The following is a 144,179-nucleotide window of genomic DNA, read 5'->3' as shown; positions in this document are numbered from 1 at the left end:
GAGATACAATAATAAACACGAAGGGACCCCATTTCCCTCAATCCCGACGAGGGGATCGAACGACAAGCAAAATTTCCTCGCTCCCTGAAGTCCCTGGAAAGGGATTCTTTGGCGTCGTTTGGAGATTTCTCCACTTTTCACCCTCTTCCCTATTACTCCCGACGGATTTAGGGAAGAACCTTATCTCTAAAATAATAGCTTTATTAGATTTAAAAAATTTTATACATACAAATATATATTTAAAAAATAATATATGTCAACGAGTGTATTTTGGCCTATTTATTTGATCCTTTTTTTGAATCCTTTTTTATAGAGTTTATACTTTAATATTTTAGGAAACATCGGGTAAAATATAAGCATATTTAAAATAAAATAATCCAGCTCGTGGTTGATCATATGGTTTAATATATACTATAATCAACATTGTTAAACACCAAATCATTCACTAGGTGTCGGATGCCCGTACGAGCGATCGCGATTTAGTTTTTTGTCATTCTGATTCAATATTTTTACTCTTCGACCTCAAAGTATAAATAAAGTAAAAAAGAAGTATTTCCTGAAGTATAAGATACTATGTGTCATTGACAATAACAATCTACAAACCACCATAAACAAAATTATTTCATGGTAGCCTTTCAGGCACTGCGGGAGCATTTTAAAATATGTATTGTATACTAGTATAATAAAATTGTCCATTTCGAAAACTCAGACTTGAATATCTAAACACAACCTAAGGATTGATACTAATGCCACTTATCCGAGAGCTATTCTTTGCCTCAATTATACCTAGAGGTTTTCTTTTGGCAACACTGCCATTTTAATCACTTAATAGGAGCTTAGCGATTTGATGAAGACGCAAAGTGTGTTCTTTCAACTTTACTATCTAAATAATAATTACGAATACATAAGGTTATTAAAAATATCATTTCAAGACTCTATTACTAGTTTCATTAATCTTTATTTTAGAGCCACATTTATCAGGTCGAACTTGAGGAAAAATACAAACATATTAGATTGGAGAATATCTTACTCCAATTTAAATAATCGAAATAAAATCTTGCCTCTTTCAAGTTAAATATCTTCATTAAAATATCGATGAAAGAAAAATATTTCTCCAGCATTCAATAGCTGAAAACATGGAATGTTTTAAGTTGAATTCAGCGTAGGCAATTGGGAATGCTTGCAACAAAAGGTTGCTTCATGCGAGCTGAGCACCGCCCAGTGGAAGGCCAAGTGGACAAGTTTTGAATGGAAGCAGTCTGAAAGAGAAGATGTCGGTTTGTACTAGCTTATCCAAATTCTGTCTGTATGCAGATGTGCAGAGGTCAAAACCTTCGTGATTTTGTCATTCAGTGCCTAGAAGACTCTCCGGTCACTCGGAGTCGTTCAACTATAGCAATTAAAGTGCCTGCCAGCCATTTTGTGCCAACGAAACTTATTCGTCTTTATCCAATAACTTTCAGCTTACGGATATACAGTACATTTAAGCAATACTCTAGATTTTCCGGAATTGCGTGTGGCAGAGGGTGATTCCACTCCAGGCATGCACTGCACGCAACGAGTTGCTGTCTAGTAGCACGGATGAAAAATAGGTGGTTACGAAAAATGTCCATCATTTAGGATGATGAAAAATTATGAGACTAAAATAAGTAGAGAAGACACAATGACCCACTATTAAATAAAACATTGAAATAAAGAGACAAACTGTTTTATCTATAAAATCAATTTTTCTAGAATATTAAATTAGAACCTTTAGTACGTATGTACCATCATAAGAATGGAGAAATTAAACGACTTCGTCACTTGCATGTCGTTTAAAACCAATAGCAAAACTTTGAATATAAAAGAGTTATGCTAACCCCCCGTCCTGTGATATTATTGGAAACGAGAGCTCAAATACCGAAAATGGTAAAAATATTTCCGGGGTATACATCAAATTATTATATCGGTACAGTGCATGGGAGATTTATTCAAATAAAAAAATATCATGTTTTAATGTGAACCCAAGCATTTCTAGGGCAAATAATGTCTGAAATATTCTATTTGAACAATGTCTATGAAAATTTTAACGACTTATGAAGAAAACATTATATAAATATATAGTAACCTTTAACTACGGAAATTAGTCGTACTTTTTAAAAATTATTATCGGAAGTTTCTTTAGCATTGGTTATATTGTAATTAGACTTAAAAATAACTCTATTCTCGCTAGTATATTTCGAAGATTCCTTATTCATTCTAACTCCCCCAATATCGTGCCTCTGGTTGCTTACAACGCGGCCCTTGTGCCATTACTCTCACAGCAGTTAAAAAAATAGGATGGGAAAAAATTCTCCGAGGGCGTACGTGGTGACAGAGAGGAACAGTTTTCAGGCCCCAATCAAACTCGGAACGGTGACGCAACAAAGAGTCGACTGTGGTGAAGAGGAACACAGTGACAAGCATGCCCACGGCACACGCCACGAAGTGTATAAGACTTTTCGGCGCGAGAGGTCCGACCGATCATCCCACCGCCTCGATCGATAGGAATGTCGAAATCAACATTGGGTGCTTTATGTAAGAGGGCACTATCCCAATCAGAAAGTTTCACATTCAAAACTGACTTCCGCAAGTCTTCATTCGGCCGCACTCTTCCAATCAACAAATTCCTCCACACGGCATTTCGATAGCCTATCTTCATAGGTTCAGGCTCGCTTTCACCAACGACAATCAGTCATCTATCATTTCCTGATTTTCCTGTTCATAGTTTGAATTTGAATGACGTAAATAAACAGGAATAAAAAATTAAACTGCTAAGTAAATGATTATAAATCCATCCATCAAGGTAACAATCTCTGGATACCGGTGACTTATGATTAATTGTAAACAATAATTAATGAAAGTCAAGCTAAGGTTGTTAATCAAGTGATTGAGGATCTAGAAAAGACTGGCGAAACAGTTTTGTAGCCCGTTGAAACTTTTTCTAACTCCTGTTTAACTACGGACATGTAAAAGTACGTCGATGTTTTTTATTTAAAAATATTTCATGTTATTTTTTACTAAAAGCTAACATCAGAAATCTAAAATGGTTTTTGGAACGACATATATTCAAGCATCCACTACATAGTTTTATCGCTATAGTTAATTTTTTCGTTACGCTTTATAATATGTATTATATTGGAATTATCTTCCATCTAATTAATGCAAGCTCACATTTTCTATGATGTAATACAAAAAATATTGTGACTTTATTAGGCCATTGGTTTCAGAGGTCTGGGATAGTAAAAGAACTATACCTGTAAGTCTATCTATGAGTGAAAAACAGTGAAATTATCTTGTGGAGGTGTCGAGGCAAGGAGTGGTCGGTGTTGTATTGGACCGTTGTCTCGAAAGGAATGACGAGAGACCATCCCACCTGAGATTATACACGTGAAACGGCAAAAATCACGATTTTCAATTAAATCACCATGGACAAAAGATGGGCCGAAGCGATTAGGATCCCAAAACAAAGGGCTATATATTCTCCCTCATATGGTCACCAATTGTGCGTTAGGAAATGACACCATCGAATTTCTCCACGTCCTACTTTCTAGGGCTTCCAAACTTTCCCGTGCATTCTAGTCGCTGGCATGGATTGCACCGATTAACTCGACGCATGCGATGAATCATTTCGAACGCATTTCATCGCACTCAATTGTCCCGTTTGTATGAATCATGGCTTGGAAATAAGAAAAAAGATAGGCCTTAATTATGTTCGATTTTGAAGGAATTTACCTCGAAACACTTAGCATGAACGGAGGATGCAAAGACGTCAAAGTTGCTATATGACTCAAAAGATCCTTTTCCAATGGTAAATACTACTCCAAGAGTAGTGTTCACTGTTTTAGATTATATCTACATTCATTTATACACACCCAATTTTATATTAGTATATTTAAAAGTTTATATAAATGATTACAGGGTTCGTCCGGAAAATAAGTGTGCTGATTTTTTCCCGCCGCTCCAGGCGCGCCCAGCACCGCTCTGACGGGCTGCGATTGGAGGGGGGTATGTTGGCAAGCGACGCTGAAAAAGGCAGTCGGCTCTGAGCTGTGGTGTAGTGAGGAGCTCTGTTAACGCGAACCTCCACGCTCGACCCACGTCATGGAACGCGATGCCGAAGTTTTTGGAGCAGCGTTATTCCATCAAATTTGCGGTAAAGCTTGGGAAATCGTCTACCGAAACTGTCGGTATGATTAACCAGGCTTACGGGGAGTCAGCCATGTCCAGAAACATGATCTTTCGGTGGCACAAGATGTTCGTGGAGGGCAGAGAAGAGGTCGACGACGAACCACGGCCTGGACGCCCATCAACGACACTCACCGACGAAAATGTGCGAAAAGTTCGCGATGTACTGAACTCTGATCGTCGTCTTAGTGTTCGGATGATAGCAGAGCAGTGTAATGTGCCAAAAACAATAGTGCACGAGATTATTAGGCACCAATTACAGATGCGAAAAATTTGTGCTAAGTTGGTGCCGAAAGTGCTCAGTGATGATCAAAGACTCAATCGTTTGGAAATCGCGACACAACTTGCGGATCACTGCAAAAATGGACTTGGCACCACCGGACTTCTTTCTGTTCCCGAAGATAAAGAGGAGTTTGAAAGGAACGCGATACGGGACTTTGGACGCCGTCAAAGAGGCCGTGACGACGTGTCTTCGAGAGGTTCCCGATGATGCCTTCGCGGGAGCGTTCCAGGAATGGGAACGCCGGTGGAACAAGTGTATCGACTCACAAGGGTCCTATTTTGAGGAATATTAGCTTAAGATATGTAAAAGTGTAATAAATTTTTTTTTCCTGAGCTCAGTACACTTATTTTCCGGACGAACCCTGTATATGCTGAAGGGTAATCGTCACGACAACACACGTCGAAGTGAGAAAGGGCTCTTGTCTCTTTCACCAAACTCCACTCCCCCCACATGTTACAATATATATTCTTCGGTACGCTGAAGAGGGCTACTTTGTGGCCGAAATACGCGTATTCGTATTCACCTTTCTTATCCTCTCCTTTTTACCGTTTACCCCTTCTTGACTTGTGGCGTTAGCCAACTAATTCCATTTGTACTTTGTTTAGAAAGGTAAACTGTTTACGGCTATTGGAGTTTTACATTCATTCAATACTACTAGCCGTAAGAGCTCAATTCTATCAATAGTATCTACTTATTCTTTTGGTTAAATTTTTTAAATAATTATAACTTTTAAGTATTACATGCGATGACACTTAAAGCATTAATTTGCATTAACTGATTCTATTAGCACAAGTATTTGCTACTTCCAAAGAGCAGCCTGTCAGGAAGTGGTCAGGAAGTATTTGAGGGGGAAGGGCGAACACGATTACATATTAACAAGTCTTCTAGGAATCAAAGTATTGCGTAGGACCAAATTTCTTCGCTGCATACGAAATTACGTCGACGGCAGGAACTGGAAACTCTGATACCGAGTTGTGAAAGGATACTGATATAACTTTCTCCATTAGAAGTGAAAGCAGAAAAAAATTATTGCGTTTATAATGGACACCAAATTAGCCCGTATGGGGACGGAAAGATAGACACTTCCTCCTAGTATTTCCGCCGAGGGCAAACTTGGTCCTAGATTTCGACGGAGGAGAGAGAGAATACGACCCAGAGTTCTATGTCGGATTGAACACTCTTCCTACATAATTGCATCTCATACATCTCTCGCTCATACAGCATGCAGTAAGTAAATTATAAAGGAGCTCTATAAACTAAAATGTGAAGGAATAAGATTACTGATTGAAATTTGAAAAAAAAATAATTATACCAAGCAAAGTTTTAATGGATCGAAAATTTGGTTGTTGAGGAAAGAGGATAAGCGTAGACTGGAATTTTTTGATATGATGTTGATCACCTATTACTTACAAATTGGAATCATTTCCTTTACTTCCAACGAATGACGTCGTATTTGTAGCAATAAATAGTTTATTTCTGGAAAAATATTCAAAATAAATTTGCACGATTTTTATATTATTATTGTTAGCAGTAGTATACCATTTTAGAATATTTTATTGATGGGTTCAGGAACTACACACTACTCTTACTCATAAGTCCTAACATGACACAAAATACCCTGAAACCACATACTACATATTGCAACAACTCATTATTTTGCTTTATATATTTTTACCTCCCTTAATTCTATCTACTCGTAAATGCCTATTTCTCCCCTCTTCCTGCCCCGCTTGACTAAAGTTCTCTCCCCTGCATCACTGTCTCCAGCATCCCATTGCCTCTCAACATTTTCTGCACCCTTGTTCGAGCCTCCCCCAACATCGGTCTCTCTTCCCCTCCTCCCATGTCTAGAGCTCCAACATTTTCCGAATCAGATACGTCGAGGAGGTTAGATGGTAGATTTTCCGCCTTGGAGCCTAATTCCGCATAACACCCAGAACGTGAGGTCAAATCAGAAGCAAATAAGTACAGAGATATTATGAATCCACTAAAACGGTTTGTTTGGAGTGATTATTTAAGTGGGGACCAGACTATAAATCCCTCGAAAACAGCCTGCCCATTTGTCTCCGAAAGCCGGGACTAATCGCTCACTTCCCTCCCAAAGCGCTTGGCAAACAATAAACAAGGCAGTCAATGCCACGCCGTCGGGAGAAATCATTCAGCTTGTCAAACGACTTTTCAACCTCGGGGCACGTCGTCTGGGATTAACTTTCAGTCAAAACAAGTCTTCCAAGGGCGATGGCCTGCGTGATACAGCAGGTCCCGTGGCTGAGCTGCCGATTGGTATCTAACGGATACCGCGCGATTATCCGTAACCTGTTACGTCGGCTTGTGTACCACCAATGTTAGGTCTGACATCACGCGACCCAAGGTCCTCTATTAGATGGAATTAGATGGGGAAGACACATTGCCTGCTTCCTCGTTTCCGATGAAAAGAAAGTAATAACATACCTTTCGGAAATGGCACTTGAACTGATTCCAGTGACCCTACCGTGATTCAACTTGAAAAATAAACCGTGACATCTGACTGATTAGAATCCGCCCATCGTAATTCCGTAAACAGAAAATCACAGCGACAGGCTACACGACCAGGGGATAAAAACAGGGCTATCTTGATAAGGAGAAGAAATATGTCCACCAACAAAACATTTAGATTGTAAATGCAATGCAACAATAGCTTTAATTGGCACTTGACGAGTCGGTCGTGGCCAAGGTCATAGGTGACGTCGTTGTTAGAAATCAAGCATGATGAACATTGTGATTTGGATCGTTGTTAGCACTATGACCTACATAAAATTTTCTACAAATGTAACCATAGAATAGATCATATAATCATATAATATAAAAATAAAGTAAATAATTTAATAAGTATTTAAAGAAAAGATGCGTAAATGAATAATTGACAAAGAGCGCAGCTATGAGTGGCTCCGAAACTTGGTGGTTGAGGTTGAGGACAATTGCATATCAGAGTCAACCGGGAAATGCTACTAGAGGTCTCCAAATCAAGACGAAGTCTTCATTATCCCCATCGTACAACGTATTGTATTAGTAGTCCTATGTGTATGTATTACCACTCTGCATTATTATCCCCATCATACTACGGTAGGAGATCATGTGAATAAAACAAGAGAGATTAAGTGTTGAGTAGATAGATTTAAGATGCCATTTTTCTCAAGAACGATAAAGGGTCAGATATATGTTCCCCGACCGCGGTAGGGGGGAATGTATGTCTGATGTGTAATCACCGCCTGCCACACACCCTAGCGGCGGTTTAAAGGGTGCCATGTATGTATATGTATGGTGCCATACAGCTTGGGTTTTTGCTTCGGTTTAAAAGGATCACCGTCAGCAGGATTTAAACGCAGGCTCCCCGGGTCGGTAAACCGGACGCTCTACCCACTAGGCTACCAGGTCAAACAGAACGCACTCCAGGGTGCTCACCACACAGCATGGGGAAAAAAAGCAGAGGGGAGGAAGAATGAGCGGAATGTTGAGTGGTAGAAATCGGAGGGGCCGGGTCGCCCTCCGCCTCCCTCAGCGAGGGAACTAATCAACATTTCATCGAGTCGCTCTTGAATATTCAAAGAGATAAACGGACTGGAGGTTGCGGTCGGGCGGGAAAGGGATGGCGGGGGTTTTTATGGGATTGCAACAGTCCAAAGCGAGGTTTCACGTGCCTCCTCATTGTCCCTCTTCCTTCCTCCCTCTTCTCAGGGAACCCTGCTCCAGCGGGATGCTAGGGGAATGGGTTCTTTGGGCGGCAAACCCCAAGCCGAATCGTGGCCAGTCCACTCCCACCAAGCAACAACCCAATACGAGGGTTCTCGCATTCTCCACCGAGCAACAATCCCATGTTCTATGGTCGATCATTTCTTAATTTGACTGTTGCCCACCAATGGCAATCAAGCATAGAGTTGAGAAAGGCGGAGTCCGCACGACGTCACTCGAATCGACTCCAACATCGCTGTTGAAGCACACCAACGTCACGTGACCCACGGCCATTGTTCCAGGTGTTGCTTTGCGATGTGATTGCGGCAGATATTAACGACTTCATTATTTAATTATTATAACCATTTATATGATGGCGGGCAGCCTTGAATTTGCAAGTAATTAATATGACTTATAGTGAGCGGAGGGATAAACGACATTTAACACACTTCGATACCTTGGCCAAAACAGATCTATGTACAAAACAGAAAAATAAGATTACTACGCACGTCGCAAAATATAGTTTACGGTATTCTCGTTTGGGAAGCTATTCTAATGATTCTATCTTTTGAAATATTTATGCGGTAGGATCACCAGTGATGGGAGGATGAAGAGGGATGCACGATATAGTAAGCAGATTAGAAATGGCGAAGAAGGCTCTCTTTTAGATGAAGCAACTTTAAAATGAGATTCGGAGGATTCTAATTTTCTACGGATGTAAAACTTGAAGCAGCAGAGCAAAGAAGATTGTAGGCGATAGAAATGTGGTGCTACAGTGCGCAGAATGATTAACATGGAATGCATCGGCAGAGTGACAAATGAAGAAGTGCTTGAAGGAGTGGGCGAAGAGTGAAACGTATTAAGGACACCTCAAAAGATGAAGTGGGCAACTGATTGGACACATTCTATGGCGCAATAGTGTACCGAGGACCATAAATGAAAGATATACAGGAGGGAAGAATTACAGAGAGAGAGGATAAGGATGAAATACGATAAGCAAGCAATAGAAAATGTTGGTGTGAAGAGCTATGATGGAATAAAGAGATTGGCAGGGAACGGGTTTGGAAGGCAATTACAAACAAATCCACGGATTGATAACCAATGGTGATGATGAACCCAAGGGAGATCGATATGGCCCCATTTCTCACTTTCGAACTGGTAGAGCCAAATAACATGGTGTAATTGATATCCGAGTTGAAATCAAGGAAAAAACAGCACCTTAGCAGTTTGTTCTGATCTTATGAGCTCCCAAACAGACATTGAAATGAGAACTGAATTAATGTAGCCTCTCCACATCGGAATACGATGGACCCACAAGTGATTGATTTTACCGTAGAACGCTGTGACCGGAGAGAGAGAGAGAAAATTCACATCGCCAATGGTCAAAAGGACGAACGCTTGTAAGAACGGACCCATTCGAGGCCTTCTCTTGCAAAGATATATTATCCCAATTTCTTGTTCGTGCCTAGAGAGGAATGACTTGCAATAACTCCTCACCATAAATTGATTTCGTAGCCAGAAGTGATATCGGAAATTTAATTTCCTCTCCGACACCGTATTTCATATTGATGTCAACGGAAGAAAACCGATCACGTACCGACGCTTTGTGCTTGACCGATGCGGAATTCTAAACGTTTTAGTAGCCAGGCAAAGAATTTCTTTTGAAAAAGATGCTCTTTGAGGCTATGCAGGACATTCAAAGCACTGCCACCATACAAAACACACCAGTCCAACAACTTTAATTGTTTTATTGAATAATTTACGAATATTGAAAGTCAATACATAAATTTAAAAAATCTTGTATTTTCCATTCGGACTTTATTGTTGAGGTAAATAAATTTATCCAGCATGTTATTTTTCTTTCCTATTTGTCCATTGGCTACAGTTCTCCTACTTGATAGGCCTCATCTTTGAAGTTCTTCGATGATGACATGAGGCATTGGCAGTTCCTTATTTCACCAAATCATCTGATGGTCATTTAAAAATCTAAGGGGTTTATTCCTTTAAATGATTTGGCGTAAAGTAAAAACTTGACCGTTGTCATTTCTCATTCTTCTAGCGCCCCCCTTGTATACACGTGAAAATTGTTAAACGTAGACCTGAAAATTGTTGAAACAAAAAAAAATAGTTTTACCACGTTTGCTCAAAAAAAACCTTTTTATGTCGTTTAAGCTTTCACATATTCCAAGGCATTGATTTTTCTTATGAAATCACTAAGCCTTTCATAGCCACAAACCGCTTTCACTGCTTTCCCACGAGGTTACCGATTTTGAAATCTGGGAGACGAAGATAGGTGGGCAGTTTTCCACCCATGAACTGGTCCGAGTTCATACATGTATTGATAAACCAGAGAAAGGCCCATTATGCACTTTGATTTATATCAAGAAAGTAATTTTAAACACTTGACCATTCGGGAGAAATCATGGCTTGCACTGCAATTGTTAGGGGATGAGAGATGTTCGATTAACCTTGACCCCATACGCTTTCGGACAATCGAAAATTTTTATTTCAGACCGTTCTTTCAACACGAGCTTGAGCACTTCATACTGGGCCCTCCGTTTTCAGAAATATAGATATAAGCGCATATACGTGTTTTTTTGATAATTTACTCCCTTTTGCAAAATATTGCTCACTCTATCGCGTAATTTGCAACCATATTTTTCGACTCCTTATGTCTTCATATGAATAAAAAGACGTCTAAGTCAAATTCAGACCGTGCCCACCGTATTCATAGAAAAGTATCGCGTATTGACAGAGGTGGGGCCAGAATTTTTTAAAATCAAGTTCCCGGTTTCGTTTCTCAAGTGCATAATGTCTCCTACGCGTTGAAATAATTATGTTCATCTTCATTTTCCGTTTTTCCTATATCACTGCTGAAGGTATATGTACCTACTTAAAATAAAATATAAAGGCTTCAATGCGGCTGGCGCACTGAAAGGTACCTTGTACAGTCCACGTATGATAGTTTTTACCGTATGAATACGTAAAAAATTGTAAATCCATATTCATCATCAATTATTATTTTGATACTATGCACGAAATATCCTGAAATTTATATAAGGCTATATTTTCCTTTGCCCATGCTGTGAGAAATAAATAGTAATCTTATGAATTTAATCTTGTTTTTTACAGCAAATGCATTCTACTTTCGTTTAATCAAACCTCTCCTGGCGGCCTCTTGGCTCAGGAGGGCTTAAAATATGTCTTAAATTAGATGAATAAAGCTCTCAATGAAATTTTAACTCGAACACAAGAAAAAATATTTTTATAATTTTTTATGCGAAATTAAACTTAAATTATCCCCCGGGTAATTTTTTTTAAATCTCAATTTTGTTTTTTTTTAAACACACAAAAAAATGTTTTCCGCATAGGTGGGCAAAAAAATTAGAATATGTACCCTCCTATTTTATGCAACTATAATACCCCAGAAAAACCCCACTCCCTTAGAGCGACAGAAGAAAAAAAAAGTACAATGGAAAAGAGTCGAGTCTGCAGAACACTCCGCTGAATTAAGTGGGTACATTGATGACCCTATTGAACCCTAAGGCGAATCGGATTCGATCGAAAACTTCTGCTCATCGCCAAACCAACAGAGGAGAGAGGGAAGACGTCGACGATTCATCTTCGCGAAAGCGTAGCACAATACTTAAAGAAAGCGAGGAGGAGGAGGGGTTCCTAAGAAGAAGTTCCCTCCTCAGTGGTCGATTGTTCCCCACTTGGAACGATGCCCGTGTCTTCCCTCTCCCTCCTCACACTTCGTGGCCTCTCTTAGGCGCCCATCACTCCCCGTGGGCGGGCTTTCTTCGCTCGGGCAGGCTCGAAGACCAAGACCAGAATCGAAGAACTCCCACGGCGCCCCACCAAACTGGGAATACGTTACTTGTAAGTACTACCGACAGGAAGGCGACGACACTACAGGAAGCCAGGGAAATCAAAGCCGTGATCAGTGATCCACACCGAGTCATTCATTTTATGAATAGCTCGGGGAAAAATATCTTACGAAGCCGGAATAAAATTATCATTTTAGAAGTCTAGCTCCCGCTTGGAGATATATTTTTATTTATTTTGGCATTCAACCGTTAAAGGTAAGCTTTGGATGAACACGCCTAACATGACACAACATAGCTAACCTCTATAACCTAGAGCAATCCCATCTTACCACATACTTTCATACTTTCTACCTCCCTTCACTCCGTCCAACATCCCAACCCTTTTCCTCCCCCTACCTCGCCTGCCTAACGCCCTTCCCCTATTAACACAGTCTTCAACATTTCATCACCAATCACAATTATCCGCATCCAATTTTCTTGCCACCTTTGGTTTTCTCCCACGAATCCCCATCAAGCCGAGAAATGAACTAGGGCAGTATACGCCTTTGCATGCGATAGTAAAAGTATTTTACTACTCAGGTGAGTTTAAGTCATCATAAATTATGCAGCAACCAGATCTTCCTGGAAAGCCACAGAGGACACTGGGAACAACTAAATGGGCCGCCTTATTACTCTGTTATGTGAATTTCTCACTCTGGAGGAGGCTAAGTATTAGGTAAGATTTTTCCTTCTCCTATCAAACAAACCTTCTGCTTGAATGCTGTGATGTTTTGGTTAAGACATCGTTTGGTATATTATTACGGATAATTATAATTTACTCTGAAAAAGAAGTGACATACATATTCCATTTTCTTCCTATTTTCCCAAATTGCAAGAGAATATGTTCCAGAGTACGCTATAGCTTCACGAAAGAAGAGGAGCCCAAAAGAAGAAGGTTTTATTTATTTATCAATCAAATCTTCCATTTCTTCAATATTTATAAGCTTTAAATCGATGCCCGACGAAAGATGCCTTCGTCTTTGATGTTATGCACATATTACCGCAAGGCGTTCGTGATTCCACCTCGAGGTGAAATTTTCCATTTGCTCTCTAAAAAAATGCTTAAATTATTTAATGGCTAAGCAATTTTGAGAACCCAGTCACATGTTCTCGCGCCTTCTGGTCACTAACAGAATTAATAAAAAAGCAATGTTGGCCTAGGTGAGGGTTCGCCGACCTTCATTGCGTGCTAGAAGCAATCTCAAGGTGATACTTAAAACCCTCGCGCCGAAGTAGAAACTGACCTCAATTACCCCTCGTATTATTTTTCACCAAAAGTTGGTAATTTGATCTTTGAGCCTGTCTGTCTCACTAAGTGTAAGCGCAGATTCAAGGGTAGCATAGGGGGAAGGCATTTAACCCCTGATTTTCATGCGAAAACCACCGCTCAAATGCTTCGACAGTCAACTCAAGAGACTGCCAAGGGTTATTAACCGTTGTCGAGAAAAAACTTAGTTACATTTGTTTCCACTATTTTTTTCAAAACCAGGTTTAAATTGTACAATACCGAAAATGTTTCAGATAACTGTAATGTTTATTGCAAAATCGGGTCATTACAATTATATATTATCAAACTCATACATGTATATATATATATATATATATATATATATATATATATATATATATATATATATATATATATATACATATATATATATATATGTACATATATATATATATATATATATACATATATATATATATACACGTATGTTTATATATATATATATATATTATCTACATATATGTATATATATTTATATATATACACATATATGTAGATAATAATATACATATATTATATAGCACTAGCGAATAAAAACACAGAAACACACAAAAGAAACTCACACATATTCCGAATTTTCGATGGCGCTACCACCTTTCTCAGGAAACAGAAGGAACTGACAGGTAGTTGCTTCTCTCCCTTGCGAAAGGTGGTAGCGTCACCAAAAATTTGGAAAACGTGCGAGATTTGTTTGTGTTTCTGTGTTTTTATTCGCTAGTGTTATCATCGGTACGCATTATTATTCGCATCCATGAGACAGTCACCTAAGTTATATATGCATATACATATATTTTCACACACACATAGCTTATATGAAAGTCTCACGGATGTGAATAATAATGTTTATGAAGTTAGCACTATCGGGCAAAGACAAAAACACAGAAACACACAAAAAAGAAAATAAACTCACTTGTTTTCGAATTTAAATGGTACAAGCCTTTGGATTCAAATCCCGGCGATGACATATATTTTTTAGTAATGCCCCGATCCCTACATGAGGTGCTTTGCGGAGGGCACTTTCTGTGAGTACGCCATCCGTCGGATGGGACGTTAAGCGGCCCCCTTGGCGTCTTTTGTTAAGAGCAAGCTAATGGCGGCGCTGGGTTTCTCTCTACCCTTCATCCTGTCCATCTCTAAATGTCGCAAATTACCTGAGCTGCCGATCGCCTCTCATAAAAAACAAAACAAAGAAAACAAATGGGTCACTTTTATAATGCTGATAAAAATATGCCAGCTTTCACGTCATTACTTCGCGAATTGTCGACGCGTTATTGTTTCCTCCTGGCCCTCCCAACACGAATAACGAGCCCCTTCACCATCAACTCAAGTCGTGGAAACTTGGTAAAAAATTTATCGGATAAGCGCAGAGCAATTTATAGTACCTATGCTCCACGAAGCAATAAATTCACGAGTTGAAGAAGATATCGACTGATATAATGCAACGGTGTCTTTTGACCTAGCACGTCGGCACACCAATGTGGATGCGCTATTAAAGCCTGCTTACCCCTTCATCGATGTCAAAGAGCCCCCTCAATACGCAGGAGTTCTCTAAAAATAGAAACGGAATTCGAGGTGAAAAGAGCAGACAGGAGGATATCGACTGACAGCCCTGGTCCCTGGAAGGAAAGTGATGGATGGGGAAGGGCTCAAGGGTCTTTATGTCGGACTGGCTACCTTTCTCATCGTCTCAAGGAAGAGAGAGAGAGAGAGAGAGAGAGAGAGAAAACATACTTTAAGAGGTGGTTCGTCAATACGGCCTAACGGGAGGACATGTGGGGGATATAGCCTGCTCTAGAGAGAAAAAGATGAGTCGAAAGAAGATAACCATCTCTAACCAAACATATCATAACAAACCCTGCAAAAGATGACACCGTGCCCCAAGTAGGGTGGGAGAGTTTAGGACGAAACGTGAAATATTCACATTCAGGTTTTAAACAAACTAAATTAAATAAATATGTTGCTTGATGACTAATTAATTGACGAAATCGGAGTCTAGGTTTGGAACGTTGCTGATTTTAATACTCCGTTCACTTGGTCAAAGCAAAAGAGGGAAACTTACTAAATACTAATGCTTAAAGAGGGATGAAAATGTTACCACAAGAAATCAAGTAAAAAACATCAGTACCAATTCCATATTATTTTGGTGAGTTTCATACTGGTCTTCGAGGCCAAGGTCCACTGTTTTATCCACGAATGCACAGAATTCTTTAATTTATAATCTACGTGGGAAATTGAATAAAATGCGACGATTCGCGGCAGTAGGGTGACGACTATATCACTGCGATTCCTTTGGCCGTTATGTCAGAAATATTTTTTTAAAAATGAACTTATCAGGACTATAATGATAATTTTTTAATTGTCTTTATCCCATCACTTCCATAAAAAAATAATAGCCATCCTGGATGATACTAAAATTAAAATCATTTTATAAGATTAAATAGCACAAGGTACCCACAGACACAAAAACGAGCTTCTATCAGTCTTTCGAAGATCAATTGGAATAACATATATGAAATAAATTTATCAATGAATTGAAAATGATCCAACCCTGTAATATTTTAAAATTAAAAGTTTTTCTTCGAGTGCTAAGGCACAGTCATATGATTTAAAATTCTAAAAAATCGATCCTCTTTTAAAAAAATATGATTGACATAAATGCACTAAGGTTGACAAAGTTGGAATCTGTTTTACTCAAATCCCTAAATCATCATTACTCATCATTTTGACCAGAGCGACGACGATTAACTCAGCATTCGCAATGCAAGAAACATGAAGCACGACAAAAAACCAAGAAATTCCGAAAACAATAGTTTGTATCCGCCTCTAAAATAATTTGAAAAAGTCGGCGGGAATCTAGCTGATAGCAACATTCACCTAGTCATCGCATAAAATGTAAAATTGTATTAACACCATTTCCTTCGTAAGATAACCATTACTTGTTATCGCCTTAAAATGCAAAATAAAAACATATTGGTCGACTGGCAAGCACTTTACCCAGCGTAAGCTTTAAAATAAGAGGTGGAGACTCTCTGAATCGAACCACACAAAGAAGCACGATTTCGAAGAAAGACGGAACAAACACAAGCAACTGATCCCTTTTCAACCTTGGAGAGACAGGTTGGAAGCAAATAAAAACACGGCTACCGTATCTAGGGGCTGGCGGGGTGGGGGCGTGGAGGGGGTGACAGGTATGGGGTCGCCCAAATTTAGGCCTGAGCAACGATTGATTCTTGCCAAAGGTTTTCTTTAAATCGGTCTTTAGGGCGGCCAGCCAGTCCAAGGCGTTGACGAGAAGCATGCCCAGGAGGCCTCCTTGTTTGAAATGACCCTCTCAGTGAAATATCACCAAAATTTTGCTTGGACATAACGAAGTTTACATTTTAGAGGCCAAGATCTCACAGTGCCTTCAACATATGGGATGTCCAAATTTCAAAAACGGTCTCTCCTATACCAGCGGTGATTAACTTGGCATTGGCATTCGGAAGGTATTCGCTCCCCGCTCTTGGATCGTCCATATTATCGCCATCACAAAGGAAATGGGATAAATAATTGAGGTGATCTTCCGTCTCCTTCCTCAACGGTGTTTTTTTGACGTGAGACCTTCTTTAGCACGATAGATAACCACAGTAATCATCCAGATGATTGTCTTGATAAGTTGTATAGTTTATCTAGTACTAGGCCGACGTCGAGTGAAATTCACATATAAGAATACAGGAAGTAGTTTTTTTATTCCCAGTGTCACCTGTGGTTTCCCAGGAAGATCTGGTGTTAATATAAGTCTTTGAAAAACGAGACCTAGTTTCAAAATTAGCGCACACATTTATCGCGCTGATTGTATCAACGTAATTCCAGTATATGTTAATATATATGTTGATAAACTACTGGTAAAAGGAGTAAGAGAGTAGTCTCCTCTCCCCCCCTCCTCAGAAAACCCCTAGATCAATCTGGCCTTGCGATAGACTTGAATGTTTGCCTCTTTTTGCTGCCGTCGACTTTGCTGATATGAATGAAATTGATACCTATCTCGACAAAGTAATCCCCCAGTAGGAATTTTCAGGAAATTGGGAAAGAATCGGCAGGGAGGGGACCAGACGTCGGTAATAGCCAACTCTCAACGATAGGCTCCAAGGGTTCCACAGTTTTAAGATCCCATCTAACGGACGGCTTTCTCCATTTGAAGTGCTCTCCACATGGCATCCCAAGCAGGGATCGAGAAACCATTGAAAAATCCTCCCAACGCAGGAATTCACACCGAACCCTCGGGGTAGGAGGCCAGTGGGTTTGTTCCGTCTTACTTTCGTCGCTCTATGCTTATCTTCGAATTGAATCCGGAAATGGCTTTAGTAGTTATTCCGTAAAAGTACCCAGCATCAGCGTAGACAAACGTCATCCGTTATGACCGATACTATTTCCGTTACAACAGAATCTTGCGAAGAGAGTGAAGTAATTACATTAGATATGACGCGTCATGATGGTGGAAGGTTGACAAAAGAAAACCTTTTATTTTTAATCAATGCAATTGGTTGAAAAGGAAAAAATTGAAAAGTGAAAAGCGCCGATTATAATGTTCACTGCATTCGTATTGAAAGCTCCCCACCATAGCTGCACTGCTATAAATTGTATACCTCATATTTGCATATACCTCGATAGATGATCGTTTACCTAATATTTGCATCATAGATGCAAATATGAGGTAAACGATCATCTATTGTATTTTATGATAAGCGTATTTATAACATGAACATATACTTGTGGTAGGTAATACTATCTGATATAAAATTATGAAACAAGAAGTCTTCGTAACTATTTTGCAAAGTATTATATTTTTCCGTTTATATCCATTTGTCTGTGAGCACCACTCCCGTCACAAGGCATTAAAGAAATTAGATTTTAAAATAGAGGACAGCTTAAGGAAAACTTAAAGATTAGTCATTTTCATTACGTGTTTAGAAACATGCCTGGCCTGCTGACACGTCAGACAGCCTAAAACCTCGTTGGTATCAATATTTATCCCTAAATATTAGCGTGAGCAAAAGTTGATTTTGCGTTATTTTCACTAATTCATCAAACAGTAATGTAACTCATATTCCATTCTACAAAACATTTAAGAAACCGATGGCATTACTGAGCTTTATTTTGTGAAATATTAGTACCTAACTTCCCTCTATTTGTCGAATAATATTCGTATGCAGTGATAAAGTCGCAGATAATTATGTGTTATGAGAATATCTTGGACGTATTTATGAGTACAAAGTTATGTATCGATGAAATCTAACGTATAACTTGAACTTCTGACGGAGGTTTATGGATGTATAGTGTGATGTTCATACTCTGAAACCGTGGAAAAAAATCCTCGCTGCAAATCTCCAAAGGGTTTTCATACTAAAAATACTTTGCACTTTTTACTAAGTACTTTTTACTTTTGCACAAAGTATTTTTAGCATGGATATTAAATACTTCCACGAAGTGAAGCCGAAAACAGTAGAATATATTCTTAAGGGTTTGTTTGATCTCGTATCCTTATCTCTTGAATTACTACAGAAAATCGTTTTGTAGCCTGCTGTAAGTGTATCAGAATCAGTCGTATCAACTCTCTAAATTATTGCGCATTTCCATACGCAAACTGCGCATACAGCGTGTTTAAATAAAGACAAATGACGACTAAGGAGCAGCGCGTTTGTCGACGCTATTTCAGCAATGCCATTATGTCTCGGTAGTCACGACACTCAAGAGAGTATCCAGAAACTGCATCAGCGGCTTTTACGGAATAGCCGTTGATGCCACTTCACGTAAGCGATGCAATAATTGCATCCTTAAGCAAATAGTAACGGGCGTCATCGTTAGAGAATACTCCCCCCCCTCCCTCGGTACACCACGCAAACACGATCTCCCAGAAATATTAAGGCAAAAAAACAATCTCTGGGGTGGAAGGTATTGGGACTCGCGTCGCTGTGTTCACAAGGGTGTGCGAATAGGGGGTGGGAGGAGGGGGGTTTGAGGGTGGGGGAGATGCGCACGGTGCACCTGCGCCCTCTCCCAACGCACATTTCTGGAGGAAAAGATCTCGTGCCAAAACGGGACTGGGGATGAAAATTGCCTGCTGGCGGATGTGCAGCCGGCTTGAAATTTCGTCTCTGCTCCCGCACGAACGTCTTGCTGTCCGCTTACGCCCGCTCCTCTCTTTCAAAAATGCATGCCACAGCAAAACATGCTTAAAAACTTGCGCGGCTTCATGCAAAAAGTTAAATCATCCGCATGAACTAGTCATTTGCATAAGATATTTAACCCTCTTCATATATAAGTTCGGCATGTGATGTGATATATTCCGGGTAATCCCAGATCGGTGACCACTAAGTTAATTCTAAATTTCTAGTTTCTCTCCTAATTGTATGTTATCTGTGCCCGAGTTAATTTTTTGTCTTCAGATGTGATTAGCGATAATATATAAAATTTGAACTGGGATTTGATATCTGCTATTAAACAGTGGTGTATAATGTTAATGGCCGTGGAAATCCCTTGAATAGAGCTACATGACTGCTGACTGGTAGACCCAGCTCCGATTCCGGGTTAATACCTCTAAGTAGCCTCGGCTTCACTCAAGCTCTATGATTATTCGTAAATCAGGCCTTCCTGAGATACCATAGGCGGCACAGGGAAAGGAACTCTCTCCCCTTATCACCCTAGGAGCGTGTAAATTTCACACGCCGGATTAGGGTTAGCATTTAATCATCTCTACCCATACCTGTCAAAACATTATCCGGTTGACTACTGCGGCATACGTGTGTGCATAGTATTTTCCAATATTATATTTATGCAATTTTTCTGATTGAAAAAATCAGAGACGTTGTTAAGTTCCGTTGTGTTCATGCATGTATATGAATTTTTCGATTATGAAAATAATTCAATTACTATGCTTGTACTTTGTTACATAGGAACTCTTCGTGTCACGAGATGTTAAAATTATTTCTTCTTCACCTCCTAGAAGTGACTAGAGAATCTAGGGTCCAGCGCGCAGAGATTTTAACAATAGTATTGCGAAAAAAATACACACTAGACTTAAGGGATTCCTTAAAGTATGCCTGGACGAACAGGAAACGTCACGTGATTACAGGAATATCTGGATAGGTTTGAGTCCCTCGTTGCACAAAGAATTCTTGCAAGACTAATCTATTTATTGTAACGCAGAAATATAAACTTGAAGAATTTTATTTTCTCACTAACTATTCACAATTACAAACCCATATATTGGTTTTGATACATCAGGGTAGAGTTTCATCATACCATTTTGTCTAAACTTGGATTTGAAAAACGCTTGTCGTGATCTAATAGGCCATTCAAAATACACAGGGTTTTCAAAATGTGCGCTTCGATTCTTACGAGGAAGCTCGAGTTAATGTCACAAGAGGAGTCGGAAAATGCGTACAAGGTAGATTACCCAAAGTTTAGTTCTTGATTTTTGACCGGTGAACATGGAGTTTCCACCGAACTAAGGCATTAGGGGCTGTCTTTAAATTACATAAGGCTTCTGGAGGTTGGAGGGGTGAGACACTAAGTTATAACGGTGGTGGGGCTCAGGGGAATCTTACCTAAGGAGTTTCGTCCGTCATCACAAGTGTATGTCAGTTTCTCCAAACTTACTACATAGGCAGAAGAGGCTATTGTCTACTGTTTGACTTTTTGAAAAAAACACCTTCAGGAGCTCGTTTTTTAAATATTTGCAATGGAAGTTAACCTTATTTCCATGGAATCTTAAATAGGAAATAAAATATAAAAAGTCTATCTGATAACAACGTCACATCTATTATACTTACAAAAATATAAAATGGCAATAACATTATATAACATAAATATAATATATAAAAACAAACTAGTAACATGAATAAGGATGGAATGTATACAAAACTGGCTTTAGGCTAGCAGTGTAATTCACGAAAATGTAACATAAAAATTGTCAGAATACTTAAATATTATGTTAGTTACACCAAATACGAGCTCTCATCGCTACGAGAACTGTCAGTCATACTCAAACTCCCTTTGCAAAAATATAAACTTAAGGTTCCATACGTTACGGGCATATATCGAACACCATCTCTTGGCCAAAGAATCGGGAAACTTGGTTATATAAATCCTAGTTGGATTTCCGTAGTAAATACGTTGGTAAATAGCAGGCAGAGTTAGTACAATTGGTAGAGCATCGGCAGGCCGAAGGTTCGTGGATCAAGTCCCGCTCAAGAAAATTGTTACTGTTTGGATTCTGCACCCTTATACCTTCCCCACTGGCGTTGGATTTATCTGCACAAAGAGCAGAAAACCGAATCTTCTAAACAACCAAACGAGTGTAATACTCGTAACATCGTTATCACTCCAAAATACTATAATTATATAGTATCTACAAACCGCGTTGGCAAGTTTGCTATTAATTTGTCTATTTGTGTTGCCCAGAAGTTATTTTCAGTTCATGTTCAAACAACTAATCGTATAAACTACTACTACTAATTGTAACCACAGCTATAATCTACTCATAGTTGTTTGGCTGTTTCCTTTCATTAAAGTGTACATTTTTAAATGCAAATTCGTTAATGATCAGTACGTAATCGTGAAAACCAATTATATCAAACCTAAATGCACTTCATTTTCCTTTTTATAAAAATTAATCAATTTTCAATGCATTAATAAACAGCGCCAATAATTACGTGAGATGGTGATTGAATGGGGATCACAGACTATTCCATATGCAATAAGGGGAAGCATAAAATAACCAAAATAGAATATACGTAATTCAAGGACGTCGACGGGACTTTTAGACGGGTTAAATGCACGAACTCAGGATGGTGAGGAAGAAGGAGTACTTTTACTTGTATAAAGATTCGGATTCCAGAGAATTTCGTGCGAACTACAAATCCCCACCGTTTTTTATTATTTTTAGGTTGGGTTGTCAGAATGAACGACTCGAAATTTGAACCCTGGATCCTCCAGTTGGTAGACAACCAAACACTCAACCACGCCCCCTAATGTTGGCACCGAGGAAATAATTCTGGCCCAGCATTGCACAGAACTGAGAAAATCACAGAGGGGAGAAGGGAAAGCCACGCATGAGCCAAACTTTCATGAGGAATCTTTTCTCCCCAGCAAAATTTGCGAGCACAACTGCTCAAACAACTAGAGAAAACTAGATTGAGTCAGAGGCTTCAAGAATAAACAACCCCTAGTTCCACGACCAAACCACTGATTTCCTTCAGTAGCTGTTGTCATAGCTCCCCTGCCACACGCACCCGTGTTGGGATGCAGGGTAATCTTTAGATGTGTTTCTATCCCTCAGTTCCACCCGTGTGTGCTTTCTCTCACCGTGGGGGTCGTTGGGAAACATCTCCTCCCGCGGCACACCACGGTGCGTTCGACCTCGGGTCGGGGGCAATAAAAGGCGAGATTTGATCCGTTCCCTTTTTTATGGGGCACGGGGAGCGACACCCCTTACATTGGGGTTATGTCCCAGGGCGACCCTCAACTTCTAAAATTTTGCGGAGCAACCCAACCAGCTGCGCGCAATGGCATGCACAGTGTCGGATGTAGAAAACCTTTATGAAGGAGGGAGAGAAAACATCTTAAAATGTATAAATAAATAATTCTTTTCATACAAGTTCAAAGGATTTTTAGAGTATGTTGAATTTGAAATGAATCACACAAATTTACTGATCGCAACCCAACAAAGATTAGATAATTTTATTTTTGGAGCACAAGCAGAAATTGAAAATTATTTTCAGTTCGGTCAAAAATATTCTAGTTCCCAACGATGGATTTTGGAAAATCATTTTCAACAATTACCTTCCACGAATCGCAAAATCTTCCTCCAATTCGCCTCACATTATTTAGAGGATGGATTACAAATGACTACCCTGAAGCTTATCCTAATCACAAAGTTATTGTTTTCGGAAAATAACTGGTCCATAAAAACATTATCCCTTCCGGCTGTTCCTGTAATTCCGTCGTCGTGATCCAATAAAAAATAATTCTATCGTATGTTGAAATAAGTGCTAATATCTACGGCTGCACCGGGCCAAGTCTTAACATGGAGTATTCCAAGCACTCCAATTTCTAAAACTTCCAGGTCTGCTGGAGGAATTGGAGATTACACCGGAATTTGCTTTAATTTATCTGTCACAAGCAAAGAAATAAATGCAACGTCATAGAATATGAGACTTGTCACACTATTTCCATAAACTGCATCTACGGTTTTTGAGATGAATGGGCCGATATTTGACATTCACAGAGCATTACTCCATTCTTCAAGATTAAGTTCCAAAAACAAAGAGATTTTCGCAAAATCCGGGGAATTTAATTAGGTCGTTTCATCAAAAAATTTGAGAGAAACTTTAAGAGATGTTATCATTCAATGAAAAATTGTGTTCTTATTTACACGACAAATATACCTTATTAGAGCGTCACCAAAAAGCGTGATTATTTCTTAATTTAGTACCAATACAAAAACAGCCAAATTTAGACCATTTACATCGGCCTATAAACATGAAATAACAAGGACAGCCACAAACATCCAAGTCCCAGGTGGAGGAAAATCCAACTGTGCGGTAACCGAACCCGCGACTTCTAGGTGGTGAGGCGAGGACATTGCCCCGTCGACACTGAGACCGACAGAATTAGTATTCGACGTAGATATAAGTTGGCAGTAAATCCATTCAACAGAGACCCAAATGCTTTTTCACAATTAAGTCGTAAGGGACGAGATCTGAATGAATTTTAGAAGCTCACTCTGCTTCCTTTCGTTCGTTCACTGCGTGAGAAGGATCGCAAAGATGGGGACTTCCCGAAAAAGTTCGGTCATCCGTACAACGTCCGAATCGGAGGGAAAAGAGATATCTATATCGCTTAGAAACGCATAATATTCAAATCAATTCATTTAAAGTGATAAATGCTCAGGAAACTAATCAACTGTAACAGAAGCGAAACTCTCCTTTGCCGCTTCCCATGAAAAGCAACGTCCTGGAATAAATCACATGGCTAAATTAAATTCCACGTCTAGACTACAACTTTCACGGTTTAAGCATTTACAGACAAGTATGTGACGTTCGAAACCAAACCACAGTAAATGACCCGAAGGTTGGGTTGATTGGTGAGTGTAGAGCGTATTCGATACGTGTTTTCCGCAGCATCGATTCATGTCCGCCCGAAGACACATTTGTATGGGTCCCTTTTACTCTGCGGAAAATTTCTTATGTTACGTGGTCAGGGTTTCTGGGGTTCGTTGTCACACGACGTTCTATCTTCTTTTTTGATTGCCTAACACCCACTAACGTCCATTTTATACGCAAAATCATAATACCTCTTGTCTCTCACTCAACTGACGATAAATTTCGATCTGCGTGTGTGAAAACCAGGGGATCAGAAAAAAATATAATTACACACTGCTCCGCAGCAAACGACACCATTTAAATTATTGAAAACGTTTCTCACTATAGCGGCGGCTAAACAAACCCTATGTACTGTACGGTGAAACCATCAGTTTATAGAACTAATGCAGTTTTCCCGCGCATTTTAAGCTCAACCGCATATTTTTAGCAACTAAAAAACTTGGGCGACTTTAGAACTTGAATGGCCCTCGTAATGCCATCCGAAGAAGTGTACGAAACGTGAGGGCGCTGAACTGATTGGACATGTTCTACGCAACGAGAACTTGATTAAGGATTTGGAGGAAATCGTGGAGTGAAAGAGAGGCTGTGAAAGACACCGCCTTAAAGTATGTACAACAGATAATGGAAGACGCAGTTCCAATTATACGAGGGTTGTTATTTATATTTTGAGCCTAATAATGAAAAGAGTGTCATTTATTGTTGAAAATGGTTTTTTACGAGAACAGAACTGAACATAAAGAGCAAGGAATAGGCCAAGAGGCATGAATAGGCTTAAAAACTGCTGCAGGAGAATCAAAAGAAGAATTTAACATTTAAAGTCTTAATCCAATCGTGAAAAATACGATTCTGTTACAATTTTCCTGTTCATTATCAAACTTTGAGATCTCCAACATTACTCAGCGGATGCATTAGTAACCTCAAAAGCTCAAACAAATAATATTACTTCCTGAACGCCCTTGGCGGATAGTTTCTCATTTTTATTTTCTTTCTCCAACTTGAATATCTCCTCGAGCCCACTCAAATTACAGACTTGAGGATGACTTCAGGTTACTGCACTGCGAAATTACCCTTAAATGCACGCGGCGTAACCGCAAATCTGATATGGATGGACTAAATTTCTCGAGGAAAGTCCAAGGAAATTCAACCTATCGAGCAGCTAAAGTTGTTAATTTTGAAAGCAAAGAGGAAAGTTTTAGCCATGATAATAATTTGAATATGTATTCTAAACTCAGGTTCAACTTACGAATTCCCTCGATCCACTCCGTAGCCGGATTCATGTGGTCGCGACTTGCTTCCATTCGTTCCCTGAGTAACGCTAATGATCACCTACACCAGAGCCGTGAGTGTGGATGAGCGGTTTTAAATATCTTCAACGATCCACGATTCGCAACAAGTACTGCGGTGGTGGGGATACGTTCGCAAGTTGTCAAAAAAGAACAGGTAGCTATAGCAAAAATAATATACGAGAACATTTCCGATATGGAATACACTTAAGAGTCGGCAGGTGCTTAAGAAAGGAACGTAACGCATTTGAAATAAGACTAGGCTGTGGTTTTTATGGGAGGCGACCTATTCCTCGAGATTTCTCGCCATTAAGGATCGACGTGAGTAAAATTAGTAAAGAATTTCAGGGAATGGAGCAAGAATAATTAATAGTACTAATTAATATTAATAATTAGTCATAATTCAGTTGAAGTGCTTTCTACATGGAAACACGAGTAGAGATCGGGATGCCACAGGAAAATCCTACAACCGCCGATATTCGGACCCGGGTCCTCGAGGAGAGATGCCTGGACACCAGTTACGTCACCAACCCTATCTCAACTTACTTTCATACGCATAATCTCTCGATAGAGCTAATAACTAATAAAATATCTGTTGGAGTCTTGAATTTGTATTAATAATGGTATTTTAGTTTTTCAAGGCCGTCTGCGACATTAGGGATTGGTGATTAATAAGATGAGGAAGGATTTTCAGGGAATTGGGGGAAAGAAACCTGGTGCCTACATTAGTCTACTCTGTAAAATGAATGACGCCAACGGATCACACAAGTAAACGTCGCATTCGACGGACGGTGCACTTCACTTCAAGTGGTGACCACAAAATGCACGAGCAGGGATAGGGAGACCACCGAAAAAAAAATCTGCCACCGCCGAGATTCGAACCCTGGCCCAAAAAAGTTGCAGGCCAGTAATCAAGTCACCATACCAACCTGCCCAACCATTGCCGACTTGGTTTTTATTTCATTTCTCCATATTGGTTAACAATTATATTTTTTTAACATTCCATACCTATATTAACTCCTAAAAAATGTCCATACAATTCATATGGAGGTAAATTTCTTATCGATATAATTCCATATCGCTTAACTCAAGCCATACAAGTATGATTGCACGGATATTATCGATCGGGTAATAGTTCTAACATGCGCCTAGCACTCACCGACAAGCTTTTTATTTTCCACGCACAGGTATTCAACATGACTGAGCAACTTGCAATCAAAATGATCGATATCCTCCAAGGTTACCGGAAAGGAAATATAAAAGGAAATGTACGAAGTTAATGAAAAACGGGAGCGATGTGGACAGCGACATGTCTGAAAATTTACAACAATGACAACAACTCACAGTGTTCCCACGGCTAATAACATTCCTGAAAGGGGAGGGGAGCAACCCTTCCCCTCTCTCGGCATCCCAGCTGGGGTTAGAAGTATTAACAAGTTCCACGGGGGAGGGGGAGGTATTGAAGAGAGAATATTTGGTCAACGACTCAAATTTGGTCACCAACCCAAATGGCCCGATTGGGTCAGCTAATTCTATGTTGCGATATGTCCTCCTCCCTTATGGCAACAAAAAGCTTCTAACTGCTAACACCAATTTAAAGACAACGAACAAATTCGCCTTCATCCAGCGCACTGTAAAATTGGTCATAAGTTGCAAGGGAGAGCGGATAGAATCGCCGAATCGATTACAAAAGCACTAGTCACCAAGCCAGAAGACAAAATATTATAACATTAGGCGCATTCCATAAGGATATGGCAGTGGAGTTTACAAATAATTTCTCGTAACTGAAGTATCAAAACGTTTGCTTCATGGTCTTTTGAATATTTTTCCTTTGTAACTTAACTAGGGGACTGTGGCCATCTATCGGGGCCCCCTGGCAGTCCTTGCCCACCCAAGCTAAGGAAGAAAAAATAATAATTTCACAATCTTAAATGGTTCTTCATTTGAATATAAATTAATTTAGAAGAAATATCATAGTTAATTTCGGAGTGGGTACATAAAAAATAAAAGAAAGAAGTGGGTAAATAAATACTAATTGATATATCCACTGATACATATTCCACCCACATATTCCAGTTCTCAAACCGGTTGCCGAGGAGACACCTTACAAATAACGGCTGATTCTAGGATATTTTGTTAAGATTCCCTCAATTTTGAATAAAAAATCAATAATCAAATAAATAAGTCAATTTAATTTCCCTACTTATGACACTTGTCTCGAGTTAAAGCGATCAGTATTTCTAACATAATTTTGCGAAAGAAATAAAGTCTACAAGGATTAAAAATTAACATTACTTGCATTTCTCAGAAAATTTTACGTGAATGATCTGCAATCTAATTTGAGACTTTATGTTTAAAAATAGAAGTTTATTATCTGCTGATTGGTTACCATTAATAATGAACAATGTTTTCAAATTGTTTAAATTCTATTTTATTGTACTCTATCTTCACTGTCATTTACTTTGAGTATATGTAGGTGTATTCTTAATTTATATATGCATGGGTGTATATGTGCGTAATTATGTATGTATTTATGCATGTGTATGCATGTATGTATGTATGTTTATGTGTGTATGTGTATACGTATGTGTGTGTGGATATGTATGTATATGTGTAGGTATGTGTATGAATATAGGTATGTATGTGTGTCTATGTGTATGTATGTGTATGTGTGTGTCTATATATATATATACTTTTTTCTTTTCGATATGCAAATCTGTGCTAAATGAATTGATGTCTGTCTATATGTATTTATGTGTACATATAAATGTAACTATAAGTTTAATGCCTAATATAATATGTATACGACGATGGGTTAAATGGAAGAAGGGACCATTTGGTCCCAATTTCGCCCAAATAAAGACCACTATATATCTATCTATCTATCTAACTTCTGATCTATCTAGAAAAAGATAGCGCTGTGGAAATACGTTCCGTGAAAACGTTGCAGTTTTTGGCTTATATTTTTATATAACATGGGATTTTCCCATACTCATTTTACAATAACAGATGCATAATTTGGTGTAATCAAAAACTGTTCAGAGAAGATTCGCACTAACGATACGACTCACCTTGACATGTATGAAATCTATGTCTACACCGTACCTAAAAGGCCACTGCCGAGGAGTCTGGCCGGGATTTTAATTTTGTTTTCTTATTTAAAAGCGCACGGGGGGGTTTTAGGTGTGATTTGCTTGATCTGGAGCGTTTTTTTCATCGGATTCTGAGCTTTAAACTACATGTAACCAAATGTATTTTTTACATTGTATGCGAAAGTAGGCGACTATTGGCCTTAATGGTCTTTCCACCGACCCAGCGATATTCATCTAACATGAACAACTTCAGCTATTTTGGTGTCTTGCCAGTGGTTATTACCTTAGAGTAAGAGCGAAGGAAATGTCTGACAACTGAGACATTTGAGAGATTGCTGAGTAAGAAAGCTCGTCGGTTCACATGTGAACTCACGAGGTATTAGAAGTATTTTTCCCGAGACTGTCAATTTTCATAAAAAAAGGAAGCTTTGTGCTTAATTTGCTGTCCGTTACTTCGAACCTAACAGCAGTTTCATCGCTAATTTTTACAGGCGATTTAAACTCCAGGTTCATGCATTTGCAAGGCAAAACGCAGTACCCCTATGGCATAACATGCACATTTTTTAGAAATTCAACTGAAAAAGTGTATTGACGCTTTCTCTGAATGAGTTCACGGATTCATTGGAGACTAATGGCTTAAAAGTCCTTGAAGCACATGAAATTATTGAACAAAAAGACTCAAAAAAACCCGCATGGAATATTACTCGAATTATGCAAGACACAAGCGGCGTTAGCAAAAGATAAAGGACGCAATGAAAAAATAAATATATGGTGAAAACTAAACGGAAACACAGTTGAGAAGTAATTTCTTTAAAATCTGTGCCTTTGTACCTACTGTTAAAATTATGACTCCAAGAAAAGATCTCTCATCAGATATACTTTGGAATCCTATTGGTTGGTAATTAAAATAAGAAAAAATAAAACTCGAAGAACTGTGAGGGAACTGAGAGCCTATAACTTCATATACATGTAAAAAATAGATTAAAAAATACGTACAATTCTAACCATGCCACAGATATGCCATAAAAAAATTACATACTCTTATTTTTTCAGTTTTTCGGACAAAAATTTTATTTTCCAGGTGAATATTCCATTTTGGGAGATTTTCAAGAAATGAAACGAGGCACAGTAAAATTAGACAGACCGTTTCCATGAGCCTAAAGAGTTTATGCTGGGATTGTTACGCTAGGGCCACAAATTTTTCATCCTATTGACGAATTTTTAGAAGAGCGATGAGAAAAAACTCGATAGTAAACCATCCTTTTTTTAGCATCACACGAATGGTGTATTTTAAGAGATTCAACAACATTTGAAAAATCTCTAGATTTCGAGTAGTATGAAAGTGTTTTTCCCTCTTATAGCTCATATAGCGAAGTTTTTTTAGGACAAATATCCAATTTCCCTGACCAAAACCAATGTTTACCTGGTTTGTAGACGCAATGAAAGGCACGAAATAGTTGTAAATAAATATTGACTGAAGAACAGAATGAATTTCCTCCTTCTCTTTGTATTGGTGACTGTTTAAGCTGACAAAGAAGGAAGCCAGGAACGCAGCAATCAATAAAAATGAGAATCAAGAAGTCAGGTGCTAAAATATAACCGAGTTGAAATGTTTTTACACCATAGCGAAACAAAAGCGCAGATGGATTTGCGCGTAAAATATTAAGAAACTCGACTGGATCTTATTCTCGCCGAGATAACGTTTATAGCCATTAGGGGATCTTGCCAAGAAAGGTTAAAGGTATAATAATTCATTTCCTTAAAAATTGGCGAAAATGACTTCACACGGGCAACGAAGTTTCTGCTCACATGAATAAGTTACTTCGTATTAATAACGGGGAACGGCTTCAAGTCTCTCGAGTTGCTTGTGTCTCTTTCGGCTGCCGGAAACGGAAATATATTCAAGCCGGAACTAGAGTGATAAGTACGACGAACTCAACGTCTAAATGAATATTTAAAAACTACGTTCAATTTTTTAACGGAGTTGATCACATCTGCTTATTGATATTGTCGTTCTCTCTTTCGTTTAAGGCATGATCGAAATTAGTATTTACTTTTATCCGAAGGAAGAAATTAGTCATTGTGTTCATTAAATTTAAATTGAGGTCAATTACGAGCGTGAAAATTAGTTTTAGTTTGTTGCAATGCCAAGTCTGAAATGTACGTATTTCATAGCAATTAAATAATTGAATCGTTGAAATCAAAATGAACAAGTGATTATAGTTGGTGGTAGTGCTATGAGCTTCCCGCAGATCGAGATAATCTATTGTTCTTACATAATCTATTATAACCGTCATCATGTCGATGTGGTCTAGTTTTCTAGTTTCTAGAATTCGGAATTGAAAAACATTGTCTATGAAGCAATGTTTAAACAAAATTGAGGCAGATGTTAAAGGTGATATCCGCTTTAATATTACATGTAATGGATACAAATTAATGATATATTTACTATTTTACTCATTATCACCGGGTGAGATGTGAGTAGAATAGACCACTCAATCTTTTTACACTGCTCGTAGCGCATTCCAAACCCATCAACTGAAAATCCGGTTGTTTTCGGCTAATTTTCAGTTTGAGCGTCGCAGTATTTATATCAAGGCAAAAAACATTTAATTACACTTTTTCAAAGTTCATGGCATTCCCCGATGGATGTATATTCATTTTGAAAACAATTAGAATGACCCCCAAATACTCGTATCTATGTTTTGGAAGTCCAACTGTGGCACATATCCACACAATTTTACTTCATCATCGCAGTTAAAGAAAACCAACTAATATAAATAAACATGAATAAAAAAATAGTATGATAGACCTAGAATTTCAACCCGATAACTAGAATGTTAAATAGTTTTAGAACACTAAAATTTATTTTCCTCGTGTTAAAAAATTCAAATATCAGTTTAAAGGAGCCCTATAAGAGTAGAAAAACAAAAATTTGTTTCCATGCTGTCAACTCGTAAGTACTCATGAAGGTTAAGTCAGCGAACGAAACAAGCTTTGTTCGGTTCGTAAACTCCAGTAGGGTATTAGCAATTAAAGGTGTATAATCTTACAAATAGGAGGGAATTGATCACAGGGACGTTGAAAAATAATGTAGGCAACGATTTGAGAAAACTTGGATGCGGTGTTTTACGGTTTTGTACGACGCGAAAACATGTTCGCTAAGGCAAGAGGATAAGCGTTCTTTCGGAGTTTTTTTTATTTTGGACGCGGAGACGAATAAGAAAAGTAAAAGAGGGAAACGAAGAAGCATCACGGGTGATGGGGGAGGAGGGAAGGCTGTTGGGAGAAACCCAACGGAGGTGGGAAAGGTGAATGCAGCAGATACTGAGAGACAATAGGATGCTGAAGACTGATAGAAGAGGTGGCCACTGAGGTGGACAGAGGAAAAGAATCGCCATGTTGAACAGAACAAGGGAAGACAGAAGGTGTACTATATTGAAGAAGGGTTTACGTACTGTAGCGTATGGTGTCATCGTTGAGTCCTGTTAGATGAAGCTTAGAAGTGTGGCACTGGTTAGTCAGTGGGTCTTTCCAAAACATACCTTAATGATGATCCTATTGCTCCAATACATCTTCACCGAACGGAGAAGGAAGGAGAGTGTAATGTTAAAAAATTCCTCCACCGTCTGAAATGATTAGAGTGATAAGGACCCGTCATTATTCCAGCTAAACAATCGACCAGAGTTTGCACAATGTTAAACTACCTGAATTTCACCTCGAGGGAATAGGAATAGGAATCTCCAGAGGAAGACCACGATAGCACTTTCATTTATTGCTGTTTACCTCAATTTCAGCAGTCAAAAGATGACTAAATAGATTTCATTTTTCCAGTAAATTTCTTTGGAATATATTCACTTTTTCCTAAGTTGAGAGAACAGGAACACAACACTTCATCAACGGTTTTCGAAGATTGAAATGAACTTTTTCGAGATAGAGGTGGGTACTTTGGGTTGTGGAGAAAATCTGAGCAGAGGGGTAGAGACAAGTATATTCACCCGACTTGTTGATCGTGACTGCAAAGAGTTGCTTTAAGAACGGCTCAGAAACTTGGCGTAAGGGAAGGAGATTAAAGTACGAACTGAATACTTCGAGGATGCTAATATATGAGGACTTAGAAAGTGAATGCAAAAGATTGATCTTGTAGGACAAATAATTGAAACGTAAGAGATAAAGATGTATGTTAACCGGCTTAAGCATGGGAATAAAGGAGGCTGGTAGTAGCTCAGATGAGAAGAAGGTAAACATGGAAAGTATCGAGAGACGGATGTGCCGAAGGCAGTGGTGGAGCAGACGGTGAGCAAGGTTTGCCACAGTTTTATTGATAACTTTTCATGGGATTCAAAAAATAATTTGACAATATTGTAAGTGGATTTTCGACAATCAATTGCTTTTTCTTGAAAACTATCTGGTCAAGTACCGTAACAGCGGACTAAAATATTTGCAATAGTAAATAATGATACAAAAATTACGCTATGCATTCTTCATGAACAATATAAAGCTAATTAGTCAAGTACTCATATAATGTTTCCCATTTTTACATTAATTACATTTTTAAAATAATTTTCTCACTAAATCTTATAATTACAATGGATTTCGACAAATTTCCCCATACAAATTTTCTTTCAGAACGCATACCTAACCTGGCTAGCTTTCTCATTTTCAGCAAAAACCTGTTCTGTTGCCTAGGAGTAGAAAAAATTGAGAAAACTAGTATTTCAACCAGTTACAGAAATCTCCGCGACTGAATTAGACTATTTGGATATGAAATGCAAATTCATTATTACTAGTGATGTTTTTCCCAGCACACTGTTTGAGGATAGCGTGAGAATAGTTCACCGCCTACGCTAATCCTTAAGGGATCGACAGCTAACTGAAAAGGTATCGAAAGGACGACATTCCACTTCTACCACCTCAAGTAGAATGCCATTTTCTTCGAGAATTCCAAAAAAAAGCATTGTGAGTCAACGGAAATATTCTCCGAGTTCGAATCTCGCTGCTTTCATCCGGGGGAGATACGCGAAAGGCGGAAGCAGGATGAGCTAGCTTCCGGATATCCATTTCTCCTTTCACCCGCTTTCCGTTCTTTCTCCCACTCCCTTTTTCCTTTCACATCCCCCTCCTCCCGTAGTCGCACCCGGTTCGCTCGGTGCGAAGGAAGGCATTAGATTTCGGTCTGCGCGCGCGACTCTCCCTCCCGACGCATTCCGACCACCCCCTTCTCCCTCCCTCCCGCCCCACTCCCGCGCCTCTATCTTCTTCCTCCGGCGCGACTCTGCGTGGGGCCCCGTGATTCCTTCCTCCCCCAACCCTAACCATCTTCCTCCCCCTTCCCCAACCTCGTGCACGTCGACTTGCGTCTGATCGAAACGCCCAGTGTCGTGTGGGGGGGGGGCTCTCGCTGCGCTGCGACCTCTTAAACATCTTCCTCCCTGAATCGATCACAGTCCCGCACACTCCCCTCCTCCGAGTACTCTCTCTCTCTCTCTCTCTCTCTGGTTGCGAGCCAAAGGGGAGGCGAGACTTGTCAGATAACGGGGTACTCAAAAATTTACTCCTCGGACGTTGCGAAGTGAATTATGAAGGCCCCACTCATCACTTAGCGGAAGTGTGTACCGACCGAGATGTAATAAGGAACACAAGACTTCCATACCAATACACATGTGAAGATTGTAAAACAATGACATAATTGTTTTATCCACATAATTCGGCGTGCAAAATTTTTTTAGTTCTTGAATTGTTAGGGACTTGGTAAACTAGTTGGTAGAGCGTTGGACTACTGGTCGGAGGGCCAGGAGTCCAGATCTTTCCTGGGAAACCAAAGAAATAATACAGGGAAAGGAACTGACCCTGACCCCCTTACCCTAATTTCTTAATTTCACACGCGGTTGCATTTAGTGCTGGGTTAGCTCTACCTTCATCTATCAAACCAACCTGTGGGTAGATAAATCGGGTGGTTAAATTGTTAGCGTAAAGTGTAATGTGTACAAGTATGTGGTGCAATTGCGGTCAATTTTACTCTGGCATTGCGTCAGCGGCAGTCGCTGCAATTTGAAACATGTTCAGTTCACCACCACCTACCTCTGATGAAGAAAAACGCTCACCGCAAATGTGTTTCTTCACATTGGAAAACATAAAATAATGACATGGAGCTAAACCTGAGCTACATGGAGGATGAGAAATCCACTTTACATTGATTTTTGCCAGTAGATGATCGCGATTTGGCGCAGAACCCATCGCGCACAAAGGCGTCTCATGTGCAAGTTTTCTGTGGCCCGGGTCCCACCAGTACCAGGTCCAAGTCCCTTTGATATTCATCTTCTCCCCTCTTTCAACATTTTAAACCATCTTCTAGCTATGCTCCAATGGATGAAAAGACTCACCGTTAACCTACCGTAGCATTATGCAGGCTATTGAATAAATGTTGCCAATGCAACTATGACCAAAAGTTGTGTGTGGAAGAATTAAAAATATTTAAACAAGAATCCCATAAAAAAATATCAAGTCGACGTTTAAAAAACTAACAAAAACACAAAAAACAGGAAATCATTATACACTAAATTAAAGCGGTAATTCCGAATTATATTAGCAGGAGGAGAAATTTCGACAGAAAATTGTCTATCACTAAAGTAAAATATCCGTAAAGTTGATTTAAATTCGTCCTGCAGTGAGAATGGGCATATTTCCAAGGGACGCGTAAGTTCGTATGGAGTTCATTTTATTTTAAGGCACGGAAGTAAAAGAAATATTGGCACCGATGGAAAAGACTCGCATCAGACGAAATTAAAACTGTGAAAACGAAGGCGAGTACACTTCAACCTCGCATCCTGTTAGGTAATACGCTCTGCGCGAACATTTTCTTCGTTTGATGAAGGAAACGCGAGTGCGTTGAAAATCATACCATGCTAGGGAATCAAACCTCGGCGCGATAGGTCATTTTATACACTTCCGCATCAATCTTATCTCCGCCGACCACAATTAGGTCTCCGAGTCGCTCTCGGCTTCGTTACAGAGATCCAATGCAGCTCGCCTCAAACCGAACTGTGCGTAGCCAAAGGTCAGGGCCGGTATAAAGCTGCATGCTGCCCTCGTGATATTTTCATCGTCATGTCTTGTACCATTTGAGGCCAAAGCGGGTGTGAGGAAGGAGATTTTTTTCCGACTGAAAATAAATGATATTTCGGGAAATGGTCCCCCTGTGGTATTTGCTGCCCCACTGTGGCAAACGCGTCGCAAACTTCTGTGGACTATCCACTAATGAGTGGGGAGGAGAGAAATATCCCCGATACGGGAAAGTTCAAAGATTTCCGCAAATAAGAACTAAAGCCCATCTTGCTTTATAAGACAAATTCCAAAGAAACTGCGGGAGATGCCGCAACAGTAACTTTTAACGGAGTCAACCGCTACGGAGTTGCCTGTGAAATTGTATGTGCGGTATTTCGTCATGACATCTTGTTCCTTTAAAAGCAACAAAATTTCAGAGTTAGTAGGACGCCTCGGTAGCTTAAGTGGCTAAAGCACTCGATCGGATATTGGGGGATATGGGTTCGAATCCTAGTCAAGGCGAATGATTTTTACACTCTGAAATTGTTGCATTGCTTTATAAGATTTACCTTACGTAGTAGTACCGGATTTTCCGCCCGAAAATTTATTTTAATTATTTCTTTAAGTCCATTGAAAACGATGATGAACGCATAAGTCCTAGGAGGAGGAGGAGGAAAAAACACCAAGCCGGGGCCCGAACCCGCGACTCCTGGAAAAGAGAACGAGAGAAATACTACACCGCCACCAAACGACCTGTGCAACAACACCTATGAAAGAAAAAAATTAATGTTTTGGCCCAAAAAAAGGAGGAGATATAATTACTATAATTATTAAAGCACCATGAAAAAAGAAAATTTTTATTTTCCTTTTTAATGGTCCAATTTTCGAACGATAACTACTCCAAAATTAATCGTGTTAAGCAAATTGGCATTCGTGGTCATTAAATAAATCCTAGAGTTTTAAAACCACCATTTATCTGATTTAGCATTCACATAGGACGCGGTAGAGCTTAAAACATATAAAATCAAACTTGACAAACCCCTCTTCCCGCCGTATATAATTATTACCTTGGCCCTCAAAAGAGAATTCTTTTCCTAAATATATTTCACTAGAGACCGTGACCGTATAGTTCTTCCAGAGGTTAAACCGGGCCCAAGTTTAAAACTGAAAGATTTAAACACTGGAAGTCGCCGAAGATTAAACATTTCTCGAAATATTCGGACATTTTCTCCAGAAATGAAGTCAGCACTTGGATTCCTCCTGATTTCTTTCACTACAATGCCACCCTCCCTTTGCACTTTCTCGGATATGTCAGAAGTCCCTGCATTACTTTGGCAGATGCATTAGCATTACATTGGCAGATTATCCACCATGAAAAAATAAGAGGGATAGATATTACCTTTGACAAATTCAAGTGCCCATACTTCCCTCGCACGATATCAAATTTAAACGAAAGCAAACGCAGCCCACCTCCTTACTCAGAGAGCAAAATTTAAAATTTAACTCGAACAAAAACATTATTGCATTATGCAGTGTTTTATGCGTGAAAAAGTGCGTCCTTCCATATATATATATATATATATATATATATATATATATATATATATATATATATATATATATATATATATATATATATATATATATATATGGCTGACACAATATAACTCAAATAGAATAGAATAGACACATTTAAAAGGACACTCACACGGTAAATTGTTCGAGCTTTCGGCCCTCTCAGAGGCCTTCTTCAAGTGAGACTCATATATATCGTACGAGGGTGTCTGTCTGTAAGATGACTAATGCGTGACACGCCCAATGAAAAAACATAAAGAGCCCACAAAAAAGAAACTCAAACAAGGGTAGATCAAAATGTACGGTGGCATAACTACCTTCTTCAGAGAAAGGAAAGAGAAGAAAGAGACTTCACCGTATCTTCTCCTCCCTTGCCCTCAAGAAGGTAGTTGTGCCACTGAAAAGCGTGCACTAGTTTTTTTTTTAATTTGCTTATCTGTGTCAAGCCTACGTCACCGAAGACACATTTTTATGCACAAGTTAACATTTACACATTAAAGACTCGTGACCACAAGTCGCCCCTCCACACGCCCCCGCGGAGGCTTTCGGTGCATTGTGTAGATGTAGACGAGCCGAAATACAAATGTTAACATTAAGTTTGGATGCTTAATTAAACTGAGCACCGAATTAAGAAGCGACGGACTCGGACTATAAACCCGAGGGATATTTGAGCAATGATGAACGAAACAGTTTCAGCAAAATAAACTTGGCAAGAAGAAGAGATTCGAGAAGAACGGACAGGCAGTCTGATAAAAGAACAGAACCGCTGTGTAATGCATTCTTCAGGAATTTCTGATTATGATGCCGCTGCACGAAGAATGTGAATTAAGATATTCAAAGGGAACTCTTGATGGAAAAATGGTCTCGAGAGTTCCAGCAGTAGTGAGACACATCCAGACCGAACGGCCGTTTTCGGGTTGAATAGAACGTCGAGAGGCCTTCTTGAGAAGAACACGACGATGGATTTTAAGAGTAAGGAAGTGGGGAGAGTGGTAGGGGATAAGACGAGGATAGCAGGGGGGGGGAGAGGAGAAGTGAGGCCGCGGGAAAGAAAGGGGGGGAGGAAGGTGGTAAATAAACGAAGGATTTGAATACCGTCGTCCTTGAGGCCAATTCTTCGCCGGCCGGTGGTTTTTAGTCGGCGGCGTGCAGGCTGAAGTCGTGCCCAGTGCCACATCCCTCGCGCTCGAGAGCGGTGGGTGTTCCATCGGTAATTATTTGGTCTAACTGCCGCTGATGTTCGCAAACAGCACGGAGAGTCGCCCTCCCGGCCAACAACACCGGCATCCCTTCTGGAGTAGGAGGAAGTGTCTTCCCCAGGCAATAATTAGCACCCGTTCACATTTGATCCGGGAGGAGTGTTTACAAACTGTCAAAAGACTTCCCTGACAGAGAGCTGAGACAGTGTGGTGAGCCCGCGTCGCGCCTTGAGGGAAAATGGGACACTACATTCATGACCTGCGGTTGATTTTGTGAACTTACTTCGTTAACCCTAAATCCCAAAAAAAGTACTCGTCTTACATACGCGCAAAATTACGGACTCACCCAACGGATGGTAAATTTAGCATTACGCTCAATCGAAGACTAAAATTTTCAAGTAGACAATCAACAGAAGCTACTGGGTACTTACGTTTTAAATCAATGTTCTCCACATGAGTTTCCATAAGAACGGAATCTTTACTAAGCGACAAGGGGATCAGTAAAAAATCGAGACTATGTGAAACGAAAGGACGACAGTAACATCAGTAAATAAAGGTAAGTGATTCCCATCATGCTTTGAACAGATTACTGCAAGAGTGTAACTCTGAGAGAAAAGATCACGTTGAAAATAAATAGGATGTATATCTTACAACTAGAACTCAACGTTTTGAAACAATTTTTAAAAAAATCTGTTATATTTTTTCAAGAGTAAAATGCACTTCTCCCGTTCTCGCTTCAACCGCTCAAATAAATACTTGTATAAATATTCTCTGAGAAGGAATGAGCCGAAGTGAGCCAAAGAGTACAACCAATAGCACGTTTGCGATTAAATTCTTGTTAATATAGTATGGTACCATGACATAAAAATATCAAATGTAAAAATATCTATTTCGCTTAGATTAACACTTCATCGACCAGATCAAATAAGATAATAATCACACCTTATTAATATAAATATGCGAAGATAATTCATTTTCAAAGGCGATGGTCAGATAAAGTGTATTCCGTCCGTTTCCCTTTACTATAAAATGTGGTCATGAGATGGAAAAAAATATTTTTCAATGGGACGTGGTTATCGTTATCAAAGAAAAAAGTCCTGATCACCTGTGGAATTATGGCAATCACTGTGGACAAATACATCCTTATAAAAACATTATATTTTGTTTAAGTACTCCTTAGTTAAGTAACCTCCTGAAACTAAAGAGTGTCTACATATATGTACAATTCACCATGCATTTTTCCGCTCTAAATTTAAAAAAAACCGAGATGGTTTAAGATTCATCTTCGCAAAGATTTCATTTAACACACAAGTAATTTTTCTTAAAAGTTAAAATACAAAACAAATCGCTTATGAACAGGTTAATATAGCGATAATAAGGAATTTGCAGACGACCACAATTTACCGATAAAAATGCATCCCCTGTCGTCGTGAAAAGGTGTGGTTTAAATCGGACACCCGGACAACATTCAGTCATACTACCGAAATAAGTAAAAAAACAAATACGATACCCATTAAAACGTCAAAAAATGAATTATCTCTCTAAAAAAATCGAAGGGCACTGAGAAAAACGCAGCGCAGTAAAACGAACCCTCCATTCCAACGGCCACAACGAATCACCACTTCATAAACACAAAAGAGCACATAGGTGATGGCCGTCAACACAGCCCAGTCAGCGAACATGCCTTCTTCTCTTTTCCGTTCCTCAATCTGCACTATCGATCCACAGGTGCTCCCACAGATGTGTTAAATCATACATACACTGATGCCCTTACTACTAAAATTATCAACACTACTTCATACTGCACTACTATTACTACGGTTCCTCTCTTCGACCCCTCCGACTTAAATGCACGCGTGACAATGGTCGTGAACTTACCGGATGGACGTCGCGGATAAGTCTCAACGCTGCAGGAAGCACCTCGGTCAACTAAAGCTGTTTACCACGGCCCTGAGACGTGCAGTTGAGGTGGTTATCCAAGGGGCGAACACACGTTTTCAGGGAACCTCAGGTTGCCCTGGCTGATCACCGAATCCGCCTCACCCTCCCCCTTCTTTCTCGTATCTGTTATTGCTCACACTTCATCTGCTCGGATAAGCTTGCGATAAACCCCACGATTCATTTTCTCCTTCCCTCTTTAATTCCATCCGCACCTCCTTGACGGAGAAAGGTGTAATCCCCCTTTCTCTCGCAAGAGGAGGCGTTGCACTCAAAACACAGAACACAACAAACACGTCGATGATGATTCACGAACGAAACGAAAAAAAAATTCCTCGGAAAGTAGTCAACGACGAACCGAACCGCCGTTCAAATGAAGGGAGGAACGGTGAGGATTAAAAAAAAAGAATGAGGCGTGGAAGAGGATTGTGGGTACGAAAAACAGTTGAACGCGACACGTCCGTCCGATTCGAGGGGCTCGGTCGAACTGTGGGGCGTTGAGGGTTTGGGATAGCTGCTGCGGCGGCGTTTCGAAGGGGGAGGGCGGGGAGGAGGGGCGGTAGGAGGCAGGCAGGAGTCGGCTGGCCGGCATTCTGGAGGAGGGGGGTAAGGAGAGACTGCGGGGCGGTGGAGGGTGGGAGGGAAGGGATTGGAAGAGGGGGGGGCGGTGGTGAAGGAAGGAGGAGGCGCGGCGCACGGAGTTAGAGAGAGAGGGCGGGAGAGGAAGGAGCAGATCGTATCCGGAAACCGCTCGCGTATGAGAAGACACAGAAACGGATGGTAATCATTTCGTACGAATTGAGCACGCAGCAAAATGAGGTGCTTATTTTTTCGGATAAATGAATAAATACCATCTCGAAAATTTTTCCATCCAGGTAAGCGACCACATTCCTAACCGTCCAGTCGCGACGGAGATGGAGCCAAGCGGTGGACAGGTGATGATTTCGCTCAACCCAAAAAGTTTTTTTTAGGAAAAAAGTACCCTTTTTATAATTACGTAAGAGTTGAAAGGGGAAGATTCATATCGCACTAAGGGACTGAGGGTCATCCCACAGCGGAAGCTGAATTCACGGAATATTTTAATTTAGAAATGAAAAGTACGATCTAAGTGCTGTAGTGAAATATTCATACTAAATACTGTTGTAAATCGTCGTGTCCCTAAAAATGACAAACCTAGCCCTAGAACGGTAACTGGGGTGAAAAAACACCCCAGAGCGGTTGAAAATATGGCTATATAAAATGTGTCACGTGATTCTACATTAAAAAACGAAATAAATGAGTCCCCATAGGACTCTCATAGTCATAATGGGTATGATATACGAAATTTTGAGAATTGTAACCAGAATAGGATGAAAAACATAGCGTTACCGTTCTACGGCTGGATACACTTCGTCTGAATCCCCTTCCTCAACTCAAACCCCTTTCACGAAGTTAAAAATGCCTTTTCTTTTCCTCCCTATTAACCTTAGTGCCGTAATTACGAAGACTTTTGGAAAGGTCGGGAATAAAGTGAGTTCTTACATCACATTACGGTAGGGAGACGGGGGCGTTTCAGGAAGAATCTTACGTAATGTTTATTGCTGTCTTACATCACCAATTTTTTTATTAAATTAGCATTTTCATTATCCTTGGTTACAAAAGAAGATATTTTGCCAACACTCATCAATAAAACGGTCGCTTCAGAATTATTGAAGCATTTATCGACACGTTAAAAGAGTTTTGAAATATTCGTTTCATTGTATTCAATGCATTTTAATGCCACTGATTTTTTTTAGTTGTCTTTCACGCTTTCGTCTAACTTAAATGTGTTTTTTTTCCTTTTTTTAAAGTTACATGTTTTTTTATTAAATATTTTACTGATAATTACGTAAGAGGGAGAAGGGTTGGGTTTATATCTTACGGATCATAAAAAAAGCAGACTTGAGTGTTGATGAATGCCGAAAATGGCCTTACGTAATTTAAGGACGGCCGCCTGCATTGTTAACATTCTCTCTGTTATTAGCCTTCACCATTCCACTCTCAGTTCATATTCTGTCCACTTTTTCTCTTGTTTTAATATAAACAGAAGCGCGAGTACCTTATACTAGGAAAAGAGCGTGGATCCTAACTACATTACCATACAGCCCAATACCTTCGAGTAAATTAATTTTCGATCAATCAAGAATGTGCAAACCTAACTGGAGGGAATAATCTTTTATGAAAATTCAGATGCGCATTTTGATTTTATACTTCCATTTTAATCATGGCTCGTTGATTTGGGTCTTCATGAAGGGAGTATTTGTTAATTAAATGGGAAAGGTAATGTAGTAGTAGTTTTTATGGGAGGCGACCGACAGCTGATGTCATTTGCGCCATTAGGGATGGACATGATGACGGCTGGAGAGAAATCCGGCGTCGGCATCAGCCTACTCTTGTCGAAATGCGCCACGGGGTTCGCAGTTTAACGTCCCATCCGACGGACGTCGTACTCACTCAAAGTGCCTCCACAAAGCACCTCAAGCAGGGATCGAGACACCTCTGAAAAATATCCGCCGCCTTTCGCTGGGATTCGAACCCGAGCCCTCTCGATGGGGAGCCTGTACGTTAGCCACCGCACCATCCCGATCCCCCGGAAAGATAATGCTCCTAATTAAAAGGGCCCATGTCTTTTTAGCAAAAGCGAAGAAAATGAATTTACTTGAAAGAAAATTTTATTTGATTAATAATGGCGAATCTTTAAACCATCTTCGCGGAAACATTTCAGTTGATGAAACCTTTGCATGTTTCCTAGGGCTCATACTCTTCTCTATTCGTGTGGCACACATTTTGACGGACAACCCATCTATAATTAGCTGCACGAGCGATCAATGAACTATTTAGAACGAGTACGTAAGCCAAAGAGAAAAAAATCGAATCACTGGTAGACACAAACAACTTTATGGTGGTGGAACATCTTCGGTGAAAAAGTGAAAATTAAAAAAAGTAAGAATCTTCAAAAAGAAAAAAATCCTCGGGGAAAACTCTTGTTCACAACTCGTTTCCTTAACAAATAGTGACCAGTGTACGTGAATAACAACAAATCTGGATGTATTTTAAGATTTTCCCTGAATTAAAATCATTAATTTCTTCAGTGCATTTATCAAATTCGAATAGATACAAAAACTACGTCGGAAAAGTGATCTGTAGCTTCCACAAAGGTCGGTTTAAATAAACAAATGTGCATTACTTTTTCTCAAATCCCGACGCATACGCGGTCTGTAGGAAGCAAAAGTCATTAAAGTGTTATCATAATTCAAAACTCTCTACTCTCTGAACGTGTCTGGAGATTCTCGTCGGGTTGAAAGTGATGGATGAATGTTTCGTGAGAAAGAGCCCAATCACATGAGCCACAGTGCATTTAAGACGTGCGCTTTCGGAGGTTTCATCTGACGTTTCCTTTCTCAAGATCAAAAATCAAGTCGAAGACTTGTGCGCATCAAAGGAAAGTCATTCTTATATTTCCTGCTCGAGGTCCATTGTACCATTGCATGAGTTCTTTCATTTCGAAATGAACCTTTTATAGGATTCTCAGTCTTTGAGAGAACTGTCTTTCAAACGACATAATTTTAATTAATTTGTGAGAGTTTCGCTATTCGGGTTTCCTCCTTTGCTTTAGCAGGACCACATTTGGAATACGGGGCAGGTGAGATAAATACTTGGGACCGTTGGGAGGAATTTCTAACTATAGTATTGGAAAAGCTTCGGCGAAATGCCGCTTGATTAATTTAAAATTACAGCGAGAAGGGAGTACACGGGACAGGTATTTTGAGGGAATTAGATTGGGAGCCCCTACATTGACGAATGGTCCAGGCAAGACTTCTATAAAGGTATTGAACATTCAAGTTTACTTGCCACGTCGAGGTAAATTTCATATCCCCAATATTACAATGATAGATTCGAGCACTGGGTTAAAATAAGAGAGATAGACAGCGTCAATATCAGATTCAAATACTCGTTCTTGCTTCAAAAGAAAGTGAAATGAAACCCAACCACCCATACAATTGTGAAAGATTAGCCGCAAACGAACTACTTGACACTGATAGGCATGAATTTGTGCAAGTGCGTGCGCGGATAGGAGAATCTGAAGGTTAATACCACAACTCGAGGAGTGAAACTAGAGCAAGTGGAATCCTTCGTCCTTCACCTGGGCAGCAGAACAACTTAAGATGGAATAAGTTGGACCGTGAGCCAAGAAGGTGCTTATGAAGAAAAGACGGCTATATTTTCAAAGAAACTCAGGTTGCAAATAAGGAAGCAGTTCGTCAAAACATTCGCGCACGGAGCATGGCACTCGATGGATTAAGAGATGGGGCATTGGAAAAATGGACAGGCGAAGAATATTGTAACATTGTGCTTAAAAAATGAACAAATTGAGGAATGAGGAAGTAAAGAGAAGAGCAAAAGAGGAAAGGACCATACGAGAAACTCTACAGCAAAGGAGTTGGATTGGACATACGGTGAAGTTGATTACTTATAAGCATAATGGAAAATGAAATTTAAGTGGAAATCCCTCGAGGAAGACCAAGCTGCAAGTACATGCTACAAATCAAGAGACAGGTCTAACAGGGAAGTTGTCAGGGAGTAAGGGAATCAACACTGAAGAGAGAAGTATGGAAAGCTGCCGTAAACCAATCTTGAAATTGAAATAATGATAATTATGACGTGTGTTTATGTCTGTGAAAATAAATATTCATATTTAAGCATATATGGCTGGTACCTACCACCAACACCACATGCCCTAGCGGGGGATGGTATCGTCTTACGTAAGTTTAGATGTGCATGTTCAACATGAGCAAAGCGATGCACGAAAGACGTGACCATACCCTGGGTCTCATTTATGTTAATGTACTGTATATTTAAAAGGTGAAGGAAGACCGGAATCCTTAAAAATTCTGCTAACATCCCAATTTTGTGCCAACAAAATAATTCAGTTATTGAGGTTTTAAATGTTCTGGAAAATAATGAATATATACTTTTTTTTCCTCAGTCACTGAAACACTTAGGAAATCCCGGGCGAACATCTGGGATCGGAGGGCTCGAGCGGTCACGCGCGTGAAGAGCACCGTCGCGTCGCTTCTCTCGCGAAGTTCTGCATTCCAGTTAGCTCCACGCGCCAGTGAGCATTCACCCACCCCTCTCCCCCCGCTCCCTCATAACGCGTGAAATTTAAAACGTCGGGAACGTATATTTCTTTCTGGCCTATTTTACGGCGGGCGTCTCAACAATCCTCGTAATGGCCCAACGCGTCCCAGAGGTGTGGGTGAGGGTGTGTGTGTGTGTGAGATTTCGAAACCCGTCGAGATGATCCACCCCCCCCCCCCCCGGGATACCCAAGGGGTCACGTGGCACACACACACAATCACGAACGGTTCGAAGTTTTGGAACGCTAGTACGTACGCCTGTATTCCCTACAGCTCTCAAAACAACGCCACACTGTCTTACAGGTCGAGTTCTTCTCGTCTGACCTGACTCCTACTCCACTCCTATGTCACCTAATTCAACTAAGATAGAGAATTTCTCAACGGGTTTCACAAACACCTCTCTCAGGAATCAGCACTTGAAAATACTTTGGCGTTAGCAGAAGGAAAAAAAGGGAGGAATCGCCTAAAAGTCCGTAGAAAAATTAGGATCGCGAAGAAAATATTTAGTAGGCATATGGATTAAAAGCAATGGAGTTGAATTAAAAGGTAGAATTCGAGGAAGGAGGAAGGAATCGAGTGAAGCACCTTGGTATTTTTTTTACCTCTGGGAATCGTGAATGGCCCTATTTCACATCATTTTTAACTTTTCCAATCCATAATTAGAATTATCTCTTGCCAAACTCAATACAAAATGCCTCTCGGTTCCTGTTTGTCCATCTGGTTGCTCGTCTAGAAAGACCGGGCCTCGTAAACCGGAAGGGATTGAGACGAGAGAAAGAGAGAGAATAAAGCGCTGGGAAGAGGTTCACTCCCTTAAAACGATGATTTTAATATTTTTTAAATATTAGCTAAAAGGACTAGAATCTTTAGTGGAGCAAGTTTTTGCTCCACTAATTTTGAGGTCAATAACCGCCGCAATCGCTCCACCCAAAGCCAGAATAAATCCCATCGCTTCCATAGTATCGTAAAATTATGTGCACCATTCTGTTCTCATTTCGCATAATTTATAAGATATTGACAGGAAACAACATTAATATAAACCAGCATAATTTTAGGTACCGTTCGCAGCAGACTTTGTGAATGAGAGAAGTGATTTAATGATCGTAATTATATGGATGTGTCGAATTTGCCAACGTCTAACATAGCTGAAAAATTCATCATTGTGCTTAATTGAACTTCAATCTATCGGTTTATCGGTGGTTTGACTAAATTTGGATTTTCTTCTGTGTGAATCAACACAAGATAAACAAACTGAAATTTTCCACGTCTGAGTCGTTCCAAAATTTGCTTCGCAACGATCGGGATATGTACTTGCGACAGAAAAATAAAAGGATGAATAAAGCCATTATATGTAGATGCATAAAAAAAGTACTGTGTACACGTGTGTCCTAAAGTAGTGCATACCACGATTCATTTTTTTTTATTTCGCTTAAGAAAATTTTTTCTGTTGTTTTTCATCTCTGATGACCGCCAATACCCTCGAAACAATCCCGATCGAAAGACTCTACGAGCAGAGTGGCAAGGTGAACGCAATGTGTGCTTGGTAAGTTGACTTTCCGATCGCATCGGCAGAGGTTTCATCAAGACGGACTAATTCGTGGTCGTGTCGTCAAGTCGCGCGCTCGGGGAGAAAGAAATTCGCTTTCGCAGGAATTGAGAAGTTTACAGCGGAGATAACAAGATTCACATCTTTCTGTGTCTTCATGCTACACAGAGCGAGGTAGTTAACCCCTGGGGTCAATCGGCATGATATATCTAGATTTTCCTGAATTTTCCGCGCACTCAAACCGCCCCCCTTCATCCTCAGATGTAGGTTGCGATGCACGATTCGAATATAAATATGCGAAAGTAGGCAAACATCAAACAGCAGTAATCAAGTTTTGATTGTTGATTTTGGATGTCATTCCGTACCAATCGTAAGCCCCCAATGGGACGCGAAAAATTCACACATTAACGGGTTATTTAGGCAGGGTTGTACTCGTATTTCCCTGTTCTGTCTCTTTGACCACGCTGGAAGATTTCGTACCCGAAAGACCACAAAAGCTTGAGTGAGGCAGAGGATTCTCAGAGTCATCCGGATTTGAACCAGATATCTCCGGTCAGTATCCTAACGCTCTGAAGTATAGGACTACCATGTTCTTAAACAAAATTATTTTTCGATATTATGAAATAATATATTTTGAAATTTTCCACAGCTTTTTGGTGTGGGCAAAGTATTTGAATGACAGTACACTGCCAAAAAAACTCGCTGTATGAAAGTATGAATGTTATTATTTCCGAAATATGATTGATTGTGATGAATTAAGAGTCTGTCACTACTGATTATAATGTTCAATGATTATTTTGCCGCTTTTTTGTGCCTGATATTTTTCTCCATTTCCTGACTGGCTTTAGGATGAGGTGCCTATTGTTTATACTGCCTAATTGTGGACGGCAGCAGCATAGCGCTCATGATGGGCTCCAATAAGTTGATTTAGGGACATTTTCGGTTTATTTCCTTTCTTCTTTTCTGAATTTGTTGTTCTTTTGGGAAGGTGGCGATGGAATCCATCCCTCGGCTGAGCACTCAGAAGAAATAATTACCCTTGATGTAGTATTATCATTAATGGGTATACATATTGAGGTAGGTTTTGGATAGAGTCAGAAAACAGGTGCATTTCTCAGCCTCACTTAACGAGGCAAAACCTGACACTCCAGCAATAAAATAAACCATACAATTCGGCATATATTCCACCTCCATTCCGTCTAAGATTTCTATCTTATTTTTACCCCTATCCTGCTTGCCTAACGTTCCCCCTATATTTTCTAGTCTTAAATATTTCACCTACAAACAAAACACTCAGCATCTATCTTTCCTGTCTCCTTTGCATTTCTCCCAACAATCGCTTCTCCTCCCCCATAAAATAATTAGGACTTGCTCGTCTTAAGTTCCTTTGCGTCCATTTAACCTTTCCATCGTGTGGCAGTGAAAATAAGTCGGAAAATAACGCAAAAGAATATGATGTTTTTGAGTCAATTATCTTTGGGTTATTTTTGAACATATTTTCAAGAGAAGCATAATTACATCAAGGAAGTTGAATTGGCCTGTAAGAACGTACTTGTATATCGTCAAATTCTCATATGTATCCAGAGAATGTGCTTTATCTAGAGTAAAAATTTCACTGCAATAATTTGGTATCTAATTATATGTTGTGAGAATCCCTCGAATTAGCATGACAAAGTAATCCAAATATCGTTCAACCGCTCCACTTCAACAATATTAACGACGCTTATTGATTCAAATGTTGGTTTTTTTATAGGTGAGGTTAGAGCTCAAAATGGAAATGAAAAATAGTAACTTTGTGATTCCACTGAAAATTTATTACGAGACGACCCGGGTTTCAACGTTCAACGTCATCTTTAGGTATGACGTTGAACGTCGAAACCCGGGTCGTCTCATAATAAATTTTCAGTGGAATCACAAAGTTACTATTTTTCATTTCCAATATGAATCGATTCCATACGCTGGAAATCAATCAATTATAGGTAGAGCTCCACTATTACTAAGCTCAACTGCGAGTAAAACTCACACGATTCAATCGGGGCCAGTTCCTTCCCTGTGCCACTATGTGGTTTCCCAGAAAAAAACAGGCACCCGAAAAATCGAACAGCTTATGTGACGCTGAGGGTGCCCAGAGGCATCAACAGAAATTTAACCTGGGTCCTTAGGTGAGTGGTCCATCGCTCTACCCACAATACTACCACGCTAACGCTTAGACAAGTCCGGAAAATGTTCAAATCAAATTGACCTTTGCATTTCATACTCAAGGGTCAATTCATTTTCTCCAAACGCCCTAAAAATTGTCAATGGCGCAGTTTGAGTCATAGACTCCTTCCCCTCACCCCCGCCTGTGTGTCACCCCTTACATATATATATTTAAAAGAGAGCCGTGTAGCCTGGTATTAGCCGCATTATACATCGGATTTAGTGAGCGTAGCGAAGGCGCGATTGCTCAAAACACGAAGCCGAGGAGGAATTAGGCCATCGGGAACTACTCGAAGACCACGGCGTTTTTAAATGGTTAACCACATCACATCAGCTGAGCGCGTTTCTTCATTTGAATCTGTCACGCTTATATTGGTTTGTGCCTTTCTAATCACTCCCTTTTTCATCTCTCCTAAGATACACGCTCAATGTTATGGATGATGTTCATGTATATTTACACACACAGGGAGAGACAAACACTCACGCGCAGGTATACAATATACAAGTGTATGTATGTGGGTGTATATATATATATATATATATATATATATATATATATATATATATATATATATATTCATTTATTTTTAAGCCAATGTATAGATATAACTGGTACAATATTCCGATAAACAATTGCGGTTTATTTTTTAATGATTTTTTCCATATTTAGTGGCAACTTATAATATGAAAATTACTTTAAGAACTATGATATACATATAAGAAACATTACTCAGACCATAATGACTACATACGGTTACTTTCCCGTCTCTCGGGGTAAAATTACCGGTATATTTAGAATTAATTAGCAAATACCATAAAAGGTCGAAACACAACAAAGATTACAGTGATAATTAAGGCAGACAACAGCCGCCATATCTTTTAAATCTAGCGGATACCGATACGTTGCTAAGTTTGAAATACACCGTTGACCGATATGCCTGAGTTTTTTAAAACATCTTCCACCCTCATCAACGGGTTATATGCTAGCAAGGAGCCACCCATTGGGCTCGATCTCCATCGACGCTTAGCATTTTGTTTCATGCCGACAATAAAACAGAAGACCGAGACGGAATACCGAGTGGAAAATGAGGATGATCAGAGACTGGAACTGGGTGAAACAAAAACTTGATAACGCAACCCTCGGGTGTCAATTGGCCAACCAACGAACTAAGTGTGACGCTCGCAGTGAAAGTTGGTTTGCCCGCTCGCTTCGAGACGCGCCGCATACAGAAGTGACCCACACCTACAAAAGAGGCGCATAATGTCTAGACGCACAGAGCGAGAGAGAGAGATTGGGTCAGTTAGTACACATCCAACTACAGCAGTGACCGTTACTTATTTACACATTCGAGAATCCGGCGGAGGGGGACAATGGAAGTGGCGATAATGACAGCAGTAAACCCTCTGCGTGGAGACTGCAAAGCTGACCAGTTTTGGAAAAAAGCATGGCACAGACGAGTAGAGAGCAAATGACACAATGCGAAACCGAACGTTTTTGCCAGGGAATTGAACGTTAGAATATTTTTCATGTTTGTGTTCTCGTTTTTGAACAGGCAACCCAGGATTGAAAACATGCAATCCTGTGCAGATCAGGATTGAAACAAAGAAACACGTTAGGTAAAGAGCTTGTACAAAGAGGTGATGAGAGGCACCTTGGGGTATGGTATAAACAAAAGACAAATGAAAACTATAATTTAGAGTGTAGTCCTGTATGGCTCAGAACTTGGTAGTTTAAGTTAGAGGATAAGATTAGCGGATGTGTGAGATGCTAACAAGTAATAGGATGCTGAAGACACACGAGTTGAAAATGCTGAGAAAGCGAGGTAGAGTTAGGGAAAAAACAGGCACTTTGGGATGGAATTAAGAAAGTTAGGAAGTATGTGGATCTAAGTTATCATTTATTACAATATACAGAATAGGATTAAATGGTATTTGGTGTCATGTGAGTAAGGGTTTTGGTACAGTAGTGTGCAGTTCCAGTGTCCATCAAAAACCAATCATAACTCAGCACACTACTGCAAATAAAGCACAGGAAAAATCTTTAAGGTTTTTGGTGAAAAGAGGATAATAGGTTGTATATAAATTATGCTCATGAAAAACTTGACTGAGACTAATAAGATTTTCATCCCATTCCCTCCCTATTAACAATTATTCTTTCATACTCCACCGTTCTGAAATTAAAAACAAATTTGTCTCAGCCAGAAAATGTGAAGATATTTCAAAGACATACTACATGTATACCTATAGTTGCCATAATTTGGCCGGCTGAAATCTGCACATGTTTGAAGACAAATGACTTATGGTGCTGATTATCCATATTGTCCCCAACTAATACATAAAAAGTTCTATAACCAACCAAAAGATTTTCCATTTTTAAACAATTTTTGTTGCCAATAATAACCACATAATAAAGTTAGAAATATTTAATTACTTTATGTGATAATAGGAATGCTAATTAAAGAAAAATAATTATGCAGTATGTAATTTGTTTGACTACTGGCGCTATCTTCACAATAGTAAGCAATGGAGTAACATTACCAGAAGTAGGTACAATGATTTTACATTCATATAATTAATTAAATCATATCAATTTCATTAATTTTCAAAATTGCTTCAATCAATCCAGGCATCTTACTAATTTTAAAGGTAGGTTTTGAATGGTCCCTAACCAACCACTATTGTTGCCAAGTATCATGGGAACTTGCCCTTTTCTTTTACAACTCAATTACTTAGTACAATCATGCTGACTGAAGAGCCCACTCTTTTCCTTCCTCTAGCCCAATTTCCCCATATTCTCCCTTCTATCGTGGCCTTCATGTTCCACAAGAACTCTCTATTTCTTCCACCTGCTTATTATAGCTTTTTCAAATAACCCCCAGAGGTAATGTCTCTCTGCCCACCCCATTTAGAACCTGTATTTGTCTTACTCTCTGTCTAACTTATTTTAGTCATTCTCCACCACACCCATTGTCTCAAAAGCCTCCAATCTCCAAGCTCACCCTCTTGCCTCAAAGACTGAGGCTTGTATCCATAAAAAACTACAATTCATGTTAAATAATTTCCTAATATTTTCTTCACAATCTTTGCATAGTGTACATATTTGGCATCAATTCTATTCTTCTTCGAATGCCTCTTATGCTAATGCAATTATTATTCTAATGAACCCACAATTATGCGCATTTATCTCTAATATCATCTCCCAATACATGAACTCCTCCATTTACTCTAGAAAAATTAACATTTTTTTTATATTCTTAGTAATTACTTTTGGTTTAAGTTAAAATAAACACCTTCCACAACACGGCAAGAGGTGATAACTTCAATAGAAATCATAAAATAGAAACATGTTATTGATTTTAGCGTTTGAATTATTGAAGGTGACTGAAAAAGAGAAAACATAATCAGGGAACATAATAAACATTAGCTTCACAACTTAAGGAAAAAACCCCTCACAATACCTGGTACACTTAGCAAAGTGGTGCCTGCAATCATAAAATTTCCAAATGCCGCGCAAAACTCTATTGAATTGAGGTTTTTAAGTGTTATGACATTATGATTGGATGAAACGTTTAGCACACATTTAAAAGCTTGATTATCATCCCAAGAGTCAATGCATCATCATCGTATCGTGGCAATTCTTAAGGTATTCGAATGACACACAAAATAAATAGAATTTTCTGTTGTCACATTTAAGCTTTTATTTATTGGACTTCGTGGCAAACAGCAATACATAGCAACTGAGAATATTAAACAATTTGTACAACACACACACACACACATTCATACAAAACTATATCACATTGCTGGGTTATTTATATAATCTTTGAGCACAATTAAATGCATGTTTAGATGAAGTCAAGAAATTAAATAGTTTGCACCTAATGTTGTGCAAGGAATACACATCACAGTTTTTGAAAAACATTTTCAATTTAACAAAAAACTGATGATCCTATTACATTATGACCAGAAACAATTACACTAAGTGCAGTTTATAAAAAAATGCCATCAAGAGAAAGGTGCAGGAATGCAATGAATAAATTACAGCAATAAAATAGGTACTGATATGTTTTTTTTTAATGTTTGCAAACAGTGCACTAATGGTCAACTTTTCATATAAGCCATTAACTGATGAAACTTCGCCAAATGAAATCGCCACACTTTAACAATGACCAGCATGGCTTTGTTTTATCTCATACAACTCAAATACATAAATGAGATGATCTTTTTTCTTCATAAAGAAATAGTCAAAATAATAAACTCTTTAACAGTATTCATTTACAAAATGACTGGAAACAAAATATTTTTCGAAGAAGTGAGTAAATAAAAAAATAATATTCACTTCAGGGTCTTCGGGGACCAAAAAAATTTTAACACACTTTTATTTCAGGCCAGGGGAGAAAATTTATAGAAAAATTTTATTTTTTTTACATTAGATATGACCGCATCACTTAAAATCACTGAGACACGAGCTGCCAACAGTCATAGAATGTCATGTCGGCACTTTGGGAAGCTTTTACCTTTAATGTCATTACAAACCCATCAAAGAGAAATTTGTAATAAATGCATATATATTAACAAAAAGCAAAAGACATATCCCAAAAAATGTGCACAGTTAAAGAAAAACTCAAGTATTTGTGATGGCTACTTGTACCACAACAAAGGCAGTCGAGATGCAATGAACAAAGATGGTTTGCATTCATTTAAAGAGAATGCAAGTCACTCATTCCCCCAGACAATACATATTAACTTTAAAAAAAAAACATTGGTTTGCCATTTAATTAGATTTTCCTCAAGTGTGAGATTCAAGAAAAGAAATTCCTTTGGGTATGAAGTCAACCAGTATAAAAACCTCCATCAAATTATCAATTTAACTTAAATATCAGGCCGGTTATTACATTGAGATAACTGGCAGTTTCCTACATTTGGTGAATGTAAATATACTAAGTAAAATTCAGGAACGCTCATCCCAAATGTTACTGCATGTTGAAATAGAATGATGCTATTAAAAATATTATGGACACATGGTAGAAATACTTCAAACCTACTTGGTCTCACATGGAACAACATAGGGCTTCGTCATATTTTCAGGAATGTTACATAAGCGTTTAGACCAGAATTGATTAAACATACGCATAAACTGGACTACATGCAGTTTATCCGTGCTGTTGTACAAAATTTAGACAAATTTTACCAACATTCTTACCCAAAAGCATCAAGACTTTTTATGCACACGGATGCCAGTTGCCATTTATAATTGAGGTCAGTGGAGTACAGAAAATTCTCAATTGTTCTGTATTCCCACTCGTGATAGCCTTGTTTCAATGACTTCCAGCTGGATTCCTTTGATTCATTGCATTATTAGTCCATCAGAAACACATATGCACTTAGTCCTCCTTTATTTCTTTAAAAATGTCTAATGCCCTGATCAATTTACTTCTTCATTATAGTTGAAGAACACTTGTGAGGATGTTAGCTACCTTCTTTGCATATTCTCCTTGGACTATCTGCCTATGGTTTCCATTCAGAGCATGTATTCCCACTTTTTGTTCACACATCTGAAAAAAAATTATAAAATTTGAGTGAAGATGAAAAACATGGATGGTGCTCACAAGTGGGTCTATTCTAGCAGTTTAATCAATGGAAAAACATTTAAAAAGGACGTTTGATTTGGTTTGACATACTTAAATAGTTGAATTCGGTTGCACAACACTAACGACAATTTGATGTATTCCTTTTTCCAATACAGTTAAACATTCACATATCAGATAAAAGGGTACAAAAAACCTGCTACCCTAAATTAAGCAACGTGTAGTAATAGGTATTGCCCACTTTTGATGATAATGCACAATATTTAAATGCAATATTTTTTGTTCTACCATTTTGGCATTGCCTTCAGATGCTAAGGAACTCTTTGTCAGTTGAATAGCATGCATGTAGATGGAAGGAAATATAGAAATTTTAAGACAAAGGGTAGGCAATGCGGGACTGCATTTTTGATGAATGGATCTGTTCCGCTATATTTTTCTACTGATAGAATCCTACATGCTTGACAAACCAGGTTGACTGAATGGGTGGGTCACAAAAAAAAAATTAACTATATCATTTGCATTTTCTTATCAATTACAATTACTGCCAGCACTTATTGTAACACAACAGATATATCAAAATGCCAAAAGTCAAAAATGGAAATCTAAAGCAAAATCTCAGCAACGAAGCGTGGTATTAAAGGCAAATTTACCTTGAAATGAAGAAGGTATTCAATGAATGTAAAGTCATTGTTAAAGATAAACCACAAAGTATGATGGCTTTCAATTAAAAAAAAGGCTGCATTCTTAACCAAATCCGTCACCAAAGAGAAAAATCTTCCCTTTCAAAGTCTCCTCTTACAAATGACAATATATTATCACCATTGTATAAAATATAAATTGCTGTGATTTCGCTAAGATTTATTGGATCAATCAACAACATTGAGATGATAGAGGAATGTTGAAATTTCACTTACTGGAGTAAGACCATAATCATCCCCAAGAGTCACGTAATTATGCTCCGCCCGCAGAAGTTGTACTGGACCCCTAACTCTTCCACTCGGAGAATAAGCATCAGCAGCCAAGAGCTTCCTATAAAATGACTCGGCTGCATTCGAGAGATCAGACTCAAACTCTTCAGGAACACATCCTCTTAGGAATGAAGTCGCCTTTTTGAGGCGTGACTCCCAACTAGGAGCACTTTGAAGCTCGGCTTTGGTCTACAAATATACAAAAAAATCCATCAGAAACCACCAAATTATTTCAAATATATGTATGTACAGTTAACTAGAGTACTTGAGCAACATCAAAAGGTACAGCAGTACTTATTTTACATTTGAATACATTAAAGCATCATAAAATTTTACCTTTTGATAATCTAAATCCCTGAATTGTTGAACGAAATAAGTTAATGCATCAGCTTCCTCCTCCACAGTTATGGCTTTGGCTGCCAAGTCATCGATTTTCGATCTTGATGAGTTAGCAGCTCGTCTCGCTTTTATGTGCCTGGCCCGATGGCTACCAGTGTGCCTTGCTACATACGAGGGCGATCCATCAATTAATGCCAGTCCAGCTACTTCTTCCTTGGCACTTTCCAGCTGTAATGCCATCTCAAAAGCCACGCAAGCACCAAAAGAATATCCGCACAGCCTATATGGACCCTTGGGAGAAACCTTCTTCATGTGCTGATAGGGAAAAACATGAAATTATAATTTTAGTCTTCATTTAGATAAGCTATTCAAACAGTCATTAGTCAGAATTGTATTTTATGAATACATAATAATACTTGAAATTCCACTATTTGACTGGCATTCAACCAGTCTAATGAATAAGCATAACATTGTTTCAGATTACCTATCAAATTTGAGGATAAACCTCATTCCTGTAATCTGAAGTACTTGCAATCCTTTCTGCAGGATCAGTAATTTTCAACACATGTGCACAATGATAATAATGAAGAAGCATAGTACAGTTTTACATCATTTTTATGGTCATACTTTTCAGTTCTGAGCTCAGTCTCATCAAGAGACTAAAAATATGACAAATCTAGTTTTTCACAGAATCAAGACGAAAGAATTTTTCAATGTTCAAAAACATGCGTACACAAAATATTTTCTCTTAAACGATCAAAGTACATTTCTGAACTAAATGAAAAACTCTAATGGGGAGTCATACTTCAGAAATAAGTTAAAACATATTAGTATAGCAGAACTTTTCAGCGTAACAACTACAGCAATCAGCATGGTTACCTTAATGTAAAATGCCGCTAGATCCTTAATTGTTGAGAGTGGTGCATCTGCAGTACACTGCAATCCCCAGACAGGGCACTGCATCTCCTTGGCTACAGGAATTAAGGCCGTTGCCAGACCTTCAATGGGATGAACAACAAACAAAGGCTTGGCATTTGGGTTTATTTTTCCATTCTCAGATGGAAGTTGAACCAGCACTTCTGTTGGCATGAGAGGTTGCGTCGGATCAAATTGAACTTCATTTTGAAGAGGAGAGCTTTCTCGAGATCGTCTCAAGTGATCAAATTCATTGCCATTCAGTCCACCACCGTTAACTATTAATGAACACAAAAAAATCATATTTATTAAAAATGCAACACCAACATGATGAAAGTTTGTTTGATGAGGAAAAGAAAGGCTAAGAAATTGCCTTTAAGAGGGTGTATATGATATTATCCATATTTTTAAAAACACACTAAAAGATGCAATATATATAATACAGGTCAAAGTAATTTTTCACAATATATCAGTCACACTACATAACAAAAAACCAACATACCTCAAATAAGGTATAAATTTTAAATTACACCACAGAAAAGTATATATTTAAGAGTAAGAATATTTTCAAAGTTGAATAAGCACTTATAAGTTTTAAATAAATTTAGCTAGGATTCTTGCGCAGATAAATACAATACTATACAATGCATTCGTGAGATAGCTCAAATTGCTTCAGCTTACCAGCAATATCCTTGGACACTGATGCTGACACAGCAGCAGCAGCCTTTCCTGAGAGACTAATGGACAGTTTCTTTGCTGGCGCTGATGCAGGTGCAGCTACACCACTCTCCAGAGCACGAAGCTGCCCAAAAGTCATTGCTCTGATCTCCTGTGCACTCAGTACATGGTCATAGGTACGCTCCAATGTCTGCTTAATTTCAGCTCCCATTATTGAGTCCATCCCGAGGTCTGCCAGTGTTGCTGTTGCTGACACGGTTGATGCATCTTTGATACCTGTAGAAAAATAGATTATGTTAGAAAGTAAAATTACAATCATCAATAGGCTGCCGCAAATTTTCCTTGAACACACCAAAGAAAATTCGTATCATGAAAATTTTCATTAAGTCACTTGCAAAAAATGCAATATAACAAAAATTAAAAATTTTACATTTGTTTTACACTGAAATGCCTTTTTGATATTCAGAATTTGGCTTATTAATGGCATATTAAAAATATACTATAACATAGCTGATGCACAAGCACTGGAATGCAGTTAAACTAACTCTAAGTGGATATAACTCAGAAAAAGATCTGAGTTTTGGTATATCAAAGGGAAAAAACTTTTGCCTATGGCATATACGAGGGTCATCCGGAAAGTAGTACCCGTTCGTGAAATAAAGACACAAAAGTAAATATTAACAAACATAAAAAATTTTATTTGAAAGAGGATACTTTAAACTACTTCTCAACATAATCTCCAAGCAAATTAAGGCATTTGTCATAACGTGTGACAAGTTTCTGTATTCCTGCTGCATAGTCCTTCGTCGCCAGCTCATTGAGATACGCGAGGGACCCATCTTGCACAAATTTTTGCATAATGCAGATGGTGTTTAACAATTTCATGAACAATTGTTCGAGAAACATTGGGAAAATGCTCACAGATGTCATCAATTGTGACGCGCCGATCGTTCCTCACGAATTCGTCAACTGAGCTCACCAGTTGGTCTGTAATGACAGACGGTCTCTCCGAACGCTCATCGTCGTGTGTGTTCCCCCTCCCCATGTTGAAGTTGCGACACCACCGCCGAACAGACGACTCGTCCATTACATTGTCTCCATACACCTCCTTTAATTGGCGATGAATATCACATGGGCGAACGTTTCTTGCATTGAGGAATTTAATCACTGCCCTCACTTCACAACTGGCGGCGTTCTCAATTTTTTTAAACATTGTAAACAATCACAGAAACAACACAGGCAATGCTAGCGTCACGCAACTTGGCTCAGAGAAGGCAGACAAGCCACTGAAGCTATCTGACCTCGTCCAGCGGCTACTCGCGTCGTCAGCACTTCATGCGGCACGAACGGGTACTACTTTCCGGATGACCCTCGTATGTAGTCCGCATGGCATAAGAGTTGAATGCAACCTTTAAGCCTTTGCTTCACTATACCCCAAGAGCAACAAAGCAAGGTGTTGATCAAATGCTAGCATGTTTTACTCTCTTACCAAGAATGTTAGCAACAGCATCTACTAAGCTGACTTTTCCATCAGCTTGGCTCCCTCCTCCTTTTTCAGCCACGACAAGAGATGCCAACACAGGATCAGGTCTTTGAAGGAATGTGTCAAAGGCAGCCAAACAAGAAGTCATTCTTTGCGGCAATGTTCCTCCCACCACTATTTCATTAGCACCAACAGCAGCACTGTTGGGCATGATACAAAGGATCAGTACAAATTAATCTCCTATCAAGCAAAGATTATAGAACTGCAAGCTATTTGTTGAAATGAAAATGGAATTTTATACGTCCCTGCTGAGTGAACATACGTGTCTGCATTCAAAGCATATGTTAGAGAGCTAAAAAGAATTCCACGATTATTTTAGTATCTGATAAACTTGAAAGGCATCTTTTGAGAGAAAAAATCCTCAAAAACTAATAAATGTTACAAAAGATTATTGCCCTTGTGGTTCAAGTTTGAAGAAAGAACAATATCTTATCCCTAACTCTCATGAATTAGAAATCGGCTACTGCAATGGAGCCCATGATATAAATGAAAATTATATCAAACCTCAGATAACATAGAACTATAAATTATTTATCACCTCAGAAAATTCTCTCTGAACACAAGTTTTACTATTACAAATGAAAGGGTGACAGATTTTGCAATAAGGAAGCATTTATGAAGCAGGAAATAATACTACAGGCTGTATGATGGAATTACTTCACATAGCGAGAAATATGCAATTCTCCAAATGAAACAATTATGGCACCAAAAACTAATCATTATGGATTCTGATCCCAGGATGTAAAAAATATCTCCTCACCTTCCAGCCATGGCCTCTGCCACCATCCCAACATCGCCTACAGCTCCCCACTGGATGGCCAACCCTGGAAGACCCTGTGCTTGCCTTGCTTCCATAAGCCTCTCGCAAGCAGAGTTGGCCAAACCATAGTTAGCCTGACCAGCATTGCCACGACCACAGCTCACTGATGAGAATGCAATGAAGTGGTCCAACTGGGGACAATGGCATCGGGATGCTTGATCCAAATAATGCAAGCCTCTAGCTTTCGGGGCCCATACTGCCGAGAAGTCAGCTGCACTCTGGTTCTCCATGAAAGCATCTTTCAGGACCTACAAGAGGAGGATTCAGGACTTAGGAAATGGCACTCCTGGGAGACTTGGGAAGAAATAGTTATCCCTTCTGTCTTTGGTAGTCAAGAGCCAAAAACTTGAATGTTGTAACAAAGCAGTTTTGCATGAAATCTAATGATATCATGATTACAGTTTTTTTTCACAGTCTAATGGGAAAATAGATTTGGAAATTTTGGTCCAGTAAATGTCCAGCATTGTAGTTTTAATTAAAAATAGAAGATAATTACCCAGAAAAATGTTGCATTCACATACTAAAAATTTCTGTAACTTCAAATGTTGAGAAATGAAGTGACCATGCACACAGACAATTTCAATAATGAGGTAATAGTGTACACAGTAAGTGTTAACAACAAAAATAAATCTGAAAACCTGATATTTTTCAAAATGAAAACATTAGGAAGGAATAATACCAATAGCCAGGCTTTAGAATCAACATTTGGAACAGATAATATTGCTAGACTGTCTTGAGAGCGAATAAAAAAACTGGCAATTGTAGCCACCACTACACTAAAATTAATTTACTTTTTGTTGAATAGAAAACTCAATTTTTTATATATTATGTAACAATTAAAAATGCAAACGAATTTTGCTTTGGATGCATATCTGTTCGACAGATAAATGGAATATATGGAATGGGTGATATCAAGAATGAAGTATGCATGATACATTGTGAAATTCTATACTTGATAAAAAAAGCCACCTTACAACATTAATAATATAATCAGAATGAGGAACTCACGGCTGCCAAATGGAATATTCCTCCAACAGGTCCTTCCTTTGCAGAAAACTTAAGTAAACGTTCAGCAGACTGCAGGCTTGACACATCCTCTGTTGAGACACGAACATTGATGCCTGCTTGACGCCAGCGTCTGAGACATAAAGACTGGTAGCCAGTTCGAACTCCACTTCGTGAAGTCAAAACAAGATGTGCTGCACCCCTTGTAATTAGCCAATCAGCAAGCTCCAAACCAAATCCACCTAGACCACCTAAGGGAGGGTGATAACCCAGTTACATTAGATGATGCGTAATTTTAAAGCTTTCGATCTATATATACAGGCCTGTAGATACATCAGACTCTGGCTAAGAATGTGAAGCATACTCAATATTTTCCAGACACTCAATTATTAGAAAAAGCTTATTAAGTGATGCAAATCAACAATGTCCACATGAAATGAAAAAAAGAATAACTGTCGATGAACTTACCTACTAATATGTACACCTTCTCATTATTCATGTACGTCCTTGGGATTGCTTGCACAAGTTTATGAGAAGCCTTTACTAGTCCCTTTTCAGGTTCTTCATTGCGAATTTTCAGCACAACTTTTCCAATGTGTTTCCCAGATCCAATGAACCTGAGGCAAAAACACAAAGCCATTAAAAGTGGCTAAATACGCATGAAGTTAGGCAATCAAATATTGTGTTTGAGAGTCAATAATGAGATTAAAAGCATACTATGCACATGTATACATACATGTAGCAATGCATATAACCAATATATGCATGGAGCACTTATAAGAGGTACTAACATGAATAATATACATATGATGAATCATTATGAATAAACTCGCAATTACCTGAAAGCTTGTTCCACTTGAGCTTCTGAATACACAGAACATGGGAGGGGCTTCACAGCTCCAGATTTTATTCCTTCTGACACTAGCTTCACAACTTGTTTCTTTTCTTCTCCTCCAGCATCACCAAAAAGTGCATCAAGAAGAATGCCATGGAAGGTGGTATTTTTCAAAAATATAGACATACCTAGATGAAAATGATAAAGTCTGTTAAAGCATGTCACTATAATGAAATTTCATCTTGTGCTCGAACAAACATTTAAAAAATTATGAAATTTCTAATTATTTCAAAATTCTTGATTACATATTCGCCAATGATGCCTGGATGCATTTTATTTATCTGCGTACAATCAGGTAATACACACTTTCTTTCATATAAATACGAAATATATTTTTGAGGCAAAGGTTTTCAGCATGTTTTAAAAAAATTAGAAAGAAGATGCTACAAAACAGAGTTGATAAAATCCAATTTAAATTTAAATGTATCAACTGATCAGGAATGAAGTAAACCCTCCACCTAATGATTCATGATGAACAATATCTATCAACTTTGACTATTAGGTAGGTCTATGGTCCTTGAACATCTTGAAACTAGCTGAAGGCCTTGTAAAATTAATGAATTCCACCCACATTCCAAGCAGTGGCTGCATGGAAAATGTCAATTACCATGCACCCACAATTAGCATTTAGCAATTACTACATTTAATCCCTAGTGATTGTTGCAAACAAGGATGATTATCAATATTTACCATTGTTGATCAGTCATGAATAAGTGAAAAGTTATTTTATGCTTGGAGTGTAAACAATTCAAGCCAATTTCAGCATAATTAACAGGAAATTAATAGTTCGATTTTGTTTCAATGATTTTTCAAAGAGTGTTAAAAGGGCTAAAGGCAGATAGCTCACCTAAAGGATTGTTGTTGGACAAATCATATTTCCCTATCTCCAGAAATCTTCCCCCTTGCGCCAGACACCGAACAGAGGCCTGAAGCTTCTCCTCAGCCAGCGAGTTGAGCACCAGGTCCACACCACGTCCTTCTGTTTCCTCCAAGATCATCTGTTCGAAGCTTGTGTCCCTTGAATTGCCGATGTTGCGAGGATTTAACTGAAATGATCAGATATACACATCATGAATAAGCAAAATGTTTTTCAAGCAATTAGAGGAGGACCATTTACAATGAAAAGATTGAACAATTCAATACCCTACTACTCTTATGTGACATTGATACAGACTAGCCATTTCAAGAAGCTGTGCTGATGTTATTTTCTCACTCAAAATTTAAGATTTTAATTCCAGTTACTTAGTTTTTCAAGAAACAAACTTTTTAGTTTACTGTTGAGATTGCTTCATGTTAAAATTTGGGAACTTTTCATTCAAATTTATTTAAATTAAACCTAGTTCAAGCTAAATAAACATGGTAAATCATAAAATATGACACCCACAATTCTCGTGTGTATTTTCTATTTCTATGTTTAATGCTTCCGAATCTGAAAGGGATTTCAGTCTATTTTACTTCTATGGTGCTTGTGAGTGATCAGTGATCCTTATCTTCTGAAAAGCATTATACAGTCACATTACCCAGATAATATTGACTAAAAACTTTTGAAATAACTTGTGCATTAAAGATTCTGTACTGCACTGCTTCATGGAGACTAGCTGAAATCCTTCCCCTTTCCAACAGATATTTGCAATTGCAAAATATTTTCTGGGAGAAACCTTTTACATTTTAATCTAGAGGAAACCAAAATGTTCTGTAAAAGAGTTAGCCTGAAAATTCTCTTGCAATGAAATGGGACCTACTTAGTACAAAATAAAACATTGGATACAAGTATATACAATTGGTCAGAAGTCATAAAGCCTTAATGATAGACTTTCAATTGACAAAGCTAATCATGACAAAGAGTAATATTTTGGTTTAGCATTTTTTCCCATTTGAGCTCAATCACATTTGTCACAGTTGCTTGTTGCACTGCTATGTACAAGTTATTGGTAGAATTTACAATTTGAATGAATGACCAAACTGTGATGAAAAAAAAAGAAAATTGAAAATGATATGTCATGGTTACCATCAAGCTCGTTTTGTGGGCTACCTACCTTGGGAAAGCGGTCAAGAAGGAATTTTCTTTTATCAGCACTGCCAACTGTTGTGAACACATTGCATCCAGAATGAAGTGCGATGGCAATTGCAGCTTGACCAACGCCTCCAGTTCCAGCATGGATAAGTACAGAGTCACCTGGCTTCATTCCTCCCCGCACCACCAGGGCATAATAGCTCTGCAAAATTGATTCAAATTTACCGACCATTAAAAGTGTAATCATTTTAAATTTTTTACAATTTACCATGGAATTAAAACTTCAAAGCTAATGAACGGCTCAACATGAGTGAAATGAAAATAAAAACACATTGAGCAGCACATCTCATAATGAGTAGAAATAAGCACTCTCATAATGCTGTTCTTTTACCATTTACTTTTTAGAATAAAATTCTTCATCAGTTCATAATTTGCAGCAGTTGGACTTGTACGTGCATTATTATGACATTTAAGCTAGTGATTGATATTCACTTGAGTTTTTAGGATCTGGGTAGGAAATGAGATTTTTTTTTAATTTTATGAGACAAAATTAAGGATTAGATTTGAAAAATGAGGACATTATGCACCGAAAGATGAATGCAATCAGTGATATTAAAAACTGCCCAGTCTTAGAAAGGAAGGGAACGAGCACAAAAAATGCAAATACATCAACAAAGTGGAAGGACTATTAATCTAATGGAGATAGCTGAATGGATATAATAGAACATAACATTATTATGCATTTTTCATGATTCATTATTGTTTTCAGGGATTAGGAGTTAAAATAATATAATGCATTCATCAATATCTAAGTTATCATATGTATGTGATAGATGGATGCGTGATGACATTTTTATTTAGGGTCATTTGAAAATAGAATATTTGCAGCAATTTTGGATTAACACAGAATCCAGTAGTGCCTATTCATGACTATGCTCCACATTGTGTAAATTAATCCCCAAATACATGTGCTATATGATACAATGCATAAAAAAACTTAAACACACAATTTGTATGTTTCTGTCCCATGGTAATTTAAAAATATTTATTTAGTACTGGTTGCATTATACTCTGTTGTCTCTACTTTTACAGGACAGTGACCTACAATTCTTTCTCATAAGTAGCTCCATCTACTTACAGTAGAATAAACAACAGGGACTGTAGCTGCTTGATCCAAAGTCCAATTAGATGGAACCTCCCATAGGAAAGCAGGGTCTGCTAAAACAGTTGTAGCCAAACCTCTTGCTGGAACCATTCCCATTACACGCCTCCCAGATGAATCACGTCCAGAAAACTCGAGACCTAATATGCAGTCCTTAAAAATAAGGTCAAGGATAAGTGGAAAGTGCATGTAATATTTTCAAAGTACCTCATAAAATTAAAGAGGAGTGCAAAGAGACACTGATGAGATCACAGAATGTGCACTCACATTAGCAAAGTTACTTCTATTTCTTTTTACAAATAATGCAGAAATATTTGAGTTAAAAAATGCTTCAATTTGATTTTAATGAAGCAATATTAACAGAAGGTACACTTTTTGTATACAGCAGGAGTCATTTAATGTCATATAAACAAAATGTCATGCAATATCATTGAGTGTTTCAAGTGAAAGATCTCTTAAATCAATGAAATACTAATTAACTTATAGGTAGGTACTAAATAATGAGTACATTTTAATGCCTAAGCTGTTTTCACATAAAACTCAAAATTTTAATGGTAACAAAAAAATAATTAAAGAAAAGTCCAATTTTCATAATTATCCGCAAAAACGCACCATTTACAGTAATTATAGTGCATGATATGCTCATACATACATTATACTTATACATGTCATTCTCTCTTATGCCGGGGAATTTTTTGCTTAAAATTAATGCATGCAGAACTACACCTACCTGTCCAGCTAAATCTCCAGGAAGTGCATCAGGAGGTAATTTTCCACTGGCCAACATGATATCACGGAAGTTAAGTGGTGCATAGTAAACACTGCATAACTCACTTTTGGGGTTTAATTCAGGCCTAAAACACAAAATTGACTATGATATTCAAATTCATATTTATTTTCTCACACAACTTCAGCAGCACACACACATTTGCAAAATTTCAAATTATTGACACGGATGTCGTACCCAATAATAAACCACTCCATAATTATTTTTCAACTTTTGTATCAAATAATGACCCTGAATCACAGTGAATGAAGAAATGGAAAGGCCATTTTAGGTTTAAGATTTTCTAGATTGATGAGAGCCTATCTAAATAGATCAAGGGAGGTAGATAAGCCTCACCTTTCATTTCAATAAGAGAAATGGAGTGGATAGTTTTGTCTTTCTGAGAACTAGAGTAAATAACCTCTGCTTAGTCATTTCGTCAATATCCAAACCTAATGTTTAATAGTATTTTTTGAGTAATCCCAAGTGAGATGCTTCATCTCTTTACCTGTAATAAGTCAGTGGACCTTCAATCCAACGAAGGCTGGACAAGTCTCCCCTAACCAATGCATTAATGTAAGCATGCTCCACTTGAAGAGTTGCCACATTTCCACCTGCCTCAGCAGCCAGTTTCAGATGCCTGTATGAACCCCAGCTGGTTGTCCCATTACCTCCTGTGGAGAACACGTTGCTCACCAGATCTAAACGTAATTGGGCAATGTAGGACTTATCCCAGGTTGCCATGCTGTTGGCTAAACGTGGCAATGATGCAGATGGGACATATATACTCCTGAAAAAGATAGAAGATTTCAATTAAAAACTATGAAATGAATAATTTTCCATGTAATCCTTAACAACACCTTGCCATATCCTGTGTAACCCTTGTACATAAATCGAGTAGATTTCTGAACCTAAATCTAAACTCATACAATATATCTATGACTTGTTCCAGATAAATAACAAAATTTTGACCTATCCAAATATTAACCAGGCAACTACTTAATGATGCATATGGGAGCATTTCTTTACCACAGAAAATTGCTTTGATGTTCCAATGGGCTGCATGGGCAAATTAGAGAATAGAGCCAGGTATCTTGTTTGACTGTATGCTCCACATGTTTGCTTATATAAATAACAGAACACTACTAACATACACAAAAATAGCAAATCCATCTAATGTTTTATGATCAAACTAGTTAACCATACCCATACCATTAAACTACATATTCTATTTGTGGCTGACTACAGCTTCAAATATTGAGTTTCATTAGCAATCTTCATAATTGTACTTTTTCTAGGGACATGACCTGTTCAAATCTTATCAACTAATTCTTTACAGTGAATATTATAGATCACGACTAGGTATATATCAGCTACACAATGTTTATGAACCTTTAAAAATCAAGTCCAAAAGGTCACACTTATGGTTAACTGGCAAAATTATGCATCACAAATCCTAATATAACAGCTAAATGTTCAAATATAATCTGAACTGCTTGATTTGCCATTAAATAAAAATTCAATTCAATAGCCTACCCATAGTAACCCAGATCATTACAATTTTAAAATACCACTGAAGATTTACTTCCTCTTCAGCATACATTTATGAAAAAAATGTTGCATTCAATGTAAACTAAGTAAAAACAAACGACATAAAGATTTTTCCTTGGATTAAACACCCGCAATGTACATTTAACTTACATGTATCAACTTCCCTTTTTAAAAATGAAATTTTTTCCTTCCTAAAGTGAAAAATTCAAAATACTGCACAGCAATGGTAAGGAAACTGCTGACACTTCCATGCAGGACCAATAGATCACTGTGTGCATTATAATTGACATGATGCATGAATTCACCCAGTTATATCAACATATTCTTTCTTCTTTGATATTTTTAGTATTAAATGGACAAACCATTCAAGCATTCGAAATAATTACATTTATCAAAGACTCCTCCTCCCACAGAAAAGCATAAACAGGACTCAGAGAAGTCTAATAGTGAGGCAGCACATCCTCTTTTTGCCTGAATTCTTGCCAATATTTACCACTTGAACTCACCTGACATTGCTACCGCCTGGCTCCTGCCTGAGACAAGTAGTGAGGCCTAATATGCCATTCATCTCCTCACCATGGCTAACAACATAAACCCTGAACGGACTTCCTCCTTCAGCTTCACGCCCAGAAATGGCTTCACTCTTCGCCATCGCTTCCTTAAGATCATCTACCCAACTGAAGTCTTTCACTGTTCCAGTTCCAGTCATGCTCACATTCACCACAGCATACTCCACACTTGACAATTCAATCGGCTGTTGAATGATTAGAAAAAGAACAAGGCATTTAAAACCATACAACCCAGAAATGGTCATTTTTCATGCAGATTTAATACCCAATTCACTAACTTTAATATTTTAATTTAATTAATAATTAGTCTGTTAATTTCTTTGAATACGATGATATTTGTGACTCTGATAAATTTGTTCTTGATAGACATAATTCTTGACAATTCATTGTGCCATTCACTTTTTAATAGTGCATTAAAAACTGTATTTCACTAAGAAAAATAAACACCAGCAAGGTGTTTTAAATTAATTAAGCAAGGTCTTCAAGATTTTTCAACCATCCTCAGAAAGACTAAAAAATCATGAATTCATCATCATATCAGACAGATTAAATGACTAATAAAACCCTGCTACATAAAAAACATTTTAACATGGCTACACTAAACCAACAATGTAGACCACTAAATTAATGATATTTTAGCTTGTTTTTGCCAATAAAATTAATATGAAAACCTCAAAGAATGAAACTACTCAGAATGAATGTAAGAATTGGTATTTATCAAAAGATGAACATCAATGAAATTCAAACATCTCAGGCAGGTTGAATAGTGTATTTAGAACGTTACATAGAAATAGACATTATTAGAAATAATCATTATTCTATTTATTTATATAAATATGAAACAAGGATATCATTGTGAGTGACTGTCATATCTTTAGTTTAAAATTTTAAGAAGTTAGTTTTAAATTTACCTTTCTTAGAAGCACCACCGTATTTCCTGCCCCAACTGGCTGCATGCTGACTATCTCCAAGTCTTTTTCAGCCAGTGAATTTGCCTTATCTTCAGGAGACTCCAACATGAGAAAACCTCCTTCCTTCAGAAGCGGAATCATGTTTTGAATGTCATGCTTTCCTCTTCCTATCACAAGATGACAACCAAGCTGTGGTGCCTCACTTGCATTTGTAACTATTTTGACACCAAGGCGTTCAAGGGAATCAGGTTCCTCTGCTTCAACACCAATGGGCAGAATGGCAGTATAGTCAACCTACAAAAATCAAACAAGTTTCTATGAATATTCTAACTTCAATATATTATTGGAATAATATTAAACTTAGCAGCCACAAATTTTGGCAACTCTGTCCATAAGTTCCCAACTCCATGATACAGTGTGATAGGAATTAAACTAAATTTTTAACCGATTTAGAAGTCTCCTTTTTGCCGAAAAGTATGTGTTCAAAGTATATGTGATTATAAATTCAAAGAGATATGATCCAAATGATGCTGATACTTTGTAAGTTCATCATACATAGAAGCTCCAATCTTCCATGACAAAAGAACAGGGAAAATACAGACAATTGGTGGGACTTTGGATTCAGGATGTCTTTTTAATGCATCAAACCCACAAATTCTTAATACATATACATTTTTGAATATTTATTATTTTGATTGCAATTCCCGGGTATATCTTTCGAACAGGATATGTAGATTGTTTTGTTACATTTCCGGCACTTCATGTAAGAAGGGATATTATACAGAATCGAAGAAGGCTATCATAATGTGTGGTGTGAGGTTGTACCTAGTTATATGAAGCTAAGAAATAGAAAGTGATATTCAGTCTATGTCCATTGAAAACCTACCTTAAATGGTACAATACTAATTGATCAATTAATTTGAACGACTGCATATAGTATAAAATAGATTACTCAATAACCCACCCAACTTGAGTATGTGCCAAGAAGGCTCCAGCAAGGACACTGAATTGATACTTAACAATAGACAATCTCATTTAAGCTGTTAGGAATATGCTGCCATATTACTGTTATGAATATTCTGCCATGAATTTCCTGCAGATTTCATGTTGTGATCTAGTTTATCACAATAAGTGAAAAGATTAATTAGCCTAGCAATTTGATGTTAGAGAATTCAAAATACTCATATTTTACTGGTACAGTAGTATTTCTGTTGAATACATGTTATTCAATCTTTAATTGTTTATTAAATTTAGAACTAGGGAGATCTAATAAATTTTAATAAAGCAATTAGTAGTTGTGAAATTGTAGTCTCTATCAAGCACTGCATATAAGTAGTCAACAATCTGGTCAAAAGGTAATCACAACCTCATTGCGAATACATTGGCTACTGATGACATATGATGTTCAGAAAAGGAATTTGGAAATGATGTTGGTATTAGAATTGGCAAGATACAAATGAGGTAGCTACTATGTTTTCAACACTGATTTGATGAAAATGTTCACAAAGCATGAATGATAAAACTACATCTTTACTTAATGGAATTGCATCATTGGAACTTGAAAACAAGAAAAGAAGCACAGACGGATTCTGGTGGTACAATACACCAGCACAAATGGTGCCCATAAAAAAGAGTTCTTAATGTTATGAAAATTATTTACCTGAAGCATCGGTTCCTTGTCATATACTTCAAAAACTGATTGAGCTATACTCCTACCATCAGTGCCCAGAAACTCAGCAACCTTTAAACGTAATGCCCCAGCATTTTCAGACACTACTTGGAGAGCAACCTAAAATGGAGAACATAATTGAGTTATTTATAGAGAAACAGTTTTACATGCTTAATGGTATTATGCATACATATAAACTAGCAGTATTACTTTGTCATTCAAAAGGGAGGAATTTCAAGATATGCATAAGAGCAACACATTCCCTTTGGATGCAATTAACTACATATTACATGAAAATTGAAACAAAACTTATCATAATTACTCTTGAGTTCTCTTTAATAATCCTAGCATTGTAAATATCCAGCTGTGAGTTTCTCATTCACAATTAAAATAATCACAATCAGAAGGAAACAATAAAATTCAGTATTCAATGCATGGGTAAGAGAGAGAGGAAATGAACACAGAGGAGATAAAAAGAAAAATCTCATCCTGTGACTTATATAGCTCTTAACATTGTTCTACTATCAGATTAGGAAATTAAAGATATTGATGGGGAAGAGATATATAGCATTACTATTGATGGTGCTTGAATAGCAACTGCATCTTTTCTGTTAATTTTTAGCTCAAAACAATGGCAAAACAATGCTCTTGATTAATTTCCAATATATTTATTTACCTGCATGGATTCTGACCGGATGCGATCACTTCCTCCAGCTGTAGTTGCCTGATTCTTTTTCCCTTCCAATTTATATGGAACAAATGCATACTTCTCCAAATTAGGTGCAATTTGGCCTCCACCTTGTTGATGACGTCTCGGAGCAAGAGAAGCCTTCATGCCACGAAGCTCAACACCACCGGCCTGCAGGACATTGAGGCTTCGGTGCATAGAAACTGCTAGACCAGCTGCAATATTGTAAAGTAGTGTAAGCAGAAAGTGGGTCACAAATATGTTAGGATACACCGAAATTCTGCAAATTCATGAAGCAATTGTGTTACCCAAACTACATCCATACATTATTGAATTGATGAGGAAATAAATTTTCATACATTGTACATAAATGGCTCTCTATAAAGAAACAAAATATCCAGTAATATTCAATGAAAGTTAATATATTTGATTCCTTTAAGTAATTCCACATTAAGAGAATACAGTTAAGCATTTTGTGATAAAGGGGACATTAAGATGACTGATTGATTTTGATTACGTCTCATTTCCTACTCCATTCTCAATAATTTATCCAAACTGTAACTAAAATTTCATGGTAAAACACAGCATCATTATTTTTTTAAGTGAATTAATGCAGTCATGATTATTCTGCATGCCTTGCACATTCTCAAAACAAAACCATATGACTATATACTTTAACTGCGCAAGGAATTTCTACAAAATAATGATATAAATAAATTGGAAAATTTAAAAAAAACTGTTACTATAGCATAGTACTCATACTAGGTAAATTCATTCATGTATGTGCTTGAAAGCTTAAATTTTATGCACATATCACATCATTCTTACCCTTTTCATCTTTCAGAGCTTCAACCATCTCCTTATGTTTTTTGGGATTGATGCTCACTCTTTGAATACGAGTTGGTAGGTACAACTCTCGTGATGTTTGTCCAAGTATTGAGAACTGCAGCATTGTATCCATGAATGAAACCCAATTTCCAATCCAAGATAGCTTTCCAATTAGGCCTGAATGAATAATACATTTTATCAATACAGATGACATTCTGCTTGTTAGAATGGAATGGGCACACTTTGAGGCACAATAGATAAGTTATAAAAATAATAGAAGGGAAGATCCTAAAGGGAAGACAGAGAGACAAGTACATAGGACAAATTAAAAAGGACGTAAAACAGAAAAGCAACCAGAGGGTGAGTGAGAATTAACACTGAATTGAGGAGAATGGAGGGTCGCAGTGAATCAATCTTAGAATTGAAATACTACTGATGCTGATAATATTCTGGTTTGGTACCTACTAAGACATAAATGTATTAAAATGTTGAAATACTACTGATGCTGATAATATTCTGGTTTGGTACCTACTAAGACATAAATGTATTAAAATGTCTCAGTCAAAACCTTGTGGAAATCCCTCACTGTAGGAGTAACTGAACTACTTTTGAGGTTTCCACATACATTTTTTTGTTCATGATTCCTATTCTATGGTATTTTGAGCAATAAATAATACTATACATTGTGCTATTCATTAGTATGAGAGACAAAAATAAAATCAAAGAATTCCCAATGGCCAAACTATTGTATTAAGAATTTATGGAATCATTTTTCATTCATATATATTATCGTTGAAGACATTGACATTTTCAAATTACCTCCCCAAGCTTCCCATTTTGAACCCACAACTCAAGGGATGCATACCCCTAAGGGTAGGTTAAGACAACAACTGAACCCTCAAAAATGTCTTCCACAAAAAACTATCAACAAACCCATTGATAAAAATGGCTCACCTTCATTATCAGACTCCTTGATTCCTTGGAAAATTCCATTGTAGTCATAACCTCGCAGTCGAAGTTCCTTGTATACATCATTTGTGGCAAGAGGTAATATCGGAGGTATTAATGCCTCTTTTGGAAGCTTACTTTTAGGTGGAGACAACTTGAGTGTGTCCTTTTCTGGTTCCTCAGAAGTGAATATTTTCCCTGATACAGCTACAGATCCACCTTCACTAAGCTCAAATTCACCACTGCTTTCAAAAATATTCACAAGGAATTTTACTGCACCTGATGAAGTTGAAGAGGATTTTAATTATTCATCAAATTAAATCAGCAAAACCAATTAACCATTATTTTACTGTTACCACCATTTTTGTTTGCACTCATTGAGGTAGAAAATTCTCACAGAAAAAAACTATTTTTAATTGTGTGTGTCAATTGTGGAAATATGATCTCATGTAAAACAATGAAAATGCTATTTTCAATGATAATGAACAACGATGCATCATCTATGCTTTCATATTAAACAATTGCAAGAATTATTTCAAACCACAGACATACCTTCCTTTGGCATAATTGTAGCTCTGTGGAATTTGACTTCTTCCAGTACAACAGGCAAATCTTCATAAGATTTTCCTTGCAGTTTGGCAAATGTCTTCCAGATCAGTGTCTGCAAGATGAATGATATAGTTAAGACCATTATGAGACATTGAACCTTCCCATGCATTTTTCAATTCAGATAAGTAATTATTGAACAATTCACAACAAAAATTATTACTACAGTAGGAAAGGAAATTAAATTTATAACAATGGTAAGAAGAAGTCTCTAATATATGTGACAATAGCCTAATTTTTTGTACAGATTGGGGAATCAACTTTTTTTCATAAACATGCCAGTATATGGGTACATGCAAATTATTAACAAAATAATCACTATGACACTAAGAACTATCAATATAGTAATCTCAAAATAACTGCACTAACTTAATGGAAACACACAAATCCACATTTATGTTATGCGTGATAATTACCAAGTATCCAGTAGCAGGGAATAAAATCCTTCCATCAATTGTGTGACCAGCCAGGTATGAATCATCATCTTTACTGAGGTCTACACTTATTACAGATTCTCCTGAACGACCCGAACCCTGGAGAGGAAAAAGGTGTTTTTCAGTGAATATGGATAGAAAAGAAAAGTAAGCATTTAATGTTACGATACATTAATTGGGTATTCTATTAATGCCAAACTATTTTACTTGGGTATAACCGTTTCCCACTGTCATCTCCAAACTTGTGTTACATGTATTTATGATGAAAAACATTAGCTGTGCTGTACTCCATAAAATACAGGGGTAAGAATCAAGTAATTTTCACAAATGTGGCAAAATCACGGTTTGAGAAAATCAAATACCCGAATGCATTAATTGTTTTGATTCAACTGGAATATCTGCTGCATGTAAAAATTAGAAATTCACTGTATTGCCTAGGGGTTTCAATTAAAAAATTAGTACTTAGCAATAAAGGCCAAATATGCACACATCCCTACTTCTGGATATAAGCAATATGTATACTTTCGCAGGATGTTAAAATTGGGTATTTTGAAAACTCTGAGTGACAAAGAATAGACTATCCTTATCTTTAAGACACTCAAGGTTACCGAACTGACTGCATTAAACTAGGTCTACACCTCTCCCCCTTCATGTATGTACATTATCACAAGGGATTCCCATTCAACATGGTACAGAGCTGAATGAAATAAAATACAGCTGGAACAATAATCTGAGAATAGTACATTTTAAATAACTCTTGAGTAGCATTTTTATGCCTCATAAAATCTAACCATTAACTAATGCGAACATTAATATAATGAGATTACTGTTAAATCCAATAAGATTGCTCACAAGTGAATGTGAACACTGTAACCATAGAAACATCGTCTCTCAGTCATTGAGCTGTTTAACAATCAGTTTTGAACTTAACTAGCAGTCATAAAACTGAGTTTTGGCCATAACCAGAGTTTAAAGTTAACCTTCAGTTTAAAAACACTTACAACCTAGCCAAAAATGGTTTAATATAAATATTTGTTGAAACCAACCTTGCCACCAAAATGTGCTACACTCCATTCTGTACTGTGATCCCAACCAATTAAAGGAGCAATCATTGGTGTTCCTTTTGAAACTGGGAATGAGACTTTCGGGTAAAGGTCGCTGAGACGTGGCTGCAACCCAGCATTATATAGCCTAAAAATTAATGTATTTTATGTGATAAAAGGAGACCATTTATAAAAGCAAATTCCAGAATATTACAATATTACATAGAATGTGGGAAACCACTGAATTAAGTGAAAATAAATTACACTAATTTGCTGCTTTTGTTTAGTTTACATGAAAAACTTCAGCGAAAATTTATAAGTCCAAAAAGTTGAATTTTAAATAACTTTCATTGAAACTAAGCACAATAACTAAAGACTAATATTGTCCAACAGCAAAGGTAAATAAAAACATTCAATTTAGTTATGTATCAATAATAACTCACTTTCCAATATTTGAGAGTAGGAACCTAATGTTGTCAGAGTGACCTCTTTTGCTGAGGCCAACATTAAGGCAAGTAGAAGGAAGAGATCTTCTTAAAATAGCCTGAAAATAAAAGTACCAAAGGTATAAAGACAATTTTCAAAACGTTAGCACATTCATAGCCTATGGTATTAGTGTATGGGTAATTATTACAGTGATGTGGGTTTACTCTATTGTAAATATGCCCTTTCTCTCAAAATAATTTTCACAGGCAAGACAAGATATGAGATTGAGATTTTGAGAAACCATTTCCAATTGATAGAAACATGGATGGAATTCAAAAACGAACTGTTAAATGAAATCATATTCCCAGAGCAATGCAAAACAATAGAAAAGAATGGTGGAATAATGCTGCTAACAACTATTAGCAATGAAAACATTATAAGGATCAATATAGGTATTATAAAGTGACATTATCTGATATTCAAATTCTTAGGGAGCACAGTAGTTACTCATTATCCACACACTCTCCATTTGTATTTTCAGTAATCCACAGGTGTCCATGCTCCTAAAGCCAGAACACCATTCCTATTCTTTTTATATTAAAAATTCTATACTCCACGTTGATTTTGTTTGATTTTTCATTGAATTTTTCATGGGCATGTGCAATTCTTACTATAAATAATATTAAGCGTAAATAGCAGGCCTTTACAAAATCCTAATACATATGTACATATCTACATTTACAAGAATCCCTTGTTTATGAAGAGGGTTCTATTAGCCATAGTTGTGCTTCAAACTCATACCACATGGATAATAGGGACTACTGCACCTCTTATCCTTAGGTACTAAGTGATATCATATGCAGAAATCATGGGAAAAAGGGGCTTAAATGAGAATATTCATTATACACTCATTGCTATGTAGCAAACAATGTGCTGTGTTATTAAAATTGCCCTTTAAAAAAGACGATAAACCACTGAAAGAAAAAATTAAATATTATTACAGGAACCCTACCTGAAGAAGACAGTGAGGAGCCACTTCAATTACAATTGCATTCTCAGGTACATGCTGAAGTGCTTCATGGAACAACACTGGTGAGAGTAAATTATTTACATGGTAGTCGGGTGAAGAAAGACGCGCAAGAGGGGAATTCCAGTCTTTCTCCGGAATAGATGAACTTATCCATCGGCTTGTGCGAGGCTTGGGAGAAGGAATGACCTGCAAATAAAACAATAAGATTGATTAACTGTAAGTAATAACTGAGAGACTGCTAAGTTGAATCAAATTATGTTGATGACATTTTTATTTCATTTTTTTGACATTTCAAGGTAAGTTACACATTTACTGAATACAGTTTGGGGTAAACGATTTACCCATGCAAGCTGTCAAATGATCATTCTTTAGATGTGACTGGGAGATATATCACTTGCATTTATTAATTAAGCATAAGAAGGATACTGGGAAAGTGGATACAGTAAACTTGTGTCAAAACATCACATATTAATTTCCACTTGAAATATAATTTACAATTCAATATTTTTTACATGATTATTATTGATGCACATGAAAATTTATTAAGTCAGCTTGAGTAAAATTCACTCAATTCCTAACTCTACAGAACTTGTGCATTTTGGACATAGTGGTCAATTTCTAAACCATAATTTTAAACACAAATATATATAAGAAGTAGAAAATCAAATAAAGTTTAAGATTACCTAGCAGGGGATATCAAGAGCCATTACCTAGATTTTAGCCTGTGAACCTCTGCCAGTATACACACACATTAGGGTACTATTACATCTTAATATTTGCAACAACCATACACTTACTCTAAGCTATATAAATCAGTCATTATTTTAGCACTTGAATTGAGAAAATCACTAAAGTTTTGGTTTGCTTTCCCATTGCTTAATGGACATTCCAAGTCCAAGCAATAAAGTAAGACATAGAAAAGGAGATGATTTTCTCAATAGAATTCCCACTTTCTTATTATTATATAACCCCCCACTTGCTTACCAGGATCTAATGAGTTATATATTAACAAATGAAATACAATAAAATGGAACTTTTTGGAATGGAAAACCTTTAAATTGAAATATAGCATGAGTAAATAAATTACCCTTTCAAGAACTTTCCGAAGGGCTGGACCGGCATCAGCAATGTACTTGGAATGGAAGGCCACCCCAGAAGATTTAACTTCCTTGGCAAAGATCTTTTCTGCAGTCAAGGTTTTCACAAACTCCGAAACTAATTCAGGAGGACCAGATATAGATAAATTATCTTTGCTGTTGTGGCAAGCTGGAAAGACACCTTTCGGACAGCGAGCCTTTGCCTCTTCCCACGTTAAACCTGTTAAAAACATTTTTACAATTTTAATATCATCCATCAACTGGGTATGGTTACAAAGGTTATCTCATCCATAGAGGTCGAGTATTAATTTCAGGCACACGTCTCATCAAAGAGAAAATCATCTTACCAACAGCAGCCATGGCGCCAGGTGGCAGGTTAGCCTCCAGAATGCACTGTCCTCGCCAGTATGCTGCCAAAACAGCCTGCTCGGGCGTAAAACCTCCATCTGCATAAGCACATCCTAATTCACCAACAGAATGGCCGACAATGCCATCAGGTGAAATTCCCAAGTATGTCAACACATCCACCAAGGCTACCTGAAAAGAATTAGCAGGATTTCAATATGGCAAAAATTATCATGGGAATATTTCAACCAGTAAAATGTTGACAACTCATAGAAATGATATGCATGTGTTTGCAGAGATCACCTCTTTCTCAACCTACCTGCATTGCTGCTATGGACACAAAGGAATGCAGCACACTGTCAAAAGTTTCTTCTTGAGTGGAGTCTAAGAGCGCCAGGAGGTCTAATCCGTGAGGTGCAAGAGCATTTGCACAGCGTCGAATGGCAGATGCAAATGGGGGCAGATGCATCAGGAGATCCCTTCCCATGCCAGCCCACTGGGTTCCCATTCCAGAGAAGACCCACCACACTGGGCGCCGGTCTGGGTTGGCTGTGTTGCCACCAGAAGCTCCAGCAGTAAACTCCTGACAAATATGAATGAATATGCTGATTTAAGTTACCTACTCATACGTTCGTCAAAAATTATTTTCTTCCCTGAACAAAGAACAATATACCAATAAGACGGTAATGGTCTTATACAACATATTTGAGACACACAGTATTTAAAAAATGCAAAAAAATGGAATATTAATCGCAATGCATCTGGAAAATCTTCTGTCACAATTCTGATGGAATGTAAATATGAATTCCATTATCAGGATTCCAACTAACAGAAATCCAATAAACATCAACCCTTATGTAGGGTGACTTCTAATTTTATGGATTTTCATTCTCAACTTTTTCTCAGTTTTCTTGATGAACTTGTCATCCTTTTCCCTAATTCTGATTGGTTCATTTTTGTGGATCACCTTTCATTCCTTGGCATGCCTTTTATATCAATGGAGTCTGTCCGAACTATACTACAGTTGCAACTTAAAAAGAACATTGCTAACATCCTATTTCCGAAAACATTAAAAAAATCTGACCAATTTTTCCCAATTTTGGAGAATATGAGCAATTCCCAACTTTTCCCCTGATTTCCTGAGTTTACCAACTTTGTGACCACACAGTTATGGGAATTGATTTGAGCTGGGGGAACTAAAGAACACAGTAATTTCAATAAACAATCTACACTTGAATGCAAAGTATTCGTGACATAAGAACGCAGGTACATGGTACATATTTCTTGACAGTTGCAATTCATTGCCACTCTGGTACAGCATTGTATTTGAATTCACCCACCATTTTTAATTATCCTCAAAAAAACCAGAACTCATTATTGGAGGGCCAGATTGTTTTGTGAGTACGTGCAGTTTATTTTTGCTGGTATATTTAAGGAAAAAGTGGCTGAATACCACTGTACTGGATGATTACTTTCCGTCTCAATGTATGACATCATTTACATTGAGATTCTCACTTATGGTCCCATTCAGACTCCATACTTACTGAGATTTCTTTCATTGGCTCATCTCCCAGAAGTGTGTATCCTCTGTAGGAATGCCCAGGAATTGGTGTGGAATGTATTTCGTGCAGAAGAGCCATTAACTCCACATCTTTTGCATTCTCTTCAACCTGCAAATAAAATGACAAAATGTAGATGTGTGTGCATGAGTGTCAGGACACAAAAAAGGGATTAAAGTATCTTTGGGAAGAAGGGAACTTTATAGTTGAAAACTGTATGGTGACAATGGTGCATTGAAAAAACTCCTCGTTGAAAATAGATTACATTATAAGTATCTGCCGATCAAACCATGCATATGAAATTGAAGAAATGTATTCTGAAAGCAATACATTTATGGATACATTTTTTTTCCAAAATACATACATGTTAGCAGAGACTTTAATAATTTAGTTCATAATTCAATCCCTCAAGTCTATTTCACATTTCCAAACCCTTTTCATTGGTGTTGCATATCGAACCACTCACAGTGGATAACTTGCAGAACATGCATGTATATTGTATTTGACTGAAGAATCATCTACTCACTTGGCCAAGCAGCTTCTTCACAGCTTCTTCTGTCCTTCCTGACACTGCTACAAGACGTGGGAGCTCATTATGTTGTCCATTAGTAGACAGCTGAGGCTTTCTTTGTTTTGGATTAGAGCGGAGGACAACATGGGCATTTGCACCACCAAAACCAAAGGAGTTAACTGCAACCAATCCACCCTCCCACGGCATATTCTGACTAACCACCTGGAATTACACGCAAGGACAATGTATTGATAAAACATTGGTTAAGCATCATATGGGATTAAAATTTCAAAGTATAGGTGACTCAAGGGGTTAATTGGAAAATTTCCTTCACATCTGTGAGTTTTTCCTATGCATAGCTAGATATTTTAAATTTCATCGGTATAACCAAATTTAATTTATTTACTGCAAAAATAGCATCACGCAAACTACATTGGAGGATGTCTGAAGAAAATTAGGAGGAAAATAGAGCAGAGCAGAAATGGATGACATGTGATGTTAGGAATGGATAAAAGTCAAATTACACCTTAATTAGCATTTTTGGATATCATTCAAAAGTCACCACTTCCATGATTTCAGCACACAATAAATAGCAAATAAAAATGTGCCCATTGAGTAATTTGGTGATTTTGAACATTGCTTACATTATTAACCGAGAATGACTTATTGCATACGTATATGTGATAGGACGAAGGAACTGGGTCGAAAATAGCTTATATGTACATGCATATGAACTATCCTGATACCTTCAATCTGCCATCCAAGAGGGCTGGTATGTCAGGATTTGGCTCTTGGAAATGGAGATTGGCCGGTATGGTCCCTGATTCCATGGCAACTAATACTTTGGCAATGGAACATAAACCAGAAGCAGGCTCTGAATGTCCCATATTAGACTTCACTGATCCAATCAGGAGAGGATGTCCGGGAGTTCTTCCTTTGCAGAAAACGTCTGCGATGGCATTCACCTCTTGTGGATCGCCAACCTATTGAGAGGTACCTCAGTTTCAATTTATGGTCATCTTGTAAGGCATCATGAATGCCAAATAAATCTCAACAATTCGAAACAAGTGGTTAAACCAAGAAACGGAAGCAATTTTAAGTATCAACACTGCATGAGAAACACCTACCTTAGTTCCGGTACCATGAGCTTCAACATACACGACGTCCTTAGGGTCAATGCCAGCCTCAGAATATACTTCTTTAACTAACCGACCTTGCATCATTCCTGATGGATATGTTATACCCTGTACTTTGGCACCATCTGTATTGGTCTTGGCATTAATCACAGTTGCATATCGCCGGAGACAAACTGAGGCACGTTGGAGATATAGTACTACAGCAGCTTCGCTTCTAACATAACCGTTACCTGAGTGGATTGCAAAAAGGAATGTAAAGTCTGTGCTCTATCAAATGGAAATCTTGTAACTGTTCTTGTTATTTTTCATGCAAAACTTTCTAAAAAAACAAGAGTGTCATTTTGAAGATATTATGGACTCAAATGGAAACATTGTACTATCTTACCTGAGACATCAAATGCTTTACACGCTCCTTGGGGACTTAGCATTCCAAGACGATGGAATTGAAGAGAGCAAGTTGGTTTCAGGAGGAGGTTTACTCCACCAACGATGGCAGCATCACACTGGCCAGTTCGAATGGAAGTTAATGCTTGCTGCAGGGCAAACATGCTTGATGAACATGCTGTGTCAATTGCATAACTGGGACCTATTAAAAAGAGAAATTACATTTTAAGGGTCATAGAGAATCATGAATACAATACAAGGAGGGTCAAGAGCATGGTACAAATATAAAAGAACACATATTAAAATTGTGCTGATGAAACATTATTTTACATATACTCTTTCATTATGTGAATTGTGTTTAAGAAGAGCACTTAAACAAGTAGGACAGAACTGGAGATACCACCTTTTACATTAAAAAAATCATTGAAGGGGCTCATTTATATGTCACTTTGTACCTTCAGGTTAACTTTAATTCTACCCCTTGGTTTTAATTAATAAAATTAAGAATTTGTAATAAACAAGAGGGTTAAATGTTATTTTTACCTGTGAAGTCAAATGTGTATGAGATTCGATTGGGGAACATGGCCCTACAGCATCCTGTGAGGCCATAGCCATTTACTTGTTCAGGATCAGCTGTCCAGAATTCATCTGATTCGCTGTCTGAGACTCCAACAAATACTCCAGTGCGAGATCCTCGAACACTTGCAGGGTTTACACCTGATTACATACAGACAAGACAAAATATTTTTAATACTATCAGAAAGCTTGATGCTCAAAACATATTTTCTAATGTTGATATATACACTGCATATTTCACACCAAACATTTGCACATCAGCAAGCAAAATGAGAACAGAATCAAATTACATTATATGCATGTTAATCAAAACCTGGACATTGCTAATCTTTACTGATTATACTGCTGATACAAGACAATCTCACAGTAAGAAATTAACTCCAGAACTACTTTGAGAAAACAATATACTTAATTTCATTCGCTCGAAACTCTTATAGGTTTCTATAATAATGATAATATAAAATTAACTTTGATGTTTGACACACATTCCTACAAAATATTCATGCATGTGTGCACCAAAAATTCTGACCATATTATTTTGACAAAGGTTTCCAATGCATTTACCTGCATCAACAATAGCTTCGTGTGTCAACTCAAGAAGCATGCGGAGCTGAGGGTCCATAACATGTGCCTGTTTTGCATGAACACCAAAAAATGTAGCATCAAAACGTGATAAATCACGTAGTTTTCCAGTCCGTGTAGGCAGTCCATAGAGACCTGAGGAGAATAAAAAAGTTCTCATTGAAATTAGTTAAAAAACTTTGCTTTTAGAATTTAATGTATCATGCATTACTACTAATTCCACATTAGAGCATGTCCTTCGTACTTAAGGCGAGTTACTTTTTTTGCAAAATATGTAATTTGGCATAAAATTATATGCATTTGTCACAAGATACCAGCTGATTGGCAACATAAATAGAAGCTTTAGGGTACTCATTAATTGAATCAAGTAAGAAAAGTTCCCAAATCATACACTTCCAAACTGAAAGCAACATATAAATTTCTCTGTTCATCACCACTATTCGGAAACTGTTATAATGAAACATATTGAACAATAAATAATTCTACCAAAGTAAGATCTATAGTAATGAATTCTATGTTAACCTGGGCGCCTGAAAGATCCATTTTAATAATCAATGCAATTTTGAGGTTTGAACAATGGTGCCACTAAAACTAAGTGCATTATTTCCCACGTATACCCGATAGGTATTTACTTTCCAAATATGATTACCCAGGTAATAATAATTGAATAGTTTCTTTGACAGGATGAACCTAATTAAATTTTGCAGGGATAACCTGAATAACCGTACAATGATGGTTGAGATGATGATCTTAAAATTTTCAAATAATAACGAGATAATATTAAATTCTTTTGTCCATTTGACGCATCTGTCTGCATAAAATAATATGTACCTTCCAACAGGAGAAAATTTGCATGCTTGAAAACCACCAAAAATTTAATTCACCCATAGTACAACACTAAGATGTATTTTGCCCGAAATGTAAAATCATTAGGAATACAGAACTCATAACCTTTTTGATTAAGTGTTTCGAATTTTCGAATTTCGAGCTTGCTATTTTTATAATTTCAACTTGACATCTAGCGGCAGGATGATAAAACAATCAACACATTTATTAGACAAATTTTGGCGGTTAGAAATCGCTGACAGTTTGTTTAATTTTGCGTGTTAAGTGTATTGTATATGTTAAGTGTATTGTATATGATCGAATCCAGTGTAAAATAGCCTTGTATCTTATTGCCCCACATTTGAAGAAATACAATTGCTGAATTTGTGAAAAACTTAGCTTTTACAGTAACCAGTACTGGCAACCTACGTGTTAGGTTGCCAATGAAATTTAGGTAGAAAATATTCCTCATCCTTCTTAAATATATAGAGCTCAGTTCATGAGGATATAATGCGAATGAGAGAATCAAAGATAAGAACAAACTGCAATAAGACAGCAATGAAGTGAGAAATTTAGTGGGGTGGATGAATTCTAAAATTGTCATGTTCTTTAAGTGGCATCGGAACCCTTAGAAGATACAGGACTGTTGTTATTCAAGGAGTTATCCAAAAGTTGGTCATATAAAGTCGTCAATAAAGAGGTTAATCGAAGAGGGTCTTCTTCTACCACCACAGCACCTGATGCAAAGTGGTCTGCTCGGTAAGTACCCGAATTATTTTTACGAGATAGTGTTCGAATGCAAACCAAGGGGATATTTTAGCTAGTACGAAGCGAACCTTATCGACCATGCTTTTGTATTATTTATTATTAAAACATAGGACCTTGCAAGACACGGCCAGTGTGCAATTACACACCACTACTATTGACACAAAATACTTTTCCTCCCTAGCGCGGTCGGAGTACATTATTCTGATCCCTAATTGTTCTTGCGAAAAATGACATTACTAGGCCATCTGTTCTACACTTAATCTCACCAATTTCATTTACATGATCTCTCTAAACTCAGTACGATGGGGCTAATGAGACTTACAGTATAATTGCTAAAGAGACATCCTTCCATTAGGTACAAGATATTAATAGTTTTGATACCCTACTCCGTTTATCATGGCAACGTTTGACAAACCTAGCTTACTTGTATACTTGTACTTAAGCGTATGGAGCGACCATTCGCAATTCAGCGGTCGATTCACGGGAAAATTTTACCGTAAATAAGACGCGCAAGTCTTGCATCATTTTGACTCTAGAATCACCCATGTCATTTTAAATATTCATTAAGCACAGGCTGAAATGGACCATAAATGGTGGAAATATTCCTTCCCGCTTTCTGTACTGTCACGTTTTGCATATGCAACATGAAGAAAAGCAGTACCTTAATGCCATGCGTTTTGATTATATTCTGAATTACATTTTATAAAAACTTGTAAGGGCAATATGTAACGGTGAGTGAACGTGAGGATTGCATTACGTTGCGGATATACGAAAAGTCCAAATCGAACTAATTAGTACGTAAAGTTGTCTATAAAATTGTTTAGCACGATTGTTGTTATCGTGTAACTACGTGGCGATGGAATAACGTGAAAATAAATGAAATCATTGAAAGATCTGGTGCTTTCCCGGCGTATTAGTTGGGTGAATTCTTCTCGGGTCTTCCACTGGGTCAATGGCTCCATAGCTGCCGACGTTTCGATTCCCGACTCGGTCATCGTCATCAGGGCTGTTTGCCGTTCCGCCAAAAAGTTTCAAATATAAAATAAAAAAATAAATAAAAATAAATAAAAAATAATAAAAAATAATAATTTTTTTAAAATAAATAAATATATTTGAAACTTTTTGGCGGAACGGCAATCAGCCCTGATGACGATGACCGAGTCGGGAATCGAAACGTCGGCAGCTATGGAGCCATTGACCCGGTGGAAGACCCGAGAAGAATTCACCCAAATGAAATCATTATTTTAAATTATTGTAGCTATCGGAAATTTTAAAAATGTTGTAATTTTTGGAAATTAGTTCCATTTTTTTCAGTAAACACATTCTGACAGCACTACAAGATTTATTGGTTATGACCGGGCACGCTTTTGATGACTAGGGTATTAAAATTAGCAAATATGTTATGCGATTAGTATTCATTCTGATAAATCTTCCAATTTCTCATTCAGTGGCAAAAAAATGTCGAATCCTTTCTAGCACTCATCTCTGTTCTACATACCATGTTTTCTGTGTTACTCTGAGGAACTTCCTGGGGATGAAAGTATTAAAAAAATCCCTTGACACAGAGAATTTTTATTTACGCGCTCTCGAAAAGTTAAGCGTCATGAAACCGACAATTGCTGAGAAACGGGTTATAATCACCCCAAGTAAGGGTTAATTTTTCCATCTCCAGTCAAAGAAATCATTGGCACCGTCGGTGGTGTGACGGGATAAAACAATTTGTTTTGGTCAATTTTGGGGTGTTAATTATTGGGCTTGAAGATAATTGCACCATCAAACGCGAAGAACGAACTGTTATTATAACACTGTATTTCCTGAAATTGTTACTCACGAAAATAGTCATGTATGTTAAAAGAGTAGTGAAGTTTTTCACCTGCGAGTTTCGACACTTGCTCCAAGTTTCCTAGTGCTTATGAATAATGAGTCTTTCACTTGATACATTGACATATTGGGTACTTTCGGCCACCTTTATGGCAGTAAAGTACTTAAAACCCATAATAAGGTATTCAATGTATAGATATTCATTTGTTACAGAGTACTGAGAAAAGTATTTCACATCTGAAACACTGAAAAAGGCATAATTTAATTTTTGGATTTCTAAAGAGGCATAATACCTCGAAGGAAGCTATTAAAAGGAATTAAAAAGAGGAGCGAGTTTAATGAATAGGTCTATTAGTGAAGATTTAAAGAGAAGTCTAATTAAAACTTTAAAATGGAGCATGATGCGGTACGGCGAGGGCACATTGTCGTTGAGACAAAAGGATAAACGCAAAGTGGCGGCTTTTAGATTTGGATGTGGAGAAGGATGAGGGAAGAAAAAGTGAAATCGCTGAAAAAGGAAGACAAACGAAGTTCTAGGCATGGTGGAGAATAAGAGAAGTTTTTCATAAGAAATTCCCATAGGCCGCAGAAAAAATGGACGCAGATCACGCCGAGTGGGGACAGTTGAAGACAGTGGTATAGTGTAGACGCAGGCTAGGTAGAAGCAGCAAAATAATAGGCATGCTGGGAGGAATGAAAGTAGGCAGAAAGTGAGCTGGTTTGAAGAATGGGTTAACGTAATGAAGGTTTATTTCGAGTAGTCTTTATCATGGAAGGCATTTTTTGCCAATAGCAGTATGTGGGTAATTTGTAGAGTCGGGATGTTCAACGAATAGGGGAAGGATGGAGGGGGAAACCCATTACTTGTTATTCGCCTATTCTACGAAAGACACGTCAAGGGGTCATTAAAGTGGAAGTCCCATCCGAATGAGAGCATACTCGCAGCGCCTTTTACTTGGCACCAAATGTAAGGATCAGGATACCACTGAAAAATTCTGCCACCGCGGGGTTTCGGGCCCTCTGTATGGAAAGTCAGCAGCACACTAGCCACCGCATCTAGTAAAACCCAGGAGGTTTTAAAAGCATTCATTGTGTTTTAATAGTATCGTCATTCGTGCATTTTTGTGCTATTTAGGGCTACGAAATGCACAGAGATTAGTTTCGGATCCATGAAAAACCTACCTTGATCAATTGATTACTTCTTATAATAATTCATATTGTGCGGAGAACAGCGAGAAAAGAATTTTATATCTAAAACACTAATAATGGTATTTTTCGGAACCATCCCAATTGGACATTTTCAAAGGAGGTATTTTATGAATTCAGTACAACAAAGGTACAGTAAACGCAGTTGACCGAGGGAATATGAAATGGGCGTCACAAAATGAGGAGAAAACAAAAATTCTTTGGCGAGGGATAGAGAATCTGAATGCAGATAAGTATCACAATGCGAGGAATGAAACCAGAGCAACTGAATCCTTCAACTACCTGGGAAGCAGTACAACTTGGGATGGAAGAAGTTCGACATACATTAAGAGAAGAATAGTTCATGCCAAGAAAGGGGTTCATGAAGAAGAGGGAATTACTGCGATCATAAAAACCTGAGGCTCCAAGCAAGAAAACAGTTCGTTAAAAATTCCATATGGAGAATAATACTCACCGGATCCGAGGCTTGGAGCATTTAAAAAATGGAACAGCGAAAAATTAGTTCCTTTGAAATATGGTGCTGGAGGAGAATGCCGAAGGACATTAAAATGGAGAGACAAGTGAGAAGCGAGGAAGTGAGCAGAAGAGGAAAATACCACTCCAGAGGGAGAACATGGAGAGAACTCTATGCTAAAGAAGAAGTGGATTGATTGGACACACCTTGAGGAATAATTAAAAACGTAATGGCAGTGAAAATTGAAGTGAAGATCCCGCAAGGAAGACCAAGATGCAAGTACATAGTACAAATCCAGAAGCATGTCAAACAGGAAAGTTATCTGGGGGTGGAGAAATTTACACTGAGTAGAGAAAAGTAGGGGGCTGCAATCAACCAATCTTATAATCGAAATTCTGGTGAACATGGGAGTAAATGTGGGGTAATTTATACCTCGCAGCGGGGTGTATGATAAGCACAGATATTGGGGAATGAAATACTCCAGTAATAGTTACATTGTGTTTTCCATTACAAGATAAAATTTACCAAATGGAAAAGAAGCTGGGTTATTTAATAACTCCTTGGGCTGCGAAATACCCCAAATCATGGGGAAGGTCTAACCACCTTACCTGCCGGCCACCTCCTCTCGTCGTCCGTTATGAGATCCACGCCTTCGAACAGTTTCTCCGCGAATTCGATAACGCTCTCGCTCTCAGGAAGCCTCGCCGAAATCCCAGAGATAACCACCTCATCCTGGAACCTGTGGACGGCGCTGCCGCCATTGTGCTGCTGGGCCGCCTGTAAGCCCGCGCCGTTGGTCGCGGCGGGCACCCCGCCCCCCCAAGCCGTCGGCGGGGTCAGCTCCCCCGATCTCCCGACCTCAACCTCCGGGAACCTCGCCGGCATGTCGTCGCCGTCACCGTCCCCGCCCCCTCGTCCCGGACACTTCTTTCTTCGACCCCGTTTTCTCCTGCGTCCACCGCCTCGTCCAGCGCCCGTGGCCCCCTGGGGTCCTCTCTCTCTCTCTCCCTGCCGCCCTTCCTTTTGACGGTCAAGGGGAGGAGCAAACAGAGCGAGCGCTCCTTGCAGAGAGACTCGCCCGCTTCCCTTATTCACCGCTGGGAGGGTCGGATCAGATCAAGATCCGACTTCCCAAGCGCTACTCTTCCTCACGCTGCCCTCGATGAAAGGTGCGCCCACTTCGTTCCTCAACGCCTCTCCCCTTGGATGCCTGCAAAGATGAAAGGGGAGATTGGTGAGACCGGGGTCTAAGGGGGTGAGTGAGGGTTTGACATTTCGCGACGTTTGATTTTGCACGTCTTCCCGTAAGCGGAAATTTATTTCGCTTGACCTTCTGTCTTAGCTCAAAAGTAAAATTTCATCGAGAATTGCGAGGAAAATATAAAAGACCATGAACCCTTTATCGGCCACTCGCTTTCAACCTTTCACTATGTCCACCTCAACTACAAAACGCACTTAAAGGTCTGGTTTGATAGGTGAGGGTACTCGCCTCTTAATAAACTTAAGGCTGGTGACATTCGTACATTAGCAGTATAATAAGGTGGGCCAGGTCCCTTATACCACTTGCCGTTTTCCAAGATATCCGGTAATCGAAAAACCACATAGCTTGTGTCGATCTGATGATGCCCAGAGGCGTCAACCTGAATCGAACCCTGGCACACCGGTCAGTAACCTAGCGCTCTCCTCACTGGGCTACCATGAATAACGATTTCTTAGTTCATAAGTTCACAGACTCCGACCGAGGTTCATCAATTTACATTTAATTGGAAACACCAAAAAATGAGCGTATGCATGCAACGTATTTTAATTACCACAATATTTGATTGCGGGTTTTCCATTGAAAATGATGAATTTCCTAAAACTCCCATTCATCAATTACAGACTTCCTATCAGCACTATTTTCTCTTTGAGAAATTCAAAATTATATTTACTCTACACCAGAAATAAGATGAATGTAATTGCGACTGGCTATTAGAAATATAATGCCTTCAGCCAAATATACCAGAAGTCTATACTTTTTTTGGAATGCCTGCTTAGACTCGCCCAATGCTGATCATTTTATACCCCCAGGCCTTCACTAAGTCATTATTATTTAAAATACATTTCTCCTCCCTCTGGCCAGCAGAAATTTGTCTAAAATGACTTTTGTCCCTACATTTATATTTAAGGATCAAGAGCAAGGGGGGATCGGGATGATGCTGTGGCTAACGTACAGGCTTCCCAACGAGAGGGCCCGGGTTCAAATCTTGGAGACAAATATATTTCAGTGGTATCCCGATCCCTACTTGAGGTGCTTTGTGGAGAGCACTTTGAGTGAGTACGATGTCCGTCGGATGGGACGTTAAACTGCGGACCCCTTGGTGCCTTTCGACAGGAGTAGGCTAATGCCGACGCCGGGTTTCTCCCCACCCTTCATCCTTTCCTACTCATTCCTAATGGCCTAAATGACCTTAGCTGTCGGTCGCCTCTCATAAAATCTGCTACTACTATCAAGAGCGACTGTCACAATCAGGATTGTAAAAATAATGACTAGAATTTAAACATTATTGCTACTTTCAATAAAATTAAAAGTGAGCACAGAAATGAATGAACTGATTATTCGCTTTAATGCAAAGATAACAGGTGACGCACTTTTAATATCCGTCACTGAACGATTTTTCTCCCCGATCGGTTAGGATAGCATGACTTGGCTAGTTTGGATTTACGACGCATAATTAGTAATGAAAAAGCAAAACAGTTTAATCGATCGACTGCAGTTTTCCCATAGTAATATCCGAGCTGATATAAACGAGAAATAAAACGACGAAGAGTTTGAGGTGTGAACGCTTGGATCGAAATACGTACAAGGTGTGTTGTTCGAAACGCCGGAAGATTGAATTACACAATTCTCGATGAGTATTAGCCAACAGGTTTACTGCACGTTAAGATGAAAAATTCCCATTCAAACGAGTAATCCACGGCCAACATGTCTTCTTAAGGTTTTATACACCAAGGCTATATTAGAAGTTCACTTTTTTTTAAGTCACGCCAAACGAACCTCCCGGTGGATTTACGGCATATAAATATCGCTCTTGTAACCTTGAGGGACGAATGCGCACGCAGCTCGGTCGCCGTATGAATAATTGTTAAAACCGACTTGTGCGAGTGTCTTTGTACTTAATCCGGAATAATATTCAGATAAGTTTCGACTTTAAATTTGTCTCGGCTGTGATGGAAGTAGTGAAGTGAGATATATAATTTACAAGTAAGATGGATAATTTACAATTGAGATTGTCGATCAGGCAGCATATTTTACGTGAAGCCTACTTTGCATTTTGAGAAAGTCACTTGTAATTTAATAATGCAAACCTGTGAATAATTTAATATCTTTCTCGCCGAAACTTGCATGCCCCCTGCCGGTGCATCCATTCCTGCATATTAACCATTCAGAGCATTTCTTCCACAATTTAAAGATGGAGAAATGCTTAAAATAAGTAAAATATTTCATGAATAAATTCTTATCTTACTTGAAACTTATTCTATGCATGAGACTTTCTTTGTATTTTATTTATTATATCCTAAATATAAAATGGATACATTTGAAGAGAGAAGTGAATTAAACATAGCATATTTTGTATGGTGACAATTTGAATGTTGTAAATAGACATTGAATAGGGGATGCGGGGTGAGCCCGAAATAGTAGTAGTAGTTTTGAGGGGAGGCGACCGACAGCTGAGGTCATTTGGGCCATAGGGGATGGACAGGAAAGGATGAAGGGTGAAGAGAAACCCGGCGTCGGCATTAGCCTGCTCTTTACGAAAGGCGCCAAGGGGTCCGCAGTTTAACGTCCCATCCGACGGACGGCGTACTCACTCAAAGTGCCCTCCACAAAGCACCTCAAGTAGGGATCGAGATACCTCTGAAAAATGTTCAACACCGCCGTGATTTGAACCCGGGCCCTTTTTACACGTATGGGTGTATATATATATATATATATATATATATATATATATATATATATATATATATATATATATATATATATATTGGTGTGTGTGTATAGAACCGTTGAAGTAATTTTGATCTTTCTTTTTAACCGTCCATGTTTCACTGCCGTGTGACACGATATTCCAAACAAAGCGTTAAGCAGACCTCTTTCTCAGTTCTATTAAAACTCCACATACTTTCAAAAGTCCTTTCACTTTTTCAAAAGTTTCCTCACGCATGAATTACATCGGTACAAATTCTTTTTTCTTGTGTAAGCTATTTATGGGTGAGTTTAGACGAGCCCATATCGGTGTGCCTAGAACATAAGTGATAAATTTAATTATGGAATGTGATTTTTGGCCATAGTCCCTATGCTGGATAATCTTTTCTGTCCAATAAAACTTGAAAATGCAACAGAGTGGGTGCTTGTTGCTTCCAACTGGTTCTCGCAATATAACCGGATGGGAATGACTTCTTGGTCAATGTCTCAATAACCGGACTTCACTAATCTCGACGTCATTTAAGATAATTTTCAACGCTTTAGAATCGAAATAAATTCACATATGGTGTACATTTATGTTCAATTCCCGATGTAGGTAATCATTTGGAACCTTCGGTTATGCCAAAGTGGGAGAACCCAAGAACTGAGTGGTGATGACTAACTCTGCCCGATCCATACCTGTTCTGTATCGATATTGCTGAAGTATTGCTCAAAATAATTACGAAATGGGTATTACTTGTCTGGAATGTTGGGGGAAAACACATCATTCACCGAGAAAGGGAGGCATTCCTCGGCACACATTATTGCATAAGTGAGCTAATAAAACAAGGTACTGCACCTGAGGATATTTTATCCAGGGAAACTTCACTTTAATCGGCAAAAATCAGATGAAGAAATAAAATAAGTAGGTTCCATATAGATGAGTCATTTCAAGGAGTCGTAATAGGCGTCGCCAATATTACTAGGCAAATCGAGGATCTTCTGAAATACCACCAGTTATCAACTCGAATGTTGTTTTAATATTTGAGGTAGAGCCCACCTATGTAGATATGAAATTTCGATTATTACGAAGATATTCAATGGGAATCAATAAAAAATAATTAAATTCTACTGCACGATCACGAGTTCCTCGCTTCCCAAAACTGGACCAATGTTGATAATTTTTTCACATCCAATTATTCAAAGACTAGTCGATTTGTTAAAGAAAAAGTTTCCGCATCAGGTCAACCTAGTGCAATTTTTTTCTCTTATTTTCACTTGCGTTGTAGCGTGGATCCTTGAGGGTTGATCCTATTTCGGGTACTGCACGCACCAACTCACACCGATAAAAACAAGATAACATTCACGCGAAACCGTGGAAAAAAAGGACATTTTTACTCATTGGAACGGAAAAAAATCGCGAACCAACACGCTGAATACATTTCCCGTGTTGAGAGACACGCACCTGCAAATTTTATCTAATTATTTCATCCGACGCGGTTTGGCCTCGGAATCTTAGAAAGGCCAGAAAGGCACAGTGGCTTCGGACCAGGAGGAGGCGCTGCTGGCGACCAGTTTGCCTTGCGGCGATATGACACGGTCGTTGGTTTGGTTCCCGCTAAGGGCGCAGATCTCCCATTCATTGGCCGTACTTTCCAGATTGGAGTAAATCACAGTAGCCATTCCAGGGAATGATTTGATTCTTCTCGGAAGGAACTCGCCCGTCACACCAAGCTAGGAATCACCAACAATACAAGTTTTGGCATGCTCCGTGGGTTAGTTTCATGGGTTAGTTGTCCACGTTCCCCTTTAGTTAGCTGACCAAGATTAAATAAACGTTTCACGAATAAGAAAAGCGGCTTCCATCAAATATTAAGCCGCGGACCGTAGGTCTTGGAAACGACCCTCTTGGGCGGGTGAAATTGCGCCTTTTACGGTTGGGATTTCAACTCCTTTCCACGCGCATCCTTGATTCCCCAAATGAATATGACGCCGATCACTGGGTGTCTGAAGTAACTGGACCTAAATTTTGTTGATCGTGTCTCTCATATTTCACCTCGAGAATTTAAAGTCCGGCATCAGACACTCCATCACGTTATACTCTGATATCCTATTTTCTTCGTCATTGTCATGGACGAAATAGATTTCTAGGAGTCGCCACTTCGGATCGGGAGATTGTCTAATATACCTTATGAGACGAGTGAGGTCGGATCTAAAGGGCAGTTTAAATTGAATATCGCAAAAGAATCGACAACCTGAAATAGCATTGACAACACCTCTCTTAGAATATCGCATTCGCGTTTTCATTTTTACAGCTTATCAACCTACATCACTCCATCGGATACGATACAGTCAGTAGTATTTATTATATAGGTTAATAGTAATGGACTCACATTGATACTGTACGATATGCCCAGCCTCCTCATTTAACGTCACTCACTACTCGTACTTAGGGTGTGGTGTCCGTGTAGGAGAAGGAATCCTCTCGGTAAAAATATATCAAGGAAGTATCGCATCCCCATATATCGATGCACAGTAAGGTCCTAACCATGCGGACACTACATATGTAAATACACACTACACTACTTACTTGGGAGGAATTATGTCCCAGGTCGTCCGTCCCGTAGGGAGTCAGCACGAAGAGTGAACGAGACATGTTCGGAGCACTAGACCTTAAAAAAAACACGAGAGGCGCGCGCGGAGGACGTCACCGTCGACGGGGGCGGAAAAGGAAGAAGGGGTCAGACTCCGCCGCCCTGCAAGGGGGTTCATCCCTACTCGCTCGAGCCACCTTGAGGGGGATGAGGGAACGGGGGGAGGAGGAGATAGCGCGCGACCGATAGAGAACTCACGCCATGGGTGGGGGGGGGGGGTACGGCGTAGGTGGTGGAGGGTGGGAGTGAGAGGGCTCATGTCTTCCTTCTCCTGCAGTTAGTTCGTAAGTGATACGGGGGTTGGGGACGGAAGCTGTGAGGGGAGAAAGGGGTGGGAGGGCGATTGGATGCCCTCTTGCGCAAAAATTTTCATAACGTCTCGTCGTCGAGGGTGCAATCTCTATAGGGAGCTCACACAAGGGTGTTACGGAAATCAACTCAGCTGCCCGTGGCGTCACGAAGAATGTTACAGTGGTCGCTTGTTCGCAATGGAACGAAGCCCAACTTTTCGTCACCACCAGTCATCAGAAGACATTGATTCTCTCGTTGCGCATGCTGCGGTTTTTTTATATGGAATGAAGTGTGTGACCAATGCGTAAGCGATGGTCAAGTAAATAAACCCATGGAAAGGACAAATTGAGCTTCTCACGATCTCTTTTTATACCGACTATATTAAATAAAGTTTCCTAAAATAGTAAAGCCTTAACCCTTATTCTTTAAGCCTTAAGAAAATATTGTTAAACATATTCAGTCTCAATTAAACCCAGTAAAAAGTAAAATTTGTTGTCTCAGGCGTAACTTTATGGAATTTGCATAACATATTGAAATGTAATGAAATAATTGACTTTATAATTCCACACACTTTATTTTAAAAAACACGACCCAGGTTTCGACGTTGAACGTCATCATCACCACCTGATGATGACGTTCAACGTCGAAACCTGGATCGTGTTTTTTAAAATAAAGTGTGTGGAATTATAAAGTCAATTATTTCATTACATTTCAACAGTAAAAAGTAGATAAAAAGGGAGCATTTTAAAGAACGACGAATGCTTGAACTCAAATATCATCTTGACTTTAAGCGCGAGTAGGAAACGGGTGTCGCTTATTACAAATTTTCATTTAGTGGAAACTGAAAATCTCTTTTTTTAAATTGAGAGTTCCATCCATTATATCTAGCCTGCGACTTTGAAAGTTATGTACGTGAAGACTCGCCAAAAAGGAAAATTCATTTGGCCTCATCGGAACTGGATCTTCACATAGCATTGGATTTTCGAATCTATCAGTAACTTAGAAGATTTCAAAGAAACTGTGAGAATTGTCCCGACAGTAGCTTGAACAGTCAATCGCCAATGTGCACCAAAACGTAGGCTTTTGTCAGAGTAAAAATCATTTGCCTTAATCGGAATTAGGACTCTGCCCCTTCGATATCCGGTCGAGTGCTTCAAGCAATTCACGGTAATTCACAGTGCTAGAGGACGCCTTAGTAGTTTACTGCGACTCTGACCTCAGGGTCATTTATTCCAGGGTGTTCTGAACGTTTCAGTTAAGCATCTCTGAAGAACTATACATCTTTTGATCAGCTCCTAATAATGATGCCTTCCACATTGAGAACACGAGGAACATAGACTTATAGGCTATTCGTTGCAAATGTTGATCAAAATATGGGAATGATATCAAATAATTAAATCTTTATTTACTTTGGGGCCCTGCAAAATGTGCAACCAAACCAAAATGTACGCATTTTCGCGGCAGTTGTCTCATTTACTTTGCGTTGGCCAAAATAAAAAATCTCCACGAAACAGCCGAATGTAGAATGCCTTTTTATTCTCCTTATTCCGTATAAGATTAAGATCACAAGTGAATTTAATGGAGGATAAAAAGTTTTCCCAAGTTACAAAATACGCAATGCTTCATTGCTGAGCAATAAAGGACTTGCGCCCCAGGGGTGTTAAGAGCCTGCTTAAATTCATGGAGCAAGGTAGTTACTCCCATTTCTAGAGTCATCAATTATTTAACTTCTGGGTTGATAAATGTGCCTACAGTTGAGATGGGTTTTCGTTGAGAGGGTAAGTGGAAATCGAGAAAAAGCTTCGGTAATAGATAATTGATGGCGAAATTGGACAAAAGAATGTTCATTAAATACTTTCCCCTTATGGCCAGACGTACGAAGTAACATTTTAAAACATGTTTTGACAAAACATGTTAATACACAATATAATACGAGGTCGATCGGACGGGGAATTTCAATTTCGCTGACAGAAGGATGCGAGCATTTTTCAAATTCTCATTTTCTAAGTCTGATATCTAAATGCAATTATGAACCGCGATGAAGCAAGGAAGTGTGTCGCAGATTCCTGCGTCATAGATAAGTCATTTCATATCAAGGGCAAAATATTATTTAAATGTCTTCACGCAGACTATCGCGGTATGCATTTAGTGCCGACTGCGTTAGTCTGGTTGGTAACGCCTGACCGCGTGCGAGCCCGAAGGTCACGGTGCAAGTCCCACCTCGCCGTTGTACAAGCACAGTGGAGTTTCTAATCTCAGGAAATGTGGTTGCCTAGCGATTTTGCTTATAAAGATCGCAGATGGTACAACAATCTGAAACGCACAGCAAAGAGAACAAAAATATAGCTTTAGGAAACCAGTGATTAAGCCAAACCTACCCTTATTCAATTGATTTATGCATTATGGATTATGCATTAATATTACACGTGGAAGAAAAAAATCGCCAATCCCCTCAGAAGCATAATATTTAGATTTTGGTAATTTGCCATTTTTTTACTTCTGATTTGGGGTTCGATTCTTTCAGGATTATAATAATTAGTTCGTCGTAAGAAATATAAATGTATCATGTTTAAAAATCAGGTTTTAACCTATAAAAATTGAATCCCTCGTACTGAACTGTATAAATGAGCAATTCGAGAGAAATAAGGGTGGTTTTCAAGAATTGTGTTGTAGAATAAAATAATTTTGTTGATACATTTTTATTATTGAAACCAGGCTACAGTTTCACAAATTTTTTAGTGAGTTTTACATTATGCTGTATTGATTTACAATGACAGAGTTCCCTCAATGATATGCTTTTCCAACTCTTATTTGTAATACATCCAGGTGTTTATTTTGTAGATCAAAGATAAGCACATGCTCCTGCAAAAAATGCAACAGTGTCTTTCGACGACGCGCTTAGCTAGTCGGTTGTATACCCCCTATCAGCGTGCATTATGGAAGAGATCATCCATTAGCTGCGCAAATCACAGCACACCGTACCCTCTCTCAAGTATGAAATTGTAGTTCAAAATCTACGAGGCGTGAAACATAATTTTATAAGCTTCATTTTGACAGTAATTCAGCGTTTTTCATAAGGAAAAATTAGTGGTCAACAAACTGGTTAACGATAATAATAAAAATGTTTTCGACAAACCATTTGCCCGCTCCATTTTTATACCTGGCGAAACTTGATAAAATATTCATCACATTAATGGGAACCGTCCTCCTCAGATAAGGTATCGCTCGAGCAATTTTAACGATATTTTTCCGACAAGTAGGAAGAAAAACGACACCAACTGCGTCATATCTCCCTGTGGAACTTTGGAATTTCTCTCAGAGATGATGGATAGTGCCTAAGTAAAACTTTGTGCATTCACATATAAAGTTTAATGCGACATAGGTTTCACAGCGGTGCAGCATCAACAGGCCTGATGGTGCTGCACTGAAGTGAAACCTGGGTTTAGAAAACTGGGGAAAGTTTATTTAATATTTGGATTAACGAAGTTTTATTTGACATTACTCATCATAGATAAATACCCGAAATTTACGCCTGAAACGATCAATTATTTCAGAGATAAATCAACAAAAAAACAAAAGATTAGCGTTAAAATGACATCAGCGTGGGAAAATAGTAAGTTTCTAGGGTAAATTTGAAGGAGGAGAACATTTTGTAGGGGAAGATATCGTGGTGCAGTGTATTAAGCGAGGCAGAGAGAGAAGGGAGAAAGTTAGGTAACCAAGAAAGAGAGCGAGGCAGAACAAATATTTCAGACGGCCTTAGGAGAGGAGGCAGGTAAGCAGAGCTGAAGAATGAAATTATGTAAGGCACACATGCATGTCCTCAACGTTGTTGCTTTTCTGATTAGGCACTTTCAATAAAAAACAGGTTTTAAGTCACGAAAGGAAACTTGCCTTCTTTTACTTATTTCTTCCGTACTGCCCCATACTAGCATACTTCTCCTTTCCAATACGTCATCTTCATATATGTCTGTTCTTCTGATTATATTCATGGGGAAAACACGCCATGAGCATTTGCAGAGGAGCATTCAGGAAACTAGAGTTCAATCAACGATACTGTGGGAAATATTTGGATGGAAAAGTTGAGGTGTTATTTCGCGTTGGTAGACTCGTCGAGTGTCATTGACCCTCAGCAGAATTAAATTGGCTATAAAGAAAAGCTGATTTTTACGTAAAGAATCGTTTTAAACGAGCAAAATGTGTTTCTTTCATATTGAAAGGTATTGTCTGTGAGACGATGGAAATTAAGGGCGAGGCTAAAACTTTAATAAAGTAAAAATAATTCGAGTTTAGCGCCATCACAGAAGGAATAACACCTTTTCGCCGTATTAAATTTGTATTGAAGACTACTGTGAAAAAGGAAATTGACTGCAGGAGCGATCGATATAAAGAATCATTCTTCCCTCGCACAATTCGAGACCAGAATGATAGTAACCAAATCTTACGACAAATCAATTAACAATTAATCTAATGTCTGGTGACCTATGTAACACCCCCTGCCACACGCCTTCGTTGCTTCTTCCAGGATACAATTAAGATGGAGATGATTTGCTTTTGAAAATTCTGGTATTATTTGCTTTTAAAGCCTCTTCAACTGCATTTATCGATGACTTTCTCCGTTTGTCCATTCATCGCAAACCTCTCTCATCTCTTCGTATAGCTGTTGGATGAGTCGACGCTCACCCTATCTCTCACCATGACCGCACAAAAGTAGTACACGCCCTTCATAAACGATTTCCTATTACCGGTGAATGCAGTCCACTTTCGGAGAGATGAGGACCTTCCCCCCGCCAAAAAAAAAACCTGCGTACTGACCTTGCTTTGATGCTCATTCATAGGGACATCAAGTTCGATATGGAAGCAGTTCTCAATAGATTTTCAAAAAGTGACTCAATATCTCGAATTTTTAAAAAATTATTTAAAAAATATGCTATAGAGCTGAAAACCAAGGTGTTTATCGATTATTTTTTTATTAAGCCACGACAATACTTTGAGATCCCCGAATCGCAAGTTTAGATCAGCCCCTGAAGTCTCCTATTCTTATCACAGGAACTCCCGAAGTACTCCGTACTCATCGCATTTAGCCTGAATTCAACTCATCCTGGAATACCAGTTTCACTTACATGCAATAGTGTGGTGAGGAGTGGATTCTTATTTTTCTTAAGGCAAACAATTATTTGGATATAATCCACGTACTATCGCCAACCATTCTACCGTCATTCAAACGTATTTGAATATTTTCCTTCATTCCATTATCGTACACAAACATTCTGGCAGATTACACACAACATGTATTTCTTACAATTATTTCCACATTAAAACACACCACACGATCGTTTTCCAGTTCTCATTCTCAAAGAGGATTACTTTCGTTTTGGACGCGTTTAGCTTCAAATTCTTTCTCCCTCTTACCTCACTGGAGCCATTCATGACCCCTATAGTTTGTGGGCGCTCTGCGCCAGCAATAGTGGATACATACATTTATACCTATTATTATTATTACACCTACCATATCCACGCATGACATTCTCACTCATCCATAAGCACATTGAAAAGTCACGGTGTTACGTAGCCTTGTTTCACACATCATGATTTATTTCAAACCTGCCCCTTAAAATCCCATTCACCCTCAAATATCATACATAGTTTCACTCTAAAATTTTGTCCACCTCATTCTTCGAATTATCATATCTAGTTAGCCAATTCAAATAAAAATGCGTGTTACATATTCGTTTTCACATCCATACATTATTAAAGTGCTTGCTTTAGTGCAATCAATTGTCCGAACACCATAACATGGCATTACACTTGCCATATTTTTTCCCAATATTACTACTCTTACTATTCTAATCAGCATTTTACCTTAAAGCTCGAAAAACTAATTTCTTTAAGATTAGTATATCGTACTCCCCTGATCCTTATATAAGATTGCCATTATTGTATTCTATGGTTACAGGGAAGGTTTTATTGTTACGCAGTGCTTTAGCAATGAAATCTATTTTATAGGATCATGGTGTATTATAGTAGTTTTCAGGGTTCAACAAAAGCTTATTTAATTGCTAAAACAACCCTTCAGCAATAAACAAATTGACTAACATACTTCAGTATCTAAAAATATTTTATTGATCCCCACCATTCTTGTGACACTTTAAATATCCTCTTGTTCCTTTTCGAGTGATTCTCCTTGCCCGATTCTATACATCACTGAAGTAACCTTACAAGATTTCGGAAAAGAAAATACTTTTTTCTTCCACGTATATTTTACCATACACGACCTAGGTTTCGACTTACTTAGTCATCATCGTTGAAAGTCGATAGTAAGTGGAAATCTAGGTCGTGCATACTAAAATATACGTGGAAGAATAATGTATTTTCTTTTCCGATATGAATCGGTTCCACAAAGGGACGCCTCAAGCCATTCCACTCATAAGATTTTTATCTTTTACTGCTCTCACGTTTAATGATTGTGTGTAGAGCATTCAGAACAATTATTTTTACAATCTTCAAGACTTCAGTTTGCATTGATTCTGATTTTCTTGAATTTAGTTAGTTACTTAATCTCCATAAAATGGTACTGTTGAGAGGCGAATGAAATATATATATATATATATATATATATATATTTATTTATTTATTTATATTTAATATCATTAAAGAAGGCATCAGTCAAAAGGATTTGGAGATCTCTGCAGTAGGTGGCCTCGTGGAGAAATTTTCCATACTTTTGCGGTAGTCAACGGCGAAATCAGTCGACCCTCCGCCCCTTCCACGGAAGGATGATCTTACATCTACGCCGTTTGACGTCGACGATGTGCTACGACAACATTCAGGATTGAAAGTGATTAATGATCCGACCGCGTCGAAAGGTCATGGATGGGATCGACCTCAAAAATCAGTCGCGCGATACACATCTCATCCGGAGGCCGATAGCGTCGGAGGTGGAGGGCGAGAGAGGGGGTGAGGGGTCTTGAGGTCATTCTCAGGATAATTACTTAAGAATGGCTATGAGGCACGTTAATATGGTGACTTCGTGGAGTGGCGTGAGAGGTCGCCTTTAATTATGAAATGGCTATCCTTCAAATGCTCAGTAGGTCGTTTATGATCAGACTTTCCTCATTATCAATCGCAATTATCTTAGAGTGAAAAGGGAAAAAAACTGTCTTAGGCACCGCTGAAAGCAGCGAAAGTAATTCTAAAGATCATCCTAATGGCTCGGTAGCCCAAAAAAAAATCCCGATTTAGTGAAATTTTTGCGTACGTTTAAATGCACATATTACTAGCATGGATGCGTAAATGCCAATATTATTTTGAGCAATAAAGAAAACGATGGCATTAAAATCACCACTAAAATGTGTATTGGTGTTGACATCTTTTCCTACAAGAACTCGAATTTTCTCTATTGGCAGTTTTACATTTTAGGAGCACTCAGTATACGTATATACCGGTGCTGTATGCTGGTTTTTTTATTGTTCATAATTGTCCTCTTTCATGCAGTTAGAACATTTAGTTAATTCAACTTCAAATAATATACGACTCTAATATCAAGATTTGTGTATAGCAATATACTCCTGATTTCAATGCATAAATATACATACATGCAGACGCCCTTCCGCATACCGCGTTCTTGAGTTGCGGGGAAATTAGTCGAGCTACGCCGCTATCAAGAACTTGCGATTTTCATGATTCAAAATTAAATATGGTGTTGTAAGTTTTATTGCGCATCATAGGAGACTATTAAGACGCGAGGACGAGAGAAGTAATTTTGATAAAGAGGAATACGAGTGCAGTAATTTCAGATAAATTCGGGAAACCTGGTAAGTTAAGTAAGTAGTCTTGTGTGCAATCATCCCCTGCCACATACCCTAGCGGTGTCTTGCAGGGTACCATGTATGATTGTATTTAAGTTGATGGTAAAAAATAGTGGGCGAAAAGTGGATATATAATGCATGGATGGGCTATTGTAGGCTTTTTTAAAAGGAAGAACGCCGTGTAGGTGGAGAGTGAAGAGGAAAAGAACAGGAAATATGAGAAATAGGAATGGTTTGGAAGATTGAATGAATAATAGTAGTGATAAAGGACAGAACGTGTTTTTTAATTGTTCGTGTTTCTTAATTGTTCGTGTTTCTTAATATCCGAAAAGATAAGGCTTACATAAGAGGGCCATCCGCAAGATGTACAACACAACCTTTCAATTAAAATTAATGACAAAAGTCTTTCTTGATAAAAAGAAAGTAGTGAGGTAAGTTTAGAAAATAGTGGCAGAGCTTTCTTCGATGATAAGATCCATTTGGAAACGATTTCCTGGAGAATAGTGGATTTTAAAGTAAAATATGGATTATTGCAGCAGTCATATGAAGACCAATTTGGATTCACGAAAAAGCAGGGTCAAAACAACAGATATTTTGAATCTTTGCGTGTCAGTCAATAATAGAACGGAAAGGGATCAATAGTCATTCATCCTATTTCTGGATTAGGAGAAATAATTCGATAACGTCGACTGATGGAGCTTGTTTGTTTTATTAAAAGACATGGGTGAGTGTCTGATGTGCATGCGAGTGAATGACATTAGAGCGAGCCATACGATAGCCTGTTTCAAGGCCAGGGGCTTGCAACTTGTAAAGCTTATCTCGTTAGTGAAAAAAAATAGTTATTGATAATGCAGGAAGCAAAGGATATGCATGGTGGTTGGGGTGAAGATAACACAATCTGTGGAGAGGTTTGCTCTGATTCACGGAACATAATTTTCCTCCTTTTTGTTAACTTCCATCTGATGGACTTAGGTATAATTCTATATACCGCTGGAGTGGTCTTCTGGGACTACACATAACGTTTCTTCGTCAGCGGTATGGGTCTAGAGGAAAAGTAGAACTCGAAACTTCCAGGGGCGATGCTAGAACGTAGGCTTCAAAATAAACAGCGATTTCGGATGGTAAAGCATGGACGTAATGTCGAAAGAGTGAAAATTGAGTATATTTTCACACACGCATATATTTATACATATAATTATATATATACATATATACATATATACATATATATATACATATATATATACATATATATACATACATATATATACATACATACATATACATACATATACATACATACATATACATACATACATATACATACATATATACATACATATATATATATATATATATATTTATACAAATATATAAAAACACAGATGTAGATTTTTAGAATATAGAGACACAAAGAAAGGACACTCACAATTTGTTATTTTACGTTTCGACAGCACGGCTGTCGTCTTCAGAATCACTTCAGATTCTGAAGACGACAGCCGTGCTGTCGAAACGTAAAATAACAAATTGTGAGTGTCCTTTCTTTGTGTCTCTATATTCTAAAAATCTACATCTGTGTTTTTATATATTTGTGTGTCGCCGAAGAGCGTTCCATTTCGAAGATATTTTATATATATATATATATACATATATATATATATATATACATATATATATATATATATTATATATATATTATATATATACATATATATATTATATATACACATATATATATTATATATATATATATATATATATTATTTGTTATTTTACGTTTCGACAGCACGGCTGTCGTCTTCAGAATTTCTGAAGATTCTGAAGACGACAGCCATGCTGTCGAAACGTAAAATAACAAATTGTGAGTGTCCTTTCTTTGTGTCTCTATATTCTAAAAATCTACATCTGTGTTTTTATATATTTGTGTGTCGCCGAAGAGCGTTCCATTTCGAAGATATTTTATATATATATATATATATATATATATATATATATATATATATACATGTATATGAATCCTATAAAATCCCTCTTCACTTAATCAACATGGGCGTAGCGGAAAATTCAACGATTGATGTCAATAATTTAGCACTGACATATATTTGGTCAACTAATGTCTTTTTTTATTTTTAAATCTCTCAAATATCATTTAAATCTTTTCCATATTCAGGGTCTTAAAGAGTGCAAACATACTTGAGGAGGCTTTTCAAATACTTTAACTTCTCATCCCACAGAAATGTTAATTGAAGAGAACGTAATTCCAATCGTTAAAGATTGAATTCGCTGGATATGAGAGTGAAAAGGAATGACCAAAAAGAGAGCGATTTGATATCTCAAGCAGTTTTGAAGGAACGTGTAGGAATAATTTAGGCGATCAGAAAAACATTAAAACACAGAGAAACGGCTTTAAAGATTATTTATGGACTGGAGTTGATTTTTTGGTCTTAGGCTACATCTGAAAGGATCCTTAAAAATCTTACCTAGTGCGAATGAAGATTATGCAAGCTGTAAAGCTAAATATGATAACACCGTCTAAATAATATAAATATTAATCCAATTGGGAAAAACTAATGAGTATATTGTAGAAAATAGGAATAGATTGGAGGGAAAGTAGGCTAATCCGCAACCTGTGCATGTCACGGATAGCTCAGTTGCGGGTGGGGAACGGGGAGTCCGGATGGGCAGTGTTAGGAAGAGGTGTGAGGCAAGGTTGCCCATTTTCGCCGTTGCTGTTCAACCTGTATGCAGAGGAAATAAATAAAGAGGCATGGGACGAACAGGAGGTAGGAATGAAAGTGGGCGGGGAATACGTAAAAATCAGTTAGGTTCGCTGATGACCAAGCTTTAGTTTGTCAGTCAGCCAAGGGGTTGCAAGCATTGCTGAGTGAATTGGGAATTCAGTACGAAAGGTATGGGATGAAAATCAATATTAATAAAACCAAGGTTATGCGATTTTCTAGAAAGAAAAAGGCTAAGCTAAACATTAAAATAGGAGGGCAAAAACTTGAGCAATTAGAACAATTTACGTATCTCGGTAGTGTTTTGGACCAACACGGTCAAAGTAGTACGGACGTAAGGAGAAGAATTGCGCTAGGCAAAGAGGCTTTCCCAAGGAGGAGGGAGTTGATAACAGGAACGTTGGGTAAGGATATTAAGAAAAGACTCTTAAAAACTTTGATATGGAGCGTAGCTATGTGCGGCGCGGAAACGTGATAATTGAAGCAGGAGGATAGGCGTAGATTGGAGGCTTTTGAAGTGTGGGTGTGGAGGAGATTGGAGAAGGTGAAATGGACAGAGAAGAAAACAAATGAGGAAGTACTTGGTATGGTGGGCGAAGAGAGGGGTTTGTTGGGAGAAATCCTATGGAGGCAGGAAAAGTGGCTGAAGGGGGTATTGACCGGGAGTGGGATGTTGAAGACTGTGATAGAGGGGAGAATGTTAGGCAAACGAGGAAAGGGAAGGAACAGGATAGGGATGTTGGACGGGATGAAGGGAGGAAGAAGGTACTCAGAGATGAAGAGGGACCTGATGTAGACTAGGATGATGGATTTCGTGTTTTGTTAGGAGTAATAAAATGCCGTCTGACCTCCTGAAGCACAAAGCGTAATTCCAACGTCCTTAGTAAGGGGCGGGGGAGGGTAATCGGGCGCTCTCACCCCTCACGTGCCCGGCCCACGAATTCAGTGGCGAGGAGATTCTGCCGGAAATCGAAAACCCTGCAAATCAATGGACTGAAGTCCATTACCAGCTTCGCCTACCTGCTTCCCTATTTCAAATGAATGCGAGCGCAATGCACGCGTAGACATATAACCACGCGCGGTATGTTCGTATAGAAAACAAAAAGTCCAACATCGCTACTTTGACAAGTTCCGGTATTTTCAGGCAGAACGAGGCTCATACGCTATGAATTAAATTTTTAATATTATGAATTTAACATTTGGAAAATTCCGAGAATTTACTAGTGTGAATTGGAGTTCCTGTTGAGCAACGGAGATCCTCCACAGTAAGGAGATCTATTAAGATATTATTTTTTGTTTACTTGCAAGTATTTTTGTTTTGCTGTTAGTTTTTTTTCCATTATTTTATTCGAATGGCATTATTTGATTGGACATCCATTTTTTTATTGCTATACAAAACCGCTACAATTATATATTCAGGAGAGCGTGCAATCATGTGTAAGTAAGAGAAATGCAACCTCGGGGTAATGCCAAACATAAAAATTTCTTAGAAGGATTTTTTAAGCTCGAAACGTGAAGCTTATAGTAAAACAATTTTTAGCTTTTAAGATCAAGAATATCTGTCAATTCGATATCGCTTGTCGAATTTTCTTCATAACCTCGAATTATCTTTTCATACCATTCATTCTTAACCATAGTTACCGCGATACATTTGAATTTAGACAATTGAAATTACTGAAAGAAAAAACTTAAATAATCTTGAACGAATGCCCTACGAAACGAATATTCAATAGCCATTCCCAGGGCAGTTAAGTGGAAGAGTCGTTTCTGTTGTTTTTTCCCAAGTGGTTTTCTGCTGTCTTTCCGGAATCTATTCCTCACCCCAGAAACTTCGCTGCTCCTGTAATTGTAAAATTATTTGCTAACCGTCATAAGTCAGCATTCGCAGGCAGCTGAGTATGATAGTAAATGCTAAACATAAGATATTTCTTTCTAGTTCTTTACAAACAAGAGGAATTGGTGTCAGATTAACAATAAAAAAATTAGAATGTCTTCTACACCCGGTTTTATGATGTCAGTAAACGTGGACATTTACTTAACGAGGGGATTACAGACAAATCCGATTTTATAAACAATTAAGGCTAGTGAATGTGAACATTCTATTAGTAGAAACACAGTTTGAACTTAGCTATTGATTTCAAACAGACTTTCAGCTCCGACCGGCTTCAGTTCAACGAGAAATTATAAAACCTTTGTGTGTTATTACTTTATGAGTTTCACTTTATCGTTTTGATTTCATCTTATGCTACTAACTGATATTACATTCAGAACCAGGCATTTTCTTATTGCCGTACAAGTCAGGTGCATCATAACGATACGATTTTGCTTCCACCATATCTCGCGTCTTCTTTCGTTGCGTCATGTGAGCAATATTTTCGGCAATGTCAAGGATGTCTTCAAAAAGTTTTATTTTATTACCTCAGCGCTGTAATGGCCGTGAAATAACCACCGCGAGCCATGACCCTCTAAAGAAGACGTAATTCACGCATCTGATGCTAGATGGAGGGAGGGAACGTTGTCGCCTTCGGCCGGGCGAGCGGCCAGCGCAGTACGCAGAGATTCCCGCGATTTCCGTCTCGGAGAGCGCGTCGATTCGCGCTTCGACGGTCTGCCGGCGCCGGCCGGTCTGGCAGGCGCTGCCGTCGCGGCCTTGGGGGTGAGAATGGCGCCTCGTCAGGGGGGTGAGGGGAGCAGAGGAGGAGGGAGGCGTGATACGGGTCGAGGCCCGGCGAGATCGCGCACACAGCAGCCAAAGCAGCGGCGCAGCTTGCCTGAGCAGTGGCCGTCGGCCCCGTGACCCCCAAAAAGAAGTTGCGAGCGAAAAAGAAAGATGCAGACTGCCTGTTTAGCACGACGAGCTTCCCTTCGGCATGAGAGCGAAATGACTCAGCAGTGGCGAAACAAAGAAGAAAAGGAATATGAAGGGGAAATCCATTGAGACGAAGAGATACCGCGACGTAACTTCCTGAGCCCGGAGAGGGTTAAAGGAGGAGGGGCGAAACCCACGCAAAGTCATACGATATCGGAAGGTTCGTCGTGAAAGCGAGACGGATAGGTAGCTGGAGCAAAGCGATATGCGACCTGAATATCGCGAGGCAAAAGCAGCACAAGCGAACTCACGGACGACTCAAAATGAATGAGTGGCCATCCTGGGAGGGAAGGCGCAAATAGTAGAATGTTGTGAGATAGCAAAGATCAATGCGGCAGAAGCGCACGTGATTGATTCGCAATTGGGACTAGCCAATAATAAATATTGAACCATTGTTCTCTACCAATTGTAAATAAAACATCTTTATTTCTTAATGTTTCCTATTAACTCTGACGACTTGGCTACAGCAAACAGCTGCAGAGCAAAACACAATCGGTGGGAAATCCTTATATGTTATCCCTTACTCTTTATTTATTTATTCCCTTACCGTTAGTCATTCACTTCATTAGTGTAGTATCTTTACCTTCCAAATGCGCGTGACATTATTGCAGTTCAGACTGTCTGTTGTTAATTGCGAATGTGATTTTTTTTTGTTTTTAAATGTTCGAGTAGTCATACGGAATTTATTTTTCTTTTTTTCGTGAGGGCGTGTGCATTGAATGTACCAATTTGGTAAATGAAATGATAATGGCTAGGAGTGATGTACTGTTTAAGTGCGGACATTTAGAGCTTAAAAAAATATAACCTTTACGTGTTCTGACCTAGTCAGCGACTCAAAAATCTTCCCGATTTCAGGATAACGGTTTTCATCACGCAGCAAAAAATGTCTCCCAAAATCCCGAATGGTGTTAGCCGCGCTAAAAAAATTGGCTAATATTTATCCAAAATAATTTCTCACGTGACGTTGCTATCTTTTAAAGAATACCAAAAAGAATGTCACAGAAGTTTTAGCGCGCCAGTTTTGCGCTCACCTTTAGAGTTCAGTTTTTTTTTTAAGTTCGACGCGAGATTTAATGCATCATTTTCAGAGGCCAGTAGACTTCGGCAAGCAAAATACCAGTTGGACCGTGACTGCACAAGACGATGTGCTATCTTAATTCATGCATAAATGACGGGTGATGAAAAAAATGTAAATCCCACAAACGAGCAGGTCGTAAACATATAGCAGATCGCATATTCAATACAATTTTTATGCACACAGAGGTTCTTATTAATTTTTAAAACCTACTGTTAAGCTTATTTTTAAACTAAACCTAAGGTGTCAATTTTTGAAACGATATGATTTCGACTATTTATCTTCACAAATTAAACGACAACTTTAACCGTGGAGGAGGTGCTATTAAGTTAATACGCTTAAAACCATTATACACTTGCAGTTGCACACATTACATTAGAAGGACATGTATTTATTTACAATTAATCACAATTCTTTTGGTAATGGCCTTTCACAGCCAAAATATATGCCAAATTCTATGACGAGTATAATGGGAAGATCCCGTTTTATCATCTTCCTTTGATAGATTGCACTTAGGTTTACCTATTCATCAATTTTTATTAAAATGGTATGTACGTGACTGATAAGCCGATGCAACGTCCTCAATGCTCCCGCATTCGTTTCGCCGATCTCCACTTCGGTCCAGAAACGCCGCTAGTTCAACTCCGTCATCGTCACTTCCGACTGCCGCAGTACTACCAAAGTCGCTTTCCGTGACTAAGAAAGCATTTCCTCGACTTTTCTGATCGGCTTTATTAACTCCTTCGATGTTCCTAGGGAGGAGAACGGAACCAAGACGTCCATTGCTTGTCGATATGAAGTCTCTAAAGTAGATAGACAATTCCACTCCACGGATTTTGTCTGAAGAGACGAAAGAATGGGAGCGCATGGGTGGATTCCACGGCCCTATTACATAACGGTCAGCGTCTACGTTCCGGGTGAGAGGGATAGGCCCGGCCCCTTGACCCAAACTTGAACCTGCGAAACCAAAAAATGCCTGAGCGGAAACGCCGAAACAAGGGTAACATTTCGAGAGACGCGAACGCTGTTATTCTGGAACGAGAGAAAAGTTTACTCGGAAAACACGCTTTCCTCCGCCGCCTCACGACATGCCTCTAGGTACACTGGGTAAATGTGAGGAAAAGGTCAAAGAGAAATGTTATCTTTCGCTGGTTAGGCCTGATTTAGAATATGGTACTAGTATGTGGGATTATCACGAAGTTGGATTGATATCCGAATTGAAACGCGAGTAGCTTATAGGAGCTAGATATGCTAAAAGTTTTATGATAAACTTAGTCGCGTATTTAAAATATTAGAGCAGCTAGGCTGGGAATCGATCGCGGAGCGAAGGTTAAATTATAGATTAAACCTCTTGTATGAATTGGAAGGATATTTCTTTAGCAGTGATGTTGAAAATGTATTATTATCCCCAACATACTACGGTAGGAGTGATCATGTCAATAACATTTGAGAGATTAAGGGTAGAACAGATAGATTTAATGTAATTTTTTCCACAAACGGTAAGGGATCGTTCCCGGAAATGTGGTTCGTGGATCGAATGACGTTGTCCGACCGAAGTAGAGTCATATTCGGGTCAAAATTGGTCTGGTGTGTAATCACCCCCTGCCGCACATTCTAGCGGTGGTTTGCAGGGTACTAAAATATCTAATAAAAGAGGAGAATTTGCCGTCGTACTAAACGTATCGGAGAAACAAGAGGCAAGACAAACAATGGACAAAAAATCCTAATCATCACGGAGTGTCAATATATAGTGCTGGCCTAGGAATTTGTAAATGGTATTATATCTGATTTTGAATTTTCCCACCCTTGACTACGGGAGGATTTTTGTTCTATTTTCCGGTGGGCCGCTAAATTCCTTGCCTGGAGAAATAGGATATTATTTAAATTTTGTATTGAGCAATCGAAGAATATTCCACGGTTCACTCTCGAAAAACTGGAAAGAACTTTGAGTCCTTAATGTTGCTTGCTAAATTAAATGCAAATGTCTTATATTTCATTTTTTTTTTAAAGGTAATCTACCGGTTAAGGTAGGTTTTTCGATGGACACAACTACCAAACAAATATTTTGTGGCTACTAACAAAACACAACCCTAAATTCTACTCTACACCAGGTCCCTCTTCATCTCTGAGTACTTTCTTCCGCCCTTCATCCCGTCCAACATCCCTATCCTGTTCCTTCCCTTTCCTCTTTTGCCCAACATTCTACCCTCTATCACAGTCTTCAACATCCCACTGCCGGTCAACACCCCCTTCATCCACTTTTCCTGCCTCCATAGGATTGCTCCCAACAAATCCCTCTCTTCGCCCACCATACCAAGTACTTCCTCATTTGTTTTCTTCTCTGTCCATTTCACCTTCTCCATTCTTCTCCACACCCACAATTCAAAAGCCTCCAGTCTACGTCTATCCTCCTGCTTCAATGACCACGTTTCCGCGCCGTACATAGCTACGCTCCATATCAAAGTTTTTACGAGTCTTTTCTTAACATCATTACTCAAAGTCCCCGTCATCAACTCCCTCCTCCTCGTGAAAGCCTCTTTGCCTAGCGCAATTCTTCTCCTTACGTCCCTACTACTTTGACCGTGTTGGTCCAAAACACTACCGAGATACGTAAACTGTTCTACCTGCTCTAGTTTTTGCCCTCCTATTTTAATGTTAAGCTTGCCCTTTTTCTTTCTAGAAAATCGCATAACCTTTGTTTTATTAATGTTGATTCTCATCCCATACCTGTCGCACTGAATTTCCAATTCACTCAGCAATGCTTGCAGCCCCTTGGCTGACTGACAAACTAAAGCTTGGTCATCAGCAAACCTAACTGATTTTACGAATTCCCCGCCCACTTTCATTCCTACCTCTAGTTCTTCCCATGCCTCTTTGATCATTTCCTCTGCATACAGGTTGAACAGCAACGGTGATAATGGGCAACCCTGCCTTACACCCCTTCCTAACACTGCCCATCCTGACTCCCCGTTTCCCACCCGCACCTGAGCAGTCTGAGACATGTACAGGTTGCGGATTAGCCTCCTTTCCCTCCAATCTATTCCTATTTTCTGCAATATACTCATTAGTTTTTCCCAATTCACTCTATCAAACGCTTTTTCGAAATACGAGGGTCATCCGGAAAGTAGTACCCGTTCGTGAAATAAAGACACAAAAGTAAATATTAACAAACATAAAAAATTTTATTTGAAAGAGGATACTTTAAACTACTTCTCAACATAATCTCCAAGCAAATTAAGGCATTTGTCATAACGTGTGACAAGTTTCTGTACTCCTGCTGCATAGTCCTTCGCCGCCAGCTCATTGAGATACGCGAGGGACCCATCTTGCACAAATTTTTGCATAATGCAGATGGTGTTTAACAATTTCATGAACAATTGTTCGAGAAACATTGGGAAAATGCTCACAGATGTCATCAATTGTGACGCGCCGATCGTTCCTCACGAATTCGTCAACTGAGCTCACCAGTTGGTCTGTAATGACAGACGGTCTCTCCGAACGCTCATCGTCGTGTGTGTTCCCCCTCCCCATGTTGAAGTTGCGACACCACCGCCGAACAGACGACTCGTCCATTACATTGTCTCCATACACCTCCTTTAATTGGCGATGAATATCACATGGGCGAACGTTTCTTGCATTGAGGAATTTAATCACTGCCCTCACTTCACAACTGGCGGCGTTCTCAATTTTTTTAAACATTGTAAACAATCACAGAAACAACACAGGCAATGCTAGCGTCACGCAACTTGGCTCAGAGAAGGCAGACAAGCCACTGAAGCTATCTGACCTCGTCCAGCGGCTACTCGCGTCGTCAGCACTTCATGCGGCACGAACGGGTACTACTTTCCGGATGACCCTCGTATACGAAACAGGCAAATACCTCCTGGTTGTGTTCTATATTCCTCTCGATTAATAATCTCATTACTGCAATGGCATCACGCGTACCTCTCCCCTTCCTAAACCCAAACTGATCATCCCCTAAGTAATCATTTGCCCTACTCTCTATCCTTTTGTTTATGATCCTGAGAACAACTTTAGCTGCGTGGGATATCAAACTAATTGTCCTATAGTCCTCACATGACGTGGCCTTTACCTTTTTCGGAATCGGAACTAAAACTGCTCTCACAAAGTCTTCCGGCCAGATTCCCTCCTCATAAATGCTACGGATCAGCCCATATAGCCTCTTCCTCCCACATTTTCCTAAGCATTTTAAAAGTTCCACGGGAATGTTATCTACCCCCACGGCCTTATTTAGTTTCATCTCCCTTAATGCCCTTTCTATCTCATTGTCTAGTATGCCTGGACCTAAGCTGTCTTCCTCTACGTCATTTTCTTTTTCAATGTCTAACTGTGTTGGTCTGAGTTCTTTACTATAGAGTTCTTCTATATACTCCTTCCATCTCTCTTGGATCTTTCCTGCGTCAACTATTACCTTACCCGCCTTATCTCTAACTGTTAGCATAGCTCTTCCTTTCTTACTTCCCGATAACGATTTAACTTTGCTGTACAGCGCACCGATTTCACCCTTCCTCTGGAGACTTTCCATATCCTCGCACTGCGTCTTCCACCATGCGTCTTTTGCCTTATTTGTTGCCCGCCTCAATTTATTGTTCAATTCTTTGTACTTCATTTTGCCTAATTCTGTATTTATATTCTTCCATTTTCGCCGCTCATCCATCTTTGTAATCATCTCATCCGTGATCCATGGTTTCCTAGTCCTTTTAGCGTTAACGGTTCCAATAGTGTCTTTTGCGGCTTTAGACAACCCTTTTTTGATCATTTCCCATTTTTCTTCTATAGTACTAAGCCCTTTACCATCCTCCATGATTTTCTCTACCGCCTGTTTGTATTCCTTCCTTTTCAACCCATTTAATGCTTCTACATTCCATTTTCTAACTCGCCGCCCCTGCCTTATCTTTTTGAAACGTACGCTACATTTCATAACAACTAAATTGTGGTCTTAGTCCGCATCCGCTCCCGGGAAGCTGTGCGAATTTATCACACTGTTCCTAAACCTGTGTCTAACTAAGATATAATCTAGCTGATATCTTCCTGAGTCACCTGGCATTTTCCATGTATACCTGCGTCTTTTGTGGTGTCTAAACCAAGTGTTGGTGATGACTAACCCCTGTCTCCTGCAGAACTCAACTTCTTTCTCCCCGCGGTCATTCCTCGTGCCCAAACCGTAGTCGCCCACCTCATCACCATCTCTTCCTTCGCCTACCGTCGCATTCCAATCCCCCATCACTATCAAATGTTTCCCTGCAGGAACACACGCGATCATGTCCTCTAACTGATCGTATATCTTATCGACCTCTTCTTCCTTATGGTTGCTCGGTGGCATGTATACCTGAATAATAACTAAGTTCGTCGGTTCTGCTTTTATCTCCACTAGTACGAGGGTCATCCGGAACGTAGTACCCGTTCGTGCCGCATGAAGTGCTGACGACGCGAGTAGCCGCTGGACGAGGTCAGATAGCTTCAGTGGCTTGTCTGCCTTCTCTGAGCCAAGTTGCGTGACGCTAGCATTGCCTGTGTTGTTTCTGTGATTGTTTACAATGTTTAAAAAAATTGAGAACGCCGCCAGTTGTGAAGTGAGGGCAGTGATTAAATTCCTCAATGCAAGAAACGTTCGCCCATGTGATATTCATCGCCAATTAAAGGAGGTGTATGGAGACAATGTAATGGACGAGTCGTCTGTTCGGCGGTGGTGTCGCAACTTCAACATGGGGAGGGGGAACACACACGACGATGAGCGTTCGGGGAGACCGTCTGTCATTACAGACCAACTGGTGAGCTCAGTTGACGAATTCGTGAGGAACGATCGGCGCGTCACAATTGATGACATCTGTGAGCATTTTCCCAATGTTTCTCGAACAATTGTTCATGAAATTGTTAAACACCATCTGCATTATGCAAAAATTTGTGCAAGATGGGTCCCTCGCGTATCTCAATGAGCTGGCGGCGAAGGACTATGCAGCAGGAATACAGAAACTTGTCACACGTTATGACAAATGCCTTAATTTGCTTGGAGATTATGTTGAGAAGTAGTTTAAAGTATCCTCTTTCAAATAAAATTTTTTATGTTTGTTAATATTTACTTTTGTGTCTTTATTTCACGAACGGGTACTACTTTCCGGATGACCCTCGTAGTATTCTATCCGTTACTTGCTCTATGTTGACTACGCTTCTTCCTACCTCTTCATTTAATACTATGGCAACCCCTCGTTGGCTCTCGTCCCCACCGCTGTATATTATTCTATACTTATCACTCCAGTAATCCCCGCTATCTTTCCATCTCACCTCGCATAGACCTAAAATATCTATATTTCCCCTTTCCATCTCTCGCTTAACATTCTCCAATTTCCCTGTCCTCATCATTGTCCTAACATTCCACGTTCCTATTCTAACTAATTTTGTCTTCTTCTCCTGCGTCTTCTGTCCTGCTGCTGCTGGTTTTCCCCTGCAAGGGTTTCGTGGGATGACGACCGCGGAAGCCTTGCCTCCCCCGCTGCCGGGCACGACACACGGCCGATTGGGCCGAGCCCCGTGGTTGCCAGGACTCAAAATATCTCTATTGTCCATCATATTTTTCTAGGGAATGATAATTGAGGTGGTTTCCCGTTGCCTTCCTCAATAGTGTTTTTAACGTGACACCATCACTTACTGGCCGCCCCACTGGGGTCAGACGCCATTGCAGCCGCCTCACTGAGGAACAGACGCTGCGTGGACTACCTTTCGTCTGGCTCCTAACCTTCGACCTATCTGGCATGGGTGACCCTACCAGGAGCAATAATTATTACTCCCGCCAGCACAGCTCTAGGGGTCATCGGAACGCACAAGCCCTTCCACCACGTCAAGGTTGTAGTCCGGGGAGGGTTATATTTCATTATATGTATTATTTTTATTATATTAATGTATTATTTTTTCGTTGTCTAGAGATGATATAATAATTTTAATTATTATAATGGTATAGTTAAATTTATATTTGCTGTAGAGCTACATGTTTATTCATGATTGAATGTTCTGTATGATGTTGAATGGGTTAGCTATTGAAAAATGACTTGGCATATTGAGAAGTGACATTCTTGCTTTGTAAGGCGCTCTGTGAATTTTTCAGGAAGCGAAGTGTCCAAAATAATCATCAGATACATTCTCCATTCTATTTCCCACTCGAGAGTTGATTTCTGCGTTTATAACTGATTTTTCCATATCAGTCAATTTGGAGGAAACTGGTTAACTTCGTTCTTGCTTCAAATCAACGGTCAACTTTTTATCTCTCAGAGACAACACGTATACAGGAGCAAGTTATACTGGTAGATTAGACTACCGGAATAAAATAAGCTAGTCACCATCAAATACAGATTAAAGTACTCGTTATTCCCTCAAAGAGGGTATTGTGTATAGTAGATTTATGTGAAGTAATAATTACCAAACATGTGTACACAATGGAACCTTGGTACATGTTCCCAGACCTAGTTATTCCCGCTTCTTTTTCGGGGGTTTTTTCTAAAGAGTGAACCGCACATGCGGCGTACAACCCGGGTATACAAGTAGAGCAATATTTTTTCGTAGGTTTTCCTTTATTTAAAATAGAGTTCAATGAAATAACGCTTACGCTCATGGCCTTCAATCGGAAAACGTAGGGCCACAGCAAAACAGGTTGTCGAGAGGGTTGAGAACTTGGCGGTGAGGTGAATGGCTTTGTTTTTCTTCCTTGAATTGGAAGCCATGTGTGGGTGATGTAATGGATTGGGAAGCCCCACCGAAGGCGGGTGCGATCATTGCCATTTCTTCCCCTGGACCCAAGACATTTGGAGTTGGATAGAGTTGGGGTACTATTCGGCCAAGGGTGACGAAGTCCGAGAGGCCGAAAAGATTCGAAATTAGCAAGCACAGGAGGACCGCGCAATCAAGACTCATTTCCCAGGGACGAGGGGAAGCCGCAAACCCGTCGACGTGATTAAAATATCCCAAAAAAGTAACCACTGCCTCTTCTTGTTAACCTTGAAGGAGTTTAACCTAAAGTTGTGTTTGTACGGTGGTCTAACGGGTTATGACAGAATTTTGATTAACGCTGGCCCTACGCACTACTGTACTCCAAAGCCATTGCTACTATGGCAAAATATTCAAGCATGTTGCAATTACTCGTTCTTTAGCTCTACACACTTCTTACCTCCATTAATTTCGTCCAAGAGTCTATTCTTTCCGTCCCTCTATTTCCCAGCATTTATCCCCGCCTAATACCGTTTTTAGTACCTCACTATCCCTTAATATCTCCTGCATCCACATGCCCTGACTACTACAAATATCCCCCACTATCTACTATCTTACTTCAGCATGCCTAGAAATCCATGTTTTCCTTCCGTTTCATCATATTCATTCTTTTCCACCACTCGAAAACACTGCTCTACGCATAACCTCTTGCCTTAACGTTTACGCATCCAGAAATATAAAAAACGCCACGCATTAAAGTTTTCATTAGTCTTCCACCATAAGGTTCCCGCCATCAACTCGCTTCTCTTTATAGAATAATTTTCAAGTAATTATTTCTATGTTTTCACTATTTATCCACCGTATTCCAAAACATTTCCTGAACAGGTAAACAGTTTCACCTGTTATATCATGTAACAAAATATGTCCAATGAGTTGTTTCATGTAGTTTTTCGTTGAATGTCATTCAATTTCATTTTCAGTGATCTCTTTTATAACTGGGTGATCGGGTTGGTGCACTGGATTCCCATTCTGACGGTTCGGGTTGGCATCCCGATGGTAGCAGGTCTTTGTATTAGCAGTGGTATCCCGATCTCTGCTTGAAATGCCATGTGTGGAACAATTCAAGGGGATTATACCGTCCGTCGGATGGGACGTTAAATTGTGTGACCACTAGGCGTCTTTCGTTGACTAAGTTTTTGTTTTTCTCCACCCATTCTTTCCTCGTTCACCTCTACCAAATAGCCCACCGAAATACCTAATGGCGCAAATGGCCTCAGCCGTCGATGGCCTCCCCTATTAACTACTACGTGTATTACTTCAATGTCGATCGGGTGGGGCCGGGGAAGAGGAAATCATCCCGAACACAAATGGCCAATCTCTGTCGCTAATTCAGACGTCCGCTTCAATCTCCTTTCACGGCTCATTGCGAGATAAAAGAGGACGACATTGAAGGAAGATACATCAGGAAATAAAAACGTCCCGTATGTTTAAGGACGAGATGAGGTGATACAAAATTGTCGCATCGCAAAAGTCGGAAACCGTGATGTAAATGACGTTCGATATTGCCTCGTGTTCGAAGGATCTCTCGACAAGATGGTGAGGGGATGAGGAGGGAAAAGATATTGAAAAGTAATCCTGTTATCTTCGTTCGATTCAATAGCGTCCATGGAAACTGACGGGCGAACAGCAATCCTGGCATCTTTTCCGCCTCCGTTTTGCGTCACCACATCTCCGCTTGCTTCTATAATTGGCATTTTTGGTTCCGGGACTTTCGTCGGATGTGCCTCGCGATGTAATCTCTATCGGAGATACCGGGGTCGCGAATGGTGCGGGAGTTGAATGAGCCCAGTTGCTTTCACCACGCGATCCATACTCGCGATTATTGCACCAGTTGACTCCGTGGTTGCGACTTACGATAATCCCGGAAAATTATCAAATGACATCTTCCTTACTCTCCTTTAATTTGTCTACATTACGGGTCGTTTCCAGGGCAGGACCGGCTAGATTTAGTGACACCCATCCTTATACTCTTTGACAGAGCGCATTTGAATTATTATGACCATTCATCATTCATTAAAGATCCGAAGATTAAGAAACCAAAAACTTCCCGAGTATTCAATGCTGTTTTCATTTCACCTTGACGTTAACTTAAATGATAGGAATAGGATGATGGGATAGGTTAACTTAAATGTGAGCGGGTGTACACCCGTATGCGTGTGTGAGGTCTTACGTACCACACTACGTACACTCGCGGCGGCTATCGAGGTACTTAACGAGTACGTACGTGTAGATGAGTAGCGGTCGAGTTTCCCCATCTTCTCCTTGCTGTCTGGCCGACCCATGTTTTATAATCGCGGCTGTAATCATTCCTCCGGGATGCGGTTGCACGAGACAGAAGGAAACAAAAGATCGCCCACGTGCAATGGTGGACGTCTGGGTTGCCGACACAGCGAATGTCAGCAGTGGGGGATAGAGGATCGCCCAAGGGGAGCGCCGGGGTGAGGTTGGTTTCGCAGAATTTTTTCGATGGGTACGGTCAGCAGCTGTTCGGGAATGGACGGCGGAGACGCGCAGGAAGTCCGAGCGCGAGAGAATTGTGGATTCGGGGCTTCGAATGCCGGCATTTGAGCGATTGGTTTAATTCTGCGAAATGTTCAGCTGACGAGGATTGAGTCCATGAAGAGTAATCCTTTGTTCGAAGCATAACCCGATTCTTACTTCTAAACTTTCCGTGTTGGCAAAAGATTGTGTGCTTCACTATGAGATGGTTATATGCCAGTTTTCTCATCTAAGCCGTAACATATTTAAGTTCATAAGTTATTTAAATAATAAAAAACTTCAATAATAGTTATCAAGGTCAGTGTGACCCTGTGCTTTTCTTAAATATTCTGTAAATGGCCCTGAACTTAAGCAATTATAATTTTCATTCTTAAACTTACACATAATAAAGAGTTGACAATATTTGTTCTTATTAAGAGGCTGGTTTATTTTAAAAATATCATAGATGAATTGTGCGATGGAATTGCAGCCGTGATTTTTCAATTAATCAATCACGGTATCTTACTTACTTTAAAGTTAGTTTTTTGGATGGTCACTTACTACTATTTTTCCCAAGTATCGTGTGAATGTCTTATTTATTTCATAATTTTTTCGTAACTGCTGTCTTCCCTCATGCTCCCTAAAAAGTCCAACCTTGCCCAACGTTCTCCCTTCTCTCAAGGCCTTTTACACGCCACTGTTTTCAATATTTCTCCATCATCATGGTCTGCCTTTTTCGGATTTGCCCCTATAACCTTCCCTCTGGGTCCAACTTATGTAAAACTTCAGCTTTTGTCTTCCCCCTCTTCCCAACATATTTTTTCCATCCTTCTCCGCCACGACCCCGTCTCAAAAGCCTCCAGTACCAATGCTCATCCTCTTGCCTCAAAGACCGAGTCTCACATTCACAAAACAATTCGCTTCATCATATTAAAAGCATTTCCCGATCTTTTCTCCAGATCTTTACTGACTGTACCTGCCCCCTAATTTGTAGAGTTGCTAAACATGAAGTAATTGATCTACACAGAAAATCTAATAATCCCAAATTTCGGGACACCGAATTCGAAAAACTAATACCATTTTAGATTGATTTTCCATCTGTTCAATTGAAACCTGAATTAATATTTACTCTTTTGTGAATGAAGTTTCACGACCAAAATATATATTTCATACTTAAAAGGCATGAAAAAATCATCAAATTTGTGGCTTGATAAAATCAGGGAGACTTAACCGAACGTAAAGTAATAACGAGTTCCCCAAGACTAATTCATAGCTGAGCAGAGCCTAGAATTCATTCCCACCAATGCGCCTATCTTCAAAGGTTTTCCCAGATACCCTGACATTTATGAGACGGTTTCGTGGCGGGTATGACCTTTTTTCCAAAATTTCACCCGTCTCTTTCGGGGGAGTTTTCTTGACTCTTGTGCGGAAAATAGGTGCTGAATTAAGTGAACTTGCCAAATGAATTTCGTGCAACCTCTTTTTTTATTTCTGAGGCAATTTACGCCCCTGATATATGGTGTGAAAAGGAAACGGATCTTAAACAGGAAACACCCGTAATGTTAATCAGTGCTCGGTTTTTGTCTGAAACGGATGGCTTTAACATTAATATTTCGAACAAAACATGCTCTTATTCATGCGAAAGCATAAGTACTTCCCTTGCAGGGTCACTACATAATTCGTACGTAATCGACTTAATATTGATCAAGAATCACTCAACAACAAATTCGGGAGAGGTAGCCAGCCACCTTACCTTAAGAGCTTAGTAGTACCCACACGCACACCGGCAAATGCGCCTGCACCTGAGCGGACTAGGGAGAGTGTTGGCGGAGAGGTGTTCCGGGTGGGGGGATGGGGGGTTGAAGACGCGGAGGGGTAAACAGGTCGAGTAGGAGGGGCCAATAAGATGACGCATGCCGACGCACCACAACACGCCACTTCACGGATGGTGGCGTGACTCGGCCGACTGATTTTTTTAATACATTTTTTTCTTTCTCTCACCGAGCACACGGGCTTCTTCCCAACTGGTGAAAGAAAAATAAAGGGGAGGACATTTTTTTTCCCGAATGAGAACCGGTTTCGCTCCGGCCGACGACGTAAGTTCGCGATATAAGGGGCGCCGGGATCCCCGCGGAAAACGAAAGTGATCTCTCGGGAGTTACCCCTTCAGCATCCGCTGGCTCCTTGGATCCTCCTCCGACTTCCCGACCCAAGTGCATCCGAAGTGATCCGTCGCTCGTGAGTGACCAGGTGTTTTTCAACTCCATTCCTTAGACGGAACGTTCCCATTTCTCATTCCATTTTTACCTTGTCAACAAAAACGCAAATGTTGAAATATGTAAATTTACATAATACCTCGCAAGCCGCTGCAAGGACATATGGCCGAAGGTTTTATGTATTCAATTAATTCAATTAAACATAAATATTAATGGAAATTTCTCATTCATAAACACCCGCAAACTTGCAAATCCATGCCTAACTGCATCATGCGATGATGGGTGTATTCGAGTCAAGTTTTAGATTTTACCTTTTTGAACTTAAAATGCTGGTGTTATTGCGCCTATTGTTCTGTTATACGGTAATCGTACAAAGTAAGAGGAAAGATTTTCTCAATTTGGTCTTAATATTTCATTTCAACGTTTCTGGCATGATCCCGCCATGGTTTAATTTTTTTCAATCGCTTCCATCATGAACTATCAATCACGAAAGAGCCAGAGAAAATATGCTAGTTTTGTTCAAAATTACTACGAGAAGAGATTGCAAGTGTGACGGTTATGGTTGAGAAATTAGGACGGCAGCCCTTTGATTCATGAAAAGAGCAGGCAAGATAAACCTTGTGCTATGCCCAGAACACTCAAGTTCACCTATGACACCTAGGGGTTTATTTGGACGATTAAACTGCTGGGATAAAAAAATGAGATTCAAATACACCTTCTGTCGTATGATACTCAATTGCAACGAAATCAAGTATTTATAGTTACATTTAATTGCAAATTTATTCATAAATAGTTGATACCCTCCGCAACACGACTTGTTAGCAGAACGAGAGAATAATGTGTACTAGATGAATTCCGTCTGCCATCGTGTATTTAAAAACAAAATATTTATCCATAAAACAAAAACTGTTACTTAGTTTCTCTCCACGATAATTTTTTCCTTTTAGTCATTTTCAATTATTAGTTAACATTGCCTAACACTTGGAAACAGAATGATTTTGATTTTAACAAAAGCATCAAATTTCTATTAATACTCCTTTCAATTTTATGTCCAACTCACGCTGATCATTGTAGCCGTGATAAAAAATACATAGTTCCCAGTGTTAGAAAAATTCCCGAATCGCTTCATAATATGTGGTCAGGATTTTTTATTTTTTTATTTCGGGTTGACCAACACAAGTGCCTAAAAAATTAACTTAAAGAATAAAATTAATGATTTAGTCAAACATCCAGAAATTAATGCATGATGTGAATGGGCTTGTAAATGTGGACGATTTTTTATTTATAAGTTAATAATTACTCAATCGAAATTATATTTGTTTAGGGTAATATTTCTACTAAATATAAAGTATAAACTAATATTTCGGAATATATGGCTCGTGGCTCGCTATACCCCTCCGTTACGCCGTTGCCGCGGCTTGCGGGTTGGCGTGTGATCGTATGTTTGTGGGAAGCCTCGTTGCATAATGTTACGCAGGGAATGTCAAAAAGTGTTTGGCGCTCTAAAAGAAGTATTTATTATTTACGGAGATGAACCCTCTCTCTCTTGGGGTTCAGCGCCCAAGCCGATCAGGTCGTAAAGGTATCCGACACGACATCAATCTTAGTGCACCGTCGTGCGCTTGTTTTTGCGAAGTTGGCGATGATATTGGACTCGCTTTGGCTCTAAAATGCGATTCGCACGGAACCTGCATTTCAACTCACAACTACTCTTGAAAAAAATTGACTCGCGTCCCATGGCGTGCGGACAAATAAGAATTCAAAACCGTAATAAGGAAAAAATGCACATTCCTGAGCCTGATCTCCACGCCTTCGTTTAATCTGTTTAGATGCGTTATCGTTGAACGCGTTTCTGTCGCTATCCACATACCCGTATTATTCAAATAAAAACTCAGCTCAAGATTGAGTCGCGACGAAAATGTCTGGTGATCGAGCTCCGACACAACACGCGGCTGTCTGACGCAACTTCTTTAAAGTGGTTCCGAGATTTTTGAATCTATGATCGGACACGAACAGAGCACCTCGACGACGCCCCTTTCCTGTCTTTCCCGAGAACTCTGATGTAGTGTGTGCAGTAAGCCCCTCGGGTTCCGGGAAGTCTCGAGCGGGCGGGCGTACTGTGTGGAAGTGAATGTAGCGAAAGATAAGAGACGGGGCGTGGACGAGATAAGCCGGGACAGGAAATTCGAGTGTATTGGCGCACGGCTGAACGGTTGGAAGTGAACAAGACTTTTGTTTTGGACCCGCTCCAGCAGGCCTCGGGCAACAGTAATGGATGTCCAACCTCATCAATGTGGCTGGAGCGGTATTTGATTGTCGTTGAGTGTTTTCAATTTTATTTTTTAATTGCCGCCCAGGAGATGTGACAGACTATTTTTAACTCGGCACTTGTGAATATCTGAGTATTAAGTAGTACACACCTGTCAATTTACGAGATAATAAAAATAAATTAGGGCGCTTTTGCATTCGTTAAAAGTTGCGTCGACTCCTTTGAACCCGCACGAATTTTGTGAGGTATGATAGAAGAAAACTGTTGGAATGAAATTTATTTAAAAATTTACGATTCTTAAAGGGTACCGATTTTAAACACTTAGCGGCATAACGCATGAGCCTTATTTTTTGTAGTATCTTAAACTGCCTGCCAGCGAAAATATAGATGTAACGATTGAAATTGACTCGTAACTATCTTATCCACTTTAGGATTGCGTTGGTTAAGATTGGTTTTCAGAAATTAGAATTACTGATGGAACTAAACCGGAAAATATACCAAAATTTTCCCTCGATTTCCTCAGATGACACAGTGACACCTTTCAGGAACTCATTGGTCAAACTTCATCGATATTCGTAGGCTTATAAAAATCCATCCATCCAGGTCAAGGACTAAATATCTGCAGTTACATCATATACCACTAGCCAACTTAGTGGTGTGTGGCAGAGAGTGATTTAATATCAGGCATCCAACATCAACATTAACATTAAATTTTCCTTACGTGTTTGTAGGTAACATAAAAGTTAAATAATTATCACGAAATTTTTAGCTCAGATATGCGAGATAAGCTACTATGTATTAGTAATGGGGACAGTGAAATAAGAGAAAATAATGGCTACACTAAAATATTTAAAATAATATCTTGTCCTTCTTTCCCATTTCCATGATATCTCCCACCTTTTATATTTACGATGGGGCTAGTGTTACAATTTTAACATCACCGCAACACTGCCTACAAGATCACAAGTCAGTGCCAAAGGTTGAGAGCAGGCATTCTTTCCTAGAGAGTTCAATTTCATCCTTAGAACATATCTTACGAAGTAAGACGGCGGAATGAAGGAATAGTATCCATATTCCTCTTGAGACTGTAGCAACGATCTCACGGAACTTTTATCGAGCAGGAAAGCGTTGATAGCTCCTAATTGCGCCATCAGATAACTCCAGAGGTGTAGGAAATAGAACATTGAGCACGCTCCATTGAAAACTACAACTAACACACTCATATCGTGTAAACTTTCATTTTTGGATTTTTTTCTTTCTTGATTATGGGACCTGAGGTTGCCAGGGCCTTGGTTTTGTACATCACCGTTCTCTTCCAATTCCGTCCGAATAAAGATGTTTATTTATCTATTTATTGGTCTAAGTTATTATTTATATCGCTGTGAAGGCTTCCACGAAGTTTGGCGAATGAAGATTAAAATATTTCGGGATTTCATCCGCGTGGATCTATTTTCTAAGACGACAGTTTCGCCAGCGTTGCAGTCGGCGTCTTCAGGTCAGAAATGGCTGATGCTTGTTTCCGCCCGTTTTATAAGTATAGACCTCTCGTCTGAGATGGCGTCGTAATTGTCGTCCTATAACAAGGATTCACGTGGAATAAATACAAGAAGACTTGAATCTTCACGACTTACGTGATGCATAAATAGCCTTAGACCCCACACTACATGTATTACAATAACTCCAAACTTCTTTGCCTCTGCACATTTTTTACCTCCCTTAATTCCATGCGAATTTCGTGTGTTTCAGTATCCCATTGACTCTTAGCGTAAATTCTGCCCCCACCTGTCTTGCCTCCATCTAATTTCTCCCAAAATCCGTCCATTTAATTTCCTCCATGATTCTCCACATCCAAAATTTAAAATCCTTGGAAACCAATGGAAAAAATCACCTATGTGGCATTCAGATATTGAATCATAGGCGAAAATTACGGTCAATGCGTCGCCGAAATTAAATTGCGTAAGTGCCTACGTTCGCGTGACGAAACTGCGTAATCGTTCTCGTGTTGCCATGGGAACGGTTGTGTGCGCACGACGTGATACGGGGGAAAATATACGCAACGACATTTAACCAAAATACAGTCGTGTTTATCAAAATAATCGAATGCATTTTGCTTACTACTACCGGGATGATAGCTGCTCACAGTTCTGGTATTCCCAGAACGGGAAGTTCGCGTAAAACAACAAGTTGCTCTCAGGAGTTCGCTAACCTCAATGACGAAATTACTTAATTACGGCCATAAGTCACGATACACAAAACTCTAATGTTAAGGGGTGCGGAAAAGTGTGATAAGTCATGAAGGAGTGTAGAGGCATACGTGGGACCCCCAAGTAGAACAAATGACTTGTTAGATAAAAGGAAGAAGAATTGACATCCGATTCGACGGCCGATAGCCGTCTCTAAATTTGGCAATGCCGAATTAAAAAATTCACGCGCGGAAGAATGTGTAACGAACCAAATGTATGAAAAATCTCTCTAAACAGTGATCGAATCCGTAGGTACTAGCTAGGTTAATTTACAAGTAGGTTTAATATATCCCCAAAACAAAAGGATCAGATGACAGTCAAAACACGGTTGAAATCGGTACACACGACGAGTCAACCGCTAATCTCAACGATCCAGTTTGAAGAATGAAAAGCTGAAATGAAATCCGATTAACTTAGTGAGTAAAGCGCCACTTGGTAAACATTTCTAAAAACCATGGAAATGGAACAAACAACTATGGAAATTTTCACGCTGAATTTTCACATTCAACGACCGCGGTTTCTGCAAATTGTGGCATTGTCAAGTTTCACTTGGGAGGATTACGAGGACAAATATGGCAAAATATTTTAGGAGCGGCTGTTGGAGGAAAAGATGGGTGAGGGAAAAGGATTCTTTCCCCTCATCCTCGCGCCCCTAATCTGATCCTGGCCATTAGCCTAATCCTGACCGTGACCTGATCCTGATCATAAAATTAAACTCTCAAGTTAATTTTATTCGACTGACTCAACCACCTTCGATCAGGGATCACCGAAGGAAACGACATTAAATGGGGGAGTCGAGCAATCACGACGATTAAATGAGGCAATAGCTATGGCTTTACAATCTCTTTTGCGTGACCTTCCAGCATTCCCTCCGATTGAAACAGTCATCAACCAATCACCGTCGGGATGGCGACTTCGCAATTCCTTTGAAAAATCCGAGTGAATTGGTTTCCGAGCGAGAGAACACGAGTGGGGTTTCTTTTTCATTTAAAGGGAAGATGCGATTTTTCGCCGTTCTCAAAGGCGAATGAGAAAGGAGGGGGTAATCACAAAAAAAATAAAGCCCCCGTTAAATAATGCGATGCGCATTTTCTTCCAAGGCACACTTTTACTACAATAGGGAAAAAATTCCAGGAAATAAATCTCTTTCAATTCGCAGATAAAAAATAGAGAACCTACCCACGCTAATCAAATGAATTTTTGTTGGGTATGAGATTCCCTTAATTCATGAAGAATAGAGGTAATATCCATCCACATTAATCAACTTAAAGGTTGGGTTTGACAATCGAGGAATTAACCACGGAATAAAACTTTAGCCACGAGTTTGCCCAAATACATTACCCGGAATCGCCCATATGTGAACGAAAACGCCTTTTTTTCTGCAAAGAATGTTGAAAATTGTGCAAAAATTTAAAATATACGCTATGATTTGAGAGACCGAACCGCGCACCCTGCATTAGACAGTTTTAATCTCTGGGAACGAAAGGTACGCATTAAAAATCACGGGGTTAATAGCAAATTCATTTTGAATTTCATTTCAAAACTTTTTTCTCAAGGGAAGGACGGGCTTGACTCTCTCCCCTTGCTTAGGATGCAGATCCGCCTCTGCTTTTGATGCGAATTCGACATTTGTTAACGTATAAATACTCGGGGAGGGCTAATACTAATGGGGGTAATGTCGCGCGACAGTGGACGCAGCAGCGGGTCCAAATAATCGAGGTCCGCACGCGGAGTAGATATAAAAAAATGAACAGAGAAAAGGGTAGCCCACGGCAGTCTCTCCACTGTTCCCGCATGGGCAAGTAGTCACAAGACGTTGAAACGACGGCGTCCATCAATCACTGCATCATCATTGCAACCGTTGATTCGCAAAGAAGGAACGTCGCGAAGTAGATTCATGACGGGAGAGGAGGGAAGGAAGGATGGGTGGAGGGCGACGCACAAAAGGAGTGTTTTAAAAAGGAGGGCTTAGGAGGGGGAGAGAAGGGTTCTAGAGGGGAGGAATGCAGAGAGAATGAGATCGAAGGGAAGAGGTTGAAAACATACAGCGTCGCCTCGCACACGAAGCCGCGAGGGTCCATTTGGTGCCGTGAATGCTCGTGCCAAAAGGAAGAATTGTGGATTGGTCTTGAGGCATGGTGGGGGGGGATGGAAAGGGGGGAATGAAGAGACAATCGGAACGACACAAAGAGAGTGGAAGGCGGGGTCGACGACAACAGGAAATTCACAATCAAAGACGCTCCCTTCCCCTCTTGTCCTTCACTCCCAGCCTCCCTTACCCCCCCAAAAGATCCTCGCAAGATAACCGAGGAAAAAAATACTCTCCGGACTGGAGAGTAGGGAAGGTGGTCAGTAGGATCCCTCAGCCAACGTCTTAGGAGCTCCGGATTCAGCTCCCGCTCCGAGCAATTCAATATCTTTTACCCCGTCTCTTCCACTCCTAAAGCCGTTTAACTAAGAAGTGGAGTCAGGGCAGTGCCAGACATATTCGAGTACTCTAAACCCAGACTACACCGACAGACTTGATGTAATGTACTATACACGCATTTCAACTACACAAAGCATCATTCTAAAATGCGTGTTTAGTTTTTCTTGAGATGTCTGTTTCAATTTTACAATTTGGTTTCTATAAGGTCACAGATTCACAAAAACTAGACAGTACTCGTAATTATTGAATTATAATTAATAATAGCTGGTCAGTTTATGTTTACCTACCAGAAGAAGAGAAATTCATAAAACGGGGTGGATGGGATAGATGTATCGCATTGTGGTATCCCAGGCAGATCTGTTAACCGAAAAATCACACAGGTGAAGGGATTTAGCACAAGTAGAGAACTACCCTCGGCTTATCAATTTGGGCTGAAACCGTGAGCATCGTTTTTCGGTATCCCCCAATGTTCGAAACTCTTAGTAGGTGAATTTAATTGTGTATTTGTCAACAGTCCTCAATGCGGACGCCCTTGCGGTGGCTAGCGGTGCAATATGTAGATACAGACCGTGCGAAGATGAGTCTCATGGGCCCGAGGGCCGCTTTCCAGGGCGATAAGACATCCGTTTGTCTTCTTCGGCCAGCACGGCCAGGAGAGAAAGGCTCGGGGAAAGAGACGGAGTAGTGGACAGGACGTTCTTGTTCCTTAATTTTTTTTGTCGCCGCTGGAGGTCGCGGTGCCAAGTGGACAAGAAAAGGCTCTGACTGGAATAGGAGGGGACGGTGGCGATGGGACAAGAAGGGTGGAAGGATTAAATGGTGCGTGTGTGTGTGTGTGTGCAAACGATCGAAGGATAGCCGAGAAGAAAGGGATGGTCGGCCGAGAGGAGAGACCCAAGGCAAGCTGTCTCAACTGGATGACAAAGGAGAATCGTCTCCCGCACCACCACAGTAACACACTTGCCGCTTTCTTTCGCGTTTGACGAGACGGCGGGGAATAGCCACCCCATACATCCATCCACCCACTCCCGTCCGGCCTACCAATTCCTCTCCCACTCACTTGCCCAACGGGGTTTCATTAGGAGAGGTTAGGCCCGCGTATCAACGTCCCCAAGAATGTCGAACTCAGCCTCCATCGAGGATACGGCAGGGTGCTTTCCCTTATTCTGCGCGAGAATTTTCTATCTGAAAAATGGTCTTGAGAAATCCACTATCTTGCTTTGAATGGGGAATTTTTATAACTAGGTCTCTCCACCCCTCACCTCCATTGTCCACAGAACCCGGTATGTATGGGATAGTTAAGGTGTTAACGGTTAACAAAAATAGATGGATATGATGAGTAATGGCCTGGAAATGAAAGAATATGTGCTAGATCTTCTGATAATTAAATATGAAACGCGTTTTACGCCGTTTCAGCTACATTTAGAGAATGGAAGATAGTCGAATCACTAAACAGATGTTTATCAGGAGAGTTTTGAGATACATGGAATCACCGAGAGGTGATTACGTTCGATCACATTCAAACAAGGGATTTACAAATCTCAGAAATGGAAGAGCACGTATGGAGCTATTACTAAAATTGATAAGAGGTGAAAGGAGTATAGGGCTGGATTATTTTAAATGGGAGAACGAGTCAAATTTTTCTGTCACAACATTGAAATCAGGCTTTTTTGACTCTGCATACTATGTTGAAGGTCACGCAAGAGGCTAAACTGAAAGGGGAGAAATAGAAAGGCCACTGACAAACACTGCATGCCGAGGTGGACTCTTCGATAAACATCAGGGTCATTTAAACACGACCAGGCAAAAACGGAAGTTTTGCGACCGTTTCCTTCTTCTGTTGTTCATTTTTTACCCGCTAATCATGCCCTCGTCTTATCTCTCAACTGTCTGAGTAACGTCTCCTCCATTCAGTATTTCCAATATCCATCGAAACCGTATCATTTATCGCAGTTTTTGATTTGTCTTCCTCTTTGTACAGCTGTCGTCTTCATTCCTTTGAACTCACTTTGCAGCTGCGTGAATCATTTAAAGCGAGAGATCAGGTTCCGTAACTTTAGGACCCTATGTACCGTTCAGAGTTATTTATTTTTCTATGCAAAATTACTTAAAGAATCTCCAAAAATAGATGAATTGATTTCACATGCACACACAAAAGAGCCTTTGTGAATGCTTTGCTTTTTCCAATCAATAGATTTATGCTCATGGGCATACCCCCCGACCTGAACACCCACTTGACTTTGGACGGTGCCTGTGCACATTCCTCTTCTTAGTTCAAGTGCCCTATTTGATTTTCTCCCCGTTGATGGTCACCTGTGTGACCGAAATACCGGTATAGGAGTTCTTCGTAATTATTTTTATTGGCCTTAGGATCTTCTTCCTTGAGATTATTTCTTTAACAGCCAATAGCTCCACATCTTCCATTTTAAAACGGCTTTCGTCAAATGATTCGATTGATCCTTAAATGAATGCGATGTAAATGTAGGTCGTCCGATTGAATTCCAAATGTCATCGTAGTTCTTCTTCCTACATCCGGGGAACGTTTCCTAACATGATAACTCGCTCGTTTCTGGGATAGTATCGGTCTGAACCCAGAAATTAGCGCAACTTCACCCATTATTCTTCCCTCCTCACGGGGTGGGGGTTCAGACTGAGGAGGAGGAGTTTGAGAGAGGATGGGGGAGAGGAGGAGTCGACCCAAACAGAGGGGAACCGAACCAAGTGTCAATGCCCCCCCGCGCGAGCGAGGCCGGAGGAGTCGACGCCGGTTCCTCGCGGGAGCGTTTCACGGAGGCTGCACATCGGCCAGCGAACACGCCAAGCGGTGGGTGGGTAAGTACCATGGACGTCCCCCCCGGGACCAGAGAGCGCTCTCATCAGCGGTTGTCCTACGGAGATTTTTTTATATTCCTCTCATTTACAGTTCGACCTCCACGAGGAGGGAGGGAGGGGAGGTAGAAGAGAATGGTCAGATGAGATGAATGAGGGGAGAACGATGAATTTTGTAGTTGGGTCGGGAGAAGTGTGGGTAGAGGGAGAGAAGGGGTGGGAGTGGGTAGGGAAAAGGATGGGGATACGGGGGAGAGGAAGAGATAAGTGAGGTGAGGAGGAGGAGGGAGATGGGAATTGAGGTAAGAGAAGGGAGGGGGTGGGGGATAATGATCTTGGGGAGTGTGGGGAAAAAAGGGTTGCGAGGTCGGGAAGGAAGAAAGCTCGCGGAGAAATGCCAGGGTGGCGGAAAACGGATCGCGAAAATATCAGAAGGCATATAGTTGGTGTACTGGCTAATTCTATTAATGCTACTTCTACTGGCGACTACCGTGTAGCGAGCACTTCAAGCGGAATACGCAGTCCGTTGGATCAGTCGTTAAATTATGTGACCCCATGGCGCATCTAGTTAACTGCGTAGGCTGATACTCATCGCCGAGTTTCCCTTCATCCATTCTTTCTCCCATTCCATAAAAAGCGATATACCTCTACCAAATAACCCAACTATCCATAATGATGCGGGTGACCTTAACTGTGGGTCGTCACCCCGAATTACTACTTGTACGGAACTGGCAGGGGGAGGGTTGCTTTCCCATGACTTTCATTCTCCCCGCGACCCGAGTTGGTAGCCACGTCGGTAACGCGGCTGATTCCCGCAACGGTTATAGTGTTGAAGATGCAACTACTCCTTCTCTCCGTGCCAATTATCCGCCAAACCCCCCCTCACATGATATATTTCCGCCGGCGCTTGATTTGGCGAGCAGAACGATTCGTTCGTCCAGGTTTATGTTTGTGGATTCATCTGCTTTTAGAAAAGCCCAATTTTACGTCAGTGACGATAGAGATCGGCAATGACGTATTCCTACGTCATTGCCGATCCTCTTCTGCTAGGTTTTGATGTGGGTTTGCAAAGTGGGACGAATTGGAGATGGATACAAAAATTGTCGACCGCGCGCATACCATTCATCTGAAACTGTCTGCTCACACCTAGGGAGAGAATGCGAACACAACAGGAGAACTCGTGACGTCCACGATGAAAAGAAGTACTATCGCTGAGGGTAAATAGAGGCCGTTCTTGATGGGTCTTTAGTATCTTGAGTCTCCTGTCTTGTAGCTGGAGTCTCGCGAATGGCGCAAACGGCATTTCAAATACGGCATTTTGTTAACTCTAATTGGCATAAACGGAGTCGACCATAAAGTGTCTAATCTTACGAGATGAAATATAACTTTCCGCTGCCAAGACTGCAGTCATTATTCCGACTTCTACAGAATAACGAAGTGAGATTCGAGACCCATTGCAAAACGGTTTTTAATTTAAGTAGCAATCCTAAGCTGGGGTATAATCAATGATAATGCTGTTACTGTCTAAGAGGCTGACGTTGAGAAGAGGAAGACAAGAGAGCAACAAGTGTGAAAAGCAGCTGGCACAGTTGAACATTATCACTTTTAAACAAATGGGTAGCTAAGCATTGAGTGCGCTGACCAACGACGGGGTGTTGAATGAACGTTGTGGATTCAAGACGCACCGCATTAGATAAGAAGACGTAATCGACTGCCAAAGTGGAGAATTACAATTAAGACGCCAGGAGTAACTTCACTTATTTGAACATTTGCCTTGTAAACGCCCATCCCGTGTGCTTTGCTCATGCGTTAGGAAAAGTATAATTTTTTTGCAAAGGGCAACCTGGCCCGGCGTACATTAGATGACATTCATAATCTCAGCGCTTTGCTAATTCTATTTTTTCAAAATAGATTTATACACTTCAGCACGTTTTATGTCAACAGATTCCGCCAGCTACAACATTAACTATCTAATTTTTTTCGTCTGTATGGACGTTACTTGCAGTCATAACCCTTTAATAGATCATTTCGCGAAAAAGCTATGGACATTTGGTTAAAGTAGTGAATAAAACGTCATTTTTTGTCCACTTAATTTAGGGCGTTTCTGGTTTATTTTTAATTATAGCCGTGGTAAGCTATTCCCGAAATTTTGATGAGTAATGAAAATTTGAGTGATGTTTTTTCTTCCAAGAAAAGAATACTGGGGAAAGAAAAACTTGAGGGTCCAATCGTTGACTTGACTGGACGAAATCAATTTAAAAGTGGAACTGGGTAAACCACTTATTATAATCTGGCAATGGGACGAGGGAGATTGGGCCATGCGAACAGCTGTAGTACATACTAATAGCATTTTTCCAAGTGAAGTCATATCGCACCGAAACATTTGCCTGGGAAAACTCCCTCTCGCGAAAATGCACAAACGCACCATCAATGCACGAAGTGAACTCCGACCTTCATATTTCTCGGCGGAAATACAGAAAAAAATACTCTTGGGTCGAAATTGATTCCTCGGAATAGTAACATTCGATCAACCCCAATCCCCCCTTCTCCCGATTTATCCTCCCCATTGCCGCTCAGAGGAATTCCGATTCGAGTAGGGGGGGGGGAACGTAGCCCACCCACCGTCATTGGCGCCCCTTTTCCTTCGGAGGGGAAGAATTGGAAAGGAGGGGGATTCGCTAACGGGAGGAAATGACAGTGGAAATGAGCGAGGCGATCGAGCTAGGGCTGGGAGTCTCGGGATGAGCGAGAAGGAAGAAGAGGATGTAAAACGGTAAATCAAAGCGGATGGCTGACTGCTTGAGCGGTAAGAGGGCCTCGTCCGGTCATGGCTAAAAGAAAGGGGCGGTAGTGACAATGGTCGTGCTGGAAGACATCTTCGACATTCAATTGTTTAGTTTATTCATGATCCAATTGACGACATCGCATTCGTATTCTCTCTTCTAAACGTCATTTGTTTTTTTATGACCATTTTGAGCGTTCTTGCATTGCATGTGATGAATTTCCGAGCCTGGCACATAATTTTTGTTTACAATTTTCTTCGTTTTGTTTAGAAGCCAATATTCTATTCACAGGTTACGTACAAATTGGGTTGACAAGTGATTAAATTCGCACACATTGTTTAGAGACAAAGAACAAATTTGCTTAATTCGGGAGAATTGTTCGGCCAAGATCGAAATGCTTCAAATCCAATATTAATTATCAACCCATTATTGCATTTAGTTAGTGATTTACATGTTATTGAGATATGATATTACTTTAAAGCTTGCTGCAAAACAGACACTTTCGAATTTAATTTTCAATGTTTTTTCTACGAGGGAAGAACGTGGTTGTTTTCTCTATCGGGCATTTTTACCGTCCTGCGTGTCCCAATGAGCATTCGATCCTCAGCAGATGTCCAAAGGGAATTGATACCTCAAGATTTCTGTGATTTCGAACTCACTACCTTTTCGTCTGACGGCGAGCGCGTTGCTCAACGAACCAACCAAACTGGCGTAGATATCCCTCTTTTCGCGTAATTTTGTATATCCCGAGCAAGTGATCGCCTTAGGAGTTTACCCTTATCAGAAACTAAAACTTAGGGAAAAACAATTGAAGAAAATTAGAACGGAGCCAACTGGGGTTTGAAAAATATATACACAGAGGGAACTAAAGTTTAAGCCAGTTCGTGTGGAGGAGAGAGCGATTACATTTGGTTGATCGGGGTATTTTCATGAGGGATCGCAAAATTTCACAGAATACAGCTTTCACCGTGAATAAAATTAGAGCAAAATCTATTTTATTGATTCATTTTTATTTGTCAAGTTAAGCTTTTCAATTAAAACTCAAACAAAAACGAAATTGTTTCGTAACCGAACGGAAATCTGAAAGCGCCTTGCCATTCAAATCATATTCTGGATGGGATAATTTTATAATCCACAGTTGCTTAAAGATATGGGATTAGGATCGAACCGTGAGCTTCGTGCTGGAACGTTTGAGGAGAGCTCTGGACGACTAAACGAGCTTCAAATGAAATTTTTACACGCTTAATGAAACACTTAAATTTTGTGCCCAACTTCCTGCTTTTCCACTTGCGGCTTCATTCCTAAGCCCGCTGTTGGTTTAATCCGTAATTGCGCATGGGGTCAGGGATGGTCAAATCTGGCTGAGATAATCTCGGGTTCAAAACGAAAAATAGGGGAAAATACAAATGTAAACAATTGTCTTAGGAAAAGGTGATTTTTTTTGGACAGGTCATAACGCATTCAACGTGTCAATAAGAATTGTCTCAACTCACAGATGGCAGGAGGTAAAAAACTTCATTTTGAAGATTTAGGTTCGACTTCTTATTGGTATCCCTAGACCTTGATCAGTTATCAGCCCTTCGGCAAAGTGAGCAAAGAATGCCTAGCAAATCGCGAATGGAAATTAATTCTTTTTGTGCAATTCAATTGGGTGCACAAAGTTTAATTGCAAGGGGTAAAGAGTGGGGGCTAACTATCACTTCATTATTCAGTCCAACCACAAAATCATAATTTTCTTCGGTAGAAAATATAAAGCTTCAAGATAAATGATGAAGAAAAGCGGCATAATGTGTCTTCCTTTGGAATTCTATGACTTCTCGGTTACGTAATTCTGAAGTTCTCTTATTCTTGGCTTTATATTTAAGTCCCAAAATAATTATATGTTGCAGTTGAGATGAAAAACATACGCTGTTAATTAGTAAAGGGATAACGATACGGGAAATGTTTATATGATGATGGTCGTGCAATGTTTACAAACAAATGATACGCACACGCATAAGCAATGCTATATCTTGAATTTTTCTCTATTTTAATCATAGGCCAGAAGACGAAGGAATTTTCAGAATTTGTAACTAAAATTATAAACCGCCCTGGTCTCTCTAATGGAATATACACTAGTAATACCCGAAATCACCTTACCGCATCACATTCATACATATACACGTAAATTTCTAATGCCGATAAAAGAAATGCTGTGATCAATCCAATCCCGTTTCACTCCTTTATCGATTCGGAATGAAAGCCACACGGCGGGCGGGGTCAACATTTCTCAACATGCATTTCTCGCCTTCCTCTATTTCGATGTCGATGCACGAAAAATATAACAGGAGAACGTCGCAGAAACGGCGGAGAATTGTAGGGGTAGAGACAATCATGAACCTTCCAAAATATAATAACCCCACCCTATAAAGAGGATTGGTATGCACGAAAATCTAGCGCAGTTTCACTTTTGACGTCTCGGAAAAATGTAATAATGCATCAACCAAACGTTTTTTAAGGTTCCATTCCCTCACGCGTGCTGTCAAACCCTCATATTAGAGGCATCTCGCGTCTTACGTAAACATTTCTGCTGTACACATCACATTTCAAGGCGTCGATGTCGTCCGTTTGCACAAAATGATTTACTCCCCGAATTTTCACGGTCCTCGAAAAGAAAATGACACTCGACGAAATGCAACGAAGCACGGGAATTTCCACTTCTTCAACTCGGGCCACCTTCAATTTTCACCCAGGCGCCTTGCCGCGCACCGAGAACGAAATGTCACCATTCGTGATACCGGGCGTGTGCGAGATAGTGCACCGGCACTAATGCACTTCCCCTAAATGCGAGAGGTTTATAACTTTTTTTGACGCCGAAGCACACCGGCGGGGGTAAAAATTCAATGTTCCTCCACTCCAGTTCACTTACCGGGCTAGCCCTTTTTTCAAAGAGGCGGCGACGGCAGCTGGGAAAGGCCTTGGGTTAATATCCCCCGGTCTCCTCACAATACTCCTACCAGCGCAGCACCGGTTATATTTCGACACTGAAACGCTTCCCAACGTTCTGTTTGCTCCCGAAGACTAGCGAATATCTCCGCCGATCGTTTTATTCTACCGGGAACTGTGGTACGATGTCAGACCATGTGCAGCGGACCAATCAGGGACCGCTGAGGCGGGAGTCCTTCTGCGCATGTGATTTCGCGCAAAGCCATTCGGGAAGGTTGTGTGGCGCGTCAGATGTCCGTCAGGCAGGGGTAGAGCGGCGAAGGGTACGACGAGTGGAGGTAGTCTGGGCTAGCTCACGCGAATTAAATGAAAGAAATAAAAATATTTATGAGAGGACTTTCATTTGCCGTCTCACGGGGCCGAGGAAATGTAGTTCGTCGTCGTGGTTTTTCAACTAGGGAGATAGCGGAAACGGAAGGGTGGGAAGGAGACGCTTATTCATGCCGTCGGGACACGAGCGAGCCACGCGGCCGGGCCCTCGCGATTGGGAAAGGCGGGATGCTCGGTCAGCGATCGATAAGGTGTTGTGCCCGCGGCGGCGGCGTCGTCTCCAGCCGGCTACCCAAGTCGTGCGCGTGAGGTCATCATTACCTACTCTATTCTTAACCTCATCGTGTGACCCTTTCCGTCGTTGTGACCGTGAGGGAGTCTCAATTTAATTCGTGCTGAAACGATTTTTCATACCTTGACCTGAGCGGTTTTTATTAAAAAGGGTCTCGGGCTTATTATTATGTAATGTCAACAAGACCCAATGGTCTACATGGCGTCGCACCCGATCTGTTCGCTATGTTAGCTGAGCAGTGAGCGGAGTCTTAGCTAGTCTCGTGGGTTTTGAAGGTTGCAATGTTATCGCGGTGATATGAAATTTGGTGCTAACGTAGAGATAATTTCGCTGATTAAAATTGACGTTCATTTGTATACCGTTCATTCGTCGAATATTAATTGTGTGTTCAATCTAAGTAGCGGTTTCGGTTTAAAATTACGGTGGTGTTATCCTCTAATAACTCCACCGCTTTAAATTCATTTGGGTCAGGGGATAAGATTGGCTTAACGTGCTACCTGATTAAACTGTTTTCTTGTTGCCAACCCATCTTCGTTTTCCTCGACAACGGCTTTGCAGATCATGAGGATTTTCGTTCATTTTGCAAGACAAATGAAGCTCTAGCTAAACACCCGCGGATGATGTCGGCAACACGCGTCGACGTCCTCTCAAATTGCCGTGCTGGAATCACTGGCAATCGCATAAAATAGTGTTCACTAAAGGGAATGAAGTTGTATCTGCATTAATTGCTCACTTCATTTAATATAAATCCCTGACAATCTCTATCATGACGGATTTTGAGATCAAGTCAATGAGAAAGTATCTAATAGTTAAGCGTGAATATGCCAGCGATAAGAGTTAAAAGTGACTTATGGGAGTGGATTTTATTAAAAATTAATTTAAGATATGGATGCGACGGTGTGGTTTCATATCCAGCACTCCCTCCTGCTTTCCACATATTGACGTATTATTATCGACCCCATTAGTCGGGAATTTAGTTTCCTTTACATGATCATTAATGAAATGTTATTCCTTACACTATTTGTTCGACAGGTCGGTAATGGCGATGTCCCCTTATTCTCTCTGCATCTAAATAATTTATCTTGCTAATTGCTATCATTTTTATACTTTCCGAAGTATTTGTTAGGATTTTTCTCTGAAAAACTGTTGCTACCTTCGTGTCAAAAACATCACTTTCTGAACTCTATTGATAGTTTTTCAAAGAGTAAAACTCATTTGCTTTGCATATTTACTCTCTGGAATTGGTGCGCACAATTCACATTTAATGGATGACTACGTTAAAAGTTACTGCAGCGGCATCTCTCGAAGTTACTCGGAACCTATTAATAGTAATTTAAAATGCACCTTGCCTAAAGGTGATTTCTTTCCGGTGTCCAGCTGTTTCTCAGAAATGTCTCGTGCCCTGAAAATCTCACGGTATAGTACTCCCTGGGATGAGATCCAACAGATTCAAACCTGAGACCAACCAGTCCGTGGCCGAAACTATACCCATTAGGCTACCATGTCGGTGGTGACTTGATACATAATAAATTCGAGAATATGTATTCACTCTTCGATGAAACCTTAAAAAGTATTGGAACCCAAAATATTTTTTCTTTCTCCTCCTTCCCATACCCCGACCAAATTTTTCTTTCTCCGACGAAAACAACAAAATACGAGTGAGAACTTATTATTTGCAGTCTCTCGCACTCGCTGGAGAGCCCTCGGAAACGTTGGAAGTTGCGATTCCTTTCCTCTTAGGCACGCGCAGTAAGATGGTTTACTTACTTCGGCGGACGAGTCTCGTTCCCTTAGCTGCCCGCGACTCTCCCTCTCTCTCTATCGTCTTGGCTCTTGGAAAAAACACACACGTTCCAGAAACGACTGTTTGCTCGGCGTTGCAAATACCAACTGAGCACTTTCATTGGGCCCGCACTCAATTGACCGGAAGGGAGGCTATGGGCATAATCGGCGTGCGTTCGCCGTCTTCGTCCAGGGAAGGCGGTGACCCAGTGACGGGGCGGACAAGGTCATTCCGCCTGCCACCCTTCCCTTCGCACACGCGGGTCGGTCTCGGCATCTCCTCTTGGGGTTGGTTAAGGTGTGCGGGCGGGGGTAGGGGGAGGGCAGAGAGGGGGGGGGGGCGTGTTGGTCTACCTCTACCGCCGGTTAAGGTGCAGACCTGGGTGTGTGCGCCGTCGCGCCACTTATCCCTCTTTCGTCTTTCTCTCTCTCGCTCTCCAGAGGATTGGCTCCCATAAGACGAAGATACTGTCCCTCAGGAACTGGGTATTTAATAATATCACACCGCCACACCGCTTAAATATTTTGAAAATTTTTTTTTCAAATTTCAATTTTCATAATTTTTCTAATAGTGGTTCCCACAAATTTGATAATTTGGTCTCGCGGCACCCCTATTTATTTGCATAATTTTATTCATATATGTAAAATTAACTGTTTTAAATAGCCACAACCCAAACCATAGCAATAAACCAGCCTGGTTTGGTAAGTGAGGCGAGCTAGCTCACCTAATACTAATCCCTATCCTGCGTGTGAAATTCACGTAAAACAAGAGTAGGGAAACCAATTTTTTTTCTGTGCCCCCAGTGGTCTCCGAGGAAGAACCGGGACCCAAAAAATCACACGCTTTGTGTGAAGCTGAGGGTACCCTGAGGCGTCCCCAAAATTCGAAACTAGGCCCTCCATTCTCAGTGGCCCAGCGCTCTATCCAGGGGGGCCCCAGCCCCCGTGTATACTTATAAATAATGAATTAACCGTACTAGTTATTTTATATGAAATATTACCTTTAGGATAATGCAGTGGTATTCAGTATTTTGTGACTCTGATTGAATGCCCATTTTGGAACTCCGATCTTAAATTAAAACTAATAAGCACTAAGAGACTACGAATCAATGAAATTCGTGGCAACCCTGATGTATCATTATGGCAATCCAGTTTGCCACAACACCCCTTTAAAAAACCACTGCATCAATGCCACCCGTTTCGAATCATACAAGGTGGTCATGTTCCCTGAACTCCTTATCGATTGCAAAGTTTTGAAAGGTGATAAAAACTTTTCGAAAAACTTGGAAATCATTGCATTCACTGCTTGATAAAAAGCAAGTCCTTTTTGCCTAGCCAAAGGTATCCAACGCTATTACTGTATAATCCACCGACCATTTTCAATTTCTTTGAATGACTGACCAGATTTAGAGTTCGGCTGTATCAGTCTGAAAAAGCGTTTGGACTAGAACGATACAACTTCGCACCTTTACAGACTTCCTAATGACATTTTTAATCTTCTATGAATTATTACTATTTCCATGGGGATAATCATGCTGGCCAGATGGTGGCGGTTAGTATGATATGTTACTCCTTGCCTATTTATTTACAAGCGCTGATACTAGTTTTACTTAAAGCGATACGAAACGTATCGGTATTACAAAAGTAAATAAAAAGGGAGAAAAATAGGATGTTGAGCATTTAAAATGTTAATTAAAAAGAACTAAAATAATTTGAAAGAAAGAATACAGGCGAGACAAAAACCTAATATTTAAAATATTATATGAACTTAGAAAGGAAAAATGTTTGAGCATATCAAGTGCTTTAAAAGTGAAATTAATATCTTTAACAATTAATTAACACATACTATGCTGTAATATATACCTTAGAAAGTAACTTATTATGTTGCATTATGTAGATGTTTGCATTAGGTAAACGCAATTGCATACGCATTGCAATGTAATATTGCATTGAATAGAAGATAGGTTGGGATCCTCTCTGATCCTGAAGACCATCAAATCAAACTTTATTTTGAGCATTTGTTTTGATGCTCTCTTAATGTGAATTGTGTATCACTCTTACCATTATAAAAGAGTAATAGCTTTCACCTCCTGCCATGCGTAGTTGGGTGACGTGCGTCACATTAGGTGATTTCGTAGATCTTCCGAAGTTGTGTATGAATAAGAAAGGAAACGAGTAATTTGATTAATTGATACACGAAAATCTGCCTAATAAATGAAAAATATTTTTTCGTTCTAATTCGTTCAAGTGGCAACAGATATGGTTGGGATCTTTATCGTCATTTAATGTGCCACCATAATGATTGTGGGTGGCTTCATTATTTGTGGAATCATTTACAAATTTTATAGCATTGAAAAAAATCCTGAGATTACTTGCAATTAATGAAAATTCATGGTGCATCAACATAGAAAAGGAAGAGAATTGAACGAATGTGACCATGAATGCAGGAGAAGAGTAATATATGTGAGGGAAAGCGATGAATCCATACAATCCATAGGCTCTTGGCTTTTAATTTGAATGATGCAACGCCCTTTCCCCCATATGATCCCTCCAAGTGATGCTTTAGTAATCAACCGGATAAGATAAGATTACTTTTTATTACGTGAAAGTTAGCTGATGGTGGGAAATTGTTTAAAAAGTATTTATTTGGCCCTAAGCATGTCACATCGTAATACGATCAAATACGGCTGGAAATGCAGTAGATCTAAAGGGATATCCATCATTTGAAAGCGAAAAAAGTCACTCAAAATTCGCGTTTGACTGAGTTGTTAGTAAAATTTTGTGGAATATTTTAGAAAAAGCTTTGAAAAAAATGAGTCGGTGTCGGTTGGGACGTATACTCATCAGCTTGCATCACACAGCAGAGGGCGACGCCCCTTGAGGAGGTTCCTCCGTTACTATGTGAGCCGTAAACATACTATCATGTTAGATTTATAAAAATACATTTTTTTAAATATTCCTTCTTGTTGCAAGAGTATTATAATAATAATAATTTTCCTGCTGCAAGAGAAAAAGATATTTGACTGCATATAAACCAGATTACATTTTGTGATCAATTCTTAAGACTCGGAAGTAGTGCAAGTCCCAGAAAAGAAGACGTGTGGAATTTTATCCAGCTAAAATATTAAATTACATATATTGTTTTGTATGGAAGTGTTTAAGTAAGATATTTTTATCCATCTTATATTATTATCCATGAGTAAAGTCGATGATTTATTAAGTGTCAGACTAAGTTCTTCGAAAAATCTCATAAACAACACCGCAATCAGCAAACGTAAACTTGACATTTGGGTTTATAAATATGATTTCGTCATGGTGATACCAACGTTCATTTGCGACGTGATGTTTGGATGACTCTTGCTTTGTAATATCGAACTGTTCTAAAATTTCTAGGCACTAAATTTCACTGGCTATTGTGTTCAATCAACCATGAGTTTACGTTGGGGTAAGCGGGTTTGTTAACTAACATATGTGAGCTACAAGCCAGATTTCCGGTTGATATTGCGACAATAGTGTCGCTGAGCTTAGACTAACCTAATATTTAAACGTTTTTAAATAACATTCTGAGTAAGATTTCGTGTGTTATATCGATAATTTGTAGCTAATTTTACATATTTTAACTCCTTATGCATGTCACAATGTTATCCTTAAATATGGTGGAATTGGCATGTTTATTGGATGAACTATTTATGCTTCAATTGTTTTCTCCTTCATAACCCGTAAAAAATAGGTTTTTTCAATTAAAAATGTTTGAAAATCAAAGACGTAAAGGTATCTTTTTCAGAATGCCATACGGTTGGAAATAGTATCCTAATTGAGGGGTTAGGTGGGAATGGCATACTATATACTTGTGGTAACGGACGAATCTCCTTAATTTCAGCCGCCCCCAGGTTCATTTCATCTACATCTACATAATACCCCGCAAGCCGCCGCAAGGGCGTGTGGCGGGGGGTGTTAGGTCACCAACAGTAAAAAGGAACAGTTTTTTCCCACCACATTTGACAATATTTGATTTTATTCCCAGGCATCATTATCAGAATTTCATTCCTGAGATTGGTTTGCCATTCAATGTTGATTTCCTCACCCCTTTTGCGTCCTTAATTTGGCCTTTCTACTTGTCTCTTATTATTCCTCGCATGATCTTCCTTTCAAACTTCTCTTCTATTATATTTCAACTAATCCATTGGGCCTCAATGTGTGGGTCCAATCCATCTGTTTCTTCTTTTCCGTAGAGTTCTCCTTATGGTTATTTTC

The 144,179-nt window shown here is 39.2% G+C and overlaps 1 protein-coding gene across 4 annotated transcripts; it reads right to left on the bottom strand.

Annotated features, from left to right (window-relative positions):
• Positions 1 to 53,206: 53,206 nt before the first annotated feature.
• On the bottom strand, positions 53,207 to 139,930 carry LOC139688994 (fatty acid synthase-like). Of its 4 annotated transcripts, none has more exons than XM_071586280.1 (38): positions 139,911 to 139,930; positions 88,802 to 89,403; positions 83,102 to 83,254; positions 82,505 to 82,678; positions 81,963 to 82,163; positions 81,569 to 81,807; positions 81,188 to 81,424; positions 80,457 to 80,663; positions 79,916 to 80,041; positions 78,691 to 78,954; positions 78,374 to 78,563; positions 78,017 to 78,246; positions 76,912 to 77,115; positions 75,917 to 76,017; positions 75,477 to 75,621; positions 74,413 to 74,529; positions 73,943 to 74,051; positions 73,397 to 73,669; positions 72,443 to 72,619; positions 71,603 to 71,829; positions 70,918 to 71,046; positions 69,258 to 69,551; positions 68,284 to 68,531; positions 66,735 to 67,016; positions 66,191 to 66,314; positions 65,437 to 65,613; positions 64,321 to 64,500; positions 63,132 to 63,330; positions 62,229 to 62,412; positions 61,858 to 62,006; positions 61,393 to 61,640; positions 60,325 to 60,632; positions 59,511 to 59,704; positions 58,025 to 58,297; positions 57,308 to 57,621; positions 56,426 to 56,743; positions 56,036 to 56,278; positions 53,207 to 55,088 (listed from the first exon to the last, which is right to left on the bottom strand). In XM_071586280.1, exons 2-38 carry the CDS (start codon positions 89,076 to 89,078, stop codon positions 54,975 to 54,977), a joined length of 7,629 nt encoding a protein of 2,542 aa, XP_071442381.1. In that variant the 5' UTR covers positions 89,079 to 89,403; positions 139,911 to 139,930; the 3' UTR covers positions 53,207 to 54,974. The 4 variants fall into 4 exon arrangements, with proteins under 4 accessions (XP_071442381.1, XP_071442378.1, XP_071442379.1 ...); XM_071586277.1 differs by lacking the exon at positions 139,911 to 139,930 and adding an exon at positions 137,505 to 137,643; XM_071586278.1 differs by lacking the exon at positions 139,911 to 139,930 and adding an exon at positions 94,730 to 94,819.
• Positions 139,931 to 144,179: the final 4,249 nt, after the last annotated feature.

This window comes from Hetaerina americana, unplaced genomic scaffold, assembly GCF_022747635.1.
Source record: "Hetaerina americana unplaced genomic scaffold, ioHetAmer1.1.p SCAF_1, whole genome shotgun sequence".
NCBI classification, from domain to species: domain Eukaryota; kingdom Metazoa; phylum Arthropoda; class Insecta; order Odonata; family Calopterygidae; genus Hetaerina; species Hetaerina americana.
This window is presented reverse-complemented; position numbering and strand designations above follow the sequence as displayed.

Excerpts from the sequence above, each read along its gene's own strand:
- LOC139688994 (XM_071586280.1), bottom strand. The coding sequence starts at position 89,078 with ATGCCGGCGAGGTTCCCGGAGGTTGAGGTCGGGAGATCGGGGGAGCTG. Across the intron at positions 80,664-81,187 it reads TCTTGGATGGCAGATTGAAG|GTGGTTAGTCAGAATATGCC; the intron begins GTATCAGGATAG and ends GTGTAATTCCAG. Across the intron at positions 68,532-69,257 it reads CGGTGGTGCTTCTAAGAAAG|CCGATTGAATTGTCAAGTGT; the intron begins GTAAATTTAAAA and ends ATCATTCAACAG.